Source organism: Elaeis guineensis, chromosome 4 (assembly GCF_000442705.2).
Source record: "Elaeis guineensis isolate ETL-2024a chromosome 4, EG11, whole genome shotgun sequence".
NCBI lineage: Eukaryota > Viridiplantae > Streptophyta > Magnoliopsida > Arecales > Arecaceae > Elaeis > Elaeis guineensis.
The window spans coordinates 14,014,687-14,142,459 of NC_025996.2; the positions used below are offsets into that span (position 1 = coordinate 14,014,687).

Here is a 127,773-nt window from a genome sequence, read left to right on the forward strand (position 1 = left end):
TAAAAAATCTTTGGTAAAGAAGAGGGCACTCAAAAGTCTTGCTTATCCAGCATTAGTTCTATAATGTTGTTCTCTTCAAAACCTTGATATTGGACTTCATGAATGGAACCCTTGCATAATCACAAACCAGAAGAAAATAAAGTTACCTGATGTCATGCCAAAAACCAACATCATGAAATTTTCTCAAGTATTTCCACTAACAATGACACAATGCCTCAAATTTAAGTTGTCTTCCATTTGCTCAATCCTCCATAGCAAAAAGGGTTTCTAATTTTGTCATCAAAAGCATTTGTTAAAATCACTATATAGCAATCTAAAAATGAACATACGAATACACAGATAAATTATATGGCATGTAACATTTTTACAGGCCAATTTTGGCTGATAAAAAGTCCATTCCATAAAGTCAATGGTACAACAAATCCAAGCCATAAGGTCCATCTTATATGTTTTCTAATTAATAGGGTGATGATCTTGGATGAAAACACTCCATTACCAGGATTCACATCCTTTTTATTGTATCGCAAAAAGGTAAACACGTCCCACAGTCCACAATCAATTCTATGCTAAATATCGACGCTACTTGACCTATACTCGATATTGCAACATCACTTGACATCCACTTGATAAAGGGCGCCACACAAGGTGGCCAACACATTGTGTATTGTATTTAAATTACGCAAACAATCACTGGACAATCCAAGGCAGCCCTTGGCATTTGATTCTGCCAAGGCCTTCATTGACCACCCCATGTTATATTATTAATGTCTGCTATATATACACAAACATGTGCAAGGAAGCATGCATGCAAGGAGATACATATCAATCCATGTATATATACGCACATAGGGTAATGAATGCACACATTGCTCCAATTCCCCCCACCCCAACCAAAAAGAAAGAAAGAAAAAATATTCCCAACCCAACCCCATCCACACTCATGTGCTTGATGAACATAGTTTGATATATAGCATCATTATCATGCATGCTATCTTGTTCATGAAGAGAAATTTCCAAGATTATGCTAATCGTCAAGCACATTAAAGGAAAACTCCACGATCAAAAAATCTAGAGAAATTGATTAGGTCATCATGTTCATTAAGAGGAAAATTCTGGTATCAGTTCAGGTCTGGAGATTCTCCTCCTAAACCTTAACATACCTTCCGAAGTAAAGAAGGAAAATAAGAAAACATATGAATTTTGTATCATGTTTGCTTGATAATAAGCCTATTGGTGAGATCTTAACTTCTTTATAGTTTGTCGATTGTAAAAAAAAAAATCTCATTAAACACCCCAACTAATTTGAAAAATTGGATGTATAAGGTTCTTATTTGCTTATGCGAAACTTAGTTCTTCATTAGTTCTATTTTTAAAGTATGAAAAACTTAAGCAAAAGAGAGATGGGGCAAGACCTAGATCTTCACATTTCATTACAATATTATCTCGTAATTCTTGTTGTGCTTGGATCATCCAGGAATCCAATAGAAAAGTTAGTATAATAACTGAGTATCTTCAAGCTAAACTAGTAAAAAATATCTCTTCGCCCCACCAATCATCCACTCTCAAACAGGTTATGCAACAGGCCCGGTTGCTCCTCATTTGGGCCCAATCGGGACAAATTTTTCGGTAAACAAAAGCCCTTTCTCAAAACACTGGTGAATTAGTAATTTGGTTTTCATAGATCCAACCAACCATAAGCAGTATCTTTTCCTGCTCTCTCTCACCAAAGCTACTAGAAAAACTGCCAGACGACACTCCATTTAGCTCACTACTCAAATCAAATATCCTCTCCGGCAAACTTAATGCTTTTTGATGCATTCTCACCTTGACATGGTGTGACAAGTGAAGAGTGATTTGATCGTCAGGATTTAACTTCTGAGATCAGCACACAAATTGAAGGCAAACTAAATTGAAGAACCCTTTGTTCAATGAAGGAAGTTCTCTCTGAGAATTTTTATTAATATATCTAAAAGCCAAACCCTTTATACAATGTATTAGAAGCATACAAAGGACATGACCCCTAATTCAGGCATTAAACCTGACACAAAATCATACTAGAAAGAAGACCCAAAAATAAAGAAACATGTTACAATTTTTCGACTACAAATATAAAAACCTGACTAAAATTCGATACTTTCTACAAACACTTAATTCCTACACAAATCCCTTAGCAACCAAGTACTACTTTACCTCGTTTTTCAAAAAATGGCTGCACCTGTTCTTGTTCTTCTCCTAATCCTTCTACTTCTTCTCCTCTGCTTCTCCTCCTCCTTCTTCTTCTTCTCCTTCTCCTCCTCCTTTCTTCTTCTTCTTCGCCCCTTGTCCTAATCACATGGAAAAGTACCTCGACCTGTCATGTTTATAATGAATACCTGAGAGTCACATGTGTGGCCCTAACATTTAGGTGCCTCTTCCACTCCACACATTGCATGACACACAACTATATAATATTTTCTCATGATCTAGTCATAGATTTAGCAAAATCCAGCAAATAATCCACAAAATCCATCCATTAACCTAAGTCATCTCTCACTAAATCTAGACCCCAAAAAGTCTTAACTAACTCTTGGCTAGTATGTTTTCACAACATATAAGATTTCCCCATTGTAAGCTCTCCAAAACATCCCTCTTCTTCTTAAAAACCTAATTAACTTCTCCTTTATTCTTTGCATTTCTCTTGAAATCTTAGTGTAATGAGTTGCATTACAAGAGAAATATAGTTTGGACACCAAGAAACATTTTCAAAATGAGGAGGGTGAGCCTTGTCACAACAATAAGGTGACTCAGTTATGAATTGGAGCACCCAAGTTTGGAGCACAGAAAAAGTCTCTCTACACACAGGTAAGGCTGCATATCTCTGACCTTTCCTAGACCCCGCAACAGTAAGAGCCTCATGCACTAGACCATCTTTTTTTAAACATTTCAATATGAACCCTTTTAAAAGGGATGCAACAAAGCAAACATTCTCCCAAACCTAACCCGCCTACCACTCCTATCATTTTTATTTCAACATTTAGGAATTTTAGTAAGAATCCTTTTAGCAGGATTCTTGCTAAAGAAAAATGAATCAAAACCAAAAACTTTCTGCTCGATTCTACTCTAATCTAGGTACCCACCAAATGAAAGCAATGTAAATCAAGTCAATCAACAAAGCCAAGGTCCATGGAGTTCCTATCTGACCCTAATTTTAGACTCTATATGTATAAGTAATTTAAAATTTAGTTAGTAAAGAAGCCTTATTAGTACCACCCATCTATTGTATAAGATATAAGCTTTACTACAAGAATTTGAAAATCATTTGTAGATTCGAGTGAAAGAACATTAAACATAAACTAAGTACTAATCATAACTGATAATGTTTGTGTTTTCAAAACAAAACCAGAGCCTCTTGTGCATTTTGTTCTAGACTAGCTAATTCATTTAAATTAAAACAAAACATCAAAAACAAAAGGGAAAAAAAAAAAAAGCTAAGACTTAAGTTGCATCAATATGCTGATGAGGAGGAGCCTGTGAATGTGCTTTCGAAACTTTGATCATCTAACATCTCAAGCAGCATCGGCTGCAAATTGGAACTCTAATGCACAGCCGATCAAAAACTAAACATGTACCGTGCATCCCCAAAGCATGATGAATGACTAACACTGTATTATACCATTGAAGAATCCACTCAAATTGAACTTGTGCAAATGCCTTAGGATGGAGAAAAATGGCCAAAAAATTCCGATTTCAACTTTAAAATTCAAGCCATATTTGAAATAATATGGCATAGTTTATTTTCCTTTGTTAACCAGAATTATACTGAAGAAGTAATGCTTTGTTCACATAATGAATCAGACTTTGAACAAAAGTCGGACATGAAAATATATGTAAAAAGGAGAACATGGCAAGACTCTAATGAAATAGTTGAGAATCCAAGAGGCCATTATATTGCATCATCCTCTTTTTTTTTTTCTTTTTTTCTTTTTTTTTTTTTTACAGCATCAAACGCAAGAATAACAATTTGTCAACCTCATTAAGTTCCATTAATAAAAGAAATTCATTTTTTCTGATATCACTATTGATCATAACATGATGCTAAATAAGCAAGCACAATATCATGAAAATGGGATTCTTGATCCATGTAGAAAAAAAAATTGGAACCATGAAAAAAAAAAAAAAAAAAATTTCCTCTGCACTTTAAATGATTGAAATATTTCACAACATGAAAATGCTGACAGTGTAATATGAGGAAAGCCATGAAAATGCTTCATGCAATCAAAGGTTAAGGGATGCAGTTGAAGATTAAGATAACTAGTGAAAAAGTTTAAGACATTTCAGAAAAAGCACATAATAAAGCAATGTTCCAAGGAGAAGATGATTTGATGGTTCTTTAACATGAATGTAACAGTTACTCTCTCGCATGCATAAAAAGAAATTTTAGTAGGATCAGTTAGCACTATCTGGTGTCGAAGCTCAAGTAAAGCAGAGATTGAATAGCTCAACTCAGCTTATACAACGTCATGAGATTAAGAAGCAGATAAATCACTGAAAGAAGGACGAATAACACAGTGTTCCCTTCAGAATCAATCTGATGGTTGGAACTTGGAAAGGGAATGGGATGGTGAATTTGCTCCCAATACTTCACTTTTTTTATAATTGGTACAAACATAAACAAGGTAAACTGTCCTGTCGTAATTACAGCTTTCACTAATAAGAAAAACATCTGCTAAAATAAAAGAAAATAAAAATTAATAAGGCACTTATTTCATTTACAAAAAAAACGTAGAAAACAGCAATAAGAAATGGAAGGTCAACAAAACCTGCATGGCAAAAGTTCAAGGAATTCCAATTTCTGCCAGTCAGACTGGAGGTGATTCCTCTCGACCCATCAAGAACATTAAAACCATGCAACAAGAAAAACCTTTTTTACTGCCCTGATACAATACCCATCAAATAGTAGTATCAGCAGTTGACAGTCAAAATTACAAGAAAAAGTTTCATTTTGTCCGTAACCATACAGTAATCACAGAGCAAAACATAAAAAGCCTTGTCAGGGAAGTTTCCAATAAAAAAGGAGCAAAGCAACTCCACCACGAATGCCCTCAAAGCAAAAGAAACTCGCACATAATTTACCTTTATTAGCTCTGCATAGAAGGAAACAAAAGGAAGTGGAAATAATTCAAGCCAGCGCTTCATATATGATTCCATTAGAAACAAGAAACAAAAACAAAGTACCCCGTCCCCGTGATACCATCCATCCATTTTCCACACTGAGAATTCTATATCTACGTTCATACATAGCCATAACGTTAACAAAAAGAGAAGAAAAGAAATCGAAAACAAAAGAAAGATAACACCTTTTCAAGCTTCGGGAGAGACCTTGGCCCTCTTCTTTCCCCCGAAGAAACCCTTAACGAAGGCGTCGACGATCCGGCGCTGGGAATCGAGGATCATCTCGGTGCGCTTCAACTCCATCTCCCTCCTCACCTTGTCCATCTCCCTCGCCATCTCCATCTTCATCTGCTCCATCCTCATGAACCCATCCCCCAGCGTCCTCAGCGCCGAGACCATCTCCCCAACCGCATCCGACGAGTCTCTCTCCCTTCTCCTCCTGCTCTTCTCCAGCCGCCGCCTCATCTCCTCCATAGCCGGCCTTGCCCCGCCGGAGCCCTTAAAGAACCGGGTGGTCGGGCTAGGGTTCATGACGCCGCCAACGCTCGGGGCGGGGGCCCTCTCCTCGACCCTAGATCCGGTGGTGATCTTAGACCGCACCGCCTTTGGGATGATGAACCTGAGCCCCCCGCCGATCCCGCCGCCGTTGGCCATAAGGCGGTGGAGGCTGCGGGTGTTGCCGCCGCCACCGGCGCTGCCGTGGCCATCGTCCGCCTCCTCCTCCTCCTCCTCGCCATCCTCGTCGGAGCGGGAGCGCGGCGTGGCGGGGGAGGAGGAGGGGCGGAACGCGGCAGCGACGGCGGCGGAGGGGGCACTGCCGTGCTCCATGGCGTCCATCTTGCGGAAGTAGACCCAGGAGGAGGAGGGAGGGGCGGAGGGGTCGTGGGCGACGGAGCGCTGTCGCTCGGCGCGGTAGCGCTTGCGGAGTTTCTCGACCTTGTGGCGGCACTGGACGGAGGTCTTAGGGGAGGCCTGTGGGAGGCGGGAACAGCGCCGGGCGACGGCGTCGGCGACCTCCTGCCAGTGAGAGGCGCGGAGGTTGCCGCGGCGGAGGGCGTACCACTTGTCGCGGTAGGAGTCGATGAGGGCTAGGGTTTCCTCATGGGTCCAGCAGGGGGGAGGGAGGCGGCGGGACGAGGCGGAGGAGGGGGGAGCCGGGCGAGGGAGGTGGGACGGGGATCGGGCCGGGGATGGGGAAGGGGAGGGTGAGGCGGCGGAGAGGACGGGGGCGGAGGGGGGAGTGGGGGCGGAGGGGGAGGGGGGAGGAGAGGGAGAGGAGGGCGGGTCTTTGGAGGCGTCGGCGTCGGCGTCGGCGGCGGAGGAGGAAGCCATGAGGAAGGAGGGTTTGGAGGAGGAGGTGGTGGTGGTTGGGGTGAGGAGGAGGTGGGGGAAAGGAGGCATATTTTTGTTGGATAGTGGGGACGTGGATCGGGGCACCGCCTAGGGGTAGGCGGCTTACGCTGCGGCGCGCGCTAGCGGGGGTGAGTGGTGGCCGCCCCCACCGCGGCGCGGGCGGTGTCTTGACCGGCTGAGTGGGCAGCCTTGGTGGCGGTGTTGGGCTTTCGGAGAGGTTGGAAATTTTTTTTTTGAATTATGCAGTTAACCCCCTGGAAGATAATTGATTGCTATTGTATCTAAAACTTCTAAAATTAAAGTTTTACCGGGTGTTGAAAGCATAATGTCATCTTTTATGCCTAGTTTACATATTTTATGTTCCATGTGGTGTTAAAAACATGGAATTCAGTTCAGAATTCAGGGTAGAAACATTTAATTTTATGGTCTATGTGGTGTTGAAACATGAAATTTTATTCAGAATTTGGGGTAGAAACATTTTAATTCTATGTTTTAATATTTTTAAAAAAGAATTAATTGCATAACAAACTAAATATATGGATTATAGAATCACAACTTGTAATTCAAAAATACATGTGATATAATTAAAATAAATTATTTTTAATCATACCTAAGTACTTTTTTTATCATGCATAACACCAAGCTAATGGTATATATAAGCATAGATATAGATTTTTGTTTAGATATATTGGTGATATGGATGCAGCATGTAATTGTCAGAATGTCCCTAAATTTTTATCTAAACTATACCTTGAAGGAAAGATTTACAATCTATCTTGTATTTATACACAAAAAGATGGCACTCCTATCTATTCGGTAAATAAGCAATAATCTAAGATATCTTCATTAGCATATCTGCTCTCCTTATATGAGAAGCAATATATGCTGACTTTATTTAAAATAAAAACATATGAAGAATAATTATAATATTGGTCTATGGTTATCGTGTAGTGATTTATCATTTTAAATCAATATAACATTTTTGTTATTGTATTACAAAAAAATCACATAAATCATACTGGACATTAATATTATATTAAAATACTTTTTAATAGTATACCCTGTCAAAGATGTATTTTGAGGTAATTACTGAAGCATTCAAAAAAAAAAATCATTATTTCTTTTGGCTCTTTATAAATTCTCATTTTGATATGGGCAAAATAATAGGTTTCAATTGGATTTTTTGCAACCACTAAAAAATTTTATTAATTAGTTATGATATCAAGACGTACAATTTTAATATTATATTAAAGTACTTTTTAATAGTATACCCTGTCAAGGATGTATTTTGAGGTAATTGCTTAAGCATTCAAAAAAATATATTTTTTCCTTTGGCTCTTTATAAATTCCCATTTTGATATGGGCAAAATAATTGGTTTCGATTGGATTTTTTGAAACCATTAAAAATATTTTATTAAATAGTTATGATATCAAGATGTACAAGTTAAAATTATGATCATTTTTATATATAGCCGCATGCTTAAGTATTTTCGATTTAACAACAAATTATTTTACATGTATATGCAAGGAAACAATAAAAAGTGCCTTTTGAACTTTTATTTATCATTAAAGAAATCTAAGAATAAATATATTAATTCCATTACTAATGGCTCTTTGATGTCTTAAGTATCCTTGATGATGATATCCTTCATGATTTAATATTGATTGTGATTTAGAGATGTTTAGAAAATGTTATAAAATAACCAATAAAACTTAGATCCTGTTTTGGATTATTGTTGATGGTAAAGTTTTCAACCTTTTAGAAATAGAGTTTTGTAAAAATAGATTTTTTATAATAAATTATTCTGTTTGATTACTATATTCCTAAAGTATTATGGAACTTTAACACATACTCGATAATCAAAGCAAGAAAATATTTTTATTATTATAAACTAATAATAAGATATTGTTTGGTGGAGCATAATATAATGTAATAGTATGGATATTATATATTAAAATATATTATATTATATATATTATTTAATATAATGTTACACGATATCATAATAATGTAACATGATAGGATATGATATAACATCATTTAACTTTTTAAAAAAATCAAAATATCTTTCTAATTTTTTATCAAATACCATTATACCAACTAAAAATATTTTCCGACCTTTCAAAAGCTCTGTCACATGGCATCCAGTGTAGTTGCTCAACATTTATTTTTACATATTATAAATTTTAATTCAAATAATGGCATCTCCATTATATTTTATAAAAAAAATTTTAAAACAATGATATTTGAAATGGTATGTTTTGCTTGATATAATTTTTCAGATAATTAACAATAACTAGTAGCTCATTTAGTTAGCATCCATCCTCTCCAAGTGAGGACCTCAAATTCAAACATGATTAGTAGAGATTAACAACTATATTTGAAAAAAATTTAACAATTTTATTTATTATTTTTAAAGAAATTAATTTTTTTTATCATTTTTTTGACAATGCAATAGAAAAAATAACACCTTTCAGGAGGGGGAAAAAAAAAAAAAACAGAACTCATGCCATGTCTAGAAGAATGTGGTTGAGAAAGTCATTACTCCCCGAAAAAGCTTTTTATAATTAGGCATAACATGTTCAATAATAAATATAAGGCTTCCATAGCATCGGTCCCAACTATCCTACCACGCAACCCCTAATGAAGACTATGATAGGCCACCAGGCAATGGAGGTAAACGGCCGTCGAGCAAGCGACGGCCATCAAGAAGGCTATTCTCACAAAGAGTTAAAAGCACCGTGTAGGGATCTTGATGCGATTATTTATACGGCAATGAAAAAAAGACCGGTTTTACAAATTCAAAATCGTCGAAGGGGTCGAATGCAAAACCTACAAAGCCGTTGCCTGGGAGAGCGCACGGCGTACGTCACGAGGACTGGTTGTGCTATACCTCTAAATACTTTGAACTAAACGAAAGTCGCCGATCCTGGCCGTAAGCTGCATCCCGATCTCTTCGTCCAATGGCTCAGATCCACCATCAGGATGACCAGGCCCCGCTCGTTGTATAGCTGGCTGCGAAGCAGCAGAACCGGGTCGGATGGGACCAAACCGATGAAAGCGATGATTTTGGCGCGTCATAGTCTACTGCGGTGGGCCGCGGCTCAAATAAATGATTAAGTGATGGAATCGTGACGATGCGGACGAGGGGCGCTTCTCCCACGTGCGAACTGCTGCATATATTTGGCTCCTATTATAAAAGAGTTGGAACATTATTGGTGCATTTTTTACAAGCTGCTTTTCGAACCATATAAATAACTAGAAAAAGTTTCTTAAGGTCAAGATTTGGATCATATTTTAGGCACATACATAATTAATATACAGGCTCACCCAATAGTCCAAATAAAATTGATCCTAACCTGATGATCTGAATTGTTGAATATAAATTATTTTCTATAAAACTAAAAAAATATTATCTACAAATTCTAACCTATAGGTTGGGTATACATTCAATGATAAAAAATAAGTAATTAAATCATACAAATGATGCTTTTTTTTTTCATTGCATGTATAGATCAGAAATTTAAAATCAAATAATTTTTTAATATTTATAATTTAGAGATATTCGTTTCTAATGATCCGAATCATTGATGTCAAAATCTTGATTATTCGATCAAGATTAATTTTATATAAGTTATTGCATCATTTTGATATATTAACTCTACTTCAAATCATATTTAAAATAATATTTATTTATTTAACAATTCAATATTATCTGAATTTATTAATATTATTTAAATTAAAATTTATATGTTAATTAGAAAGAATAATTCATTGTATGGTAAGCAACGGTGCCAGCAGATAATACTACTGCTCGTTTTGTTGTTATCCCTTTAGCCCTTTTAATGGCGTCACCTTTTTGACTTGGAGATTCCTGATAAAGAAATTGAAATAATGAATAAAATTTTTGGCTGAAGTCTGTCATAGGTATCATTTTTTTGAGACCTTGATGATGTTATTTATTATTTTTTTCCTTTCAAATGTCATTCAACTTATAGATTTAAATTGAAGCACTCATCGTAGCACAATACCACTAAAAGGTGATGGCTAAAATAGATGAAAATGATTGCTCATGACTTCATGCATTGAAATTACGAAGAATGTAAACTTATCATCTTTCCTTTTTGTTTTGCGTTTTAAGTTTGATCAGAGAATTTAGTAGTTTATTTCCTCTCAGATATTTGAAAGTTTGACTTAGTCACCACTATCGTTCATTCATTAATTAATGATGTGTGAAATGATTGAATAAGACACGTATAGATGATAAGCTCCACAGGCACAGTCACAGCTTGGATTTTGGTCATATCCTGTCGAATGATACACGAAAGATGGCTAAGGGTGTGTTTGATTAGTTATTAAAAATATATATTTTTATTTTTTAATTTAAAAAAAATAAAAATCAAAAATAATATTTGATAACATCATAAAAATTAAAATTAAAAAAAATTATTTTATATGTATAGTAAAAAATTTTTGCTTCTCAAAATTTTTTTTTCTTTTTTTATTTCCCCACGTCTAAAACACCAAACTAAAAAAGTAAAAAATCCGAATCTTTCTCCCTCATCTAACTCTTCACCTCCCCACCTTCTTCTCTTTTCCTTTCTAAATCCTTCTCTCTCATCGAGCTCTTCACCTGCCATTCCCAAACGTTGCTTTTTACTTTATAGCAACGTAGTTACTAAACATATTTTTTATTTTTTTATTTTTACTCAATAATAAAAATAAAAAAAATATTTTTTTTAAATTAAAAATCAAAAAATGTAACCAAATGCATCCTAAATAATTCGAAAGGAATAAGATGTGAATTCTAGCAGCATTATTCTTTCATGACCATCTTATATCTTGCAATCAGGACTTAATAGACTAAATCATTTGTCATTTATTATAATGATTTACAAACTTCATTAAACTTCACATTTTGAGACAATAGCTTTCTTACCTTTATCGGCCTTGCTAAAAGATCTAGAGGACATGATTCTAGATTTGACTAATTTTAACTGGATATGAATATAACTAATATAAGTTCAAAGTTTTCTCAAGAAAGAATATAGACATGCTGAATTGGTAAGGTCCTATACAACTTCATCAATCGCTTGTACTACAAGATCTCCCTTGATTTTGATGCAAAGTAAGGACAACAAAATGCGAAGGTGGTAGCTGATCATGTATAAATTGAGAGATGATACCGGAATTTCCTAGTTTTGAGGTTTTTAATATTTACAAGTATTCAAAGAATTTCTTTATATATATATATATATATATATATATATATATTTATATATTTATATATATTCAAATGACCTCTTGAAGGGTTTATATTGGTGTAACATTATATCCCTATATTTTCAGGGTATGAGACTGGCAGCCGTTGTAAGTTTTAATTATCTTAAAAGTATCAACCACTTAACGATAAATATTTATAATTCAGGGTGAGCTTTTCTTCATGCAATTAGCGAGCTTGATTTCTTAACATGCTTACCAATCACTAATCTTGATTCAAAAGGAACCACGCATTTCTAGCTAGTGCAGGTGGAGCAAATATAGTCATATAAATGCAAGGAAAATGAGTTTTCATGTATTAAATGATTTTGGCCCATGCTTAAAGTGTTGTATCATATCATTCATCCAAGTGGGCTATCAGATCCTGCACTACATGGTCCACTAAATTAAAGTCCATGGTCCAAGCATGGCTTAACATAATAAATCTGTGAGTTTTGATGCGAAGACTAAAAAGCATGTCCACCAAATCATAGTCCATGCCCCAAACATGGTCTAACGTAACAAATCTGCCGGGTTTGATAGGAGGATGAATAGGAGAAAACTAATTTAAGAAGTATTAAATGTAATTAAATTATCTCACAAATGAGTATACTTTGTTGATTATTATCTTAAAATTACATGTTGTACGAACATATATACAAGGAAATGGAAGTAGCATAGCTAAGTACACAATGGTTTTCTTTAAATTCTGAGTCCAACTAATATATCAATTCATCCACCTCCCACTAATTATTCAAAGCAGAACTAAACAAAATTAAATTATTTTCTAGATGATTATCTTAAAATTATATATTATGAATGAGTACATATATGAAGAAACGAAAGCAACATAGTCAAGCTTACCATGAAGATAGGCACAATCTTCAATTTTAAAAAGTGAAGTCTTATTAATTATCGGCGATCTTATTCAATATAAAAGCTCAAACTATTAGGTTTTCTTAAGCTTTGACCCTCACTAGCATATCAATTCATCTATCTTCTATTATTATTTTATGTGAGACTAAACCTCATACATGATCCTTCTAAAACTTATATATGATCCTCAACATTCTCCCCATTTTATGTTTAAGCCCATTTTAACCCCCCCCCCCCCCCCCCCCCCCCCCCTACTAAATACTCTTCTTGAGTGCACCATCTGTCCATCTACCTCCCACTAATTATTCTATATGAGATTATACCATCATATAAGCCGATTTTAACCTTTTGCCCGGTCACTCTTCTTGAATGCACCATTCATCTATCTTTCACTAATTATTCCATAGCAGTGCACCATCCATCAACCTTTCCACTTATTATTCCATGAGAATGCATCATTCATTTAAGTTTCCATTAATTATTCTAGATGGGACTAAATCTTATATGTGATTCTCAATATTCCACAAATTATTCCATGAGAATGCATGATCCATATGCCTTTTCATTAATTATTTCATGTGGACTAAACTTCACACATGATTCTCAACATTGTTCCCTTATCCATTTATCTCCCACTAATTATTATGTGGACTAACCTCCAATTCATTCCATATTCTCCCTGTCACATATGATCATTTTCCTCCAATATTCTCCCTGTTCACATATGATTCATTTTTTCCTGCCCAATTATTTTTCGATGATCATCCATCCATCTTCACTAATATCATTTAGGATTGAACCCCAATTTTATCCTCAATTCCAATTACTTTTTTGAGTCATCATCCATCTCTCACTAGTATCATTAGATGAACCCAATTTTATCCTCAACATTCTCTCTCTTCACGTATAAACTGGTGTTCACATCGGTGCTTGGTAAGTCTTCTTGTGTGCGCCATCTTCCTTCCAAACCTCACACGTGATCCTCAACATTCTTCCATTTTTACTGTCGATTTTTACTGGCATGGGCAAGATCGGCAGTTATCAATTTGATCACTTGTTGAGAAAAAAAGAGACTTTTAGGCCCACGAGGAGAAGGCCTTAATACAAAATTCGAAGTCCAATTCAACATGTTAGCCCGTTTATCTGCCAGTAATCATTTCATAGGAGATTAAACACCGCATCCACAACAAAAAAATCCCGACAAAATCAAGCATGTTGTACCAAGTATCTTCGCAATCCCCAGCGTAACCCCTTGCATTTGATTTCTTATAGTAAATCTAATTGCGCACATGGTTCAAAGCAAGTAAAATAGAAGACATGCAAAATAGAACATCTCTGGAGCTTGGTGTGCCGTTTGCTTAGCAGCATCAAATTGTCCTAACCCTCCATCGAGCTATCAATCGAGTAGATCTTCTCCCAATAGCACAGCCAAGGAGCAAATTCTCTCTCCAAATCTACTAAAAGACATCACTAGACTCCAAAACAAATACCAAAATGGCTCCATATTTACCAGATAGGCTCGAAAGGATTTAATAAAAGTCCGAGAACCAACTCATCCAACAATACAATGCACCCCTTTTCATAACTTCATATTTTGAGTTCAAAATACCGTCTTTAATATGACTATTATCTATTGAATCAGCATTTAATACAATAACGCTCTCACCCTTGGACATCGGCAGTTCCTGGATTATTGTATCACATACCTACATCAACAGAGATATGAATCCCGTATTATATGGAGCATCTGCATTAGATTACAAAGGATTCCTGTTGACATCCTTGTACAGCAAGTATCTTGAGCGGGTTTTTCCAAGTGCTGCATACCTGTGTATCAAAGTAGGAATATGAGGTTTTAAGCCAACCTGCGATGGAAGAATTGAAGAGACATGTTACCAATCATTAAAGGAAAATCATACCATTGAGGTACAAATGGTGCCATCCAAATGGCATCACCAGCTTGAATTGGGTACCTGTTTTCAAGAGAGTAAAAAGATGATGTGACTATAAAAGTATCCAAAGCGGTGTGGAACTAGGAAAGTCATTATGAAGATGCTGAAGGTAGCAGCAAGAGATTTAGAATATAGGGTTTTTGGTGGTAGGAAAATAAAGCTCTTTGACTTTCATGTTGACAGTTCTATCGACACCACATCTTCCCTTAATTTTTCTCAGTTAAGTGCTTCTTATGTTGGAAAATGCTAACTCTAACAAATAAGAGAAATATATCCAAACAAAAACATAGCAAAAATGCAGATATCCTTATAAGTGCATTTCAAGATAGTCTTTAGAAAAATTGTAGGAAGAAATTTCTACTTATGTTTGACTTTTAACGTCTTCAATTATCCATGCAGGGTCAAAAACATAAAAAGAAGAAAATGTATGAAAGATTGCAATTTATTCCAGTGCATCTGCTTCACAAGAAAAACATTGGATTAATTTTCTTTTTTTTTTTTTGTAAACTTAATTTAATTTTCTTTAATGTATAAGAGCAACAGAAGCTTTTGCAAAGTAGTGCAGACAGCAAAAGGACAACGGAAGACAAAAATTTCACTAGCATCTAGACATGGAGTTGCCTTGTTATACCAGGTCCTGCCTTTATTAGCAGCAAATTCACAGTGATATGTCAACAAAGCAACTCAGGAATAAATATAATAGCTATTTCAAATCGCAAGCTTACCAGCTATCACCCAAGCGATAGATACCTTGACCCTCTAATAGCAGCAAGCCATGCTGATTGTAATGAACCTCCTGCTCCAACAAGGAACACAACAAAAATCTACATTATCCTTAAAATAGGGCCAGAACAGCTACTAGAATCATTCTCAATCACTTCAGAAAGCAAACAGGATTTCATCATTTTTAGTTGCCTCTCAGTCATAGCAGAACTTATAGCCAGACAAAATAATTGCTGACAAACCTTCACATTAAGATATTCTCCAGGTTGGAAGTCCATTATCTGCATGGAGGAAACATGAAAGTCTTAGGCTTTCAGCATATTGAGAACAGAATTCTTGTGGCTCCTAGGACTTCCAGCCACATTTCCATAATAGTATAAGTGCTTCTCGGTAGGATTATGCTAAAAGCTGTCAACAAAAATGGCTGATGAACACTGTGAAGCAGAAATTATTGCAGAGATCCAATAAATACTAGCAAAAACATCTTAAAATAAATTTAAAATATTTACTGATTTTTTTAAAAAAAAGTCCTTTACTTGTTTATATATTTCTAGCTTTTTTGGCATCTAAATGACATCCAATGAAAGTGGTGCTTACATGTTGCGCCCAAACAAGCATGGACACAGGCACCATAAGGGCAATAAACTTAACACAATGACAGAACATCATTATGCCTTGGTGCAGTGATACCTAAACACACTTGGCATTGGTGTCAAGTGTAGAGGTGCCCCACATTGTCCAACACCTAACCACCAAAATTCTCAAGATGAGGATGGTTTTGCATGATATAGGCAAATAAATCGAGGATTTAAGCACCAGTTCGTAGTGGTCCATATAGTCACACCATACCTTATCAATAAGGTAACAATACATGTGCTGTATTGTATCATAACACAGTAATCCATGTCCTATCGGTAAGGCACTAGCATAGACACCGATATTAGTACTTCAATCCTTGATGTATATATATCTAAATGATAGGTATAATTTGAATGATAATGTATATGATAAGAAGTCACAATTTAATAGCACTTTATATTTAAAAAAGAAAGAAAGAAAGAAAAAAACCTTTTCTCATGCACTAAAATTTGCTGCACTTAAAAAGGAATGTTTATAGGCACTTTAAATAAGTTATATCGGCACGTAAGGGTTGCGACTTGACAGGTTTTCTTTACTCTTTTTTATTTAACTATGATATGTTTCTTAATTTAGTATTATGATTTTGGTTCAAGTTAGGAGTTTAATTTAAGAGTTTTGAGTCCATTAGAGATTGGCTGCCTCATATTTCTTATTTTGCTTTTCCTTATTCTTGTAGGATAAGTGGTCAGGAGTGTATAAATATTGTATTCCCTAGGGGCTATCTAGACATGCAATCAATTTAACAGAAACAATCTAAATGCTTTTGCAGGTCCCTATCCACTCAAGGTGATTGAATATCCCTTCTTCTACCTACCTTTTCTATTTTCTATTTAATTTTCTTGAAATAACACAGGAATTGAATTCCTATCAGCTTGGCATCAGAGCATCTTTCCAATAAATGACTCTCAAATGAAATCAGAAGAAAAAGCATGGTATCACATATCTCGAGTCCTACAGCATAGCTATAGGAAGTTTTTCCACACAAGCAAATGACCGAACAAGTGACTCGCAATGGGACTGAATCTGCAGCATGATTGGCGGCCAAGTTTGATCAAAAGCTCAATCAATTTAAGGAATTCCTGCTAGCCACAATCACTCAAGCCTTTGAACAATTTTGCAAGGATCAGCACGATTTGACTTCAGCATCCACTGTCATTGCCAAAGAGCTTGCTGAACAAAAAATGGAGGATATGCAAGACCGGCACCTCTACACAAAGGATACCAGAAATGCTAAAGATAAAGGTATACATCACCATAAAAATCTTAGTTTCCCTTGCATGGAAGTCGAGTTTCCTCCATGACAAGATGGTGATCTGCCAGGTTGGATATCAAGAGCAGAAAATTACTTCTGTTTTCATAGTATTACAAGTAATTCAAAAGTTGAGATTGTTCTATCAATCTCACTGGTGAGCAATCTAGTGACATGATTGTTTGAGTCATACCATAGGATTTCTACATGGGGAAGAATTTGTTGAACTCATAGTTTGTTTGGGTCCTTTTGAATATGAGAATGTCGATGGCAAGCTTGCAAAAAATTGTCAGACAACAACTGTTTTGAAATATCAAAGTCATTTTGAGCGGCTCATGAATAAACCTTGCGATTGGTCAGAACAACAACTTGGTGGAACTTTTATTGAAGGGCTTGCTTAGATACTAGTTTTGAGATCCATATGTATAGGCCCCATAATATGCCAGCAGCTACCTCTTTTGCCCAATTACAAGAGGCAAAGACTTGATGAAAATAGCCAGAACTTGGGTAAAAGAGCAAATAGCAAGCAATTTGCAGTGTTTCAGAAAGAGGCACTCAACAACAAACATGTTAGGCAGCTTACACAAGAGGAGATCATGGAACGAACAAACAACGGCTTAAGTTGACACTGTGATGAAAAGCAGGAACAAGGGCACTGTTGCAAAATGAAAATTTTCCCTTATTGAATGCACTCATTGACACCTCACAAGATAACAAAGATGAAGATGATTGCCATGCACCGCCTAGAAGAATTTGACCTTGAGGACAAGATCATTTTGAAAGAGGAGGAAACGATAGGTTTCATAATTTAATACCCTAATTTTGATTTAGGATAGGAGTTTAGTTTAAGAGTAGCTCCAGTCTTTTAGAGATTGGCTACCTCATATTTCCTATTTTGCTTTTCCTTATTCTTGTAGGATAAGTAGTCATGAATCTGTAAATATGTATTGCCCAAGGGGCCATATTGACATGTGATCAATTTAATAAAATCAGCCTAAAGGCTATTGGAGGTCCCAATCCCCTCGAAGTGATTGAATTTTCCTTCTTCTACCTATTTTCCCTATTTTTCTACTTTATTTTGCTTGAAATTCCATAGATAGAAATTGGATTCCTATCAAACTACTATGGGAACTTCTAAATCTTGATCAGGAGAAGAGGAAATCCAAGCTATAGAAAACTATCGATGTTTTTGAACAATTGATGATAAGGTTAAAAACCAGCTAAAATACTTAAGTATTATCTTTTAGGTATTAAGGATGGTGTAGATTATCTATTATGATGATTTAATTAGGAATATTGCAACATAAGGCATAGTCAGTTAGACATACCAATGGAGTACTAAAGTTGTTGCCAAGGTAGACAAACATGGGGCAGATAGAAAATTTACTGCTCATTTATCAAGGCACTGCCTTTCTGTGCCATCCAACTCCAACCAGAACTGATGCTTACATTTTACATTTCTTGGATAATAATGATGTTAAATTCCATTGTACTCCATCATTCTTGCAGGTGAATTTGATTGAAAAATGAAAATACTTGATCTCCCACGGGATATCAGAATTCCCGAACATAGACTTAGAATGCCACATGAACAGTCAAAGGCTTCAAGAGAGGTCCATGTTCCAATATGTCCCACTTCACCCTTCTAATTTTGTTCAGTTAATGCATTTCAACACCAATTGATGTTATTTCATGATTTCCATTTTTTTTAATTGGATTACCAAGAAATGTACAATTGATGACCTGTAAACATTGAAAACCTAGCATTCAATCACCAATCTTTTCTGGATATCAGTCTTCAACTACAATCATCTGCCAATAACTGGTAGCAAACTCCATTTGAGTAATTATTGAAGTACCACCTGCCTCACAACTTACAAGTGACCTTGCAGCTGCTTTGTGATGGTGCAAATATTGCATAATCATGTCATCTGTCCAATAGCTCTTCTACCCATCCCACAAGATTAGGAAAACACCACTTAAAAGATCCTCATAAAATTCCATACTTCTACAGACACCTAATGGTCATTTGCATAGATTTTTGGAGATTGTGGTGTCTGACCCTTGGCAAACGCGACAAGCATCCAGAAGACAATGTTCATCTCAAGTATTGCATAGTCCATCAAAGTCATCATACTAATAAACCAGAGATTCAAAATCTCTAACACTATATTTAAAGTAAGCAGCAAGAAGAATAAGCAAGAGAACCTCACATTAGTTCAAAATTGGCTTACATGGATATTAAAATCATATGGAGCTGAAGTAGGCAGCAGTTTCCTCAGTTCAAATACCTAAATAAACAGATAAAAGACAAAAGATAAAATCAAAGATGCAGAATTGATTCCGCATACGAATAGTGGAAAAAGGACTAGTGATGAGGCAAGAAGACTAATAGCAAACAAAAAAAGGAGACACAAAAGGACATTCTGAATAATCAAATCTCAAAACATTCCATCTACTATTGAAGACAGAATATAACATAAGTGGATGAACGGACAAAAATATCTACCTCCCCTGGAGTTTCAAGAAGTGGCTGCTTGTCTGTTGAACCTATAATTTGTTCAGGATAGTGATCTTCCAGGATGACATACCTAAATCAAAGAAGTTTGCATGGCTGTTAAATGTTTGTTGAAAAGGTTTTCTTTTTTTTTTTGGGTGGGGGGTGGTTAACAAATAGCTACTTCACAAGTGGCTTAGCGATCAATAAGTGAAAAAGACATAAGCTTACAGATCCAGTCTGTTCAACATTTTATGAACAATTGCAGGAGTTTGATGACCGAGTGAAATTTCAAAGATTGTAATACGTGTGAAGACATGATTAAATAAGATGAACAGAAAACTTCTCAAACACAATGCACATTTCTGGAATTCAGGAGAAAAGCAACCTCCGCTCAAAGATGATGAGGGTAGCTGTTTTGTCACACTTCAATGTATGCTCCACATTAGCGGGCAAATATGCATATGAGTCCACCTACATTCAAGATAAGGATGCTAAATTCCCTCATTTTTGGGTTCTCAATGAAACGGCAAAAAAAAAAAAAGAAAAAGGAAATGCTCATGAAGTTTGTGCCTGAATTCAAAGAGCAACACAAGTTCGGCAATATACAAAAATAAGCAATAATTTTCAAAAATAAATTAAAAGAGGCAATGAGAATAACATAAAGACATGCCTGCAATAAAGATGAATCCAAAAGATTTATCTTATAAACCGATGCAAGTAGTTTCTTGATTATAATAGTTTTTAGGTGCCCCTCAATATTCTGTCACTAACTACAAGTATGCTACTCAAGGTTTTAAATCCCGTGGGACAGGGGTGTCCCGATTTTCGCCCGAAACGGGACACCCCACTCCCGCCCCATCTCGATGGCCGTCCTGATCGGGCATCCCGGTACATACTTGGGATGCCCTTTTATATATATAAATATCTTTTTTTTTTTTAATTTATCTTAAAATTTTACTGATCTATTTGTAGATGTGATTTTTTTTAAAATTTATCCTAGAGTGCGACAGACGTGAAGACCAAATTTACGGAGTCTGGATTCAATTTTTGTTGCATGCACTTGGTGCAATTGGACCACATCAAATACTATGGTCCATAACACGCCACGCTAGCCCTTCTATCTCGCCTATTCCCGATTGCGTGCTATCCATTGTAGCCCTCCTATCGCGCCAATTCCCAATTGCACGCTATCCACCGTGCATCCGCTAGCCCTTCTGGCTCGCAGATTCCCAATCGCGTGCTATCCACCATGCATATGCTTCAGGATTTGCCCTGGTTCATGTGGCCTGGGTTTGACGCTACCTCAATCGGGGAGACCCTTCTGTATCAGAGCCTGAAGACCCCGAGGCTCGAGCTCCTTTTCCTCCCCGTTCAGTGCTTTCTCCTCCCTCCTCCCTCTCCGTCTGTTGGCTTGGTTACTCGTCGGAAATCCCATGGCCTCCTTCTCTCCTCTCTTCTCCCTTAGTCGTCCTTCCTCCCGACGTACCCAACTCTCGAAAAATGAAAATTGAAAGGAGAAGACCGTGCTCCCTCCGACGATGATGCCGACACCGATGCCAATGCACCATTGAAAAAAGAGGTCAGTATTCTTTTTCCTTCATTCTTCTCCCCTCCCAACAGCCCATTCGCAATCGACAATGAGAAAACAACTAGGACACAACCGGGCTGGTTGTACCGGTGCCTGATCTGGTCGGGATGATGATGGGATGACCGGGACGAAGGCCGAAAATTTGTTTCGAGGTCCTGCATCCGTCCCTGGTGCCGAAATCCTAAAGGAATGGGACAGGACGGCCCCCATCCCGGGGGACTTAAAACCTTGATGCTACTCCATAACCTCCATGTATGAGCCTGCAGCAATACTGAGATGTCAAACTCATAATTGTTGCAATCGAAAATGACATGAATGTTGAACATTCTAAGCCCATCACTGAGATTGATTGGTATTATCAAACAGATTGAATACAATGTACGTCATAATCTTGACTAAATTGAACTTTTATAAAAAGTGGGAACGGTTCCTAGTCAGGTTGATTTGGTTTGGTGCCTCCTGATTAGTATAAAATAAATAGAAATTATTAATATGGTCAACAAATGATTAATAAAATCCAGAAATCAAGAATGCCCATGAATAGGATTTGTTGGTTCTTTATATACTAGTAAGATAAATTAAGAGTGTTTCTAGCAAAGTTTTGAATACCATGGAACGAGACTATCCTAGTTTTTATATGGAATGGGACACCCTGCATACTAACACTTGAGACAGTAGATGTCTCGTCCCATCTCACTCTATGTCCAGATTTGTCCAATCCAAACACTCGTGATGGTTCCTTGTCTCAACTCTCAACATTTGGGATGGTGGGGTGCCCCACCATCACACCAGTATTTAAAACCTTGGTGTCCAGTGAAAATTGGAATTTGGAAGTGTAGTTCGATTGGTTATGATTAACTCAACAAGAATCGAAGGCTGTGATTACTCCTGAACAAAAGTTTACCTATGCTTTTTATATAAATATATGGATGCATTATGTGCATGTACATCTATTTATGTATATCACTATGCCCATGACATAGATTCAAGATGTCAAATATACAATCATTGGTTAATGGTTAGCATACTATAAGAAAATTCTTCCACCTACCACCTTCAAACCTCACAACTTCTAGGGGAAAGTCAACATATTACATGCTTATGCATGTGTCATCCTACCACATTTACCTAGTGCTTTTACAAACATACTCCCTAATGAAATAATGCAACTACAGTGATCACTTATTCAGAAAACTCTCATTCTTGTTGCATCCAATTGCCACCATCTGCTGATAATACAGCTAAATGCTCTTAAGATTTTTACACCAAACCATCCAATATCATGAAGACACTCCCACTTAACCTAAAACACTTATTCCCGCCTTTAAGTCTGATAATTCCTACTATCCTTTTTCAAGAAATCTTTCCCAATATTCCCAAACGGATCCATTGCTGAAACCAGTTTTGGCAATCTAGCACCAATTTTTCCCTGCAAATGAAGAAATTTCTGCAACCAAAATCTTGCATAAAATCTTTGGATCATAGACCTTGTGCCGGCTATGGAAACAGCAATTAAGTCGGAAGCATAACATGTCAGAATATGCTACCCAATATGCAGTTAAAGAATCTAAGTGAATTGCATATCATCCACAAATCAGAACCATTAGGTCAGTGGATATGCAGGTCTCCTCACACCATGCACATAACAATACTAACCAAGACAAATACAATATTCTAAAACTTTGCAGCAGAAACATCTACATCACTGCTGACCAAATGAGAAAATGGACTTTCAAATATTGAGCTGAAAGACAAGCAGTAACTAAGAACATGAAAATAATATGAAAAATCACTCAAAAACAGATAAGATCTTACAGGTAGTTTATGGCTAATTCCAGAATTATTTGACAAAACAGCACTGCCTTGAATGACAAACACAAACCTGGATGGATTATTATAAAATAACAAATACAAAAGTTATGAAAAGCTAGTAGCTGATGATAAATTGCAGAATGAAATAGATGAAGATCAACCCTGAGTTCTTTCAGAATGCAGATGAGGCAAAATAGGTGAATATGTATCACATATGTGGTAAAACAGGAAATTTGAATCTCCAAAACATTGGCTGGAGGAAAGAAAGGAGGACAAAGAGCAATAACAGTTACCCTCTTGGGTTATTGGCGAGCTTCAGGCAAAACAAAAGTCCTAAAAGAATCCCATTGATACTTAATACAAAGGTGGTTTAGGCTAAAGTCTGTCAGAGATCATCATCTCAGTTTCTATAAAGTCCTATTTTGACAGAGAACAATTCAAAGAAATTTTAGCGCAGGGTGGCAAGGCAGTATTCAGTTTTGTGATTTTTAATCAATTATGTTGCCTTTAGTGCATCTGAAGGTTCATATATGCACACATAATGAACAAGACAAAGTTTTGATAATTTCATATATTTAGTAAAGGTTTCTTGGTATCTCCACTTTACTTTTCCTGGTATGTGACTAAGCAGTGAAAATGATATCTTAGTGCTAGGTCACGGCACCTAGGTCCTTTTGGAGAGAAGAATTCTTCAATGATTACTCTTTCCCAGTCACCAGTTGGTAATTCAGTTACCGAAATCTCCTTACCTTTGCCGTCTAAACCCCAAAATTCATCATTTTACTTACATTACCAGTTTCACTGATTCATCTTAATGGTAACCCTGCACTCCTGATCATCGCTCTAGTTCCATACTTAAGACCATTAGCTTTTTATATCCAGAAACCAGAGATACTCTACTTTTGACTTTAAATAAGTGGAAGCAACAACCCTTCTGACAAGCTAGCAGGATTTAGCAAAAAAAATTCTAAAACATATGAAGGAGCTGCACAAAAAGTTCTAAAACATATGAAGAAGCTGCAATTAGATTCCCTAAATATGTAGACTAGATAAGATAAAGAAAATATTATCCTGAGAATGTAAAGGCAACATATTTGATTGGCTGTTCTTGTTTATGGATGGCAAAATGGTAAAGATCCTTAAAAGCCCTTCTATACTCCATTTTGGTGTTCCTCAGTTTCAGATTTTCTTTTCCTCTCTCATCCATGTTTAGCATTTCCCTTTTCCCATTTATTACACTTACATATATGGTTCCAATATATTATTGGCTTTTACTGATTATCATTTTTTTCTCTCTCTTATCCATGTTTATCATTTCCCCTCTTCCATTTATTGCACTTCAATCTACGATTCTGATATATTATTGGCTTTTACTGATAAATACAGCATGATGAAGATATTTACAATTCTGTGTGTAGATATTGCACGAAGCAAGATGTTGGACACTAATATAGGTGGTGGAAATAACTATTCTGTAGAAGCAAAGAGATAAAAGAAAGTGCACCTTTCAACATCTTTTGGGGGTAATCCTGATTTTGAATTCTCTGCATTAAAAAATGGCACCAATTATAGATGTATTAATTATAAACTATGAACAACAATAAGCTTGAGTTGTTGAGTACAGAGAAATATCTAGCATCAAGAACGAATAAAGCTGCAAATACCATCAAACCTCAGATGAAAAGATATTTGAGTGCGTCACAGATATACGAACATGAGTGCCACAAAAATATTAATGGTTTATTCAGTCAACTATTTGCAAATTGTAACAGGATATTTGGTCACAAAGACTCTTGCAATTTGCTGTATGCTCCAATTGGAAGGTCACACTTAAAAAAAAAAAAAAAAGTTCTTCCTGATCTCGTAGAGAAGAGGCACTGCAAAATCAATTGAAGCATGGCATTCAGCCAGTTTCAATTGGTTGAATGTAGGTATAAATTTAAACTTCTTCCCAGACACTTTGGTAGTAATCATGTAGTGCTCATACTAACTTGTGACTTCACTCTTTATGAAATGCATCTTCTGTATTTCAAATTATGTGATGTAACAATTTCCTCGAAAGAAAAAAAAAGTTACTTGATGTAACAAACCTTGCATCTTTGCCAGATACATTGTAAAGTGTGCACCCATTGCTGGACTGATCAAATATGCTCCCAACGTATTAATCCTATAAAATGAATGAGAAAATTCGGGATGGTACTTAATGTCAGATTTGATTATCTGATAAAACTTTGTGAAGAAATAAAATGGAAATACCAATCGGGCAAAGGGCTGAACACATGGCTTTCTGGTGCTATAAGAGCATGATCTCTTTTATAGACACTTCGTGTAAATCCCGGTAAATCTGCCAAGTAATGAGTAAAGATGAAGATAATGAGATTTCCAACCACAACCTTGATGAAAGATGAGGAACTTTGTTTAAGGTGACTAACGTGTGCATAATATCAAAGCTTTAGTCACAGCCTGTTCTCTCGTAATAATGTATGTATAAAACAAATCATCATATATCCAATGAGAATCAAATCTTGTTTTAGAAATATCTTTTTTCCTCATAGAAACCTACCAATCAAGTAACTTCAATACAAATTATGAAGCAATACACTATCCCATATTTGATTAACCTGTCATGCTGAAATGTCAAGTCTAAAGTCAAACACTGACTCTACCATTCCTATCTTCAATAGAATTCACATGATTGGATCATTTATCTCGGACCACATTCTCTCCATTATCATGTTCCTTGCATAGCTGCATGTTAGATATCCTGCAAGTCCCTATAAACCATTGTCAACCATCATTAAGCTTCATTTCATGCCTTATGCCATCCATGGACGCCACCAAATTCATTAAAACCAGACCATCAACCAACATGCCTAGCATGAATTTTTCATGATAAAATCCATCAGGCCACAATTTTGAGTCTAATTCAAAAAATACAGTAGGCAGCACCTTGTGTTATCTAGATGAATAGTTTATATTCCATAGGTTCTATGATTCTATCCAGTCTAAGTAAGAATATGAACAAAAGGACATGACAAAAAGAAAACATGAGAGATTTAGAACAATCTTTTGCTTAAATAATGTACAGAGAATTGCATGTATTTCCAGGACCGAATTTGACAAATATAAGTCTAACGTTCATTATCATGAACAGAAGAAAATAGGTGAGATCGAAACAGCAATCATCGATATGCTTCTTGCCTCGCCAGATAGCATTGACTTTTCCCTTCAACATGTTGTGGACTTTGTCATCAGACGTGGTATCAGACTTCATAATTACCTCCACAGTACTCAGAGAAAGAAAATTTAGCGCCCATGAAATTACAAAGGCCTCGCTTCAAAGCAAACTGTACATCAAATTACCAACTTTTCTGATTTCCAAAATACAAAAACCACTCTAGACCATTAAAGAACACCAAAACCCAGCAAGCAGCCAGAATCAACGAGAATCGAATCAAAACCATGAGGACGTGAACTATAAAAAAAATGGAATTTCGATGGTTCTTCCAACAAAAACCACCTCTTTCCATTGACCTCGGGCATACCTTGGAGGTGGGTAGGGGAAAGGGTAGGATTTGTGACTTTCCAATAGAGAGGCTGTGAGTTCGAATCGGTGGTGAATAGAGAAGCGGAGCAGAACCCTTCCTCCCCGAATGCCAGTTCCACCGCAGCTGCGTAATAAACAACTGTTTAGTCCCTACAGATCGACAGAGCAGAAGGGGTGGAAGAGAGAGTTCTTACCCCATCGAAGAAGGAAAAGAAGAAGAGCGTGGAAAGGACGAGACGAGTCTGAGGCGGATCTCAGCATTCTTGGATTTCTAGGGTTTATTTTAAGGAGGGTTTTGCAGAGAGTAACAGCGTCTCCGGAGTGGGGATTTGGAAAAGCGAGGGAGAGAGTTCGGAGACTGGGAGGGGCACAGGCAACCACCCCGCCGGTCGTCTGTTCGGTAGTGCGAGCCACATCACCATTGCATTGATGCCGCATCACGATTTTGTTCTGCGTTTGTATTGACCGTGGTTGGTGCTTATCCAGCTGGCCATTTGATCCATTTTTATTTATTTAATTTGTATCTATCTATCTATTCCAAATTTTCGGTACATCTAATATAATACCAGATAATTAATTTTGAGTCTGCACATTGTTAACGAATTTTATATCATATCATTATTTATTTTTTAAAAATAATTATTTTTTAAATTAATAAATTAATATGATAAAATTATATCTATTTAAATTTTTGATATTAATCCATATTGATGGTTCCATTATTTAATTACAACAGTAATTTTTATCGTAAAAATAGATTTTAATTACATCATTTAATTTGTATATATGAGCTTCAATTCACTTCTCTAATATCATAATATTTTTTTATTTAATTAAATAATATTTTATAGATATTTTTTTATCCACAGTATTCAAAGGTGGTAAGTTCATGCTTATGTGGATAGCTTAAATTATTATCTTATTTTTTCTCAGTTTCTACTTTCTATATATATATATATATATATATTAGATTAGATTAGATTTGTTTACCTCTTGAAATAAGTCATGAATTTAAGTCTCACTTAGGTTGTTACGTGCATCAATTCTTCAATCTAACCTCAATAGCTAATCCAAGTGGCAATTTTGGCCACCACTTGGACATAAATTGGTCTTAAGGGGCAAACCAAGCTGCCAACCATGATTATCAATAAGATTATGGATTTTGATGTTTATTAAGATATCAATTTGAATCATCAAGCGAACAAACAAAATAGTTAGCTAGCAGCAAAAAATCATGTGCCTCCAATTCAAATGCATTTAAAATAACTGACTATCATGACTAACACGATCGTGATCCCATTGATTGAGAAATGGTTACAACTTGTTTCAAACAAATCAGCCATCACTGCACAATCAATATAATTAAGATTTCTTTGCATACGCGGTGTTGAGACCATTACCGAACAGTTAAGATTTATTTCTGTCTTACTCAGCAATAGATGTTGGCCTTTTTCTATATGATGGGTCACAGAGGGACCTTCAAGTATATCTTTTTTTAAGTTCTTACACTCTCCCACAGCAATTTTTGATAACCATCCATCTTTTGATGACGAACATTAAGTATTGCATTGATTTCTATAATGCAAATATTGCACCGTAGAAGATCTGTGCTCGATCAAATGACTTCATCATATAGTATTAGTATATGTTTGTATTTTTCTCGATCCATAGTTCTTAGATAAATCAAGCAAGATAGAGATGGATGCCGGTAATTTATTTGCCAATAAATATGTATCTTTGGCATAGAGTTTTTCAGGACACCATAATCAGTGAATGGCAAAAAAAATTGTTTGTGAGCGGCAGAGAGGATAACTATAATAGTTATCCAACTTGATATATAGCCTACTATAATATATATTAATTTCAAGCATTTCATAACAATGGTGGTACATTAAAATAATTCACAGAAATGCTGACAAGAATATATTTCATCATGAACAATTGCTAAGTGATAATGCATCCCTCTCTCTCTCTCTTTATATATATAATTTTATTTCTTCCTTTCTTTTCCTTTTGCATGGTTTGCTGCTATTTATAAATATCCTCAGGCCACTGTAGGCAAAAATCATCCAACACCAATTGCATTTCCATCTCATCCAACAGATCCCTCTGACAAAGTTGATCTTTAGTGGTGGCCAAGACATTTGTTAAAGATGGAAAAAGATGCTGGTAAAGTTCCAAAAGTAGACAAGCTTTTGTTGCAATAAATAACACAGCTAAGACTCTACTAAAGTCCCTTATCAAAAGAAGAAAAGCTCTACCAAAGTTCAATGAACACAAAGGTCCACTGCCAGACCAAAGCAAAATAGGTATAAGCATTTAAAAGCAACAGTAACTGTACAGGTTCAAAGGAAAAATAGGCATTCTGTCCTCAGACTGAGCACTATAATCTCCTTAAGATACAGTTTCAACCTAAACTGGTTTGTCAGCAGGACAGCAAGCCAACAATCAGATCGATGAATTCATGCCATGTGACCTGGCAAAGAAGGAAAAAGCAATAATGGCAACACACCTCACACAAGAGGGCAAATGTCAGCCTTGCATGTATGTTCTTCAGATATACAGATAATTTTAGTTTAAAAAAATACAAAAAAAATCATAATGCATTTGATTTTTCTCATTAACACCAACTACTTAAGCTGATCAATGAATTGTTCAAGATTCAAAATCCTAATTAAGCATGGAATTGATCACTATTCTTAGCAGCAAGAAGTTCTCATCAAGGGCGACAGACCTGCTTTCTGCTTCAGAATTTTTTTTTTATCTGCTTTTTATGTGCTTCCTATCCTAAATCTTTTTGAAATATTTGCTTCCCTGCACAGCACTCAAATCCACTCCTCCTTTAGGTAACTAAAGTCTTTAGAAGATCTAATATGTTGTTCTTTATCCCAAATTCTAATATTTATATGGGGAGAGGACATGATGAAGCACACTATTAGGCTAAAAATATTTTCGAGCTAAATATCTGGCTTGCAGTTAGAGACATTATGATGGATACAGTAAAATAGAGAAGAAAAGAAAAGAAATAACAAAGGAATACAAAGAACCATTAGATATTAAATCTCCATGCATAATACCACTACAAAGAAAAGAAATGGAAATTAATTTGGGGTTCCCTCTCTTTCTCCCGAAAAAGAGATTAAAATGTAGGCTATCTACCAAAATTCAACTAATTTAACCATCCAAGGGGTCTTAGCCAAACAATCTCTGACAAGCCTACTTCCTTTTCTGTCTTCCGATTGAACATGGAATATCATTAGAATTTCTCAAATAAAGCTCTTTAGCTCATCTTTGACCTCCCCGCTTCACCTTGTTCTCCATCCGACCTTAATAGTTCAACTTGAATTATGGCAACAATAAGTAATGGAATATATATTATACGATTGTTCCTCCTTAAATCAACAATATGCCAAGCATGATAACTGTAAATGTATAAAATTCTAACATTCATTTTGTACAAAGTGCCTTATGAAACAAAATCCTTTGCATATTTGTATGAGGTGCATTATAAAACAAAGTCCTCATGAAATATAATTTTTCTCGTTGAGGGGAAATCGTGACTATCTTATAATGGTTAATTATGTAGTCTCATACGAACATACCAGCTTGAGTATACTTTGCTATTGTAATACAAACAACGAGAGGTGTGGTGGCTCCACCAAAGCTTAATTTCACTCTTGTTCCCTTTTTGATTCTCCTTTATCTTTGGAGTAGGCAGTCCCATTCCTCTTTTTTTTTTAAAAAAAAAAGGAAAAAAAAAAATCTCCCAAGAAAACACTACACTTTGGTTTAGAAAAACATATCATGCATGCCATATCAAGGAAGGCCTTTCTTTTCTTCACTTGAGAGAGAAAATGACCATAGACCAATACGATAGCTTATAAAATATGTTACTCTCAAATCAAGAAAATCAAGCCGCTAATAAAAACATCATAGATCACTTATTATTATTATTTTTTTTTGGTAACATAGATCATTTATTGTTTTCTAGACCATACATCTGAATAAACTCTCTCTCAATAGATAAGTTAGGCAAGGCCTGGAAGAGTCCCCTATTTACTATCAACATTTTGCATATTTATTAGGTAGATTAACTTACAACCTTGGTTACTTCCACCTTTACATTTGCATTTTAATCATTTTGCAAATCATCCAGAACCTCATCTTATGTTGCTCATTCTTACTATATATATATAAAAAATCATACGATGGATTAGATTATGGACGTCAAGGTGCATGCAAGTAACGCCATATAAAAAAAAAAAAAAAAAGAGTATCCTACCGAGCTTTTTGATCAATATAACAACAAGCTTATCAATATTTCATAATCTCAAGCTAATTATGAATCACCAGCAATTTCATTATATCAAGCTAAATTTATGAAACTACAGACCATCATTTGTACTATACTCTACAGCCTTACCCACAATTAGCTCTGTTGAATGGCTTGACCAACTCAACTCAATCATCATTGCATGACCCGGAGTTAAATTTAGTAATCTACTTATTTATCAATCAAATTAGATATTTCTAAGATTTATTTCATGAAAATTTATAGCAAGATTCGGTTAAAGTAAAGTACAGTTACGACACCTAAGATCTCTCTTGTGTCTGAGGCGATAAATAAGCCCATCACTTCTATATTTTCACTAATCAGATCACTCCACTAATTTAATATGAAAAGTTCTATCTTGCCCACCGCCAAACCCAACTCCGTTTGAGCAACTTGAATGATATACATACACTACCAGAAGATAAAATAGCCCCACAATATAACAGACATATGCCTGATAATATACATCAATTCTCTTCAAGAATAATAATTAGAGCGGCATCAAGAGAAAAAAGAAAGAAGCGGGCTAAACTTTCGGAAAACTCGATGTTTCCGGCGCGCCCGATAACGCTCCCGTTGGCACAAACAGGTAAATATCTTTGGGTGCAGGATAAGCGGCAAGCGCTTCCCCGCGCTTCCGCGAACGCTTAAGCGAACCAACCCTGGTTCATTTAACGGGACCCAAGCCCGTGTTAAAGGAACCGCGCTCGGGAGTTATCTCTCCGGTCCGACTCCTGCCCCAGAGGGCGGCGAGAGCACCCCTTTTTTAAGCGACCACGGGGGAAGAGAACTTCCCGGGTTCCTTAATCCTTATTTACGAACACCTTATCGTTGCCTCCCTTCTCCTCGGGGGTTTAGGGTTCTCGCCGTTCTCTCTCGAGAAGAGAACGAGCGGAGAAGCGCAAGAATGGCGGAGAGCTCCTTGAGGGATCCCGACTCCCTCTGCCCCCACGTCGCCTTACTCACGAGTAGCTTCGCCGCCATTCCCCCCGCAGCCGTCCCGGCTATCATCGACTGCGTCTTGGCCTCCTCCGCTCTCTCCCCTCCTCAGCTCTTCTCCTCTCTCCTCCACGCCTTTCCCGATCTCTCCCAGGTAAGAGAAACACCAAGAAAACCTCTTCTTTTTCCTCAAAAGATGCCTGTTTTCTCTTTCTTATCTGGATTTCGTTGACTACAGGTTCTTGAATCGAACTACATCGTGTCTTATGCCGCCGCGCTTTGCCATCTGATCAAGAAAATTGGTAAGATCGAATCAGAGCTCTGAGTTCTATTGATATATGTATTTTTTTTTCTTTCAAGTTTCTTGGATCCTTGTATCATCGTAGGGACTCCGGCTCCGAATGATTCTTTGCGATTACTTATCTGGAGAATGTTTGTACCATTGCTCGAAGTAATCAATCCAAATGATTCTGAGTTGCTAAGCCAGGTAATGTGGCCTATGCCCGGACGTGGCGGCCCCCTTCTTGTGCATTTTTTCATGAACGTGAAATTTGCCCTTTTCTTGTCAGGTTTGTAGTTTGTTGTGCGATGTCATTTCCAAGATGCAATCTTGGGAGCTTGTGGGAGCGACCTTGGTTCCATTCTGTCTGCGATCAGTTGGCCTCAGCGTCGGTATGCTTTACTGTGAGGAGTTGACCACTCATCAATGGAACAGCAAGGGCATTATTGATCAAGAATTTGAGGGTATGTCCTCTGGAGTTTTGCTGCTGCCGATCGCATGCTGTATATTGAAATCACTTTTGGATGCGGCGTTGAGAAGATGGAGAGAATTTCGAAGCTTAGAACCTAAATCAGTAGATGCGTGTAACTCTTTGAACAATTTTGTCCATAGTGTGACATCGGACCTATCAAAGATGGCACTCGGGATGCTCATGCAGGGTGCGGAATATCGGTCTTGCTCTATTCGCCTACTCCTCCCACCCGTGTTCAGCTCGCTGAACGAGCGCCGTTCAGTTATGATTTCAGTACATGGTTCGCAATACACACTTTCTAGGTAGAGGCAAATCTTTTGTCCTTGCTACATTTCCTGTATAAATTCAACATTCTGGTTTCTTCCAATGAAAACATTTGTGTGTTTCATATTGGTCAATTCGATTTGTAGAGTTCTTCTCTCGAGGGAAATATGGAAATGCTGCATCTCACTTTTCTCTCTTGGACATCTAGAGAGACTTGATGCATACCATGTGCTCTCTTTATACTTCTCATTCTGTCGTATGGAGTGTGAAGATGTAACAGTAGGTAACACTGATGAAGAATTTGATATAAGAGCCACGGAGGAATTTTGGAAAGAAATACAGAAAGGATTGGTATACTTGTGCCCCCCTCTCTCCATTATGTTTGCTGCATGCAAGATTTCATTTCTTCTGCAAGGAAGTGTCATTTTTCATATTTTATTGAATCCGTTTGCTGCTCTTGTCGTCTCAGGTTGATAAGGAGGTTTCTGTGAGAAAGCAAGCTTTATATATTTTAAAGATATCTTTAAGCTACTATCCTTCTTCCCTTGAAAGTGAACATAGCCAGTGTTGCTCTGATGATTCAGGATGTAATAGTAAAGCTAAGAATGCATTAACAATTTCACATGCTGAAGCTCCATCTTGCATTGGTATGACAAAGAGAGGAAGGTGGGCTCACAAGGAAGCGAAGTCCTTAGGTGTTGGAGAAGTATGTCATTTGGAAAACCATTCTATGTGTAGTCATGAAAGATGGAAGGTCTTCCTGCTTCTCTATGAAATGCTTGAAGAGTATGGGACACATTTAGTCGAGGCAGCTTGGACTCACCAGGTGAGCTTGCATATCTTATACTGGTTCATTCGTGGAGAATATCTTTGCACCACTCTGTTGGAAACAAAATTCTAATCTACTATTTACAGTATGCTAGTAGAAAACTTTGTGTCTAATTATGTTATTTCCTGTCCAGATATTTTGAAGATGCAGTTAGGTATAAAATAGGTTACACTGTTACAGTAATTTCTCCAAGCATCTCTGGCAGTATACTAAAAATGCTGTCAAATTTGTTAGCTATGTTGTCTTTTTTGCAAACGTGTTTTCTTCTCATGCATGGATCTTCTCTAAATGCTGTCTTCGTTTAGGCCAGTAAATGATCCTTCTTCACTTCTCTCTCTCTCTCTCTCTTTTTCTAAAAAAAAAAAAAAAAGTTTATGAATTTTTCATCGACATTAATATTTATATTTTTAGCTGGAATAATTCTTTCTCGAGAGGGTTCATAGCCCCTGTTGTGTGTTATGTGCAAACATCACATTCTTACACTTTGTTATTTTTGTTTTTGGTGGGTTTGGCTACTAATTTACTCCATTGTTTCAGGTATCATTGTTGCTTTTGTCTAGGCCGCTAAGTAGTTATTTGAATCCCGTTGCTTGTGGAACTTATCAAGTTCAGATGGAAACTTTGGAAGGAATTTTCAGCTGGCTTGTAGTATTGTGGGAACGTGGCTTTTCTCATGAAAATCCTCAAGGCTAGTACTAGTTCTCCTGTAATTTTACGAGACTGAATGTTGAATTCATTGTTTTGGCAGCTTGTTTGTTACATAGATACCATTTCTATTCTGAAAGTCATGCTCCTGAATGTTGTTGTTGCAGTGCGGTGTTTAATTATGCAATCATTTTTGGATGTTGATTGGGACAAGTATGGAAACTCTGCACACATAGTTCCTAGAAGCTTTGTACTTGGCCCGCTTATACGTGGTTTGAATGATGTTGTGCACCACAAAGACTTTGGTTAGTATTGCCACCTACTTCCTGAAGTCATATACATTTATGCTATGCTCTCTCCTTTTCCATTCACCACCATATGCTTGATAGCTAGGTTTAAATTTATATACATATCGTGCTCTATATAATATATAGAGTATGTTTTTTTTTTGGCTTCATCTTGACTTACATTGGTACACTTGCCACATAATCCACTAGCATGTATTGGAGCAGAAAGAAACAGAAGGCAGAAGGCAAACAGAAAACAGAAAACAGAGGGAGATTAAAAAAAAGATTTTAGTGATGCAGAACTTATTGAGGGAACTGGAAGCAAAAAGAAACTGAAATTCTATGTAGCACTGAAGGATTTTTAAATTAAGAAGATATTGAAGAAACAATAGCAAAAAGAAACCAATTTAACGAAAGAAAAATACCATAAAGCCGATGCAACATTGGTATTGGAACACCAAGAGAAAGAAAATAGTGTTCACTAAGATTCACTAAGAAAACTAAGCAAAGTCCACTTTATCCTACCAGGATTAAGGGGGTAAAGCAGACAGTGCTTATCATGTTTCAAGTTGATCAATACATTTCATGCTTCTTCTTGACATTAGATCACTACTCCTCATGACAACTTCATTAGTTTTAGCTATCTCTAGTAATTGCTTCTGAATGCTGTGGTTTGCTAGTCGTATGAAGATTTGTTTATTTATTCTTGTAATATCATTATCCATAGTTATGTATATAATACCCAGCCAAAGCTTAATTTCATTCATATGAAATCAAAACACCTGTTTATATTGTTCTATTTTGTAATCCTTCTCATATAATATATTTTTCTTAAATTGAATTTTCAGTTTTTTTTGGTGCCACTTGTCTCATCTTGATTAATCAGCTTCTTTCATAGAACTGCTTAGCAATTTGTTATTTTGCACTTTTCAGATTTTGTATGTGTTATGAATATGCACATGTTTTTTAATTTAAGGATGTTTCTTGTTGCAGGTGTAAAAGGTGTTTATAATTCGAAAATAATACAGGGTGCGTCAAAGTTTTTTTGCAATTTTTCTCATCCATTGAAAGCGAGGTAAAATATCAGTGCTACTTTCCCTAGTGATGACATTTGGCTGGTTATACATAAAGAAAGCATACTATGCTTACCTAATGAGCGTGACACTAGAATAGTGTAGCATAATTTGGATTTGGCAGGTTATTATCATTTTTATATATTCTTTGCAGTTTGCACCATCTTATCATGTGTTAATCCTTTGTATCATATGGACAAGGGTTTAAATATTGAAGTATGGGGCATATTAATTGGCTGATAGCCACCTTGTGTGGTATGTGCTGTGCTGCCCATCATTTCAACAGAGAATATAGACCATTATGCTTTGGTACAGCTGATAAGCACTTCATATGGCTTATGTTGGCCGTCATACTGGTTTTTGCCTCTTTTCTTTCTTTGCTTTTTTTAATTTGATGCTTTGTTTTTTAGAGATATGTTAAGTTTATGAATTTTAAACGCCCTAGTCATCCATTTTGATGCACGCTGAAGTTTCTTTTTTGTTGCTAATTTATTATGTCACTTCACATAACTTGCAATTAAAATCATATTTTAAATCTATATATATGCATTAACTATGAGTGCAATTAGTTGTTGGATATCATTGAATTAATAAATGAGACCTAAGATCATCAAGATTCAAGATGAATTATTCTACTAATAGCATTGATTTGACAAGTGAACAAAGAAAGAATACATTCTCGAGGTTCTCCAAAATAAGTTTCAACACATGGATTACCTTTCAATCATATATTTACCAAGGCACATCCAAGATTTGACCATTATTACTTTTTCTATCATGAAATGGATCATGGCCATGCTATATTATTTTTTATTTTGCTCCTCCAAAAAATGCAAGTTCACAACTCTTATCTCTTTTTTCATATTTTGACTGACCAAAGGAAAATACTCTCTTTCTGAAAATCTCTAGAAATGCTGACATTTCCTTGGTCAATGTTGCAAGAAACTCACTGGCACTACAACAGGGAACAACCTCCTACAAATAACTGATATATGCATTGAATCAGATTATTGAATCCTAGATAATTAGACATTTTGGAATATCCGACAATCACATGGTGGTGATTACTATTTGCTCATTTTGACATGAGATGGTTTTTACCTTTATGAGTTTGACTTGTTATTGCAATGATTGGAGTGTGTTGATGGATCACAAGCAGCAGTGGTGGCTCTACAGCTCAGCTGATTACCTGGTGGCTGGTGTGGACCAACCATGTTTGATAGATATATTCACTTTTATGGAACACCCACGCCTACAGCCGAGTGCACATGTTCTCGACCATTCCTGATTTAACAATATGGTAATTTTATGCATGTAAGGAGGAAGTTGAATTTTTCCTGCACATGAATTGCATTTCTCGCATCATCTACTTGCTGTTTTAATCCTCTCACTAGTATTTAAGAAAAAAAAAAAACTGATTTTGTTGAAGTGTTTTTGAGGTTCTGCACTTTTCTGTGTATGCTATTTTGTAACATATGGATGCTTTTTTTTCTTATATTTATTTCATCTTGTTGCAGTGATCGTGCAACATTGGTTTGGAGCTTAGCTTCTGTTGCTAAACAAGAGTCTTTTGGTCGAGCTGGATTGATGGCTCTTGTCTCTTGTATTGCTTCTGCCGCTTGTTATTCTTATACAGATAATGAGAATGGAGTACGTCATAGTGTAGATGGTTCTCTGGAGGTAGATCAAATAGAATCTGCTCAAGGAAATGTTTTACCCTGCAGTCCTGCAGATATATTGGATGTTCTAGGAATTATTATCGAGAGAAGTAAACAACATTTTAATCCTAATTATCGCCTTAAAGGTCTCTGATATATCTAGTAAGATGTTGGTATTATTTATGTTTAAATAATCACTGTTGGCTCTAACATAGAGAAAACTGATTTCTAGTCTTTAATATGTGATCGTGTTCAGTTTGTGAGCAGGTTTTAAAAGCTTCATTGTCCCTGATAAGCATTACTGAGATCCCACTTGATCTGCTTTTGCACTTTCTTTCAACAGTTCCTCGAGAATTTACTGACCATTCTGGTATGCCTTTCGTGTAGAGCTGAAATAGTCAATATCTGCTTTTGAGATCTGGATCTTTTACTAATTCAATCTTTTATAATTTCTTCCTTCTGTTTTCTAGGATCAAGTATGTTGGTTTGTCTTTATGGTTTTTTTGATATTTGCGTCGTCTACAGTAAGCATTTGAAGATCTTGTGGTTTTTTTGATTTTACATTAACACAACTATGGAATTCACTGAGATTTTTCTTTTCTCGAATGTAAATTTCAACTGTGATATTAACTTTCTGCTATAAATGGTCATGCAAGACAAATTCAAGTCTAGGCCATCGTTGTAGCATCTCTATATATATCTATCCAAGATTTTCTTGGTAAACTTGCAGTGCTATGTGCTTCCATGTTTGCTTCTTCAACACATGTTTTTAGGTATGAAGCACAGACACATATATGGTGTATGGATTGCCATGATACAGATATATGCTGATACATCAAGTATTAGGAAAGGATACAATACAAATGGGATATGTCAAGAAATATGTGTGTATGTATTTATGTATGTATATATCTGTACATACAAAATATATAAATACATGCATACATACATATACACAAATGCATATGTATGTATATTAAAAAAAACATCCATAAAGCATGGTAGGCTATCAAAATAAAATAGTCCATACTTTATATGGTAGCATTAACTTTTACAAGCTCACCATTTAGTCATTATTTTATAGATCATAATCCATCCTTCATGTTATTAATGTCACAGACTACAAAATTGATCTTCTCTCTCATTGTTGGATCCTTGGAGGTATTGGAGAAGTATCAAAAGTGTATACAGGAAGTATCTAGACTATTCTTTTAGTTTTGAGAAACATAGTACTTAAAAAAGGGTATAGGACGCATATCCAAGAAGAATTCCACAAGTATCAATATGTGATATGGATAAGATACAGAAAGGCATGTGATTTGAAGTATCCATGCTTCCTCAATTTATAATGTTGGACATTTATAATTGTTTGTCATGTTCTTTTTTCATATTGGAAGTGGTATTTGGCGGATATTGTATGTGTGCAATTTGACGGTAGTGGCCCATAATTAATTTGTTTTGAGTCCAGCTTAAGTGGTGTAACAGTTTATAAATAATCAGTGAGTCTCATTGGCATTTTGGTTATTCTGCTCTTAGTGTGGCTGGTCCTCTTGTTAAGAAGGATCAGTAGGGATTTTTCTTTATGGTGGAATAGTTCATTTCTAGCATTCATTCTCATGATTTTTCCTACTTGTATCGGGCTTCTTTTAAGATATTTCAAGTCCGTAGCTGTGAGCTAATGTTTGCTTGATCTTTGAACCAGTGAGGCATTTAGAGTTGAGTCTGGTGACAAAATTTGAAAGCACGAATCATTAAATAGTAACAGAGTAACCCTAGGGACAGTAACACATTTTAGATGGGCCTTGATTCTTTCCATCACATAATTTTTAGTTTTTCCGATTCTGAAGACATTTCCAGCCTTTTCTTCCTTTGATGTTTGTAAATTGTAGTTATAGATCTCTGTGGGGGCACCTTCCATCTTTTGCTTCAGCCATGCAAATGCAGCCGTGAAGAGAAGACAGTGTTGGTGTGCTAGAAAGCTTGAAATTATCTTTGTAACCCTAAAAAGTTGAGCATTTGAGGGTTTGTGCCTTTCTTCAGCATTACTATGATATGTGGGCTAAAAACTATTTTGGTATACTGATTTATAGAAACTATGTTGGCTATTACAATTGTCAAGAGCTTGGAAATTTGAGCATTGTAGATACTGTGTTGGCTAGAAAGTAGAAACTATTGTAAGGAGCACTCCTGTAAAAGCATCGACCTCAATTGTGTCTGGATGATGTTGAAGTGGATTTGTTACCTTGTCTACCTCAAGATCTTGATGTCATAATCTATGTAGACTTCTTTGTTTGGATGAGTGCTATCTATATTTTCTATAAGTGATAGTTCTTGGGTTTTTGATGAGGTAAATTTTCCTTTTGCGCAAACTTGTAATTGGGATCCATTTATTCAAAGATCCATCTTTCACTAATTTCATAATCTATCTTATATACATGCACTTTTTGGGCTTCCAGGACCGTTAAGAGGAATGGTGCAACAATGGCTTACTCAAACTGATGATAAACATTCTGTTGACAGTGGAATACATGTTCTGAAGAATCTCATCAGTTTTCCTACAAGCTTTATAAAACACAAACAGCCACCTGGAACCTTGGTTTCTTTTGATGACGAGGATGTAAATGCATGGGGAGATGAAGCAAGGAGGTGGGCAAGGGTGCTTCTCCTTGTAGTCACAAAGGAGCAACAACTGGAACCAGTGCTGACGGTTGGTCTTCTTCTTGATATTTACATGATTATTGTGGTGCCTTTTATCTACTTCTCTGTTGCCATCTTATTTTGTTTATTGAATCTACTTTGTGCTTTTCATAAGTTGGTAAGATGAGCATCTTATTGCCTAGGTGCTAGAAATTTAAAAAGTTCTAGTCAAGCCTTTATTTATTTTTTTTTTAAACTTCTCTTTGATATTATGATAGCTTGAATGTTGTTTGATTGCCTAATGACTTATTTTTGGTTTTGTAACAGATTTTGTATTACTTTTGTAGTTTTATTCTTTTGTTTGGGAAAAGCTTAAATCTATATTTTTAGCTTTGTTCTTTAGAGGAATGGAGTAATTGATGACGTTCAGGATTGAATAATCAATGGCATTATGTTTGGCGGCATTTAGGCCTGAGTTGGTTGGTGTAGGCTAAGCTTTCTCGAAGCAGACCGGGCCATGGTGGAGCTCAAGATTTTTGAGGCTTGTCTCTGGCACATGTGACACCATAAGTTATAATTCAAATGCTTGCTTACTTTTATATAAGCTTTGAAGTGAAAGCATTGATGATTGAACACACCTTAATCCTTATACTCAGTCACTATTTTCACACAAATATATAGTTCTGTAGCAAAACTTTTGGATGCCAGTTCTTTATTTCTTCTGAACTAAAAGTCAAATTGTCACTTTCCTCTCCTTGTTTACCTTTCTTACATCTGAATTTCTTCAATGTCCTCCTATTAATGATCAGTCTCATGGCAGCATTTTATATTGCCCCAGGTGAACCAATATGTTCCATTGTGCACTTCATGAAACTTTCTAATAGTATCTATATGTTGCCTAGGTCCCCACATTTGAATATGTTTGAAATTTAACGAGTTATGAGTTGCTAAATATTATCTGATTTTTATGGGCCCCTGCATTTTTTTGTTTGTGCATGTAAGCCTTAGAATCATCATGTGAATTTTGTAAAAAGATGTTGGCCTTCAGGTTTTTCATTCTGTCATTTGGTTAACACCATTGAAGCATATGTGGAGATATTAATTTTTGTGTTTTTGTCTTTGTAGTTTCTCTATAGTTTTGGCAGCAGCCTTTGCAAACAAGATCCTAATATGGAACAAGTTCCCATTAAGCTTTTCATTCTTATTCTCAACCTGGTTGATGAGTTTCAAATTGTAAGGAAGAAATTGACCTGCTATACTGAAGCTAAGTCTGAAATGGAATCTGACATGAAAAATATATTGGATTATGAATCTCCCCTAGTAACTTTGTTTGGGGAAAAGTCTACCAAGTTATTTCTCCTTCTTTTGGTAAATGTCAATGCCTCTCTCTTTTTTTTTTCTCTTAATTTCTTTTGCATAATAATAATATAAAGTGATTAAAGGGTTTAGAAATGAGGTATTATTAAATAAATACATTTATATTGTTGTTACAGGAAGAACTGGTGTCCTTTGCCAAATTAGTGTCCCAAGTATTCTGGTCAATATCTGTGGTGAAAGATATACAGTTACCTTCTTCTGTCAAAGGAAAGCTTGGTGGTCCAAGTCAACGGCGGTTGGCTTCTCTTTCTACTACTGCTGTGTTGCAAGCGGTAAGAGTAGAAACATTGTAGCTGATTATTTACTCAGATGATTTAATAGCTTGATAGAATGATTATATCTATTTATTTTCCTAGTTAAGACCCTTATCTTGGAGTATTACAAATAAATAGTTTAGTTCCTTCTCCGGTGTTATGTTAGTTTTGGCATTCTAAAGATAGTACCATAGTAGGATATCAGGAAACACTAAATATGCTGATATTGTCATTTAGGCTTTAAGACCATGCAAATCATTTTTGAATGTATGTTTAAAGCCTGTTTTGGTATAGTTCTGATGCTTGTGTGAACCACAAAATTCTTTTTGTTTACTGTATTACATAAACATGCAATAAAGCAACGCAGCATGACACCATAGTTTTGTTGTTCATATACTTTGATATTAGTTTCTTGGAAATAATACTTCTGGTTCTTTTACGGTGATATGACTAATCATATTGCAGCATTTGAGTTTCATATCTACAGTGATGACTTTACATATTGTAGCATTTGAGTTTCTTATCTAGAACCTTATTAATTCTTGCATGTTTATTCAAGTGATTTTTGGTTTCATTGTAATCACCTTGAGTTGTTCTTAGATTATAAATAACATTTTTAGGAACAAGATTGTTTTTCCAATGATTGTCTACTCCATGGTTGCATTTGTACACCTAGCCACTAACCATTGTCATCTAGGATTGATGTGCTTAGGTTGAATCAAGGGCTTGTTGAGTCGGGTTTGAAGCCCTAAGTAGCACCCACACCCTCACATTTTTCCCCTTTCTCATCTATTCTTCTATCAACCACTCTTTACTATATGGGCTTTTCCATATGAGATTCAATCATCTATGCAAAATCCCTTCCCTATAATTGCATAGAAACTAAGAAAAGTAAAAACAATCAAGTTCTTTGTGGTTTGTGGTGGCTTTTTAGATACTTTTTTCCATTGGTCTAGCCAAGCTAGGTTTTCCAAAACACATTTTTAGTGTTTCCCTGCAAGTTAAACTGCATTGTTACCCTTGATCTTTTTAGGGTATGTTGCATGTCTATAGTCTAAACCGAAGATTCAGATCCCAGCGGGATATCCCACGGGACATTGGGATGGGATACCATTCAATATGTAGGGACAGGACGTCCCGCTAGCGTCCCAGTGTCCCGATTGGGATATTTTGGGACATTCTCTATCCCAAGTGTCAGGACAGGGAGGGACGGTGGCGCGTCCCATTTCATGAGAAAACCAGAACAGCCCCATCCCATAGGATTTAAAGCCTTAGTCTAAAGTCTAAACCATTGTTGGCCGTATTGCCCCCCACCATACCATCCATATTGAATTGGTGGGGAATTAGGATGGTTCGTGCTGTTGGCTCGGTAAATTAGATCGAACCCCCACCTTCAAGTATAAACCCTCCCTGCTGGTGATCATTCGAGAGAGCCCCTCTCGTGATTATTTGAGAGAATGGTAAGCATTCCCCCCTCTCCCTCACTATCTCTCTCTCCCCGCTAGAGTTAGGGTTTCCTTTGACCCTCCTCCCTCTTCCATCCCTCCCTCTTATTCTTTCTGTCCTCCTCCTCTCTCTCTCTCTCTCTCGCTCCACTAGGATTAGGGTTAGGGTTTAATCCTCGTCCCTCCCCCGCCCTCCTTATCTTTTTCTCTCCTTTTTTCCCTCTTCCCTCCCCCCTCTGTTGTTGGGACTCTGGTTTGGCACGGTATAGACCCGTACCGTACTAAACCGGTCTTATGCAGTATGACCTCCAGCACTGGTTTGGTGAACCTCTAAGCAGTCTTGAAATCTCCATGGCCGACTCTTACATTCGTCTCTGCACTCAATGTGATATTACTTGTAATGTAGCTACATTGCTCCAGACATGATTTCTTTTATGCAGGTTGTAAGGGCATTTCTTCTTTATGTAAGTGCTCAGCTTGATTTGTTGGTACTGAAGGTAACATATCTAATTAATGGTTAAGATCATAGTGGACAGCTTATCCTTTTCTCTTGTTGAAATTTTTGGTTTTAATCAACTTTATGGTGTAGTTGGTTATGGTGATATCCAAATGAACCTATGTAGCATTACTCCCAAATGATTGAGTGAACTCTTCTATTGATGGTTTGATTTTCCTGTCTTTACTTTGTACAGTCCAATGCTTTTTCATTGAGCCTCTTTCAATTGGTCATTTTAAGTGATCATTTTATTTTTTGATATGTAATCATGTATCTAGATGCTGTGTTAAGTTCTGTCTTCTTTGTTTCTGTGAACAGGTTTTGTCAATGAGGGCTGTTGCCTGTGTTTTATCATGGTGTAATCAGCTAATCATAGATCATTCCCTTGATTCTGCATTTACTTTCCTGTGGGATTTCTCTTGGGAAGTTATTAAGTCTCCTACTTATGATTCTGAGGCATGTTCAAGTGCATATGAAACATCTGTTCAACTGCAGTATATTAGTATCATTTTGATTTCTTCCCCTTCTCTTGGATAATTTTGGTATTAGTGATCTTTAATTTTTCCCATTTCTTACTTTGTCCCAGAGTGGAGCAGAAATTCGTTTAGCAGCGTATGAAGCATTAGCATGTGTCTTGAAAGCATTGTCTACCTATTTTAATCCTTCATGCTTAGATTTTGTAATGGCATATAATGAATCACATTTTTCAAATGACGAAGTCAAACCTTTGTTAGATCCTCTGGTTCTTTGCTTCTTGCACAATATCAATGATCTCCTTGCTAATGGAGTTTTGGCACGAAGTCGACGAGCGGTTCTAATGAACTGGAAGGTGAAAATGTTCTATAATAGTTTGTTCTGCTGATCTCCATTTAAAAGCTTGTTTTGCTTAGATCTTGCCCAATCATTTAGAAAAGCATGTGCCAGACGTTACATGGAAACTAACATGCTATTGATTTTGCTAGTGGCATTGTCTAGATTCCCTGCTGTCCGCTCCTTACATAGTCACTGAAAAAGGAGTTCATCTAAAGGATGCATATCACTTGTTTTCAGTTTCAACTCTCCGAAGTATTTTTTCTGATGTTGTTGAGAGGTAATGAATCCGCTGTGCTGTTTAAAATATTTCTGCAAATTGTTATTCTTATGCGTAAATTATCAGATTTAATTACCATCTAAGGTAGGAATATTTTCTTTTGTCTGATATCATATTACTCTGTTTCGCGCAAGATAAAATGTATTTAATCTTCTACGTGTGATGCAGTCACCCAAAATAACTTAATAATGCAAAATTCAATCAGAATTGATGCCTAACATAAGCTGGACAAACACCTAGACATCTCTAGAAGAGTCTGCAAGCAGAAAGTCCAATTGTCATGGATGAAAATATGAAGTAATAAATGGGGTAGGCAGCTAGAAGAAGGTCATGAACCTAAAGGGATCACAGGTGTTGTTATCAGCATTATACCAGTAATATATAGATATATATTTTTTCTGAGTTTCAGCACTGGTTTGAAAATGTATTTTGTGGCATCGTCCTAATTTCTAGATTATATTATAGTCAGTCAAACTTGAGAAGGAAGCCTAGGTAGTAATTTAGTTGAACAAGTAGAATCTTAATCTGTAGGATTTCTAAAATCATAAATGACTGGATTGGCTCATACAAGGTTTGCATGCTTTTGACAGTGTTCTAGACTTCTAGTTAGATCAAAAAGAAAAACCTTGATTCATATGTGATGCGTTTATATTTGGGTTGAAAAGAATATACATGTGCTTCAGTTAAACAGAATAAACTTGTGCTTCAATTGTTTTCTTATGGACCTGTAGCCAACCAGGCAATCCAATTAGTGCTTCACTTGTTAGTCATGCACCTTAAAATGTAAAAGTGAAATAGGACCACAAGGAGAGGATCTATTTGGTTGGGCATCTAAAGAAGGTGAGAAAGAAAGCAGAGAAAATTAAAGTGGAAGAAAATATGATAAATCCTGAAGATGCTGCCTGCTCCACTTACCTCTTTAACTTTTTTCTTTTTGTGCTCTCTCTTTACCATGAACTCCATGACCTTTCTACTCACTCTAACCAAGGCTTTGCTAGCCATGGCCCATTATACTACTACCCCATTGATGGGGCATAATACTGGATTTTATTGACTTTGGGAGCCAGACCTAGACCTGACCTTTTTATAATCGGGTTCATCTAATATAATGCAACATATTTGTTTCGAGTGATTTCGGATAGGTTGTTGGGTCTGGGTTAGAAATTGCCCAGCCTAGCTTGTAGTGACCCATTGTTTGGTGGATATTCTGTAAGCTTATCTTCTCCGAGTTTTGATTCTATGACGACAACTTCTTTGGTTGCATGATTTGCCTTGATAACAGCATATCCTGAACATCCCCATTTTTTCAAGTCCACAGTCATTGCTACACCAAAACATGATCAATACTTAGTTCATCAGTAGCTTCTTGAATAACATGAAGGAAGTTTAAGCACAAAGAGAGGGTTCCTGAGTATTTCTATAAGTAGCCATCCATGATTTTCACTATTAATATTTTGATAGCTATGATACTTGCGCACTCCTTTGAAGTTGTTTGGAAGTGTCAACACTTTTGGACACTTGGAAATGGCAGGAGATGGCATGACATGACATGGCTGGACAATTCCAATTTGAAGTTTCCTGCTTACATCAACAAGAAGTTCCAATGCTTGGCACCTTTTTTGGAGTGTAATGTAGGGGTACTCATTTTAAGTTCAGTAAATATGTATCCTTAAATTTTTTTAGACACTTTAACAAAGGCGTTGTTGAGTTTCTTCTAGACATTGCAAGTGAAGCATCCTAACATTTTAATTTAAACTTTTTAAGATTATATGGACACTTTAAGTGGAATATCATTATAGTTTAAATATAAATATATTGCAGTTGGCTATCAATTTAAGTATCTCAACACATCTTAAGTAAATGCAGCAAATAAATTAAATAACTTGCAAACTCATGGCTATTCCATTAATTTATTTGTTAAACAGCATCTCCTAATTCTAAGTTCCTTTTTTTCCTTTTTGAATAAGTATTAGAACACACCAACACACTACTAGATATGTACATATGTATGTACACAAGGACATATATGTGTATAGATATATGCCATGTCCCTATGCCTAGATCTTTGGAGGCTATTGTGTCCGACACTTGAGGACACTTAGACACATGGTGTCCAAGTGTCAGATAACATTGTTTGATAGACCTTCCTTAGGTGGCAAGTAATTAACTTGCTGGCATCATTTGTATCGTCATTACGTGAGGCACGTGAGTTGCATTATCCTAAGTTTTTATATTTGCATTCAGACTTCAACAGGCAAATTCAATTTACTTAATCATCAATTACATTGATATTGTGCTGCTTATCATAGATCCATCCGACCAGATCACCTGCTTACTTGTTAGCATTTATCCACCATCCAGTAGTTTTGTCTAATTCATGTTAGTTTACTATCAAATGAGAGAAGAAAAAGTTATCGTTCCAATACAATCCTCCTAACCTTAAAGGTGGAAAGTGTGGAAATGACATAGCTTTGTCTTCTAGGAATGGTTAGTCAGATGATGCATCCAAACTTTAACATGCTTGGTTCAAAAACATATCTGTGCTTGCAGAATATATGCTCCAAAGTGTACAGAATTAAAAAGCTGAGCAAGTACACGACCTTAGTGGTAGTGCTTCTAACCAACGAGGGAACAAGTTAATGTTGCTACTTCAATATAATGTTTAGCCTTTATTGTGGATGTTCTTATGTTGTTTTCCTTCATAATGGATTTAAATTTGCATGAAAAATTATGACCTTTTAGGTGGCAACTGAAGTTACAGTTTGATTGCATTTTCATGTTCCGTGATTAAATTAATGCTACCAGCAAAAAAAATTCTGCTGCTTTTTGGTTTTGCAATTCTTATATTCAGTGAACTACTAATTTGCTTCATCATTGTTATTTTATTTGCATTTTCAGCCTTGAGAATGCTGGTGAAAGTTCTGTATTGTCCATGTTGAGATCTGTAAGGTTGGTTTTGGGGCTTTTATGTTGCGGTAGAAGGTCTTCAGTGTTTTTGCCATGTTCTGGAGTTAATTGTCAGGTTTATTTCGTATCTATTCCTTCTAAATTATGCACCAGGTTGTTCACATATTTACTTCATGGGTTTTTGCAAGTTGTGTACTAGTGAATGCTATGAAGAAGATAATCATCTGAGTATAATATTTTGTTGCACACATTTAGAATAAACTACACTTCTTATATACATACATTCATTTATATATAAAAGTATGAGGTATATGCATGTATGCTCCACAACTATACACGAAATTACCCTTAGAACTTTTGATGGATTGTCACTTGAGTTTTGTCCCAACAAAACTATAATCTGAATGAAGTTATAGAGGGATGAGGGTAGAAAAAACATGATGTCTAAATGGAGTCTGTGTGTGTGAAACAATATCTTTATGTGCATTCATTTAGGAGCATGAATTTAAGGGCCAGTTGGCATGGCACAGCATGAAACAATACTTAATGCAGCATTGCCACACCAGCAAATGATATTGTCGCAGTACTGGCCACATGCAGTACTTGGCAATGTTGGCATGCTCCATGTTGACTGTTACAGTTCATGCCAAACATTGGCTTTGTTTGGCATGTGATGGTACTTTGTATTAGTGCTAGTGTAGCATGTCCCTGACATGCAATACAATTCTTGTAATTATGAGGTGTCTCCAAGGAAAATGCAGAAAGCACTTGTGGGAAATTGTTCTGTAGCTGTCTAATATAATGCCTTACTATTTAAGGCACATATGCCCAACTGGGAGGGGAGGCAACAAGAGAAGTGAATGAATTGTTGTGCCATATGCATGGGATGATGTGAACATCAGTTACACGATGTTTAGAGCAATGGTTTGAAAAATGTGAAGCAGAGTTGTCCAGCTAGAGGTGTGTTCATTGGCTAGCCTTAGGATGGTGCTAAGAGAAAAATGACATCAAGAATTACTTGTATATGTTGGAATAAGGATATGTAGAGCAGCCTTTAAAAAACAAACATATTAAACAAAAGAATCTTTTATAATTAGCAATTTAGCATCAAAATATTAAAACCTTAGTGGTTGTCGATCTTAGGATGCTGACACGGAGCACCTCTGTGGACCTACAAGAAAACAGGTTAGGGTCAGAGAGCTTGCTAGATTGGCTCCAGCCGGGCCCTTCAATGCCCAAGCCAAAGAAGGGGTTTTTTAGTGGGAAGCAAAATAAAAAAGAACAGTAATGCCGATACTAATGAGTAATGGAGTGTTCTCCTTAACTTTTTTCTCCCTCTCTTACCTTTGCAGAGGGCCTTTGAACCTCTGTTATTGTTGGGATCCCGCATCTTCAGTGAATCATATCCCAACAAATTTTAGGTGATGCTACAGCAACCTACTGACATGGCACAACAACCTAGGGATGTGCTGTAATCGCACGGCTTGTGGGAACCTGCTAACCAGTTGTTGGGTTGAGCTGGGGTACATCGGCGCTGCAATTTTTGGCTACTTTGGGTCTGCTTGTCCTAGCTTTTCTGCTCGGTTCGGGGATCCCAACCAGGATGCCTTGCAGAGTTTTTGAGCGTGCTCGGGCTGCCATGTAGATGATGAGCTGGACAAATCTTGTCGCACCACATCACCTCAATCATTTATTGCTATAACAGTTTTGTAGCTTTTTTTTTTGATTTTCTAAAGCTTGCAAGTTGAAACAATTGATGATTTAGTAGTTGTTGAACATAAATTGTAAAAAATAGCCCACTTTACTATTGCAGTTATAATGCTTAGAGCATGTTTGTTAATCCAGCTACCACTCATCAATATGTCTTCCATGCACTTTTATGTCTTTTCAACCTTTCCATCATCATCTCTGCACATTCTTTCATTTAGTTTTTAAATCAAGGGCTCACTAAATTGTATCGCGAAATCTGGGTCGTATTAGCATTCATTGTTGTACTAACACTTATAAAAATTATACTTAACATGATTTGCCGTATCGTCCAATATAGGGTGTACCATATCATAATAGTACCATATTGGTAATGCTGTCTCGTACGGTACCGACACTTGGTACAGACTCTTGTACCATATTGTATGGCATACCGACATTTAGAGCCGTCAAAACGGGCCTTGGCCCGCAGGCCGGCCCGTTTAGGCCCTTAAAATAGTAGGGCTGGGCCAGTGTTTTAGCAGCCCGTTTAACAAAAGGGCTTTTTAGCCCGACCCGTTTATGGCCCGGCTCGTGAAGGGCTGGCCCGTCTAGCCCGCGGACCAGCCCGTTTTTTAAAAAAAATTATTTTAAAATAACTTAATTACTTAAAGTAATCAGTAAATAACCAATTATTTTTAAAATATCCTTTTTCTCATTTCTATGCCTCATTAGTTATTACTTCCATCGTTAATGTCTCATAACTCAAATCACTTTTTCCAAGCCTTAGTCCCTGTTCATCTTTCCACTACCCATCTGATCATTATTACTCTCTCCTTTCTTCAAATGGCCTGTGATATACTAAGCATACCAATCACTACAGTGGCTAGCGAATCAACTTTTAGCATTGGTGCTCGTGTTTTAAATAAATATAGATGCTGCCTCCTTGGTGATCATGTGCAAGCTCTCATTTGCACCCGCAATTGGTTACATGGCTTTATTCATGATGGTAATATCTTTTTTTATAATTTAAGATAAGAATTTGAATTTAGTTGGATGCAAAATAGATTTTTTCTAACTATTTATTGATCTTTGTTATTTGTTACTTGTGGATTGCAGATGAAGATGATGATTCAACTACAAAAGTTGATGCAAATTTGCCAAAATAAGATTGTCAAGTTTCTAATGTTATAATTGACGAAGATGAGGATGATTATTGATTAATGAAATGTTGGCAAAAATCTTAAGAACCGGAACCGAATTTCAATAGTTGGACTCAATGTTATTTGAACAATATTTATTACTTCTTGGTTTGTTTGATTTTGTGGAGTTTAATTAGTCTGTGGTGTTTTTTCTTATGGAGAATGGAGATTATGATATTATTACAAAAATTTTGAAGTTTTTTCATGTTTACTTTTGGTGTTTTAAAATTTGATGTAGGGATTGATTTTATTTATTTATTTGATGAAGTATTATGTTTGAGAATTTTTTAATTTATTATAATTTTTTAATTTTTATAATTTTTATAATTATTTTAATTTTTTTGGTGAGCTATAAGGGCCGACCCGTTTAGGCCCTTCACTTATAAGGGCTAGGGCTGGGCCGCCTATTTGATGGCCCGTGTATCAAAAGGGCTTTTTTGGCCCGGCCCTAATGGGCTCGGTTTGTGAAGGGCCGGCCCTCCACGGGCCGGGCCGGCCCGTTTTGACGGCTTTACCGACATTGTAATATGATGATATTATTATGGGGTCCGATATTGAGATGGCGAACCTTGGTACTTAATATATGTCAAACTTGTGCTTCCAATAGGCAACATGGTGGCACACTCATCCATCCCCTTTTCTTTTCTGGAGTTGATCTGATGGTGGTTTCACTGGTTTGCTTCTTTTCTTTTGCTTTTATCAGCCACCATAAAATCTAGATAAACAAATGTCCGTTGGAACTTTGCATGAGACCTCAAGCCTTAATATTGCTAGTAATGAAGCGATGTGGTCTTAATAACTTGTGTATGTCAGGATATTCTTACACATAATCATATTGTCTAATAATCATTTCATTCACGGTTCGCCGAACCATTCGGAATCAGACGGTTCACGTTGTGCCGATCGGTACTGACGGGAAGCTGGTCTGGTTTTGATGTACAAAACGGTACGACGACCGTTTCCAAGAGAGGGAGAAGAAAGAGAGGAAGAGAGAGAAAAGGGGGGAAATAGAGGAAGAGGGAGAGAGGGCCTTTGGTGGCTGTCCAAGCCCGCATCGAGGGGCGTGAGGGCGATCGAGGCTGGAGGCGGGCCTCCTTCCTCTTATAGTGCGAAACAGGGGTTTGTCCCTGTTTTGCTTTTTTTTTTTTTTCATTTTATTACGCGAAGTCGGTAACTGGTTGCCGAGTTCTATCGAAATGAAAAAAAAAAAAAATACGGCGAAGTTGGCACGCGATAAAACAAAAAAAAAATAGGGGCAAACCCTCGTTTTGCACGAGAGGGGGGCGGAGGCCCTCCTCTGGCCTTGGCCGCCCAGATGCCCCTTGGCACGGCCTCTTCCTTTCCCTCTCTTTCTCTTCCCCTCTCTCTTTCTTCTCCCTCTCCCCTTCTCTGCCTTGTCGGTTCGGCCTGGCACGGAACGGTACGGGCCTGTGCTGAACCATACTACCGTGTTAGCCTGTTCCGATTTAGCGGTCCTTGATTTCATTAATTGTATAGTCTTATTAACTTGTCTAAATATAGGAGGAAGTTGGGGGGGGGGGGAGGGTGTATTTGTTGATAACTAATTTTGATGGTTGGCTATCAAGATGTGAGATGTTTTTTTTTTTTTTTTTTTAAATAGATAGGATAACAAAAACTAATAGATTGGAGGATAGGAGGTGCCTGGTCAAATTTGTGATGCAGGGACAAATTCCCAATATTCATAACATAGTCCACTAACATACATGGATATCCACCATTAAGAGAAATAAGAAGGTCTGTATCATTTATCACTATCTTCTCTCTTGGGTATGGCTTCCCTCCTGCAAATTTTGGCCATCATGTCTGTGAACCTTAGGAACTTCGCTTGTGCTAAGTGTTAATTTTTAATTTGTTTTGATCTTAGCTCTTGAACCATGTAGATAGAAGTGTCGTGAAGTGAATTATCCCTAATCTTGTCATAGTTAAATTATGATATTATATTTTGATTTATATGCCCCTTTGATGAAACATATGCATCCCGAGGTTGTATCTCACTGAGGCACATGGATTTATACATTTATTATAACCAAGATAGGGCTCCCATAGTCCCATATCTCAGTCATGGCAATTGAAATTTACGGGTTAATTAAATACAAAAATGGACAAACCTATTAATAATTAAATTCTAAATCTAAGAACTAAGTTCTGTTTAATCATGTCAAGAGGAGAAGGAAAAAAAGGCTTAGAAGAAGATGAAAAGTGGAAGAAGGGAAACAGTGGTAAAAGGAAATAGATCAAGCAAGCATAATGGTTTGAGTGTCCAAATCCTTAGCTGGTCTTCGGAGTTGGGACATTGCTTTAAGGAGGCTTGCATACCTTTTTATGCCATTACTGAAGTGGCCTCACAGTCTAAAGGCGTATGCTTTACTACCACCACATACGTCTCTCCTAACATTTGCTTTCTTTGTGCTTCACTTATATATTGTGTGTCTACTCAGCCTATAGTAGTCAATACTCCTTAAACTAAGTTTTTGATATTACTTGATATATATTTAACCGTTTAATCCTTTGGGTGCTCTATAAATCATGTATCTGTATTCTATCCATGTTATCACCTGCATTTTAACAGCTGCAAGTTGAAGGCATAGAATCATATTCTACTATAGGTAGGACATTAAACTGTGAATGAAGAACCCTTTTGCTGCAGTATTTTATACTTTCATTCCATGTTCTTTGTGCTTGTTGTTTTCATATATTAGTTAGCAATTTGCAACTCCTAAAACTTCACAACCTTCAAATTGTTCTTGTACTTTTTGGTGCAGATGCTGCTGCAATTGGTACAATCTTCTTGGGTATTACACCTCAGCTGCAATAAGCGCAGGGTTGCACCTATTGCTGCACTTTTATCTGCAGTCTTGCACCGGTCAGTGTTTGGTGACTTGAGCATGCATGAGACAAATGGCAGCAAACCAGGTCCCTTAAAGTGGGTCAGTATTTATTTGTTTTAAGATCTGTTTGACAAGTCCAAGGTAGACATAGCGCTTTCTATCTGTTTATATGTTCCGCCAGTCTTAGAAGGTAAGAGTTTAATGGTCTGGTTTTTTTCAAAAGCCACAGTGTTTTCAACCTGTTTTGAAAACCATTTATATATTTCATCAATCTCAGAAGGTAAGATTTCACTGAGCCCGTTTGTGTCAGAACCAGGACTTCTGCAGAAAGTATAGAATTGCTGGATTGGAATAGCTTCATGTACGTGTAATGATTTTAGGTTATTCTGTTAAGATGTGTCATGCAAGAAACTGTTGTTCTATATCTTTAAATTATGTCTGGTGTTTCACCATATCCATGGTGTTCAACAAATATTTGCACTTAGAAACAGTTGGTGTAGGTGCAGCTGCTGTTAAGTTAAACAGCGTTTTAAGACTTTGGCTATGAAGATGCAGCATCTGCAATTCAGTATGAGGTTTATCGAGTTGTAAGAAATGGTCCATGGAGCAAGTAATATACGCAAAGTGCAGAATAATTTGATGATGTGTGCACCTGTTGCTGCTTTTCCAACAAAGTTGTAATCATTTGGGAAAAACTTCCAGCACCATAAATAACAAGCTTTAGTCAGCTTCTATTGGCAAAGAAAACAGAGTTTCTGTTTTTTTTAAAACAACAATTTTTTTCTGAAAAAACCTTACACATGCTCTATAAATTTCAGAAACATAAGCGTAAGTCATGGGCTTTATTCTTGCACTATACTGTGAAGTGTAGTACCTATTCACAGAAATGTTTAACATAGGAAGCATGCTATGACAAGCCGGTTAGATGGAAAAAGAGATTCTTTAAGATGCTATGAAGTATGAACGTAAAGAGTAGAAATATTTATGAACAAAAATATATATTATAACAAAAGATAAGGCGAGAATCCTGATATAAGGCCAAGCAATTGTTGAATGATGACTCCTACATCCAGGGCCTGATGTTTTGCTCTCCCTCCTCTGTTCTACATCAAGTTGTACCCTTGTACCTTGAAGGCCATGCATGATTGAGTTTCATCCTTGTATTCAGGAAATTGACCTAGAACTAATTTAATTTGGCTTGCAGGTGTGGACTATTTCTTGATCACTTGAATCTATCCATTTGAGTTCATTGTTCAATGTTCTCTTAATTTTAAGTGCCTCAAGTATCCATTTCATATTATGGTAATATCTAATCCATATAATGGTCTGAACACTAATCCTCAGTTTTGCAATTACCTCTCCTCTTTCCATCCAAAAGTTAATTCTATCATCTCCATGGTTCTTAAAAATTTAATTTGGTGCTAATGCATTTTGTTTTATATCTATTATCATGGTGGGCAAACCTCAAAAGCTCCGAGGATGTTTAGTGTTGCTCATGAATGAACTGTCAGATCCTGTAGGTCTCCTATAATCGATTAATTCAGTATTTCATGCAATCATGCCTGTTGTCCCATGATCAGGCTCCTATGATTACACATGCATCCACCTCCCCCTCCTCCTTGCATATCCATTTTTCTCATGTTTGATATCCTATAAAATATTCTGTACTCGATATGGGTAATGATTATTTTGGTTGAAACCAACAGCCCTGAGCTTTGTTGTTTACTGTTCCTCTTGGTGGAGCAAGCCTCAAAAGTTAAGAGAAACTCATGATCTAGACTATGATGGCTGATGATGGGTCTTGATTCTTGATCACAGGTGAGATTCTGGAGTTGAAAGGAACCAGGAATGAGGAATACTGATTCTCAGCAACTTAGTATAACAGTATTCATTTAAGACTTTGATTGAAGTGTATTTATATCTTTCTTTTCCCCCTTAATCTGACATTTCGGGATTTCATTTTTGTCATATTTTTGGTTATTAGTTATTACCGACTTGAAAGTATTGTCTGATTTGTCCCTAAACTTAGAGCTATGATGTCCAGGAACAGATTTTAAGATGACACTCTTATTTTTTTAAGCAAAGGCAAGATTATTGCACCAGACATTTTAATGTTCAAGAGGAAATAAGTGCATGGATATGATTCAAATTCTAAGTCAAGAACCACCATCAACATAAAGAACATTTAAGACTCAAAAATAGTTAAGTTCACTGGTCAGATTTCTCAGATAAAAGGAGAAGTTCATGAGTTATATTGATTAGAATAAATTCTTATCGGCAATTTTCTGCTGTAAACTGTTTAGCAAGCATGACATGTGATCACCAAGCTTAGTTATTATTTTTTCTTCCTAAGAAATTGATAGGTGCATTCAGCATACAGAAAGTTTTTGTTGCACTTGATAATTTTTTCTATACTTTTGGACACCTGTATGTTTGTTTAGATGTCAGTATAATTTTTAAAGCGAAAGGCATCAGCAACCATCTATGATTATAACACTCAAATGAATTGGTTTTCTTGGCACAATTCTGAGTTGTAAAGCAAAAGGCTCTGGCAATGTACAGGTGCTTGCCTAGTTTTTTTTTTTTTTGTTCAGTTAGAATGTTGCAAGGAGCTTTGATTTCTTTTTTTTTTTTTAAAAACCTTTTATGCTGTCTTTCTTCACAAGTTGGTAAGTCTAAGCACTAAATTTTTCAAGTGGGTTGCCTTTAAAGGCTTAATCTTTGAGGAGGGAGAGAAGAATGCACCTAGCATCACTACTTTTTGGTGTGCCACGTTACCTGGATGCCCTTGCTTTCTGTCTCTCTTTACTGTTCTCTTAGAGCTCATGAGGTGAGAGAGAAAGGTAAGGTTAGTCTTCTGTTGCAACCTAAATCATGCCGTGATGCCTTAATTTGCTTTGACCCAATCCATGGTCACTGCCTAGCCATTTGTGTCATAGAAATTTGAGGTTTCATTTTTTTGGCAACAAGGTTCATGGACTTGGTATCAGAATCCGTGCCTGTTGTTGGTCGGTAGTGTACCATACCGTACTGATAATAAAAAAATAAAAAAAAAATCTCATCCAATGGCACAAAAAAAAAAAGAAAAGAAAATCGAACCAAACCAATACCGTACCGTACCATACCGAACCGGACCAAACCGTCCGGTATCAGGCGGTTTTGGTCGATATCGTACCGAACCAGCCAGTTCGATCTGGTTTAGGCCATTTTTTGAAATCTGGCTTGAACCGGATCGGTTCTCCACCGGTACGGTATGGTATGGAGTGTACCGACCAGTTCGGACTGGTACGGAATACCATGTTTGGCAAGCTACTTGGCCATCCACTGGTATGTAGGATACGTAACTAGAATATCCATACCTTGATTACCTTTGTCTTTTTTGGAATTTCTCCAAACTCTTGGTCCCATACTTGCTTTCTTAGGCACTTTTTAACCTTAAATTTTTCTTCAAGCTTCACTTTCCATTCCTACATTAAAATCTGCTTCCACATCTGTTCTTTTAAAAGTTTATAAGGGGAGGTTCTGCAAATTGTAGTTCAATCTATATTGTTGTTTTCATAAAGGAGAAAATCAGAAGAAAATAATATATATCCTCATGGCAATAAATATTAGATTATTGGAAGCAAATAAAAATAGTGATAGATCGCCATTTGATGAAACAGTTGGTGATATTAAGAACTGGAAAACTAACTTGGATTCTGGCTTGATGAATAACTGATTATTGTGAGTGCATCCTTCTAATCGAGGAAGATGCTCTTGTGAGAACCTGACCAATTCCATCAAAAAATCTATGTTTAAGCAGGTTTTTAAGGATTGGCACCAATACCTATATTGGCACATGGCCTGTATGTGCATACTCAGTGTCGGTATAATATGCTGGACTATTACCTAATGTATGGGGAGCATACTTAATTCCTATTGACTTTCCTATGGTATTTGCAGTACAGATGTCAGGTGTACTTAAAATCTCGATCAGTTTAAGTGTCTTGGATGAAGTTAGGATGCATTATGGTTCCTTGGAATCATCTGCTTGTTTTTCGAAGTGCAAATTTGTGTAGTGGAATTATTACACCAGCAAAGTTTTGAGATATTGGTTTTGTATATATTATAGTTGTTTCTTCATTCCTGGACCAAGTCTTATCTTACCTTTTTTCTGCTATCTATCTTAGCAAAGCCTTCTATTATTACAGAGAGATTTGAGGAAGTTTGTGATTTTTTTTCTTTCTTGCAGTTCACAGAAAAGCTTCTTGATGAAGGCACGAAAAGCCCTCGCACCATTCGACTTGCAGCTTTGCACTTGACTGGGTTATGGCTCTCGTATCCTAGGACAATCAAATATTACATAAAAGAGTTGAAGTTGCTAACCCTATATGGATCTGGTATATTCACCCTCTTCCATTACTTTGTTGTCTTTGTGAAACAATTTCATTGGATGTTATTACAACAATTGCTTTATTCCTTCGTTACTATTGTGGCTTTTTTTTCTTCTGGGGTTGGGTGGGGGACAGTGGCTTTCGATGAGGATTTTGAAGCTGAATTATTTGAAAATCATGAAGCAAGAATGGAAGTTTCATTGCTAGCTCAAAGCCCAGATCGTGAATTCACAGAGGTAATCCAAAATGCACCATCATTATTAACTGTGGTTGCCTTGTAGATATATTAATCAATTAAAAGTTGTATCTTCTTTTATCAATGGATTGCTAAGCTGAGTTCCTCCCACATATCTTTTAAATTAAATGTTTTTGTGTCCAGATGCCTATAATGTGCTCATGTACATATACATGTACACAAATGGTTGAAATTACCAATACCAATACATGTATTGGTGTGGTGCATTATCCAGGGTGGAAGTTGGCTACAGGTCTATCAGGTTGGGCCATTTTTGGGTTGGGCTTTGGGCTCAGCTTGTTATAGTTGGGGTTGGGCTCGGGCTTGAAATCCAAGGATAGAAAAATTTTGGGCCAAGTTTGGGTCTTGCGTTGGCCAGGCCTAAGTTCAAACTTAGGTTGATACCTGAGCCCAAGCCTCCCTGTTCCTTATCTTAACCCCATCCTACCCATTGCTGCCCACCTGCCCATTTCTCATCTCAATTACACACCCCCTTCCTTCCTTTTCTCGATTCCCACCCTCCCGCTTCCTACTACTCATCTTGATAGCCCCTCTCTCCTCGTCTAAATCCCTCCCTTCTTGTTCCACATCTTGATCCCTACTTCCCCCTTCATCTCGATCCGCTTCTCCCGCTTTCTGTCTACCTCACCCTCCCCTCACCTCCATTGTCAGCAGTACCTTTGCTGTGCCCAATCCTAGCTTCTTCACTATTGACTATTGTTCCTAAGCCCAACCTCCACGCTGCTCCTTCCTCTCCATCTTCCTCCAACCTTCTCTCGCCCCCTTTCTGTTCTTGCCTCTTTTCTTCCTCTCCAATCTTAGCATACATTAATAGGCCATTTGACTGAATATTAGACTGAAGCTGGAGGGGTGGAATGGGATTTATGGTGGTGGGGGGTTCGATCCCCTTTTTCTTACTTTTCTTTTAGGCCTAGCCAGATGGGGCTCCATTTGGGTCAGGCCGGCATGGGCTCCATTATAGTTGAGCTTGCTCTGGCTTCGTTCTGGTTGGGCATGCTCGAGCTTTGGGTAGGGCTTATGTTTGGGCTTTGGGTTGAGCAAGAGGATGGCCCAGCTTGGCTCAGCCAGTTTCCAGTCTTAATGGCATCACATTGACACATGGCAGGCCTGTTAGTGCTACCATCAACAAAGCAAATAAGAGATGATTTATCATTTGGTGGAAAGGGTTGGGACTAAGGGGCATATTTATATTTGGTAGTTGGTATGTTATTAGGTATGGTATGTCTAGTACAGAACCATATGCACCGGTATTTAGGTTTGTAGAAATGATAAGAATAATGGCTGTTAAACTTATTTTAGATAAGGACATTATTGATATAATTACTACTTTTGCACCTCAAAGTAGGGTTGGAGAGAACAAAGAGGTGATTTTGATAGGAGTTGGAAGGAACAATATAAGGAATTCCAAAGAGAGAAGATTTTACAGGTGGTGCTTTAGATGGTCATATTGGGTGTTTTGAATATGTAAGATGGTCAACAGTAGACATGAGCTTGGTGATAGGGATGCAGTGGTCATATAATATTTTGGTTTGCAATGGCCTCTATTGATCAAGCTTCTTTTTTTGTAGTATAACTCTCTAACATAGTACTATTTGTTCTATTGTTTTATTACCCTATAACATAACTATGCATTATGGCCATCAATTTTGTACCATGACATTTAGTGCAACTTTTCATTCATATGGCCTATGATTCCAAGCTTATTGAATAAGCTAGTTAAATATTTGGCTTGTTGCTAGTTATGATTTTCTAGTTGGAGGGTGTTGTGCTCTCTACCGACTTTAGAAGTGTTTCCTCTGATTTATTCTTGTAGCAATATGCTCGGTCAGATACTCTCGAAAATAAAATTTTCTTTTCCTGGTAGCATGTCTGAAGTTTCTCCGGTAATAAACATGAAATAGATGATTTGGTTTTGGCCAAAATCAATCCAAAAATTGGGCCAGTTATGGAGTTTTTACTAGAACTAAGTATATAGCCAAATTCAACATATTATGAGCTATCTATACCAATTTATTTGCCATTCCTTCATTTAGGAAGCATTTTGTCCAAATTAAATGGAATTTGCAAATTTTCAGAAGATTGAAGGCCATGCAACATGGAATTTGCAAGTTCTCAGAAGATCTGTAAGCCATGTAATGTTATGTTCCAGAGAAGACTTAAAAATGTAAATCCTTTTACATATGGCTCACTATCGCAGAATTCAAATGTCATAATGTTTTGTTTATCACATGTTAGGTTGCATCAAATAATCAAATGATTATACACTGAACATGATTTTTTAGTATTATTTTTTTATTTTAGAACTACTTTTGTTTGAGTCAATTTGAAACTATTGAAACCAAGCATTCATATGTTGCAATGAATATAATATACGTTAAAATGGTTGCTAATATATTTCCTTGTTATATTTTATTTTTCTTTGCTTTTATCATTGTTTCTATTTTTTTTTCTTGATTTTTATTGTTTTCAAGGGAAAAGTTGAAACCAAAGCTGAAATTATCAGCACCAAGCCTTTTGAACCTTCCTTGTTACCATCGTCTTTTGCTGTTGTTAAAATTGTTGCAAAAGGGTCGACATCTTATGAATACCAGTTAAAAAACTGTACTGGCTGATACATATCATACAGGTCATGAGCCTGTTCAATTAGGGACAAAACACATTGCTATTGGGTGACACAAGCAGGTGTTGCTTTATATTGAAGCATAACACCCTCATGTCATTGCATATCATCCCATACTGCTTGGGTTCCGTTTTTCCTTATTCATGCCAAGGTGTACCATCTCAGGTATTGTACCGTACAGGCCAATCATTAATATTGTATCAGTTCAGCCAACCTAGTTTTATGACTTCCTTGTATTTTTTGCATTTTTGATGTTTTTGTCTCACGTCATCAACGAAGTAGGACCTGCATGATTTTATAGGATACAATATTCCATGCTTTTGCTGCTTCATGCTGCTTCTCTTGCTATAGCATTTTATATTTTGACTTCCAAATTACACGTGCCACTGTTCTGTGAAATCTTTTGTATGCCTTTCTAATATGTTAAGCTATATTGGCTATTTATTGTCTCGTGTTGCACTCTTTCAGGTGTTTATCAACACAGAGATGTATGCTCGTGTATCTGTTGCTGTTTTGTTTTACAAATTAGCAAATGTAGCTAACAGGAGAAGTGAACTGGAAAATCAAGATACCTTGGCTTCATTTCAATGTGGAAAAGCATTTCTACTAGAGCTTCTTGATTCTGTGGTATGGGCTTATAATACTGAAGTATTGGGAACAGGGTTGTATTGTAGAAGCTTTTTTAAGTTAATAAGCTTTATGGTTCCTTGATATTTATGGACGTGGACTTAACATTTTATGATCTGTTTGCAATGCTGGGAAATAGAATTGCTTCATTGTTGGCAGGCTTGGTGATAAAAACTCTGTGCAGAATCATATTTTTAAAATTTTGCATTTTCTTTTTTTGTACACTTCATATGCAGAAAAAGGTACCTTTGCTCATCCATAGATTTCCAGGAATGGTCCTTTTTTATTTTTTTGATAAATTAGTATATGTATAGTGGATCATTTTAAAACACTGATATTTCTTTTGCTATGGATTGAAGTATCTATGCCACATTATTGTCTTGATCTAATTTTCATCTATGAAACTGAAAAAAAATAAAGTGATAATCGTGCACTGCATGTCCATCGGACTTACATCAGTTGCTCTTATAATGACTCAAGCAGCATCAAGTCTTCACTTGTCATCCCTGCTCTTTATGTGCAAATTCGTAAAAATTCTCTTGTTAGCCACAATGCAATATTAAACTTACGAATTTCTACAAGGATTAAAGAAATATACCAGTTTGCTGTATTCGAACTTGTATACATGTATGTATGGTCTACAATACATAGATTGACTAATGCATGGCCCTCCCTTTTGTGGTGATATCTTCACTAACATCAGTTATAAGGTTATGTAATCTTTCCTTGTGGGATAACACTAAAGCAACAAGTGTCCAAGCACCTTATTTATAGTGAATTCTGTCACTTTCAAGCTCCTACAGGTGGCTACTTTTTCCTTCACAAACTAGAGATTATATTTGAATCTAGTTCTTGGGGTGATATGCTTCTGTCTTTATCTCTCATATAACATAGTGAATTAGTCAAATAAAAAGTGAGAGCTTGGCATAATTTGTAACTGATGATATATGGAGAAAATAGCAGTAGTAGTTTATTTGCATCATAAAAGATGCATTGTTAACATTTAGGATACTTCTGTTTAGCATCGATAAAACTTGGTTAAATTCATACATATGTACATATCAATACATTCGCAAATGGAGAATCCATGCCAGCATGATCTACGTCATTAGAAGTACCTAAAAACCAACAATCATGTGTGATGGAGGCCTCCTGCCCATGGATAAAGTGGACAAAAAATAGATTATAACAAGTGTTATTGTGCTAAGCTATATGGTAAGGCATGTAAATCATGATCTAAACATCGTAAAACATAAATGAACCAAAATCCAATATATTTAGACTAAGGGCAGCAATTTTTGAGCTAGACCTATGAATTCACCTGGAACAACATGGTTGGGGTGAAGTACTTTTGTTATTGGTTTTGGTTTTGGTTACTAAAGACTGAACCCATTATACATTGGCAAGGTGCTGTGTGGGTAGAAACTCTATCCATTCATAATACGGTAGATAAACCCTTAAACTAAGTAACTAACCCCTATGCCTCTATGGTAGTGGATTAGTGATAAAAATGTGTGGTGGGTCATGGGTTAGTTTCTGTGATTTAGAAAGCCATGTACCTCATAGTTAAGAAAAAGAATAAAAAATATTGAAGGAAAAAGTGGAATGAGCAATGTGTTTAGGATTTATCATGTTCTTCTCCATTTGTATTTTCTCCTCCTCTCTTTCACTTTATCTGGATGTCGACCCTACTCCATTTTTATGACTGACAGGTGAGCCCTTGGGTTTTCAGATCCAGTATGGCTCCATACAAAAATAAATTGGCCAGTTATGAGTTTATTTATTTCAACTCAATTATAGATAGGGCAAGTAGTGGATGCTTTTTTTTTTAAAAAAAAAAAAGACTGGAATTTGCCCTGACTAAAACCTCGCTTGGCCTGACTTATCAGCATGCCTGATTTGGATTCCTCTGAAACGTAAATTGGGGGAACAAAAATCTGTGGATTAAGTGTTAACTGATATCTCTTATAAGTATCCTCTAACAATAAAATGTATCTTGTATTTGTCATGGATTCAAATGCCTGTAAGCATGGCACAGGTTGGCAAGACATATAGTGTGCCAATGCCAGGTCAGCGCACCATTACCCTGTGATATTTCAATCCTTGGTATTTTTTAAATCAATTATTTGTTACTGGTGCGTTTCTTCAGAAACCCTTTTTTTTTTTTGTGAAATCTAATTCATTGCTTATGCTGACTAGTTTAATCATGTTATGATAGACCTGGAATTCAATGTCTAACATCTGCCTTTCTATTTTTACAACAAGGTTAATGATAAAGATCTTGCAAAGGAACTTTACAAAAAATATAGTGGTGTGAGTATTCTTTCTTATCTGCTTTTGGGTTTTAAATAACCCTCACATTTAATCGGCATAGCATGAAGTATCACAATATGACATAGATCTCCATTTTTTGTCAGATCCATCGGCGCAAAGTTCGTGCTTGGCAAATGATATGCATACTATCACACTTTGTTGAGGAGGATATAGTAGAAGAAGTCACATCTAACTTACATATTTGCCTATGTGTATGTACATCTTCATTCTTTTTATGTAGCAGAAATCAAGTTAGTTATTTTTAATGGTCTATTGCACTGTCTTGGGGAATGATGTGTGATGTTTCACTTAGATTCTAAATGTTTATTGATGAATTATTAATGTGGTGGAAAGATTTCTTTCTAACTTGTATTGAAAAGTTGACTCCATTGCAAAGTATTAATGTTGGTATGGGAAAAATTAGTTTTCCTTGTTTTTGTTGTATCTGTGGATTTATTTTTAGGGTTAGTTTAGCGAATCCAAGAGTCTTAGAATTCATTGTTTATAGTCACAGTAAAAAGTCTGAAGTCATATGTATTCTGGGGAATGGCATGGTCTTCAATATTATGGTAATGAGAACCCATAAATAGATGACCCCAAATCGTTGTGTCAAGAATTGATAGTTATGGTTATGGTTATGGCTATGGTACACTCAGTATTGTGGAGGTTACCCTGATTTAGTTGTTCTATGTCAAGTCAAATTATGTTGAAAGGAACATAGGGTCATAATGGGCAAGATGAAACCTAAAGAACACGAACTAGGAAGTATTTATTTCATGTTGCTTTGGTGTCTCTGGAAATGAATCTGTGCGAACCATTGTATTATTTTGAAATATATGAATTATGTATAGTGAATTTATCTTTTAAGATTCTACATATATCTCTTCTATTCTTCTTCTTCCTCTTGCTTATCTTCTTATCTATGAACTTCTCATCAACCACCACACGTAAAACCACCAAATGGTTCACATAGGAGCTGGTATATACATTTCCCTAGCCCCTAAGTACACGTCTCAACTTCATGCAGAGACTGATCTAAATGAAAATGTGCAAGTCAGAAACAAGAATTGTGAAAGGGTATTTGTACAAAGCTCGAGCAATCTGTCTCAAGAAAATGATGATATACCAAATCTGAATGAATATTCAGAATACCATTTAGATTTAAATGCTTTTTATAGATGTACTTTCATGTGTAAGTTTGCAAGTGCATACATCATGCTTGATATATTATGCCACTGAAACATGATCTCCGACATGTTGGCTTGACAGAATCTCCCATAGATGGATGAATCTGTATAGTTCATCTAGAAACTTTATGTCATGGTTCCTGGATGTTGGCCTCCATCTCTGGAAGTTTTGAGCTGTTATGGAAATGAATGCAGCAATGAACTACTCTAGGTTACTCTAAAATGTATAAATATGTCAAGAACTCGTGCTCTATGAACAATGCATCATATATAGGGTTTTGTCTTTCAAGTAATTTTGTACTTTATATATACACACTCCATATACAGGGTCATATGAACAATCAAGCATGGTCAACAGCTCATCAAGGCTTTAAGAGAATGCCATAGAGACATTAGAACAACATGCTATTACACCCTTGCCCAGTGATGGGAGTAAGGAATCACATATGTACTACCAAAACATGTTCATCTTGTGCATGAAGTATGTAGAGGGAAAAATATGTCCAACTGCATGTGTTCATTTATATTTTTTCATGTAGGTATCTGTTATTTGTTGTTGATTTCATGAATGTGTAATTGTAGTTATAAACTGACAATAAAATTTTTCTTGCATTGCAGAGAAACAATTTACCAGCTGTCCGGCAATATCTGGAAACTTTTGCAATACAGATATACTTAAAATTTCCGCTGCTGGTAAGGAGCTTGATCATTCTCTGACTATTTTATTGCCTTTTGAGGAAATCCCATAACTTCTGGTTTTGATAAATCGTCTGTACTGATGGACCCTATGTACTATTTGTTCCTGTGATGTTTAAATATTTTCTGTTTAATGCATAATCTTGTTGTGGAAATTGTAATATGCTGTTTAATAATTGTTGTCATTTTGTGTGTTCTATGCATGGCAGAACACGTTGATACTTTTGTTGACCTGATTACTGTGTTCTTTTGGTTTGTAAAAATCATTTTGCCTCCACTATTTTCTTTTGCAAATTTTGTTCATTGATGTCCAAAAAGCTTGTCATGGCACACTTGATATTGTTCACATTCTTTCTACTTTTGATTAGGAGGCAAAGATTCTGCCAGAAAACACAATAAACATACTAGGAGGATGAATTCTTCTCACCTTCTAATTTTTCTGTGCTACTTGAATTGAAGATTAGTGTTATAATCATATTTCTATCAAAAACATTAGAAGGTAAACGGAGAGTAAGGAGAAACATATTGTAATTGTGTCAATATCACTACTAAGCTATTGGGTCAAGTATCTAATATTAACATCATATTATTTAACTATTTTTCACATTTACAATGCTTTACACTCAAATTATGACCTTCTTAAAACTAGGTGGAGTTGAAGTCAGACCCAATTTGAGATGGAACAAACCAAATGAAGATGAGTCGGGAGAAGATGAGGAAAATTTTGTGGAAGGTTTGATATCAAATTGCATCTTAATCGAACAGACAATAATAAGGCCATGATAAATTCATGAATTCATTGAGTTGGCTTTGTTTATGGTGTATGGAATAGGTCTGTTCACCCTAAAAAGGTTGAGCTCAAACTTAGCTTGAAGTATATTGATCCTAAAAACTTAGCCCAAACCTGTGGTCCATGTCTTGGAACTGTGATACCTAACCTTAATTTCATTTGTTGATGAAATCCAACTATGTCAAACTGGTCACTCAACAACCTAATCTTGTCAATTGTAGTTGAGCTAGTGAGCCGTCGCTTACCTAGATTATAAGATTGCAACTTAGGATATGCTTATCTCCTTGTAAGTTAAGTTGAAAGTCATGCAAGCCATGAAAGTTGGTAAATTTCCCAAATTTTGGTTAACCACTAATCATCTAACCTTTGTATCCCACTTGCATAGCTACTAATAACCGCCATGAATTTAACTACTAAGTACATTATAAGAAGTCACTTACTTTGGCATGGAAACCATTGCATTTACCCCACTGTCCAATCCGCTGTACCAAACTCTCAACTCCATTTAAAAGAAAATGTAAACCAGATGACTGAAATGTAATAGTGTAGCTGAAAATATGCATTGTTATTGGCGAAGAACTGCTGTGGTTCTTATAATATCTCAATGAAAATAAAGTTGATCTACAAACTACGAGAACCTTCTAGGACTTAATTTTTTGAGCCACACTTAAATTATGGGTAGTTGTGGTTGTGCAAAGACTAAGATCGGTAATGAAACATATTTAAGAGATTTAGGCCATGCAGGTTAACTACCCAAATGAGTTATTGGCTATAAAAATTAATGTAGATATTTAAGGGAGAGGGAAATTGTACATGGTTTATATCAAGCTAGAATAAATGAAAATTATCTACCATTTAGGATCATTTCACAGGCTTGGAAGAATATTGTACCAAGATACATAGATGCCACTGAAGAGGTGCATAAGAGTGCGCAATTATCTACCATTTAGGATCATTTCATAGTCTTGGAAGAATGTTGTACAGAGCTACATAGATGCCATTAAAGAGGTGCATAAGAGTGAACAAGCAAGTACGTGAATCAAGAATCGATATACCGCGGATCGAACCCATATAAGCCAAGGGTGGGTTTGATATTCATGGAACCAAGGATCATGCCGATAAAGGATATTAATAGGATTCTTATACATGCCTCAAACACCTCTGTTATGGCCTCTTTTGTCCTCCAAGCTCTAATTTTGTGTTTCTTATTACGTTTTCTTGTCTAGATGTTATATTTTTGTGTTAATTATTGGAAGTGGATTGGGTGTAGATATGGGAAGCAAGTCTCTCAAAATATTTAGTATGAAAAATATTAATGGGCAACGTTTGCCATACCGGTCAGTATCGTGTCATTTTGGGCATCCCGTATTGTACTGGTACCAAACTGGTTTGTGGTAACATACCATACCAACATTTGATATGTTGAACCTTATTGTACCATATTGCATACCGATATTGTAATAGGATGGTAATGGTACGGGGTCCAATATCGAGATAGCGAAGCTTGCTTAACAAGTTTATGAGTTATGGTAGCAGGTTCGACATCCTAAATGGAAGACTCCTGTTTGACATCCTAAATGGAAGACTCCTGCTACTATGATAATGTGACTATCAAGTTAAATAGCCTAGTTATGGTTTTCTGTACCTACTGAACTAAGGAACATCAAACATGCATATCTATTGCATAAATGATGTCTCATACACTATTTGAATTACATATATAACATATAGATTTATAGATAGCATTTGAAAGCAACTAGATTACTAGAAATTGTAATTTTATATAGAAGTGTACCGACACAGACGTCTTAGCTAGTGCAAACTGTGATTTGAAGAAACGAATCCGAAAGATTAAGAAATCGGATTGACTGCATCTAACCATATCGATTTTGACGCTGCGAAGCTAGAACGGTCATAACTTTTTTATCCGATGTCAGAATCGCTATTATGATCCCATTTTGGAAAGCTCTTTTTATGCTATATGAGGCTGGCTGTTTCGTCGTCACTCTGAATTTTGAAGCCTAATTCTGTTGTTTGATAGATCAATGGGAGTTCAGAAGAATCCTAATCGAATTGGGAGTTTTAATCCTCATGTTAATTATTTTTTTATTTTATTTCAGAGTCCTTTTGCTATTAGGTTAAGACTTTTATTTTATAAATAAAGCCCCTTTGGCCAATATTGTAATTTGTTTTAGTTTATTTCATAATTATTGAATTAAGACTTTAGAGAAGAGAGTTTCTTCTTCTTTTGCTGTTTTCTTGTTTCGTGCATCTTTTTCTCTTTCCATTGAAACGTGGCTTAAGCTGCGTCAGTTGGTATCAGAGCCCTATCGATCCTTGTGTGGAGCATCTTTTCTAAAGTCCAGATGGTAGGTGGTGGTCGCAAGAAGAACCAACCTACAAATCAGGTGATGGTAGCTCATAATGAAATCACGCAGCGGGAACAGGATCTGATGATTGAGTTTGAAGATTTGAGGAGACAGATGATCGAACTGAATGCATGCCTTATGTAGTTGGAAACTCGGGAGGTGAGATTTGAGGCGGATTCAAAAGATCGCAGATCTGATGAAGAAGCTTTAGATTTCAAGAATTTCTTCGATAGAGGTGGTCTCGTCTATCGATAAGAAGGTCGTGGCAGCTCATTCGAGCGATCAATCTGCTGGTATGATACCATCAGAGTAGATTTGTTTGAATATTCGGATAACCTACAAGTGGAGATATTTCTCGATTGGCTGGATTAGATCGAGCGCATCTTCGAGTACAAGAAAATTTCAGACGATAAGAAGGTGAAGCTTATCGCACTAAAATTGATAGATTGGGCTTCTGCGTGATGGCAATAATTGAAGAAAATTAGGGAGCGCAGAGGTAAATCAAAGATTTAGGACTGGGAGAAGATGAAGGTGTTGTGGGAGCAATTCCTGTCCTTCGACTACATGCAGATCATGTACCAGCGCTTGCAAAACCTCTGACAAGGGCCTAGATCCATAGATGATTATTCAGAGTTCTACTAGTTGGTCGTCAAAAATGATTTGGTGGAGAGTGAGGGGCAGAGGATGGCAAGATACCTTGGTGGCCTAAAGCAACAGATCCAAGATGTCTTGAGGCTCTACTCTCTATGGATGGTCAAGGAAGCGTACCACCGAGCCGTGGTTGCTGAGTAGCTGTGAAGAAGGCTCGTGCCTAGATCTGATCCTCTCCTGCAAAACAACCAAACGTCGGAGAATCAGGACATGCGGCGCAACCTAACTTCTACCCTTGTTTGTGCTGTTATTGAAGCAAGGTCATCGAAGCCAATTCCGACTGGATCGTCAACTCTGCAGTGCTACGATTGTGATGAGATTGGACACATGCAGAGCAAGTGCAAGAAGCCTGCCGGATGACCTAGAAAGCAGTTGCTGATAGAAGAAGACAAATCTTTCGACGAGGATCAAGAGCCTATCTATGATGGAGGTGACAAGGAGGATGATTTTCTGTTGTTTGGAGATAGAGGAGAGGCTCTAATTGTTCGAAAGAGTCTGCTTGCTCCAAAAAAAGAGAAAGAAGACGGGAGGTGGACCAACATCTTCCATACTTCCTACACTATTAAAGATGAGGTCTGCAAGGTCATTATCGATGGAGGTAGCTGCAAGAATATCTTTTAAAAAGCCATCTTTAAGCTGAACTTGATCACAGAAAAGCATCTTCAGCGGTACAAGCTATCATGATTTTGGAAAGGGAGAGTGGTGGTTGTCAATAGTCACTGTCGTCTCATTTTTTATCGGACAGAAGTACTTCGATGAAGTTTGGTGCGACATCGTTACTATGGATGCTTATCATTTGCTTTTAGGGAGGTCATGGCAATATGATCGTAGCGTCACCTATGATGGTCACCGGTATACCTACATGTTTTGGAAGGACTGTCAAAAGATTATTCTGGCGCTGATGAAGAAAGAAGATCTGCCTACACCAAAGTCAGAGACTAGCATCAACCTTTTGATGAATTACTCTTGCAGGAAGCATTGAAGTTTTTGAATTTGAGGGCAAGTTCTTTCCAGTCTGGGGAGTATTATGCAGACGTCTTAGCTAGTGCAAACTGTGATTTGAAGAAACGGACCTGAAAAATTAAAAAATCGGGTTAAGTGCACCTAACTCTATCGATTTTGACACTGCTGAGCTAGAACGATCATAACTTTCTTATCCGATGTCAGAATTACTATTATGATCTCATTTCGGAAAGCTTTTTCGTGCTCTACGAGGCTGGCCGCTTTGCCATCATTTCAAATTTCGGAGCCTAATTCTATTGTTTGACAAGTCAACGGGAGTCCAAAAGAATCCTAGTCGAATGGGGAGTTTCAATCCTTATGTTAATCTTTTTTCTATTTTGTTTCAGAATTCTTTTGCTATTAGATTAGGACTTTTACTCTATAAATAAGGTCCTTTTAGCCAACGTTGTAATTAGTTTTAGTTTATTTCGTGATTATTGAATCAAAACTTCAGAGAAAAGAGTTTCTTCTTCTTTTGTTTTCTTGTTTCGTGCATCTTCTTTCTCTTTCCATCGAAACATGGCTTAGGTTGCGTCATGTATTAGCAATTACAACTAATGGATGGATGTACACTAAAGAAGTCTAGGTTTTTTAGAGATTTTTTATAGATGAGTTAAAAAGTGGAAGTATAATTATCTAACACTTTCAAGTATAAAAAAAAAGGGCATCCTAGTTCATGTGGCTCTGGCCATTGTGTGGTCCAGGGATGGTCCAATGTACATAGTACCCTGGCATGTAGAGAGGAGGTTTCTATGTTTTGGATCCATGGCACCCAAGGTCACAATGGAGTAACCTCACTTTTGCACCAAGGCTTGCCTCTAACGTTTCATGTACATATTTTTCAAAATTATAGATTTGTAAAATTATTCAAGATCAATTTAAAAATAATAATGGCCAAAAAATAATTAATCCAATGGGGTTGCAAAATAATCCATTACCCACACTACATCAAAAAATCAGCTACACAAACATTGTTTGATCATATTAATTTTGAATTAAATAGAATTTTGTGTGTAGGTTTTGGGGTTAGCCCCAAATCCCCTTATTGGAGCTTAGATTCATGATCTGGGGCATGAATACAATAATTTCATTTTTATTGCATCATCTTTTGGCAAAATTTTGATTGTGTTCATAGAGTTTTTTAGAGATTTTGCCTTAGATTTTTCAAAACATTAGGAGGAGGAAAGAACCCACATACTTTGAGTCTTGTAATTTTTGAGCCCAAAATTCTTAGTTTTTAATGAGTAGCTAGATTGTAAACATCTCACCTTGCTCTCCTGTCCTTGCTCCTTTTTTGGCCCAAATAAAGGAGAAAAAAAAAGTCTCAGAGAGGTTTTTGAGCAGTACCGCTCCGTCCCACCCTTGAACTAGCTAGTCGGGGGTGAGGTGAAGCTGGTATGCTGAATTGCTTGGTACCGGAGTGGTTCAGTTGGTTCTATGTATGGGGTGGTTCGTTGTGTGGTTAGCCAAGCCTATGCAAACTGAGATGCCCTCGATTCATGCCAAACCTAGCGGTTCTAACCAAACTGAGCAGTTCTTGCATCCTAGATGTGAATAACATGGTAATGGGCTTTCGATAACAGGAAGGTTTCTATAATGGACAGCTTTTGGCCCTAGCTAAATTATACTTGTGACAATATCAATATAAGTCCTGTATCACCCTATTGTTCTTTCAATTGTTGATTGGAGGTTGATTTTATGTTATTCTTCTAGGATTTGTGGAAAACATTGTGATTTTTGAAAGATAGTTTGAATATCTATGGCATCATCACTTTAAATTATGCATCAGTCAATCCTGGAAAAAGCTATCAGCCCAACAACCTTTTTGCATATAAGTTACCTTGTAAATTAATCTGATTTAGTTTGGCATGTGGTATCATATGTTCTCTTAATTGTTGAATTAACTAGATGTTAGCTTTTATATGCCACATTCTCTGCATATGTGGTTGCCCCTTTTTTTTGGATTGCAAGCTAGAAGTTTACAATGGTATTATATTGCATTAGTTGGCATTTAGCTGCTTGAGTTGCAGTTGAACTCTGTTAATAACTTTGGTTTTTATATATTTTCAAGAATGGATGTTCGGAGCTAATCATGCTTTTTACTTTATCATCTGTCTCTTTTCCCTTATGGTTCATGACATGATATCAACATTGGATTTTCTTGACAAATAAAATCATTTTATATGACTAGTTTGTTTAGCAGAATCTGTGTTGTGTTCCTGAAGATTAACTTTGTTGATTTCTATCTTGTTATTAACTCTTACAGGCTGAAGAGCAGTTAATTCCTATTTTTTACAACTATAACATGCGGCCGCAGGTATAAGTGTTTACTTTCTGCTGTCGTTTTGTTTCAATAATTAATAAGAATGCATTTTCATGCAGGCTCTTGCTTCATATGTATTCATAACAGCCAATGTAATCCTTCATGCAAATGAGTTGTCTCTTCAGATAAATCATCTAAACAATTTACTTCCTCCAATAATTCCATTCTTGACCTCACATCATCACAGTTTGCGTGGTTTCACTCAGGTATAAGCACTATCTTCTTCTAGCGGTCTTCTTTCATCTGTTTTCGCAGAGGTTAACTTCTATTAGTTTCTGCAGGTGTGCTAATCAATGGAACTATCTTTTCTTACTGTTGCAGTTACTAGTTTATCATGTCCTCCATAAATTATGGCCTGTTTTGAAATCTAATAGTTCAGAAGTTGCATCTCTGGAGAAGAAGTGCTTTGAGGATTTAAAGTCATATTTGACAGAAAATACTGACTGTATTAGGTATGCTTTTTTTTACCATCTTCTTTTGTTCATAAGCTTGTCATATTGCAGCTTTTTGACAACATTGGTGACCTTGAGGTCTTAGGATGTTATTCTAACTGCCTTTATTAATTAGGCTAGGCAATGGTACTGTATGAATTGTTTCTTTTCTTTTTCTCTCTCTTTTTTTTTTATATATATAGTCATTTAGAGACCTAGTTCCTACATATACAAAATCTTGATGACTATAAACACCAATTTATAGGCTCCAGCACAATATATGATATGCAGTTAATTCACAAAGCAATGTATATGAATTTTTTTATCATTGAAGTGTCAAAAAGAATCATCAAGATTACCAGCCGTTTGTATTTTTTTAAAAAAACTTTGCAGTACAAGTTTGCATTTAATTTTCAGGGTTCTACATTTTGTATGTAATAATTTGTAAAACAAGGAATTTTCCCTTCCACGTTATCCTGCTGCAGAAGTTCTTAGGAGATTCTGAAGCAAGGCAATTTCGAATCCAGCAACTGTCAAATTTTAGGAAAAAAGGACATTAAACTGAGGCATTGGTGCAATTATTTTATCAACGAGAAGCAGCAATATGCAAATGCATTTACATCAATCTTGTGGTTGATGAGACCTATGGGGAGACTGGGATTCCAAGTGTGCCAATAAGCCAATAAGGTTACACTGGTGTCAGCTTAGAGGTCCGAAGCTTTATATGCTTGTTATGTATTTATTTTTTTCACTGTTAATGAGAATCAGGATTCAGGACCCTTGGGCTGTGTTTTATTTGGGGTGAAAGGAGGCTGAATGGAATAAGGCCACTTCGACCCGTTTACTCCAGTTGAACCCATGAAATGCTAGAAAAGTAATCAATTTATCTTGAGGGCACAATAGATATTTGAAGAAGTTGATTGAGCTGTTTCCTCCACCTAATTTGGAATAAACTATTTCACCCTATAGGGTGGTATAGTTCATTTCGGAGCCAAGTATGTGGAATAATTTCACCTATTTACTCTGGATTAACATGTTCTATGACCGGAGCAGACTTGGTGTTTACTTAAGCATGTAATAGTGTGTTCAATAACAAAGCCACAAAAAGGGGCTGTTCATCTTTTAGAAGGGAAAAGAATCTAGCATTTATGGTCTTGTGTATTGGTTATACCCAAAAAAAACTGTGGGGTTAGGATTGTGGAACGAGATTTACCCAGCAGACTCATTTTGCTAGCTTGGTTTTGTTATACTAGTTGATGTACTCTTGTGAAATAGGAAAAGATGTAGCTAAATGAAATGCAATATTACTTTTGTGGTGTTGTATGATTGTTTAAGTACCACTAACACATTGAATATCATTATGATTGTCATATGAGTAATCTTGATACTTGGCTCAAACTTTGGACCGTGAAATGGTCACAGTGGTATATGATGAATGCTTAAAAGTTGAAGTTGTTGAGGTGGACAGAAAGATGGTAGGTTAGAGCTGGACATGAATGCATAAGAGGATGCTTAGGAGTATCATTGAGGATTCATAAAGTATTGGGGGATAATATGAAATGGTTTGTTCCAGTTGCAGCCTAGACAGAAGACTATTGCAATGCAGAGACAGTCCTGAAAGCATCCCTAAGGGCCAGAAAGAGTGGGGGAGACTGAAGAAAGCATAGATGCAAGAAGTGAGACAATTGAAATTACATTTCATATCCAAGTATATGACCTGGAGAGTAACCCTATTAAATGGTATAGGCTTATTGTTTATGCTATGCTTGCTCTAGCAGCTTAATTTGGCATATTGCTTTTGCTACTCAAGGCTGTGTATAAATTTAAATATTTGCCTAAAATCAATCGAAAAGCATGAGGGGAAATAAGTATAAAATTTAGCAGTTAACAGGGGTTTATATTATTTGACATCACATAGCTCTGAGTGATTCCAATGTGCTGAGTAAGACCTTTGAGGATCATACTTAGGTTACCCGTGTAACAGAGTTTTCAATTACAAAACTCCTAACAATGGATGCCTTTTCTTTGCTTATGTCGAAGATAAGACTAGGTTGTTTCTTTTGTTATGATTTCTTCTCTTTTCTTTTGTTTTCAGGCTAAGGACATCAATGGAATGTTTTCTTGATGCTTATGATCCCAATACATCTACAACTCCTTTTGGGGTTTTTAATGCCCACAGTGAGGTTTAAGATATAAACTTCTCCAAAACTGCTTTTTTCAGTATACTTTTGCATTTGCTGCTAATGATTTCCATAATAAATTACATTTGCTGTATATATTGAACCTTTATTTTATGCTATTAATCTTTCTTGAAACTGATTGTGTCCTTGTAGGCATCTAATTTTTTATGTTATCATTGGTGTAGGGATCTGAATTTGAATGTGCTCCAACCTCTCTCATGGAACAAGTGATCGACTTTCTAAATGTAAGCACTACAAACGTATATCTCTTGTTATTGATATAGTTGAAATCTCATCCTCATGAATTTCAGGATGTGAGGGATGATTTAAGATATTCCATCGCAAAGGATGCTGCTATCATAAAAAATGAGAGCCTAGCTGTTGCAGATGCTTGCAAGGATGTCAAAGAATCGCCTGATCACAGCACAAAACAAGTATCTTCACAAATTTTCAGAGACATCTCTCTGGATTTCCAAAAGAAAATCACACTTCAAAAACTCGGGAGACAGCCCATGAAGACTGATACTGACTGTGTTATAGGTGATGATGAGTTTTTGAAACTGCTTTTAGGTATGTACATCCATGACAGATACTTCACTGACAATGAAGTGTTGAAGTAACTTCTCCGACTATCAAGAGTTCTGGAGAGATTGTTTCGTGAAATATCTCACACGAGACAGAAAATTTGCAAAAGCTACCACTTTTATTTATCTTTTATCTAAGTAACGATATTTTTTAAAAAAATTGTGAAAACATAAAAGAGTAGCTAAGATGGTAGCACATCAATCTCCCATCTTTGTTCTATTCTAATATGAAGCCTTAATATTTTTTATGAAGCTTGTTTTAGCAGAGGTGCAGCCATTTTACCAACTACTAGAGGAAGAAAGTACCTCAAATAGATGGGATTAGGCTTCTTGATCATAGTTGTAATTATGCAAATGTTCAGATAGAGGGCTGCGAGTATGTTGAAGCTTTAAGTGCCATAAATTTTCATTTGAAGAGAAATTTTTCTATCTCATAGAATTGGTTTAAGAACTTATGAATCTCATATTTTTGGGTTATTGCAAATCACCTTTTAATATGATTATCATACTCTGCTTTGGATGAGGTTGGAGAGTTCATCTTGAAGAATGTGACCGACTTGGCTCCCCATGCTCTCGAGTAATCTAAGATGAGATACTCTGGCAACCATATTATAGTAAAATTTATTGGGCAACCAAATGTTGCCTTTTTTTTTTGTGTGTGTGGTGGTGGGCGGGTGTACATAGCCAAATGTTGCCTTGATAGTTTTGATTTGATCGATTTTTTTCTTTTTTTTTCTTTTTAAATCCATGCATTATTGCATGGAATATGGGTATTTTCCAGTCAAATATACCAGTTCAGTTGAATATATCATTTTATATCAACTTTTGACTCCCGACCTTATGTGAATATCAGAAATGGAAAAGGAAGATCAGCTTCTCAGCTCAGTGCTGCAGTCAAGATATCAAGCTGCGGAGCAAATAAGGCAAAGTCAACAACAATTTATTCTTGTAGCATCATTGCTAGATCGTATACCTAATCTTGCTGGATTAGCGCGAACCTGTGAGGTCTGCTACAAAAACAAATATTCAGATTATATGGGGTTGGGAATTGTTTGTGTTAGAGTCTGACTTTCAACCCATCCTTAATGATTATGATACACTGTTCTTTGCCTGTAGGTTTTCAGAGCAGCAGGTCTGGCCATTGCTGATGCCAGTATTCTCCAGGACAAACAGTTCCAGCTCATTAGGTTAGTCATGTTTTTGTTGACACCCTTTTTCTCCTTTATATTTTTTTGTGCATCCACAAGTCCGTTATGTTGATGTTAGCTAGTTACACATCAACTGGTGCAAGATGAGTCATTGTCCACGTTTTTCCTTTCTGCACATTTGAAGAGATCTGTGCGAAAGTGAATTAAATACTCCAACATCTTAAGCAAACATTTTTAGGATGAAAGATCTCTTTGTGATGACATTTCACTCATAGGTTGGACAGAACCAAGAACAGAACTTGTCTGACATGGAGTCTTATCTACCTGTGAAAAGGGGAATATGGATATCTTGATGACGAGCTTCATCTGAAGCAGACATTTTAATCAGTCAGGAATGAGCATGGAACATCCCTGACAAGTCAATGTTGTTTTAATATTTTTCAAAAAAAAAAAAGAAGAATTTTTGCATGCATCAATTCTCTTTTTTCTAGGAGAAAATCACAATTAAAAAAAATTGTAAACAAAGATAAAACAATGTATGTGGCCCTGCAGCTTTTTATACTTCACAAAGTTCAGTGCAGTTCCATTTTTCAAACCTACCATATATCTTTATCTAGGCTATTTCGATGTCCAAATAAATTTCTAAGCATAAATAGTGGTCATCTTCGAAAGAAATGAGTAATTGTCACAGTGAGGAGAGTTGCATGGATAAAGTTGCAAAAACAAGTTAATTTGCATCGACTTGAGTTTTTTGAGAGGTGGTTGTACCTTATTAGCCTGGTTGATTGGCCAATTTGTCTTCGTGTTGTTGACTTTCCAAATATTTTTATTTTCAAGATCAACATAATGTGTGCATTGTGACTTGATTTTGAAAATCATCAAAAAGATTGATTTGACTTGGTGAACAACCAAGTCTTGTTCAAATCCTTTAAATGTGCATTGGAAACCTATCAACCGTATGTTTTTTGACATACTTTTCCATGGTATTGTATGATCGGCTTCTGAATTTCATAGTTATGAATCTTATGATACATCTGTACGTGCAGTTTACTGTGCTTATTATCCCTGGCTTACATAGAGTTTGGATTATCTACCGCTATATATAAATTTTGTTAATTCAGCTTGTAATAAGCCTCATACAACGCTTATCTTTCATAGCGTTACAGCTGAGAAGTGGGTCCCCATCATAGAGGTTCCAGTTTGTAGCATAAAGTCTTTCTTAGGGAAGAAAAGGCGGGAGGGTTACTCCATCTTAGGTCTCGAGCAAACTGCAAATAGCACTCCTCTTGACCGATACTCATTCCCAACTAAAACGGTTTGTAACTCACTTATTCATAACTGGTTTTGATTTTTCTGAAAGAAAGTAAATTCCAATGCCTCATTAATTTCAGGTACTGGTCCTGGGACGGGAGAAGGAAGGCATTCCTGTAGACATTATCCATGTTTTAGATGCTTGTGTTGAAATTCCTCAACTGGGGATTATCAGGTCACTCAATGTTCATGTCAGTGGTGCCATTGCTCTGTGGGAGTACACTCGGCAACAAAGATCCAGGCATTCATGATCTATTTATGTGATTCTGTTTCACATTGTATGACTTCTTTTCTCATATTTTGACCTTTATGGATATTATGTCTATTGTGTTCCTTTGCTCCCACTTAAAAAGGCAAATAGAAAATCTAGGGTGGGAAGTATGGCAGGGTATTATGGCATTGCTGAATTAGGAATAAGATTGAAAAATTAGATCTAGAATTACAATTGGTTCCTATGTTGAAATGATCATAATTTACTGCAGTGAGTGATGCTACATTAGGGTGGATGTGGAAAAGATTACCATCATGGTGAACAAAGGGGAGTGTTCACATAAGCGTGATTTTGTTTCTTGTTTGTTCGGAAGAAACATCTGAAGAAGATTGGGCTGGGGACAGATATGGTATTGCTGATACATTGGTGTCAAAGGATTAGTTTCCAGTAACTGAATCATCCCTAGTCTGGTAGACTGGATGGGGAGATTATTGGTTAGAACCGTTGTATTATGTATACCCAATAAAAGGACAATATATCATCCATTATTGGAAAAAAGGTTCAACGTTTTCAAAGGTTGTTTTGAAAATTTTGAATGGAAAAGGTTCAGCGTTAATCATGGTTAGCTAGCTGACATTTTTGAATGAAAAAAGTTTACTTATTTTGGATGAAATATTGAATTTTTATTGGTTGGTCCATGGTTGAATGGTTCTAACCAACAGTATCTCCTGGACAAGTGGTATGGTTGGACAGCAAAAACTACGTGCCCCACAAGGTACAGTGGGGATGAGATGCGCTAGAACTTAAAATGATTTCCTTGGTCTTGAACCGTAGTGCCTCATCAGGTACACTGGTGATGAACCGTATTAGAACATCAAGTATGCTATTTTACTGGTCTCGATTGTTTCCATGTCTTGATCTGACCCAAAAAAAAAAAAAAGAAAAGAGAGAGAAAAAGCTCTGTTACAGAAGCCATTTCTTGCTTTAGCTGCATGGTTGTTCAAGTGAAATTTGCTGGGACGCTTGACTAGCATTTATGTGGCTGGTAGGATTGAATCGTTGAAAGGCAAGATAACACATTCGTGTCCGTGTTCGTTAAGTTGATAAACTGCATATGAAAAAGGAGGAACGATTTTTGAAGAACCGATAATGTCTGGAGATCGAGTTAGGTTGGGTGAGGCCATGATCAGGCTCAGGCTAAAGCTGTTTAGAAATGAGCAAGGCGTGCATGGATCTGTGAGATGCATGAGTTGCCTCCCTTCCTACCAAAAGTTGATAGGGTACGAACTGCATGAACCTTTGGTTTCCCCTCTACTCCAAACCTACCAGTGTCATCCCAAATGGAGCACCCAACCTCTCTCGCATTACCAATTGGATGCAATTTAAGGACCTGCCCTTTCAGTATATGATTCGTGGAACCCCACAACTTCCAAAAATCCGCGGTTGCTTAGCTCTGTACGCCATGGCTCTTGTTTGGAAGCCTATCCTCCTCATTGCTATTATCAGTTTGTTGGATCCGTACGGAGGCCTGTCATTTGTTGGTGCCAAGGTTTATATGGTAGTGATGGAGGATGACCCCGTGATCTCATACAAAGAAAGTCAAAATAGCATGATGTATGTGATTATTTTGTCATATTCATTTTTGCTAGTCACAATCCTATTTCATGTGCCCTCTTTCTCTATCATATTGCAGGAGTGGTGACGAAGCTCAGAAGTATAAGGAGAAGGTGATCAGTAGGCATGACATATTCCTAGAGTCCCTCCTCCCAACAGGGTCCTATACAAAACTCTACAGCTACACCCACCTGCTCAATGGCTTTGCGCTCCATACAGCATCCGAACAGGTTTATCCTACTAAGTGAAATCTTCTTCCAACCATGCGTGCATTGAACAAATAAGGCATAATTTCATAAATCCTACAACTTTTAGGAAACATGATGGATTTAGTCGGATTTACAGAGAGGTCTTTAACAAAGCCTAGATATATTGGATGGTGGATAAAGAGTGAAGAGAAACATGTTCTTTGCAGTCATCGTACCTCTAGTCGGCAATGCAACTCAAAAAATTTATATTTATCCTTTGAGAAGCAGTTGCAGTGTGTTTGCAGCACTGCACCATAGCAAGACAAATGCAGATGCTTGATCTGCCAGAAAATTGCCCCTAGAACACATTTCTACCCGTCATATGTAGCATAAAATTTTCCATGCTCGCAACTGGAAGAGGGCTTTGTCTTTGTGCGATAGCTCTCCACTCCTTCATGGATAAAGCGTGGAGAATTATTCCTTTTGACCCTTCTGTAAATAAAAGCATGTTGACAATATTCCTCAAATTATTGAAAATTTCTCCAAATAATCAAGATATATTAATTAAGTATCCAAGACATACCTTTTGTTGGGGTAAGAATTCAAGAGATAACCATATAACTCTTACAGCATTTGTTAAGTGATTGGATGCTGAATTAATGTTTTTGTTATAAATTATTACCCCATCCTCTTGAAAAATCACAACAATTATTCCTATGCTTTTGAAAACTGCAGGCTGTTGAAATTCTTAGTAATGCTAGGGGAGTTCGACTCATGCACGAGGACATGAAGATGGTGAAGATGACCACCCATACTCCAGATTACATTGGGATCTCAGCAGGAGTTTGGCCGCATTTAGGTGGTGCTGAGAGGTCCGGTGATGGGATAGTGATCGGCATGATAGACACCGGAATCAATCCCGATCACCCCAGCTTTGCCAACCTTAGGCCTCAGCCAGCTTCCAACCTTACAAGGTTCAAAGGGAGATGTGAAGTAGGAGATGAATTTCCTCTGGCAGCCTGCAATGGGAAGATTGTTGGTGCACAACACTTCGCACGTGCGGCAATTGCAGCAGGTGATTTCAATGCTACGCGTGATTATGCTTCTCCATTTGATGCTGATGGCCATGGCAGGCAAGTCCAACTAAACGTGCAACGTCTCAGCTGTTATTTTCTGGATTGCGTCTATTATATACATCCATTTTGGTTTAAGTTGTATGCCAATCAAACCATATGTCAATTGAGTCGAGTTTACTGTTTTATTCTACCAATTTTTTGGTGTCAAGATCAGTAAATATTTATATAATGACTGAGGCTGAACAGTCATTAAAAGCTTGCTTCATCTGATCAGTTTTAACATAGTTTTTGCATTCATATCAAATGGAGTTTGTTGTTTATGCAGCCATACTTCCTCTATTGCTGCTGGAAACTACCGAATTGCGGTGCTCTCCAAAGGCTATAACTATGGATATGCAAGCGGCATGGCCCCTGGTGCTCGGTAAACAGATGAACTCCATTTTATCTTCAGAAACTCCAAATCATATAGTTCTCAAGTTCCAACACCTTTCATTCTCGGTTGAAACTTACATATTTTTTGTTGTCTCTTTTTTGGTTGTCCTTGGTAGGATTGCTGCATACAAAGCAGTCTATTCTTTTGGTGGCTATATGTCAGATGTGGTAGCTGCAGTTGACAAGGTCTTCAAAACAAACATTACTTAAAACATCAAGCTAATATATGGACCCATGATCTTCTCTTTCAATTTAACAAAATAGTTGCACGTTAATCACAGGCAGTGGAAGATGGCGTTGATATTCTGAGTCTTTCGATTGGACCATCAGCTGTTCCACCAGGGCCTGCTGCTTTCCTCAACATACTAGAGGTGGAGCTGCTGTTTGCCGCAAAAGCTGGGGTCTCGGTCATTCAGGCCGTAGGCAATGGGGGTCCTGCTTCGAGCTCGATCCTCTCCTTCAGCCCATGGGTCACCAGTGTCGCCGCCTCGACAACTGACCGCAAGTATAACAACTCAATCATACTCGGCACCGGCCAGTCCTTACCTGGCACCGGCCTTTCACGTAATCCATCCTCCAATCTTAATACATTCAGAATTCCAAGTTGCATGTTCTTTCATCCTGCTTCTTCTTTACTCTTTGTGTTAATCCAGCTGCAACAATGGAGAAAGAATTCTTCCCCATAGCAGCAGCAGAGGATGTGTGCAGCAGGAACACAAGCTTTCTAGTAGTCCAAAACTGCCAGCACCCAGATCCCTTCATTCCAGAATTGGTTCGGGGGAAGCTGATCGTTTGCACATACATAAGTGAATTCATTTATGCACCCACAAGTATTGAAGCCATTGCTAGCACCATCCAGGAGATAGGGGCCGTCGGATTCATAATCACGATGGACCGCAGCTATGATTCTGAGCCTCCAGTGGATAGCACATCGACCCTGTCAGTCCCTGGGATTGTGCTTAGCAGCAGAGAAGCATCGCAGGTACAACTAAGAATGCCTATGCTTGTAATAAGAGAATTTTCCTGACAGTCAACAGATATCACCACTAGCATGAATATTAAGCTCAACCTGCAAGTCTATTCTATCCATAAGAGAACTGCAGCTTTTTTTTTTTTTTTTTTCTTTGGTTGTTATGAAAGATAGGCAAGAATCTGTCACATTCCATTGAGAACATGAAGTACACAAGCAATATACAAAAATAGATACAAGCTAAGACTACAAGAACATGTTCATGTGACACCAGCTTTTCTAAAATTTTCGATGGTTGAGGAAGATTTGCAGGGAGGCACTGCTGCACATTGGATTCAAAATATCTTATACTTCATCTATGACGAGTGGAACCATTTTGCTTGAAATCTGACTATTCTAGCATTTCTTTCTTTCCACACTCTCCACCAAATGACTGCAACAAGCATGTTCCAATATGGTCTCCAGCTTTTCTCGATCAATCTCCAAACACTCGCAACAAGAAACAAGAGACCCTGGCCATCCTCTGAATTTAACCTTTTGGGCTCATGGCCAAGACAACTCCACCACTAGCTTAGATTATTAATTGACTGGAAGAAAAATATCACACTCAACCATTTGTTCAAAATCGCAAAATCAAGAAGCGTCAAGCAAGTCCAAAGTAGTGTGGTCGCTCTTTATCCTTTTTTTATTATTGCACGCAGGCTCTGTGGGAATACTATGACTCCAACACTGTTCGAGGAATCAACGGAGGTGTGGCTCATTTTGGAGCAACAGGCAGGATTTTAGACGGGCGGCGTGCCATCTATACCGGCCAGGGGCCTGCCATCGCGTCCTACTCATCCAGAGGACCTGATGTAAACAATGCCCTCATGGAAACAGCCGACGTCCTAAAACCCAACATCATGGCCCCAGGCTCTGCCATTTGGGCTGCTTGGAGTCCCAAGAGCGATAACAATCAAAATGCCATCGGTAAACTAAACTAACCGCTTCATTTGCTCTCATTCATCTACAAATATATAAATTCATCTGTGCACAGGAGATTGTTGGTTTGCGGTGTTCATGTTCAATTATTATTATTATTATTATTTTTTATAATTGAAATCATTAAAGTAATATTGAATAAATATAGAAATCAAAAAATAAAATATTTAAAAAATCAGGATGAACATCTGATAAAGCCGTCGTCCATAGAGTAGATCCAATTATAAAATATTATGGGACAATAAAACTTACAAAAAATGAAGCCATCAAAATGCTGTCTAGGATCTTTAGCAAACACCTACAACGACATGCAATCATAAGAGAACCAAGCTAGATGCGCTCCTCATTATTGAGCAGCATCTTGGTTTTTCCAATTCTAACTTCAAGAATTTTGATGAAGAGGACCTCACAAGTTTCGGATGAGTTGGACAAATTCAGGATGATTTTTATAACGTGCGTCATCCATCAAAATAATATCTGAATAGTCGCTAGAATTGAAAGATAGATTCTATCTATAATGATTATATAAAGATTAACTTTATCATAATAAAAATATATCCTTATGATTTTATTAAAAATTTATCTTTAATTCGAGTCCAGATCAATTAAACCAGTGCTATTTGCCTCTCCATAAACATATATGACTTTGAAAGATTATAGGGCTGCCTTTATATTTCAATAATATCTAATTACTTTTTCTTTTCAGGTCAAGAATTTGCACTCCAATCAGGCACAAGCATGGCTACTCCACATGTAGCTGGAGTCGCCGCCCTGATCAAGCAGAAGCACCCCAACTGGAGCCCTGCTGCCATCACATCCGCCATGATGACGACCGCCGACGTGACCGACCGCTCCGGCAGCCCCATGCGATCCCAAGGGAACGAGGTGGCGACCGCAACTCCATTTGATTATGGAGCCGGCGCCATCAACGCAGCTCGAGCCATCGATCCAGGCCTGATCTTGGATATCGCCTTCAAGAACTACATCCAGTTCTATGTGCAGTTCCTGGGGTTGACGATGAGTCCGTGAGGCGAGCGGTGGGCCTCGGATGCCCCGCAGCCAGAAGCGAGTGGTGCTCGGACCTGAACACACCGAGCGTGACGGTGGCCAACTTGGTTGGTTCGAGGACGGTGGTCCGCAGGGTGACGAGCGTGGCTGGTTTTGAGGAGACGTATCAGGTGGCTGTGAAGGATGAACCGGCCGGGGTGGAGGTGGCTGTCAGACCTCAGGAGTTTACCATCGGTCCGAACGAGTCCAGGAATATAAAGATCATGCTTAAGGCTAGGGAGGCCACAAATGCCTACGCTTTTGGGGAGTTGGTGTTGAATGGGGATAGGAAGCATGTTGTTAGGATTCCCCTGGCCATCTTTGTGAGCAGTACGTTGAGATCATGAACTACTACTACATTCAGTACTCCCCTGGTTATAATTGTTGACAGTACCTTGAAGTCATGAACTATAGTTTGTGTGGTGTACCAAGAATAATTAGATCTCATAATAATTCTTTCAGAGGCCATAAGTAGCTCCATTGATTTTTCCTTTTTTTTTTTTTTTCCTTTTTCTGCTTTGCTGGTCAGCGTTACTCCATCACTTTCGTACTTTAATTTGTGTACATGTTTATCTAAAAGGATTAGCATTGTGAAACAAATTAAAAGTATTTAGAAATCGTTATAAGAAAGCTTCATTATTGTTTGATTATGTTGCAAAAAGGCCTCGAGCACCCATTCCATGAGTCTCATCTAAGGGCGGTTTATCGAGCGGGGTTTGGGTCGAGTCCAAGCAACATATAAATCTGTGCAGGTTAGGGTTCTGGGCTTCCGTTTCGGATTTGGATTACGTTCAGATCCATAGTTTGGTGTTCATTGGCTCTATAATAAATTCATACAAGGTTTATCTAATATCAGTTCTTTTGAAATCAATACTTTTCCATATATAGCAACCTTATAATGGTGAACCAGTTGATTTGGTTGGTTCATAAAATCTGGATGAACTATCCTTTCTAAAAGACCTACTCTAAAATAGGTGAAACATCAGCTCATAATATCATGTCATGTTGCAATGAGGATAGATTAGTTGCAACTTTGATAAATGAATTAATCAAGAAATCATTTTCATTATTCACTGATTATTGTTATTAATTATAGAAACATACAATTCATGAACTAATGATGTTCTCCATTCTTGTTTTTGCTGCAATTGATTATTCTTGTTTTTTTTTTTTTGAATATATTTTCATGTGAATGCATTTGTATAATATTAGATTCTTTATTTTAGGTTTATTTTACATACTTCTCTTAGATTTTTTTTTTTCAATATTTCATATTTTTATTTAAAGCCTTTGTATTTTTTCAATTTTCTCCTCCAATTCTAAAGTTTTCATGTTAATGAATTGTTCTCAAACACCCCTGATTGTAACCATGCTTGTGTCTAGCGTCATAATAGCCATATGGTGAATTTTGCGCAATGTAGTCACATGTGCTATAGTTGCGATTGGGTTTGGCTCTACGCACAACCAAGTCCAATACATCTAAACCTAAATTAAAACCCTTTATATAACATAACCAATATATCTGTGGTATCTGTTATATCCAACATATTATCATATGAAGAAGGAAGTTTTTTTACATAACATTGAAGTTTGGAGTCCGCAGAGAAGAATTTGCTAATGATTTTACTTTTCAATTTTATTGTTCAAATAAGAGAAATTTAACGCACACATATATATAGGTAAATCTAATATAATATATGAATGGAAGGATCAAGTTGGTGATTTTTGACAAGTGGCATTCTGAGTATTTGACAAGTGACATTTTGAATGTTTAGTATGATTTATTATAATTTAATAAAAAGATCGGTTGTCCTTTCAATCTTTATACTCATTGAAAGATAATTTTCTACGTCAGACAACTAAAAAGAGTATTGATGAATTGAAAGAGACTAAGAAGGTCTAAAAAAAGACTATGCAAATTTATTTTGATATGATTTTAAGACATGGCGTAAGTTTTTTTTTTTTACTTTGAATTTAATAGATGCTAAATGTTTTCGTAGGTAGAAAAGTGTATTATTCTGGAAATCATAAAGAATTTGATAAAAACTTACATATAGTGGTACAATGGTTGTCCCAATGTAAAGTGCACAATATGTGTCATTTCAGAGTCTGATAAGTGATATTGTAGAAGTCATGTAAAGCATTGACTTTCAACTATACCAATGTATTGTTATTTTTAAACCTTAGCCATGTAATTTTTAATGTTTTATTATCTATACTTGAGTGGATAATTATCTTAATAATTTTTTTACTTTCTAAGTATAAATTGCAAATGATTGTATCATACAGGAATTGCTTCATTTCTTGCATTTTCTTAAGAAGCTGATAAACTTATGAGCTTTACTGCAGATGACTTGATTCGTCGTATTAAAAAAAAGATAAAACATAATCTGGTTATTTAGTTTTTTATTATATCAAATTTTTTATAATATATATATTTCTTTGTTGCTGTAGGGTGGCAATCTTCATGGCTATTCAAATGAACTGAATGAACTAATGGAGAAGACAGTTCTATTTAAGGTTCATATCAAGGACAATAATTTTTATAACTCTAATAAAACAACCTATTATGTGCAGAAAGTTTGCATAGATAATAAGATTATCGATTTTTTATTAAAATTTATAATTTGGATGAGATATATTTGTTGTCATTTAATTTATCAAAAAAATTTACATGTTAAAATGATTTTGATTGAACTTTAGTTGATAATTTTTGAATTATGTAGGAAGCAAATGATGAATCTCCTTATCTTAGCATGAATGATGAGACTGATATCGATGAAAGAGTCTTGAAGATTGTTTTGTTATCTAATTAATAAATACAGTCATATTTGTTCATATTTTATATTATTAATATTTTATTTTTATAAATTTTTCAAGATTCATTCTCTCAGAATAATGATTGTGATGTTTAGTATATATCATTGGGTAGTCATACTCCTACAAAAGGCATATGGAACTAAGCCAAGCTGAGCTAGAAGTAGATACTAATATCCGACATTCCTCAATGAAGGTATTGAAGACTATCAAGAAGGAGAAATAAGTCTAATAATGATGCTATTTTTTCAAGTCTTTAAAATATTTTCTATCCATATTTTGTTTTTGAAGATTAAGTAAACTCTGTTTAAGTATTCCATGTGGCACTTATAATATTTTGAAAAAATATAAATTGTTACTGCCATGTTTGCTATTGTTGTTTATGATTTTTTGATGTGTACCAGTATCTGGGGTCATTTAGGTTCTGCTATGTTATTGGGATTACTTTGGATGCAAATAGTCCTGATCATGACCTTGATCAATATCATATCCCAATGCTCCCTGTATTGTGTATTGTCAAGATCAAATTACTCTTGCAGAATATATATTTGTGAAGTTCAGTTAAGCATAAAAAAATATTGTCAATAATAAATATAAGAGCTAAGTCTTATGCATCTAGCTCCCATGTAAAATATATCATGAAACATAGTCTTGCTCAATCAGAATTATATTGGGCTATGAAGTGTCAATATTTCAAAATTCAGCCATATCAGTAAGTGCCATATAGTTAGTATCAACACTTCTTTAGTACTTTAGGACAGAATCAGAAATTTATATTTTTTTCTTAAAAATAGAAAAGTTTAATTTCGGTATATACTCATTTTCTTTTAGATGATTAGCTTGGGTGCAATAGAATGTATAACAGTAATTTTTATTTAAGAAACAAAAATAGACTTTTCTTATTGCTTAAAAAAGAGCCCTACAAACTAAGATAAACTGCATATCTTTTTTTGGTCAAGAAATAATATTTGAATCATATGCTTACTATATGATATATTATGCTCTTACAAAGTAAAGTCTGTAATTTAAAAAACTACTCAATCGGGGATATGCTGGAAATAAACTAGAATTGAAAAAGGAGATGTTGAATATCAAAACCATCAAAATTGATACAAAAATTAATACTTAAAATTATACATAATCAAAAATATTCTTCCAAGACCATAGTATGTAAAGCAATGTTCTTCAAAGAATTAAAGCATTCTGATCAAATTACAAAGAACTAAAGATAGGTCAGGCTTTATTTCATTCATTCTAATCTACTGTGCTTGCTCACCTATGAAACATAGGTCACAAGAACCTTATTAGAAATTTTTTTTGATATTCTTTTAGTTGTTATTTTCTATTTTTAGTTATAACTCATAAGTAAGTGATCTTTGTATATTATGGATTAACTTATTAGTATTTCATTATTATATAAAGAGGACAAATGTTAAAATAGATAAAATAGTCAGTAAACAAGCAATACTGAAAAAGTGTGCTATAATGAGTGAAAGACATGGGAGGGGGATATCATTGAGGCAAAATATGAATATGAATGAAACACTTTTTTCAAAAAATTCTGTTCTTACAGATATATCTAATGGTGAGTTCGTATAATTAACTTTCAATATTGAACATTAATTTTTGTTCGTTTCTATACATGAGAAAAAAATTTATTAATTATTTTTTTTTAATTTAGTATGTCATACTTCCGCTTCCAATGATCAAATTAACAGCTTTGCAAAAAAAGCTGCAAGAGAAAGAAAAAATATAATGTAGAGTAGAAGAATAATGTGCTTATAAATGATTGATGTATGAATGAGTAAACAATCAGCAAAAATAATACTTTTATCTTAATAAGCAAATAATCAGTAAAATCACTTCATGATATTTATCTTAATTTTTTTTATTCATATATTATTTACTTAATTTTGATCTTTATTTGATAATAGAAAGTAATATTGTTCAATCTATAAATGTGGATATGAGAATACCTAATAGAACTTCGTTGACTAATATTTCAAATCATCAAAGAACATCTTTGAGGAAGAGATAAATTGGTGTTCAATCTATAGATATAAATATAAGAACACCTAATAAAACTCCTATGACTTATATTTCAAATCATCAAAAAACATCTTTCAAGAAGAGATAAACTGGTACAGTGATTGATTATGAAGGTGATATTAGCATTATTATTTTTTTATATTTTTATATTAAATTAATAAAAATATAAAATAATATGTACTCGATTAATTAACAAATATTTCTTCAGTATTTGAACTTTTGGACAATGCACCTAATCAAAGTTTAAATATTGTATCAATATTAACTGTTACATCAGACATCAATTTGAATAAAAGATACATGCATAATACATGAATATAATAAAATTTATTATATTAATTAATTTATATTTATATTATTCATAGTCATAATCATAACTTTGTAATTATTGATAATTCTGTAAGAGCTAGAAAGCAAACCTCTAAAAGTAGGAGAATGATAGGATCTACTGCATGGAGCAGATCAAATATAGGAGCAGGAACAGATATCCTATCAATAAAAAATGATAATCCAATGAAAATAGAAGACATAATGGATACTGATTCACATACTCCAGGTAAAAATTTATTCAATCTTTATCTTTATCTTGTATGTTTCACATCATTCTTAATTAAAAATATTAAGTCTATATTCCTTTTTTATTTTCTCTTTAATCTACATATTTTGATTTTCTTAATAATGACGATATCAGTGATGATTTTGAAGATGATGATAGTAATAATTGCTCACTATAGTCTTAAAGTTATATTAAACATCATGTTGTTAAAATTATATATTAATATTATATTTTTATATTTTTTAAATTATTTTTTCTTCTATCATGTTTTTTTTAGAATACCATGATATTGAAGATTGCACATACATATATGAAAAATATGATGTAATAATATGGTGTGATAAAAGAATATGAAAAAATAGGAACACATTTATATCTGAATATTCAATATGCTGTCTAAATAGAAAGGTTCAGTTATCAAGTTTAAAAGAAGCTCCGAAATTACTTTTGAATCTCCTATTTGGGAATGATGAACGGAGTAAATACTTTCAACAGAATATTAGATCTTACAACATGATGTTTTTATTCACATCTCTTAGTAGAAAAATAGAGATTGGTATAAATAATAGTTTTGGTCCTTACATTTTTCTGTTGCATAGGCAAAATTATTATTTGATAGGAAGTTTATTGTCAGAGAAAGAAGCTAGTCTTAAATTTTCTCAATTGTATATCTTTGACACTAAAAATAAAATTTAAAACAGGATTAATTCTATTAGGTATGACTCTATAGTTGATAACTAAATTGATTTATTATTTTAAATAATATTTTTAATTATTTATTTATAATTATTTATCTTTCATATTTGTTGTTATTTCAGATCTCGAAATAATCTCAATGACTTAGATCCTGAGACTGTTGCTTTCTTAAAGGATATGATTGATGAATTCAATATCCTTGCTCAGTCTTATAGAGCTGCTAGGGATCGTATAAGTGAAGATGAATTAAGGACAGTCAGATTAAGATTGATTAAAAGTCAGAGCACTGATAGGAGAATATATAATCTTTCAAATGCCAGTGAAGTAGCAGCGCTCATTGTTGATAACTTTAACACTCAAGAAGATGTGAGGGATATTATAGTTGAGACTCCATCTAAACAATTGCAGCGTATAAGTGAGTTACATCCTCTTTATTTGCCTTTACAATATCCTTTGTTATTTTCATATGGTGAAGATGGGTTTAGGGATGATATTTTTTTAAGAGATTATCTTGGTGAAAAGTCAAGAAAAAGAATAAAATTATCCATGAAAGAGTTCTTTTCAGATAGGATACAGATGAGACTTAATGACTTAACAGTTCTTTTGAATTCAAAAAAGTTGCTTCAACAATTTTTGGTTGATGCATATTCAATGATTGAATCGTTGAGATTGAACTTCATTAGAAATAATCAAGACCAACTAAGAGTGGATATGTACAATGGCATTCATGAAGCCATTTTAAGAGGAGACAATGATACTTCATCTACTGGCATACATATTATTTTACTGACAAATTTTATAGAAAGGTCCAAGATATATGTTTAATAATTTTATTGATGCTTTGTAAATTTGTTATTGGACTGATTTTTTTCTTTGTTTATCACTATAACTTACAATCTCAAATGGTCTGAAATTCAAAGATTCTTGAAAGAAAGAAATTTAAAATCTGAAGATCGTCCAGATATCCTTTGTAGAGTATTCAAGATGAAACTTGATATGCTGATGAAAGATTTGAAGAAGGTTCATATTTTTGATAAACTTAAAGCATGTAAGAATTTACAGGTATAATGAATCTTTACTTAATTATTTTGTTCTTATGTTTGTTTTATCTAGGCTAAAAAAATTGAAATAACTTTGTATAAGTTTCTTATATGAGATATATGGTTCTTTATTTTTTATTTTTAGAAAGATTGCTATTTATTTTGTTTTATTCCTATTAATTCATAGTTTTATATTATAGCTTGACTTAAGTACAGTAAATTTCTCTAACTGCTATTATATTGTCATGAATTTCTTAACAAATATATGTACAATTGAGTTTCAGAAACGTGGGTTGCCTCACGCTCATATTGTGATATGGTTGCATGATGAGGATAAACCAGTGAATATAGAGAACATTGATAAGATTATCTCTGCTGAAATTCCTAGCAAAGCAATGGATAGAAAGTTATAAAAATTGGTGAAGAAATCTATAATTCATGGATTATGTGGTCAAACAAATATGAGTCGCCATGCATGAAAAATGAAAGTTGCTCCAAACACTCTCCAAAGAAGTTCATTGAAAAGACAACAACTGATGAAGAAGGCTATCTTTTATACAGAAGAAGGAATGATGAAAGGATTGTTGTAAAAAAGAAAGTTGCTTTGGACAATAGGTTTGTGGTTCCTTACAATCTTTCTCTACTACTCAAATATAAAGTTCATATAAATATTGAATTATATAATCATAATAGATCAACTAAGTATTTGTTCAAATATGTGAACAAAAATCATGACAGGATGACTGTAACATTCTTTCAATCTCAAAACAATGATGACTGTCAATAATCTTATGATGAGATAAAGATGTATTACGATTACAAATATCTTTTACCGTGTGAGGCTATTTGGAGGATTTTAGGTTTTGACATCCATTATAGAGATTTTTCTGTGATAAGATTGTCCTTTCATCTTCCAGATGAATAAATGATGATCTTCAAAGATAATGAGCCATTACAAAATATTTTGAACAAGCCTTTTGCCAGAAAATCAATATTTTTAGCTTGGTTTGAGACAAACAAGTAGTATTTTGAAGTCAAGAATCTAACATATACAAAGTTTTCTCAAAAATTCGTGTATAAAGAAAATCTATTCAAATAAAAATCGAGAAAGCAAGACTTTGCTATTGGTCGAATCATGCACGTGCCTCCAGAAAGGAAGAAAGATTATTAGTTATAGCTATTATTGAACATCTAAAGTGGTTGTACATGTTATGAAGATATTAGAACAATTGATTATATTGTTTACCTAACTTTCAAGAATGCACGCTATGCATTAGGATTTTATTGGATGATGATAAGGAATATATTGATGGCATCAAGGAAGCAAGTCGATGGGCAAGTGCAGCTTATCTTCAAAAGTTGTTTGCTATTTTATTAATATCAAATTATTTGAGTAGACTTGAGCATATTTGAAAAAATTACTGAACTGATTTAGTTGAGGATATTCTATGTAATCAAAGAAAATATCATAATAATCCAGGTATAAAATTTCTATCTAAAATTTACTTTTATATCTATTATTTTGATAAAAATATTATTTTATTTTATGTAGTAAAAAATATTTTATTTTTTATCTATACGTTGAGCCATTATATTGATTTATTTTTATTAAATTTTTTTTATTATCATTATAATTACTCTTTCAAAAATTAAGATTTTTACTACATCCTAAAGAAGGTAATTCGAGTTATTATGTAATTCATGCTTGTGATCTGTTAGCTTTTTTTTTACCAAGTGTAGTGAAAATTATTTTACATAAGATCTATTTATTATAACTTTACATTAATTTTTTATTTCTTTGATTGTTTTATATTTGATTTTATCTGATGATAGTTTAAAAAATCATGCTCTATTGAAAATTGAAGAAATCCTCCAAAGTAGTGGAAAAAGTCTCAAGAATTTTAGTTCAATACCAATTCCTATTGATATGAGCAACACTGATGAAAGAAACAGATTGATTTTTGATAAGCTTAATTATGACAAATTTCAAATGGTTGAAGAACTTAATCAGTATCTAGTATCTATTATCCTTGAACAAAAGAATGTTTATGATACTATCATGGACTCTGTGACAAATAATAAAGGTGGATTATTCTTTCTTTATGGTCATGGTGATACAGGAAAGATATTCATTTGGAAAACTTTATCTGCAACAATCCATTCAAGAGGAGAGATTGTAATCAATGTTACATCAAGTGAAATTGCCTCTTTATTACTTCTTTGAGGGAGAACTGTCCACTCAAGATTCTCAATTCCATTAGTCATCAAGAAAAATTCAACTTGCAATATAAAGCAAGAAAGTCTCCAAGCAGAATTGATCATTAAAGTAAAGCTAATAATTTGGGATGAGACTTCGATGGTGTATAGGCATTATTTTGGAGCTTTGGATAGAAGCCTAAGAGATATCCTTAAGTTAAACGAATCTTTTGGTGGTAAGATAATTATTCTTGAAGGAGATTTTAGATAAATCCTATCTGTTATTCCAAAAAGATCCAGGCAAGATATTATTCATGCAACCATTAATTTTTTTTTTTTGTGAAAGTTTTGTAAGCTTTTATATTTAACTAAGAACATGAGACTTCAATTAGGTTCATCTTCCTTTGATGTTAAAGAGATAAGAAAATTCTCAGAATGGATTCTAAGCATTGGAAATAGTGAGGCTGGAAAACCAAATAACGGTGAAGACTAAGTTGAAATTTCTGATGATATGCTCATTCATAATTTAGAAGATTCATTTGTAGAACTTGTGAAATTTGCTTATCCAGACATATTGATGAACATCTCAAAAAACGATTTCTTTCAAGAAAGAACAATACTTGCTCCAACTCTCCTAAGTGTTGAGTTTATGAATAATTATTTGATGTCATTAATTTCTGATGAAGAGTAGGAATATTTGAGTTCTGATAGTATATGCGAAAAATTCTCAAATTCAGACATGAATGCAGAAATTTATTCACTAGAATTCCTCAATACCATTACATGTTCAGGGCTTCCAAATCATAAGTTAAGATTCAAAGTTGGTATGCCAGTGATGCTCCTTAAAAATATTGATCAAACTAGAGGATTATGTAATGGGACAAGACTGCAGATAACTAGATTGGACAATCACATCATTGAAGCCAAGGTACTTTTTGATAAAAAAATTGAAGACATTATATTCATTCCTCGAATAACTTTAGTTCCATCCAATTCCAACCTGCCTATTAAGTTTCAGAGAAGATAACTTCCATTGGCCGTTTTTTTTGTGATGACCCTCAATAAAAGTCAAGATCAAACTTTTTCTCATATGGGATTATAGCTTACAAAGTTAGTACTTAGTCATTGTCAGCTATATATAGTGGTATCTAGGATCAAAAGCAAAAATGGTCTCAAGATTTTTATAAGTTCAAATGATGCTGAATCATCTAACACAACTCGCAATATTGTGTACAAGAAAGTTTTTCAAAAATTAAGATAGGTATGAGTGAATAATTCGTTGATTCATGAATTGCTTACATATTAATTCATAATATAATATCAATTATTTGATAATGTTTGTAGGACCTCATATTATTCTGTCTATCAGTATCTAACGAAGTAATTTTTGCATTGTACACTTTTACTGAAAAATTCAACGTATTAAATTTGATTTGATTCTTGATTAAACTATTAAACAGAGTACTATCTTAAATAGGTATTATTATATTTTTATTTATCTTGGTTGCAACTAATGCTATTTGAATTATTAGATGGATTAATCAAGTATAAGAATATCTCGACTATGTTAAATTATGTTTCATCAATAGAACTTTGAACTTGCAATTAAATGCTATACACAAGTATTTGCTGACAGAGTGTAAGAATATTTTATTCTCTTCATTCTGTATTAATCTTTATGTATTGATCATAGAAAATGTGATTTTCTATATATATTTTCTATAACCCTCTAATGAAATTCTTAATTTCTTCTTTTCTATATTTTAAACCCTAAACTTTGCTTTTAAGGAATACTCGAAGAAGCTTTTCAACCTTAAACCAACTACAAAGATGGCTATGGGAGTACTTTCCTAAAAATTTGGCATCATGTGAGGCTGTTGAAGATTCCTCTCTTCTATTAGTCTATTATTTGTATTTTATTTTTTATATTTATTTTAATTTCTATATATACTGATGTAACTATATATGCAAATAAGCTATCTTAAAATTTTATTATACTATAGTTTATTAATTTTCAATATTAGACCAGTTACTAATGAAATTCTTAATTTCTTCTTTTCTATATTTTAAACCCTAAACTTTGCTTTTAAGGAATACTCGAAGAAGCTTTTCAACCTTAAACCAACTACAAAGATGGCTATGGGAGTACTTTCCTGAAAATTTGGCATCATGTGAGGCTGTTGAAGATTCCTCTCTTCTATTAGTCTATTATTTATATTTTATTTTTTATATTTATTTTAATTTCTACATATACTGATGTAACTATATATGCAAATAAGCTATCTTAAAATTTTATTATACTATAGTTTATTAATTTTCAATATTAGACCAGTTAATTAATTATAATTATTATTCTGTTTAGTTTTAATAAAATATATAAATTTTTTTCATATACTCTCTTCTTTTTTCTGTTATTCCGTGCATTGCACGGGTGCTCTACGAGTATATAAATAAATCTAATATAATCTAATATAATATATAAAAGGAATGACCAAGTTGGTGATTTTTTGACAAGTGGTATTCTGAGTGTTTGACAAGTGATATTTGAGTGTTTAGCATGATTTATTATAATTTAATAGCAAAGATCAGATTGGTGATCTTTTGAAAAGCGGTATTGTAAATATTTAACAAGTAATATTTTGAGTATTTAACATTATTTATTATAATTTAATAAAAAATATATTAATCATTAAAAGAAAAGATTATTTATTAATTATTTTTTATATTAAATTAATTAATTAGTTTTAATGATTATTTTGTTTAATTTTAATAAATATATATATTTTTTATTTTTTTATTTTGATTACTACTTACATCGTATGAATTTTTAGTTTTTAGGATAATAAACCCAAACTGATCCAACAGAATATCCGGTCTTTTCCCTTAGGAGTCAATTCCGGGTTCGGATCGGGTTAGATTATCCAATATTTGGGTATGGACCGCATGACCCCCTGCCGCCCAAATTAGTGACCACTAATCTCAGTATCTCACCGACCCCGGCGCCCTGTTCGACTCCTGCAACGCATAGGAAGTCCGGGGATTTTGTTTCTTTGCCTCGCTCCCATTATTTTGCTGCTCGACTAGGGCTAGGGCTTCAATTTATGCCCAGAATCTCTAATCTGCGATGGCTTCGGGCAAAGACGACACCGATCGCTCGTCTAACTCCCCATCCGCGCGAGTCCCTCGTCCCACAAATTTTTTTCCTTTTATTTTCTTTAAATCTTTTCAGCTACTAGGTTTTGATTCCTTTATCTTCGAAATAATTCATACCAGAAGTCTTATTTTTATTTTTATTTTTTTAATGCAGACATAAAAACCCGTACAAAGATCCTGATGACGGCCGACAACGATTTCTACTCGAGTTGGAGTTCGTTCAGTGCCTGGCCAACCCTACCTACATCCACTGTGAGTTTTCCCGACAGAGGAAAAAAAAAAAAAGGAATCTTTTACATTATCGTGTTGTTCTTGGGGAGGATTTCTATTGGGGAAGAATGGTTGCGATGGATCAATTAGTGGGTTCTGTCCGTTTCTGAGAATTTAGAGAGAGAGAGATTGCTTTGGTGGAAATTTATAACTGGATTATGGAAAGTTGTAAATCTTTTCTGAGCATGCTTGAATCCTTGATCTTTCCCTATTGCTAAAGGTGGAAAGGTACATAGAAACACTTTCTAATCCTACTTCTCACTGATAAACCTGTGCATTAGGGTTCTTTCTCTTCACTGGCTCCTAATTGTCCCCGTGTTCTCTCCTTCTCTCCTTTACGACTTCTTAGTCTGATACCCTCTCTTCTCACCTCATTTTTCATTATCTTTGTTCGTTTTTCATCATATTTTCTTCCCTTTCCAGTAGCAGCCAATAAAGGAACGGAACTCAATCATTCATACAATTGAGTCTCCACTTTTGTATGTGTAGTACGTGTTTCTAATATGTTACATTTACTCTGTCCTTCCTAACCTTACCATGCTTCCACCATACCCTTCTTGAAAGTGTAATGTCTTATTTGTGCAACTACTTGACTCAGCATTGCGATAAGTATGAAATTTCAAAATCAATATACTTTTAGTTGTCTTTCAAGGATGCTTTATAACTACATTTAAAGTGTCTTCGCCTATCACTCCATAGGCCCATGAAGCAAGAAAAGAGATAAAAGGCCGGCAATCAGTGATGAGGTTGACTCAAAAATAAATATTTTCAGAAACATAAAAGCACATTGTATGCCCCCAAATGAAAGCAAAACATGCAGACAACAAAATGAACTTGGTCCACTTGTGTACCGTAGACCTATGAAAAGTTATTTGAATAACATTTTCCATTCATTAAAGGAAAAAAGGATTTATTTGGTTGCATGTAGTGTGTTAACTGCTAAAATTTCTTGAAGGTTAATTCTTGGAAATTCCACATTTAGATGTTTGGTAAAATGGGGGTGAAAATGTTAACTTTGATCAAACACAGTGAAACATGACCAATTACAGCTTTGGTTGAAAATATAGTCAATGGACTAACTCTCAATGTTTAAGTGGTGATTGGAACCTTTCTGGTTGTCATGTTACGTGACTTTAGATTATGATGTCATTGTTCTCTACTAGCATAACTTGTTAATTAATAAAGATGCCAACATGTGTTTTCTCTAGTTTATCTATCAATTTATGCATATAACTGAAGAATTTTTTTATTGTTCCTTCTCTACTACCTCTGATGTTATCATATTACGTGATTTGAGAGTATGTCATCATGGCATTGGTCCCTATTAAAAAAGGATATCGACATTTGTTATGCATAGGGTATCAACCAAGTTGTGCACATCACTAAACCATAATTTTATAATATAATGCTGGCTTTTGCATTCCTACCCAGACGTCCAAATAATATATAGTTAGAGACGATCTTTTAAGTTGACTGCCTTTATTGTATGGTGACTTGTACTTGCTTTTTGTGGGTTAACATGCAGTTATGCACACACACTTGCATACATAGAAGTTGCATCTGTAACAATGGTTTCCTGTAATTGGTTATCTGAGCAGCTCGATGAGTCTTATGCTGAGACACATTTGTTAATGAAGTAGAACCTAATTTGATATTTATGTGGTTCTACTTGGATATTTATTTACCTGATTGATATAATCCTTCTTGCTCTCTCTCTACCTCCTTCATCTTTTCCTTTTTTTCCAACTGGTAGCTTTTGCTTTCGTACTTTTCTTTCATTCTTGTCACCATTTTTCTATCATTCTTTATCAACATTCCTTATTTACTCTCTTCCTTTCCTTGACATCCAAATTTTTGCATTATGTAAAATAGAATTCTGCAAGAAAGACATATGTATAATGTTTTCTGTAAAATTAACATGATTACAAGTCTGATTTCTCTTTGCAGCTAATTCCAAGAATTCAGGTGAACCTCAGGCAGGGTCCATGTTGGTTATGAACCAATATTCTTATCCAACTTTTTGTTTTCATCAGAAGATTTATAGACTTCATAATGTCTCGGAGTCCAACATTTATTCTGTTATAGGAATTGTAGTTTCCTCGTTTGTTATTCAAGACTGTGATATATTGTAATTTTTTAGTTAATGAAAGGAAAATTGGTCTCATTGCAGTGCATACATCATGGATGACATCTTTCATAATGTCTTGTGAATGAGACCATCTCTCTCTCTCTCTCGCTCGCACGCGCGCATATGTGTGTGCGTGTTTTGTTCTTGATCCACCAACAGTTTTATAATGCACTTTACTATCTTCTTAATAGTTATTAGGTATTCCAGGATCTAATACGAAAATGATAACATATCAATTCTAAGATTGATTTTATTTTTCACTGTCATTGATCATGGAGAGATCCCTGACAGAATTTTGCTGAAGCATTTATACAGCTATTTACGGACAAATTGGGGTTTCTCTGTAAATCTCTATTAAGAATTTTTATAGGAGAATTCTTTTGTTTTATCTTGCTTGATATATGCATTGCCTCCCTTTTGATTCTCAGATCTTGCTCAAAATCGGTATTTTGAGGATGAGGCTTTTATTGGATACCTGAAATACCTTCAGTACTGGCAACGACCAGAGTACATAAAATTTATAATGTGAGTTAAATGTAAAGTGAGATGATTTTTCTTTTTTTACAAAATCTCCTTATAATTATGCTCATGATTTTTTTAATTATTATTTTTATCATAAGAAGAATTCCCCACTATGCATTTTATCAACTTAATTTGTATAGGTGTTTTTTTTGTTCCACAGGTACCCACACTGCCTTTTTTTCCTTGAGCTTCTCCAAAATGCAAACTTCCGCAATGCAATGGCACATCCTGGAAGCAAGGTGACATTCTTCGCACTCAATGACCTTTCCTATGTGAATCTTTTTTAACCTTTTCTGAATTTCTTTAATTTTATTATTTATCATCTGTATTCTACATGGATTTTTCATGAGTTGTTTGAAGGGTATAGACCAAAACATGGTTTATTTGTGGATTTCAAGTCTAATTCATAGTTACTAGGGCACTCCTTGGAGATGATGATACATGTTTGCTGGAATATTCAATAATCATTTTGTTGTTGTTATTAAATGCTAATTTATGAGCATAACCTTCAAATTTGTTGATATTAAAATGCCGATAGCTGTGCAAATGCCTTTTTCCAAAAGGGAAAAGTCATGTCAGGAAAACTAACTGAATGTGTAACAAGGACGGATGTTGTGAGAAAGGATTTGAATTTTGAACAAATAGAAGGGCATGTAGTTGTCACCAAAAATGAATGGCAAGGCTGGACGGCTAATGTTGAACCCACATGGTTGGATTGGGCTTCTTGGTTGTTTTGATCAGCTACTTTCTTGATTTACAAGGCACTCAAATCTATTAAAACCCTAATGAGCATCGCTATGATGTCAAGTTCTGCAAGTTACTGTCAATGGTTTGTTTGCTTTTTGACAGTTCATTCTGAAATCTGATTAATATAGTTTGATGTGCACATAGTGGTTACTCTGGATAATGCTACTCTTCCCTGTACATAGCTTGCTAGCTGATCTCTGTATTATATGGTCTGTTTTCCTCGAGATGTGAGGGATGTTATGTAGGATTCTTATATGTCCTACATACATAATCTTTATGAATGGTACTTTCATGGTTCTCATTTTTCTATATTGTTAAAAAAGTTAAAGTTTGTCATATCATTAACCATTTGTAATGTTTTTGCATAGGAATTGGCTCATAGACAGCAGTATTTCTTCTGGAAAAACTATAGGAACAACAGACTGAAGCACATTCTGCCACGCCCTCTTCCTGAGCCTGCTGCACCTCCCGCTCCAGCTCCTGCTCCAGCTCCATCACCTGCACCAGTGCCATCTATGACTACTGCTGCTGCACCAGCACTTTCACCCATGCAGTTTGTCGGAGCACCTGGGTCTGCTCTCCCAAAGACTGACATGAGAAATGCCATGGGAGATCGTAGGAAGAGAAAGTATATTCTTTATTTCCCTAGTTGCATGCACATTCACCATCTTATTGCTCAGTTATATATGAATGTGTGCCATCATCTCAGATTCTTTCATTGTGATCAATTATCATTCTTGTTATGTGTGACTTATTATACTATTTCATCTCCTTTTTTCATCATCATTCGCTTGCAGATAACTATCAACATGTGCTTTCAATCATCGTTGCAAGTCTTCATTGATGATACAACTCCAACATAATATAGACAAATGGTGTATGGACATACACCTAGACAAACAAACATAATAATCGTCCCTATGATGAATCATCCTCACATTTGTTTGTACAATTGTATGAAATAGTTTTGAATAGATTCAGATCCAAAGATAGTTTTAAGCACAATGTCAACTTTGAATTTAATGATGCCTTGATGTTGATGCTTTTAAGATCTTAGAAACTATAATTTTGTGTTAATTTAGTTCCTTTTTTTTTTTTTCTGGTTATGCTGGCTCAGTGATGTGATCTGACAAGATGAGCCAGTGAAGGAGTCTTAAATTCAGGAACGAAGGATTTTAAAAAGTTGTTAATGCCCTAAAAGGATTTGACTGTTATGGATACAAGTAAGATCACTAAAATGGAAATTGTATTTAAAAAACATAAATTACTGACAAAATCAATCCTTAGCAACATAGGAGGGATTGTTGGTCGTGATCAGAATCCTCATTGATTATACTGATACATGTATTTTTTTGTACGATGTTAGTTTGATGATATTTTGTAAAGGTGCCTTGTCTGAGTGAACACACAAAAAGGAAATACATATCCTGTCTAACTATGACATTTAATGCATTGCACGGATCTTAAATGAATGAATTATTGCAGGAAAGAAGGTTGAAGGGGCAGGTGTCATTTCCAGGAGAAGGAGATCCATTCTGGCGGCTTGCAGGTATTCTTCTTTTCTATTTTTTGGAACCATTGGGCCCATTTGGTTGCAATCAACTTTTACCATCTCAGTATCGGACCGCATTCTAGTATCATCCCAGTACAATGTGGGTTAGTATGGGGTCAGTTTGGTGTACTGACACTTATATGCGCCCCCCCCCCTCCTCTTAACAGATACCGACTCCGTATGGATGTATGATCAATACGCATGGGTACTGTCCTGTATGGCAATAGTTGAAGTAGTTGAATTTACCCTTGAACTACTAATGTTTTGGTTTTGCATGTTTCCAAATGAGAACAAGTGGAAATCTTGTTGGGCATATGCAAAACATACAATTTGGGTTACTACGATTCTATATATTTGACTTCTAGAAATGTTGCTAAGTGTTTTAAAAGAGTGTAGAGATTAAGACACCGATGTACATCCTTCTCTTTCTAATTTGAGAACTTTTTTGTCCATGATATTTTTCCCTCCTTCATATGAGCCTCTTTCTATGTCCTTTTGCTTGCTATAATGCTAGTAATTAAGTTGCTTCTTGTTTTCTTCTTCTTTAAAGGTGTTCAATATTTTATCATCAAGCTATTATTAAGCTTCAACTGTGATGCTGAATATTGATGTTGCTCTGTACCCTTTGCTACAAGCTTTTTGGGTTTTAACTTGTTAAAGTGTCTGCTTGTGGGCCTTAACTTCACCTGTTTTATACTTTTCTGGGACAACTATTTGTTACCCCTCTTTGGTTAGAGCTTTGCTGCTTCTTTGAGCACCTTGTTTCTTTCAAAACAGTGTGGGAGAAGGCTTTTTCCACCACTTGGCCTTATTCCGCTTCATGACTTATGGTGAAATTTTTTGAAGAATCTTCAATCAGGAAACATACTCGTTGAAGGTTTTCGATAAGGTGATTTTGATTTCCTCTGTGCTCCAGTTGGTCAAGCTCATCATACCCGACTGTTCTTTTCTTCTTAGCATGCCCACGCTTGGTGTTGTTCATGAAAGCTTCATCAGTTAGGAGTCTAGAATAGGTAAGGTTCTTGACATTTGACTGTGTTTAGTGCTTCGCATCTGCCATTGAGTGGTGCATGTCTGCTTCTGAAACAGGTGTGATTTGTTCTTCAACATTTGATGTTTCACCACCTGCTCTTTTTGCATTTAGGATGTCAGTGCATCTTGTCACATGTCATTTGATTTTGTGATATGTAAATTATGTTGTCATTCTGTTCCTTAAAACCTGATCTATGACCGTTTGCTATTTTTCGGTACCTGATATTATTTCATGTACTTCATCCATCACTCGAACCTTCTTTCTGTCTGTTAGATTACAAAGTAAAGATGTACCTTCTCCTTTGGCTGTTTTCTGTGGGATCAATACTGAAGTTGATTGGGAATTTGGATTGGGGCGTTACATGTTGGATCATTTGGGCGTTCCTTCTTTGCTTTACAGAATTCATTTCTTTCCATCATCCATGATTGATTTTTCATTAGTCCATAAGTTATTCCCTTTGGTGCTTCTTACCATCTTATGCCATTCAGTTTTGAAATGATATCCCTAATGTATTTGCACTTGACCAAAACCAAATTATGCTTGTGGAGCAATGGTTCAGCATTGCATCGACTGCTGATTGATTATTTACTTTTTTTTTTTCTCTTTTTTTTGGTGCCATGAGTCAGAAATGCGCTATGGTCAAAACTGATGTGCAAATGGATATATATTTCTCAATTTTTTTCATAGATTGGTATATCATTGTCCGCCGATTAGTTAGGTTAATGCAGCCAAATTCCATCTACCAAGTTCTTTTGCTTTGCTTTCTGCAGATAGAGTTTATGCGGGACAGTGCAGCATAATTTGTTAAGCAATGCTCATTCTTAAGAGCAACACAAGGGAAGTCAGTTTTTAACCATGCACCATCTTTTTGGAAATCTCACTATTTCTGCAATTCTTTTGTTTACTCTTTCCATTTCTTTGGCATGACATGTTATGATTATTTGTATTTCAAATAGAATATGCATTTCTAGGAGTACCTTATGTTTTCCTTTTGTTGGTAGTTAAATGTTGGTAAGAGCAGCAGCAGCTGTGCTTTTGCCATCAAAGGCCTTTAATTCAGGAAGTAAGCTGATTAGGCATGAAATTGATATGCAATAATAAATAAGAAGAAAAAGAATCTACCGTGTGCTATAACTAAAAAATCAAATCCATGTTGGATTTTTTCTGCCATCCACTTCCCAGATTCTTGCATGAACCTGTAATATTGGATGATTGGAAGGTGTTTGGTGAGCATCTCTTAACGAGGTAGTACGAGATTAGGTGGTTTTCACCTGTAATGAAGGGCGTGTGCGCTTTCTCTCTCCCAGTTTTTTTTTTTAATTACTGGGAAAAATTTCCTAGCCTGGCTGTGGTTTTAGCTGCAATCTTGCATTGCGCAGGGCTTGCTTAGGTGGTTGTGAACTTGTGCTTCCAAGTAGGTGATGGATTCCTGCATCCATACATATGCAAAACATAAATGTTGATAGAATAATTCAACATTTCAACTCTAAAAAAAAATAATCTTAGGCTGTCGCACGAGGTGGGTTGGCCCCATGAGCTTTGTTCTGGTGCAAAGGCAAGGAGTCATTGATTAGGTGATTCTATTAATCCTTGTTTGAATTTTAGACCTTTGATCGGGTGCAGATAATTCTCAATCTTTCTTTTCGGTTGACGGCGCTTATCCGAGTCGATCATTCGCGCTCTGATTTGAGATGGACCTCCCGCCGCGTCGGGAGGAACGAGGCAGAAGCCCACGCGGCGGAGTGCCAATGGCGTGGGGCCGCCCGCCGGCTCCAAACACGCGGCTGCTCGACGGCACCAGACGCGATTCCTCTATCCCGCTTCACTCGTTGGAGAAAAAAACAATTCCTCTATCCCGCTTCACTCGTTGGAGAAAAAAACAAAGGCAAGACACTTTCAGGCCAGCACTTTGGATTGTTGCGGGACCTATGGCTTGTGGGGACGAGAATGGCATTGATATCATTCGTGTCTAAATCAATTTAAATATAAATAAAAATTTAATAATTTAATTAATATTTATATTTATATCAATATTTATAAAAAAATAGATATAAATAGATAACTATTTAATTTATATCCAAATCTACATATAATTTTATATAATAATTATTATTTTTTTTAAAAATATATAATCATATGAACATATTATTAATTTGATTTATTAACTATCTAGTAATATTTTCGATTCTATAGTCATAAAGTTTAATTATTTAAATAATATTTGTACTTTCAATATTTGAATTGTATCCGTATTCGTTTAAAATAAATATAGATATAAATTTTTATATTCGAATAATATCTATATCTGTAATTATATTTGTCAGACAAAACAAATATGGATATGGATATTATGATCTCCTATTCGTATCGATTTGGTTTCAGCCCTAGTAACTTGCGTAAAATAGTAATGCCATGGGTGCCACTATAAACATGGAAACGATGTTCTAGTCTAGGCTATGGTTGCGTTTAAGGGTGCAAGTGATATGGATAATATCTATCCGGATGCATTTTTATATCCAAATCAATTCGGATATAGATAGAAATTTGAGGATCTAATTAATATCTATATTTATATATATATCTATAAAAAAAAAATGAATATGAATATAGATAGACAACTATCCGATTTATATTTGAATATTTGAATTTATATGTAATTTTATATAATTTTATATAGCATTTATTAATTTTTAAGAGAAATATACAATCTTAGCTGTGTTTTATATCTGAATCTATATTTGATCCGGTTTCAACCTTAGCTGGATTTGGTCTTGCTGTTTTTTTTTTTTTTTTAAATAAATAATAGAAATATATTTGGTACACTAATTTTTTGTTGCCACAAGTTTTCTGGCAAGGGTGAAAGGACTGTTTGGAAAAAACAAAAGTTAAAATTCAAAAGAAGCACCAAACATCTACCGATCTACGGTATCCATTCTCTCTGTTATAAGGCCGACAATGAGCGGTAGACATTATGCTTCATCAGTTCGAATTCAGAAGTCCATGACTAGTATTATTATTATTTTTTTAGAGCTTGAATACCTCTTTCATGAAATGCGACCGCCATCTTCTAACATCCTTGCTGTTAACTGAAATCAACATTTTCTCAAAAGAGATGAAAAAAATTTGAAAATGACTGAGTTTTGTGAAATCTCAGCTGATATTAGAACTTACATATCAGATTTTGAACGCAGAAATAACTTCTAAGCATTTATCTTTGAGATCCATTAATAAAAAAAATATTAGACGATATGTAGATATTATACCAATTAAATATTTCAAGATCAGATCATATCACTATGTCTTATATCAATTCAAAGTAAGATCTTAGCTGAAACGAAAATCATAGTTAGAATGCAAAAAGCCCATGCCATGTACCATCACTACATGTATCCAAGTGTTTGTGATGCAGGACAATCTATCAAGGAATCTAGATTTTTTTTTTTTTTTTTTGTGCAACTAACCTATATGCAAATGAAAAATTGAGTTTAAAAATAAAAATAATTAGGCAATTAAACTATAATCTAATCAAATGCCACATAAGATGAAAAGATCACAGAAAAGCATCAAGTAGAAGCACTTTAGATCATCAAGAAATCCACAATGCTATTTAAATTTAAAGCTTGTTAGTGTGCATGCCATCAAATTCTGAGATATCAATGTAATCAACGCTTAGATTAATTAGATTTGGTTAATATAGATGAAGGTGGGGTTTTTTTTTTTTTCAACAGCGGTATGCTTTGTCGAGCAAAGTAGATTGGGGTGATGATTTGGAGAAAATTTTTAAAACCACAAAATACATCAAAATTGAGAGAAGAGATAGAACAAGATAGATTATCGACGCCTCATGCGAAGGAAGATAAAAACTCAGTTTCTTCTCACAGTCAAAATAATTTATTCATTCATAATATATTGGTAATGTCTTATAAGTCCGCATTTATAGGCGTACAATCGCATAATTGAAAGTAGAAAATTAAGCAATGCATGTTAACAAAATAAGAAAATACATATAAAATGTTATTATTATAGAAAACTAAAGTAAATCAAATCTGTATTTTAAGAAAATCTTAATCAAATTAGGATTTTACATCAAATCAACAAAGAAATCAAAATCAAATTAAAATTTTATATCAAATCATTAATATAAGAAAATCCTAATTAAATTAAGCTCATAGCCTAAAAATAAAATATAATATAAAATAAAATTTTAGATCACAAAATAAGTCCCTACACCACGTAGTCATCGAACCAAATTGGCCTCCGAGTCTGCCGTCTAAGCTGCTGCTGTACGTCTATGTCATCCAGGTCTGCATCAGTTTGTCACACTTCCTGCTATCTTGCCTTAATCTTTTTGCAAGATTATACAAAATCAGGTGCAGGTACCAGTAAGATAGTATGCCAAGTGATCCCATGATTTAAAACGGGTTGTATTGACCTTTATTACCTTTATGTTTATAAATGGCATATATTGATAAAGCGGATTTATAACTTACATAAGATCCGCTTTTGACAACTGGAATAAAGTAATGTATAGTATTAAGCTCTTCTAAGTCGCTAACTCTCGGCCCTAAAATTAGATACTGTAATCAAGAATGGCAGTTGGACCGGATTGGACGATCGGGTCAAATAAATATTGGATCAAAAATCTATCAGAATATAATCTATTTATTAAACTGCTCAAAAATTCAGATTCAAATTTAATTATTTTATTAACTAGAAAATTGAATTTAATTTGTAATGGGTTGGAATAAATTAAACTGATTAAGTGGTAAAGCATTGCGAAGTCTTTCGCAATGGCCCACCCTCGATCCAGTTAAAATTCTAGTGTATGCCAGTGGAAACGGCCGACACGTACCCCGACCCAAAGGTTCAACAAGTGATTGCATCAGACAACATATCTTCTGATTGCAAAGCTCTACCATGCCAACCTTGACAATATATTAAGTCGGCCCAACCAGGAAAGTAAATTGCATTTTTGGCTTTGTGAACAACAACTATTTCAATTTTAGAGGTGATTAATAAAGAAATAAAATTAAGATGCTTTGAAATTAGAACAACAACAACAGCCGTGACATGCAATAGCTAACCCCAAATAGCTGGGAAAATGCAAGATGATTATGATTTTATATAACATGCAATGAATTCCTCCAAACTTATAATTTTAGCAATATGATAAAAAAAAATAAGGGTAGTTGCTAGTTACTATGAATTAGAGCAGTTTTATATGGATACCGAGCCTTGGTAACATTCATACTTGTTGTTACTCAGATACCCCACAGTTATGGTTTCTTGATGTGTTGGACGCTTGGACACTTGAAGCAACTTCATACTTCAAACTGATCAAGTCATGATGCTATTATCATTACATATCTATGTTTGATATCTTTAAAATGAAGATGTCAAGGCTAAGAGAGCATTTAAACTATTTGGTATTCTATGAGAATCCAACATCACTAATTATGTCAATTCTTTTATCAAAAAAAAAAAAATACTAATCATATATAATATATTATAAATAAAATATTACTATATTTATTAATATGTAAATAATTAGTAGATTCTATAAAAATATATTTATTAGTCCTATAAATTATTGGTCTTATAAAAATATATTGATTGTTGTTATAAAATTTATATTTTTATTTATATTTATAATATATTATATATTAATATGGATATTTATTTTGATTAAAAAATAAGGCACATTGAAGTAATATATTAAATATTTTATTATAAAATATAAAGTATAATAAGATATTTTTATTCTAATTTAAAATTATCGTTAAATCATAATATGACAATAATATGATTAATAATATATTATCATGTAATATATATCATAAATATAATATATAATATCAAATTTAATATAATATTATATATATAATATTGATATAATATATTAACCATATATTGATATATTAATTTTTTACTAGGCTGAGAGATATTTTTGTCCTTATATTTAAGTCTAAGATCACTACCTGAGGGTGATTTTAGATTTCCGATCTCAAGAATGGAATTCCATCACTGGGTTAGGGAGTGATTACTGTGATTTGAAAAGTGATGCTAATTTGAAATCACTACCACATGGGATCACTATGATGAAATCAAATACGGTGATCTCATTACCTCCACCTATATCACTTTTGATTTTAGATGGATTATCCATATATCATGTGCTCCCTAAAGTTTAGTTAGATTCTTCTTGACACATGCTCCTATCACATCTCCAAGTAACATTGTAACGCACTTTCTGTGTGGTTTTCAATTCTACAGTCTATTTGCAAGTGTCACTCTTGGGCTACCCTCATTATCTCTAATTCTCAAGAATGCTTGAGGCTATCATGACTGCACAAGGGAATGGATTAGTATTTTGGAGATATAATACGTTCTTGGTGGATCAAAGCAGAAAATATTTCAAACTTGATCGCCTTGTTTCGGCATTGGTGAAAGCATTTTTCTTTCTTTATTTTTTTTGGTGACATTAACAACCAGAACATGACCTTGTTCCACGGAATTTGCTAGGATGTGTTAATTGTAAATCCATTCGGATCCACACTTTTGGATTCCCCTTCATTTATATTACAGTTGAAATGCGCTAATTAGTTTATTTTTACCTGTGCTAACTTTAAATCATCATCTATGTATTTATGAAAAATTTTTTGTGCACTGCAAGAGGTGTAAAAGATCCGATAGAGAGCACACCGTCTTGTCCGATTGATCCACATAGTCATCGCTTTTCAATGTATATTTAATGCCTATAATTTTTTTTTCCTTTAAAATTTTGAATGACAAACATATTTCTGTTCTTTAAAAAATTATGACATCATATGTCATATTATGACATCTTGCATCCAGAAAGTCATAATTTTTATCAACAAGATGTCTAATATAACGCAAAATATCATAATAATTAATATGCACAGGATGCTATAATTTTTTTCAAAGAATAGAAATATTTTTATCATTCAAAATTTTTAAATAAAAAAATAAAACTGCAGACATTAAATGCACATTGAAAAGTGGTTGGATAAAAATATTCCTTTCATATTATGATATTCTATACCATATTATGATATCCTAAGTCATATTATGACATCTTGATATAGAAAGTGATAATTTGACGTAGAATATCATAAGATCCAGAGGATGTCATAATTTTCTGAGCTATATTATAACATCCTGCATATAGAAAATTATAATATGCCACAAGATATCATAATTTTTTTCAAAAGATAAGAATATTTTCATCATATAAAATTTTTAAACGAAAAAGTAGAACTGCAGATATTAAATGCACGTTGAAAAGTAATGATTATATGAATGAATCACATAAAATGATGCGCTCCATATCGAATTTTCTACGTTGCCCGCGGTGCACAAAAAAACTTTCTCATGTATTTACTTTTGAAAGGCTGACACTGATGAGGTGAATGCTCTGGCTCAATTGGTGACATGGAAAACAGCTGTGGCAGATATATCATATGATGGAGCAAAGGGAGGCATTGGGTGCTCTCCTAGCGAATTAAGTTACAGTGAGCTGGAATGCCTAACATGTTTCTTCACTCAGAAGATTCATGATCCCATTGGAACTCACACCGATGTTCCAGCCCTAGACATGCGAACCAATTCACACGTATTCCAGCTAGTCCCTAATTTGATCATAAAACTAAATAATAAGTTTTCCTGTACATCCATTACATCAGAATGTTTTTGACCGACCACCAGTTTGCAAACAGACTGGCATGGATTTTCAACCATCGCAATTACTCATGATCTTGTGTTATCTGAAAGACGTGTCAGGATACTTTATAACTACTGACTCCTTCATTAAATTTTCCAGGGTTTTGGAAATATGGGTTCTTGGGCTGCGCAAATTGTTCATGGAAAAGGTGGCCAGGTTGTTGCAATCGGAGAAACGTCTATCCTTTTCTGCTCGCGATCGATCTTCTTTAATGATAATCATGAATATAAGAAATCTATTTGAACAATTTTTTTTTTTTTTTGTAAACAATTTGAACGATTTGTTTGGTGCATATTGTTATAATAGTTTTTCATGCAAGTCTATTGAAGTTAATGCGGCAGAAACAAATGACTATTACTGTTGACTGTGCGAATAAGAAAGACCTTGTTGGAGCAAGTGCAAGTCATTGCGACGACCATGCACAATGAGATTTCATTATCTTAAAAAAAAAAAAAAAAAAAAAAATCAAATTGATGCCTAAGATTCCACATATCAAGGATTGAGGGTAACAATTCTATATCAGATTATATAGGCCGACTCAGCCGGCCAATTTAATGCCTCATCCAAATCATATGGTTTATCTAAACGTGAAATTTAAAGCATCTTATGGATAGCCTTAATTCCATCAATCTCGAATATTTGGAGTGAATTTGATAAATACGTTTCACGTTTTATCTTTATTCATCCCTTTCTCCGAGTGAATATGCGATTTTATATATGGAGGGTGTATTCACGGACAAGAATTTTATCAGAAGGGATCCGAAATGCCGAAGCCCGGTAGGGTTTCAAATATTGTGACTACGTAGCCGCGTACTCATCAAAATGAAGCATGAGGGATGCAAGGTGCTCTCCTATCTAATAAGGTGCCAAATAAAGCATGTAGAATTTTGGTTTCATGTTTCTCCAATCGCAAAATGCTTTCTCATAAATCATAGGTGTGTAGCAGCATAGTAGTATGCCATGTGGTGGGCATACCAAAAGATATGAATGATTGTGATTCTCCATCCAAGTAACTCAACAAATTAATTCACTCCTATTTTTGGGCAAAGCAATTTTCTTTGATTTTCTTTTAGAATAAAAAGCTAAATTAACTGAAATATATTTGTTAAACATGGGAACAAATAAAGAGGTGGGAGAGCAGCTGGAAGAAGCACTTTGATCTCTAGATTTATGCTTAAAACTGAAATGACAATGGACACCAGATAGAGCCAGACTCACTTTTGCATGTCAGAATATCGGTAGCCATTATCTCAATAGGATTTCAATATCTTCAATATTGATTAGATCTGTTAAATATAATAATTAATTGCAAAAAATTAAATATGGTATAAGTCCTCTAATAGATAGGTGCAAGGGAGAGTGGAAGGCTGTGAGCAAACTAGGATCCTCAACAATATGGCCAACACATCATAGAATGCTACGTATTTTTCGATGGTTATCATCAAAAGATAGACGGTTATTAAATAATGCATTCTATGTTGCATGCCCGTAGGCTATCTTATGCACTGACCATTTATCTTTTGACGGTAGACATCTAAGATTACACACTTCAAATAATTTGTATTTCTCGGTAAATATAGGGAAGTTTTATTAGAAATAAGATACAAATTTTTTAAAAAAATTTAAAAAAATCTCAAGTTTGATAAATTTTTACTTACCATATTTTCAGTTCGAAAATTTTCAATTATATTCCTTTGATACAAATGACAATCTGTCAGCATAGCTAGAATTTTATCCTCTCTTATATTGTTCCTCGTGAACTTTTAAGAAATATTCAAAAGAGGCTGTTATATGTGATGAAGCTAGCAAAGTTTAATTTATGTATTCTTTAACATTTCCACTTCTAACATTATATTGAAGTTTCTCCCAGCGCCCGGAGACATTCAAAATCTCCTAACAATGTATGATTGATTCAAAAACCAATTCTGATATTTCCATCACTTGCCCATAATTGTTATAAAGACCAATAGGTTTGTTTTCCTGCCCACCAAGATCCTCTCTGAAACATCCACTCATTTCCATTTATATCAATCTGGGAGAACCTATGGATTTGAGGATACTAGGCCGGATTGACAATTTTGATTTCCATACAACTAATAATTCAGATTTAATCTGGCAATAAAATCAAATCTCTTATTGATCATCGCTCAGATGCAACAAGAGAAAAAAATATTTTGATTAGAAAAAATTTGAAAAAAAAAATAGAGCTATATTAAGCATCGATCTTTTTATTAAGTGAGCTACGAGGTCTAATGAGATGAAGCGGCGCGGGTGGTGCACAAAGATTATGGCATAGCACGGAGGGGATAAATGGCAACACTGGAAGAAGGTTTTCAAAATATTATTCTTTATATCGGGTGGTGCAGATTGAGTGAGGAGTACAGGAGAAGCATGCAAAAGGCGAGGAAACGAGAGGACACACGTAAACGGCAGCTTCCCAACTAGCCGTTTGTTTTGTTACCAATAAAAAGTAGCCGTTTGTTTTCTGGAATTCGAGCAGTCTCCCAAGAGAGAGACCCAAAAAACCGAAGAATGATGGCACCATATAAAGTAGGGATACCAATGGGCTCCTGCACAGAGATTTACTTTGAATACCGATGTTCATTCTCCTGGTCTCCTCCTCCACACAACAATAGTTGGATTTAGAGATGGGCTCGTGCACAGAAATGCCTAAGGAGAGAGATTGCGGACTCCAAAAGCCTGCGTTCTTCAAAGTCTTGATGCCTGGTTTTGAGAAGAAGCTGGTGCGTGTCTCTCCTATCCTCAGCAAAAAGTTTCTCCCATATAATGGAAAACTCCATTAAGTAGGTCTGTTTCGGATTAGTTCATTGGTTTTATAGTTTTATTCCCATGCTTACATGGAAGTTTCCTGGATTAAGGTGGGGATCGGCCCATCATAATCTAGAAAAAGAAAAAGTATTTGGCTCGACGGTTTTTGGTTTACAATAAGTAATCTCTCTCTCTATTTTCCCCTTCCTCGATTAGTTCTTTTGTCTCGAGGCTGAAGACCAAAAGACATAACAGTGAAGATTATATTTATAGTTCGGAAGATAGGGCAGCTTTTTTATTTCGAGCAAAAGCACTGGTACCTTGCCGTTTGAGTTCAGAGGTTCTTCATCACAAGATAGAGTTGAAGACATCCAGCCAAAAATTCAATTATTTTCTGTTGGAATCTGTTCTAATTTTACATTCTAATCCATTTCATATATTTTGCAGTGCATTCCACCTGCATTTGTTAAGTATATCATCAATCTTAGAGGCAAAAGAGCTACGCTAGTTAGTCCCCTTCGCAATTCGTGGAGTGTGAACATTCATGGCTACAAGAAAAATATGTGGTTCCAAGAAGGATGGGCAGAAATTGCACAAGCCCATGATTTAAAGCTGGGGTACTTCATGGTGTTCAGATATGAAGATGATAGTACTTTCAGCTTCCAGGTTTTCGATACAAGTGCGTGCCGGAAAGATTATAGTCCTGTTGGCGTGCAGAGTGCGCATATGGACATTAGACAACATCTCAACTCCGAGAATGCTTCCAAAGGTAAGTTCTGATTCCTTTGAATCTTGTGCAAATGACCTGGTTAAATATTTCTACAAGTTTGATATTACAATGAAGGTGAAGCAGATACAAGTCACGGGCCAATGATGCAAGCTAATAGAAAACAGATCGGAATGATGGATGAAAGAAGATCATTACCAGAAAGAATATGCAGCTCTTGCAGTGGAAGAAAATTCTTTGTGGCCATCATAAATAATTGCAACCTTACCAGGAATTACATGGTGACTGTTTAATATGCCCTGCTCTTTCCATTCCAATGAATAGGTTGTGAATGGAGTCATTTTATTATTTGGTCTATTCTATCTGCTTTAACTTAGCCAAAACCTCCATACAGCAAGGGCGTTTCTTCTGAAATAACATCTGCTACGATTACGTTGTGGGTGCAGCGTATTCCAGCCTCATTCAAAGAATCCATTGACATGATGACAAAGGACAAAGTGATTCTGAAAGATGAGGAAGGGCGATCATGGCATGTAAGTGTTTGCGATAGAGGCAGAAAAGGTGCTTTCTTGGCTAAAGGATGGCATCACTTTTGTGTTGGCAATAGATTGGAAGAAGGTAACAAATGCATCTTTGAGCTTGCATCCAACAACAAGGACAACATAATGCTTGTTTGGATATTTAAAGAGTAAGGAAGATCTGAACGTGTCCCTTTTTTTTCTATTTTAGGTTTTTATTGGTTTTATGAGAGAGTTGGATGCTGTGCCTTTCTGAATTTATTATGCAGTTCTTGCAACAGGCTCAATAGGGAGAAATCTTTTGAGGTCATTGTAAAAGATTTTAACCTTACTAAGCCTTATATGGTGAGTGTTTTGTATGCCCCGTCCCTTCTTTCTAATGAATAGGTCTTGATTGGAGCTGTTTTATTATTTGGACTGCTCAATCCTCTTCAAGTTAAACCAAGATCCCTACATGAAAGTGTATTCCTTCTGTGATAACATTTTCCGGAAATATGTTATGATCGCAGGGTATTCCAGCCTCATTCAGAGCATCCAATGACATAGAAACAAGGCATCAAGTGCTTCTGAAGGATGTGGAAGGGCGGTCATGGCATGTAAGAATTTGCAACAAAGGCAAAAGGGGTGTTCACTTGGCGCAAGGATGGCAAGAATTTTGTGCTGATAATGGATTGGAGAAAGGCGATAAGTGCATCTTTGAGCTTGTGTCCATGGAGGACAGCACACTGCTTGTTCGGATATTCAAACAGTAAGAAAGAATTTTTGAAAAACAGCATCTTCATTCTTTTAAGTTTGATGCATCGGTTGTAGGAAAAGTTGAATGCTAATACTTCCTGAATATGTGATGCATGTATATCGTTAGCTTCTTTCTTTAGGATTATAATTTTAGCATTCTATAAAGGGAAGTACTACCAAATATTCAGTTTCTAACTGTCATGGTTTGATTGAATACCTAATCACCATTACTGTTGGTTGTAGCTAAAATTGGAATGAGTTGGCCTCATTGTTCCATGATGTGGATCAGATGCTCGGTCAAGTAGTATAACATCCAATATAACAGTCCCTATAAGTAGTAATAGTAATTCTTTATTATAATGGATATCCAAAGAACAGCCATTGTTTGTCCATTATTTGAATATCTTGGTGATTGCAAACCAAGAGAACTATCCCTAATGATATCAAATTTTTGAATGTTGACTAGGAGTTGACGTTGTATTCTGAAGATACTAGTTTATACTATATTCCTGCTTTACTTTTTGATTCAGATAACTTGTTTGTAGGTTCTGTAGCATGACACAGAGTTGCAGCCGCTGCATGAATCAGGAGGAACATTCTTATTCGGATCATCTTGATGCAACAAGGTTTCATTTTCTCAAGATTATGGATAGTGATTTCTCTCAACAGATGGTAGGAGAAAAATCTATCTCTTCATGCAGCATCTTTACTCTTTGGCTCTTTAAGAGGATACATGTCTTCCATTAACTGTAGACACATCATCCTCTTTTAAGCTTCCTAGAGCTTGTCTGAAACTTTAATAGCCCTTGGGCTGATTTTGTATAAATGAATCTGTGTACTGAGATAATCTTGAGACAAAGTTGAAGGACCTGTAAGATCTCAAACTTTATTTGACTAAAGTAAGTTATGTTCATGGTTCATTATCTCAAGGTGGGTCATGAACTTCTCAGTATATATTCTGCTTGACTCCTCTTTTTCTAAAGCTTAATACAAACACGAACATATGTATTGATTTACATCTAACAGTGACTTGAATTTAAGTGATTTTCATGATCATAGGACTTCCAAGTCTAAATTATATTCTAAAAGATGATTTCGCTCTCAAAAAAGAAATGTCATTCTTTGTTTTCCTGACCTTATGTGCAATGAAACATGGTGGTCAGGTGTCAGCCAACTTTTCCTCAAAAACAGAGAAAAATATTGTTTTCAACTTACTGGATCCATAATTCAATATAGCTTTATGCTATTGATTCATGATCCATGAAGCGGTAAAATAATGGGCTTTCTGTTGTTTTGTTCATGTTGTCAACTTATTTCAGTAGATCTAATTGCCTAAGAAAAGCAAATTTCCTTTTGTGGCTGTAACATTCAGAGGAATGGGACTGAATTACTGGTGCACTATTGTTCATTTGCATAGCATCAATTGCTTGGACAACCATGCAGAAACTAACTTCTTTTTTAGCATTCAAATTTGCCACTTTTTCATATGTATCTCCCTTTATATCAATATTTCTGTCTTAGTTCTTGATCTATATCACTGGAGGTAAATCTCCTCTTTCAAATTCTTGGAAATGATGTATATACACATAAATCTGCCAAAACTTTATTTTTTAACTTTTGATGTTACTTGTTCTGTAGATTATTCCAAAGAAATATGTCAAATCAAGTACTTTGAAGAGAAAAACCAGAGATGACAACCTCTCCAGTAATAAAATGAATGAAAATGGTGAAGTTTCCTGTCTTTTTCTTTGACAGAAAATTTTTGCATTGTCTTTGAGGAGTGGATGTCCCAACAAACTTCTAATACTTGGGTTTTATCTTTTCTTTTTACTTCTTTACTATTGTACTTATATGATTTTACTTATGCTTTACATCTGTTACCAAAGATTTTAATGCGATATTTTGCAAATTTTTCATATTATTATATGAGCAATGTTTTAGTATTGCAAGCTGTCTTAAAATATTGTAATAATTAGATCTAGTTATCCTGCATGAAACATTCTTCAGGTGTTGTGAGTTTTACTAATTCCATTTTCACCTTATTTTGAAATTCAGAACAAATTGTCAGGTCTGCAAAAGTTGCAAAGCATTCTGTTGAGCAGGAATTACCAGCAACTTCAAGAAGGAGACTAGTGACTGAGAAAGTAGTGTCTTATCTTGGGAGAGCAATTATGGAGGATTCCTTGAAAATTTTCCCTGAGACCTTCCCTTTTGAAGGGTGCGATTCTGGTTCTTCAAAAAGACTGCATGATGAGCAACTGGTGCCACATCTATTGGCAACTCACAAGTCCCTGCAAGTCAATGTGAAGATTGCTGACAACACTTTAAGCATCAAATCAGCTCATTCCAAGATAAGAAATAAAGGTGAAAAACTCACCTCCAATTCAGTTCGTGCAAAAGGGGAAGTTTCTTATTTTCTTCTGATACCAAACATTTTTTTCTCATAGTCTCATAATGGGTCTCCCAAAAAGTTTCTTATCACACTTGGAATTATTGTTATTATTGTTGCTGCTGTTGTCCTCCAGTCTTCTGCTTATTCAATTTTACCTTGTTACTTGAATTTCTGTTTTCAATAATTTTAATGCTACATTTTGCAAATTATCTATATGATTAGATATGAAATAGTTTTATTATCAGTCACATCTACCATACGTCTGGAATGCCGCAATAGGGAGTTCTAGTTATCCTGCCTAAAAGTTTTTCCCCTTTTGATTGCTTATATAACAATAAGTTGTACTAATCTTATTCTCATTCTAATTCAAAATTCAGAACAAACCATCAGGTGCAGAAAAGTCAGGAACCATTGTGCTAAGCAAGAATTACAACTCACTTCAGCAATGAGACTGGTGACTGAGGAAAAGAAAGCTCGAGCATGGCAGAAAGCTAATGCACTTCAACCAACTAACCCTTTCTTCAAAAAAGCTATGCGGCGTGATGCTGTTAGTGATAGGTTTCGCCTGGTAAGTTCAATAAATTATGTCCCTGAACTGGCCTTCCTCTATGTATGTTATATTTTTCCAGCTACAGATTTTTCCAAAAGCCACTTCTATAGATAGTTAATATAATGCATCCTTTATATCAGGAAGCCATTTTGGTGTACACTTTATAAATATGTATATTTAGTTCCTGTAATGAGACTGATTCACTCAGGTATTTTCATGTTAAGTTTTATAATGTCAGAGCCCCGGAACCTATATTCTGGCCCTCTGTGCTAAACTTAGAGACCTACTCTCAGAGAATTAAGAGCCCATTGGATACACTCCAGCCACCATGATCGGCATCGATGTGCCTTTGCTGCTGACAATTGCTTGCCTGGATCAGGAATTTGGTACCTATTTACCTAACATTTCCAGAAAAATTTCTGAAATAATAAGGGACTTGAGTTTTGCTCAGTTTTTTACAAAGGCAGTTGAATTTGTTGTCATATCATTGACCTCATTCAACATAATGGAACATTAAGCAACTGCATCCTAGTCAGAGAGAAAAAATTCTAGTAAAAAAAAATCAATATCCCCACATACGAGCAATTTTCCCTTCCTCCAATAACTTTCCTCTAGACCTGCTGCATGTTCCTTCAGTGGTCCTGAAGGCATTTGAAGTCTCCACAACTTGCTCGTATTCTTGATGATTCAGAGTTTCATGAAGTTCCCTCAAATGGAGAGACATAAACTTCGTCAGGACTTTCTATAGGCTGTTGAAGGACAACAGTAGTGTTACATGTGCCGCATTGCTTGCCAATGAATTTCGAGCACCAGTGCTTTTGGGCACTTGACACTTCAACTTTCAATTGGTTTTCAGAAGTACTTCTGTGTCAGCAGCTTGATGATGGAAAGTTGTGTGTTGATCTGCTGCATATTTGAAAGACAAAACACCAAGTTCTGTTAATCTTTTTATACAACTTAAATTAGTCTTGACATTTTTCACCTTCGTATGTATTCAAATAAGATACTTCACATGCTAATTGTGGTGAAAACTACACTAATTCTAATATGAAGAGTCCGTCCTACAAATATTCACCAAATCAATTACATATTCTTGTTTTTGGATTTGCTCTAGCTGGAGCCTTATTATAGTCCTTATCTTCTTTGATTAATTTTTATATATTCATGACGAAATAAGCTAATGGATCTCTCATATTGGAAAGGCGAAATTATAAAACCCTATAGATAGGTAGCTGTAGGTTGACATGTCAGATTTATGATACACTCAGAAATCTTAAGCAATCATATCAGGTCCAATTGTCTGTGATGAAAAAATCTGACACAAACTTGATGTCCTAGTTAGTATCACTGCTTCAGCCTTTTCATATCCTACATATTGCATTACAAAGTTATGTTTTAGTAAAATCAGCAAGTTCTCCTTCAGAGGCAAGTTGGCTTCTGAAAAAATAACAGAAAGAAATTGGTGTCATCTTGTATGAAGTTATCAAATAATAGATTAGATGTTGAAAATTAAACAGGGCGTTTTTAGGCCTCTGTTGTGTTACATTTTCAGATAGCTTGCTTTCCAAGACTGATCATGACAAGCATTAGTGGCACCAAACATACACTCGTTGTACCTCTCCAACCATATCAGCATTCCTGCAAATATAGATTTTTGATCTATATTGTCTTTGGTTACATTTTGCAGTATATTCCAAAGGACTTTGCAGCTAAATATCTTGGCCATGAACAACAAACCATTGTTTTTAGCCTTCCAAATGGAAACGGAACATGGGACGTGCATTATTTAGTTTATGGCCAATGCTCACAATTTTGCGGACAATGGCAAAAGTTTGTTCAAGACAATAACTTGGAAGAAGGAGATGTCTGCATCTTTGAGCTCACTAGAGCCCACAAAGATCTAGCCATGGATGTGCACGTCTTCCGAGTTCTGGATAAAAAAACTCCACTCCTCACGGGGCACATCCCTATCAAAAAGGAAGGAAGCTTTTTCTAGATGGATGGATAAAAAACATGTATTTGAATCTATTTCATTGGATCATTGGTGATATGGGCAATGTAATCATATCTATAGTTAACCATGTGTTTTATTTATTTTTTGTTTTTGAGACCTAGAACTTATTTTTGCACTGCAGCCTCTTGGTGTGTGAAACTCCATGTCAACCATCAATTACACCTTCTCTCATTAGGTGTGTATGCATTACATCAGATGACAGAATTTTACATAATTCAGGAGAGTTTGAACTCCAGCTCATGATCTTGTGTCGATAATGCTACCAACGTTTGCCAACCAGTCTGCAGGTGTGCTCGGCTTCCCTGTATGCATATTGTACCCTGTACCAACAAAAGAATTAGCCCTTGTATCCAAGGGACAGCCTTCCCTCACAGACTAGGTATATCCTCTAGTATTTCACACCGCAATGACAGCCGGAGTCCGGGATATCCTCTCCTCAAGCCCCTGCAATAAGAATACCCATTAGCATTCATAGAGTACAAAACCAAAATGTAGTAATAGATGCAAGAAAGGGCTCACCGTCACTATTAGCGAAGTCATTAAACAATGCGTTTTGGTGGGAAAGCATGCCGTCCTTCCCACATTCCATTCATTCCTGCCATGCACAAAGAATGCCAGCATTCAAGATACAAATGCTGTAGCAATTCAGACTGTAAATGGCAAAGAGAGCATTGTTCCACCATGCCTCACCAGCAGGTGCCACAGATATCGATGAGTTGGGGAGTCTTCCCCATGGCATTTTCCAAATGAAAGGGTACATCCGAAGTGCAATGTTGATCTTTCAGAGAGTACTCCAACTGGCGATTTAACATTGCAGAGTTTGGTCCAGCTTGCTTAGATTGATTCTGATTTCAAGCTTGAACTCCAAGATCGAGCTTGATTTGTTTACATTATTTTAAGCTCAACCTATGGACCCGTGGAAGTTCAAGTCTAAATCTCAACCTGTGTGTTTATTGGTTTGTAGGACGAAAAAAAGATCTATGTCCCACAGAATTTGTGCTAGGAGGGTGTTTTGTTGATATGGGTCATGAATTGTTCGATTTAGAGATCCAGCAGGAAATTCAATTCAATCTTACTTGATTATCCAAACAAATCTTTATTTTATAGAATTCTCAAGATTAAATTTATGGCTTACATGAGATTGTGTAAAATATTTGGTCGTTTTTGGTCTTTTCACCATTAGTTTTTCTTTTTTTAACTTACTGATTTATCTACAGGTAATCGATTTTAATTGATGGTGTGCGTGGTTGGTACAGTAAATAATTTGAAATGTATTGATGATTTCGTGTGGAAATAGATGGCAAGTTAAAAGGATTATTGGAAATCCAGAATTTTTACAACCCTTTCCCGTTCTTCTCCCATTAAACTCTCATCTCTCTCTTATCGCCAAGGCCTCGCTACTCCTTCCCCGCCCCAACCCCAGCCACGAGGACCCCGCCCCTGATGCTGCCGCCAGATTCTCACTGCCATCATCCCGGCCCTCGATTCCGTCGCCGGATCCTCCACGACCATCGTTCCCGCCACCGATACCGCCGACGAATCCTACATGGCCACCGTCCCCACCGAGGCCGACCTCCTTTACCGGGCCGAGGAGCGGACAGAGACCGCCCTGTAGCGGCCGGTGCCGCCGTTGGAGCGGCGAGCCTGAGCCGACCTCATGGCCGCGGGCGCCTCTTGGATGATCTTCGCCGCCATCACCGGTGCAGTCATCGCCATCGTCTTCTAGATCCGGCCCCCCAGGGCTCCCCCACACCGACAGCTCCCGCCCCATTACTCCCACCCCCAACTCGCCGCCCCCCCGCCTCCAAGCCCTTCGGTTCCCCCAACGGCGGTGGCGGCTTGGCCTCCGTCTTCTAGATAGGATCTCTCACCACCGTTGATTCTTGATCGAATGATCATCGGACGGTTGAGAAAAACAATAAAAATAATACCTCAATACCCTTATTTGTTGATTTAAATACTTTTTTTGAAAAATCTTAAATATCCTTTTTTTTTTTAATAAAATATTATTAAAAAATACTGTAGCAAAACTCCAAAATATATTAATTTTATGATCTCGCATTTTTTTTTTTTTTTTTGCCGGTATAGCTGTAGACCTTTTTTTTTTTTCCTTTTAGTAAAAAGAGACTGATGGATATTTAGTCTCATTAGCCACCAAGATTTTTCAAATAAAGAAAGGCAAAACACCGCAGACTAAATATAAAAGAGGATTAAAAAGACGGCTGACGCTGAAAAGCATGAAAGCAGTAGATATCGGAGAAAGTTCTTTGTCCATAGTAATTGAAGCTTCCGAGGAGTATCCTAAGAGAGTAGGACTAACAAGTTATGCTTTGATTCATCAATTTGATTCATATTTAATTTATTATAAATAAATTTAAATAAATTTAAATTATAAAAAATTAATTTATTTAATTTATTTAATTATTTAAATTAAATTTAAATTTATTTATTTATTTATTTATTTATTTTATTAAATAAATTAAATTAAAATTTTATTGAATATTTATTTAAAATTAGGAATGGCAATCGGATCGGATCATAAACAGATCGGATCAGAAAATCATCAATACAAATTCGATCTGTTTATTAAATGGGTTAAAAATTTAAATTTGAATCCGATCTGTTTATTAAATAGATAATTCGATCTAATCTGTTTAATCTATTTATTAAATAGATCAAATTAGATTAAATAGATTAAATATGGTAAAAGATTGAATTAAATAGATCATAAATTAAATAGATTTTAAATAAATTAAATAAATCTTAAATGAATTAAACAGGTTAAACAGATCGGATTAAATGGATCAGAAATAGGTTAAACAAGTTAAATAGCTTAAATAATTATCTGTTCCATCTGATCTGAATATTAAATGAGTTAAATAAGTTAAACGGATCAGATATCTAAAATTTAAATTCAATTAGTTATTAAATAAATTAAATAGATCGATTTATTTATAATTTAAATTTATTTAATTTAAATTTAATTTTTTTATAATAAAATAAATATAAATTAGATTAATAAATCAAACATATTTTATCAATCTTATTTGAAATCCATCTAAATCACCTCCCATCCTTAAAATGGAATGTGTTTAAAATTTAAATTTTTGGACGTATCACTGGTCACTGATTGACCACTAAGCATTGTCCATTGAAATCCAGCGCATGACTTTTTTTCTTTTTTTTTCCCTGTTGGGGTTCGGTGCTCTCTCTCTCATTCCCCACTTCCCCCACTTCTGTCCGTTCTCTCTCTCTCTCCTCTTTATTCTGTCGCGCATAGCTGCTTCTTTTTCTTCTTGTTTTTTTTCTTTTTTTTTTTGTGTGTGGGAGGGGGTGTTCTCTCTCTCATTCCCCCTTCTCCCCACTTCCGTCTCTCTCTCCCTCCCTCCTCTCTTCCGTCTCCGGTGACGTCGTAGCCCTTCTTGGCGAGCATCTCTGGCGCGACGTATGCCGGAGGTCATTGCCGCGAATCTGGTCGGGGAATGCCGGGAGGTCAAAGTTGGAGACTTTGAGGTTGCCGGCGTCGTCGAGGATGAGGTTCTCCGGCTTGACGTCTCGGTGATAGATGCTGCAAGAGTGGCAATATCTTATGGCGGAGATCAATTGCTGAAAGTAACGATGGGAGAGGTCCTCGGGGAGGCAGCCGCAGGCAACGCGCGCGTAGAGCTCGCCGCCGCGGGCGAGCTCGAGGATGAAGTAGATCTTGGAGCGGGAGGTGAGGACCTCGAGGAGGCGGAGGATGTGGGGGTGGCGGAGGTGGCGCATGATGGCGACCTCATGGACGACATTGTAGATGCGGCCACCCTTGGCGACACAGCTCTTGGGAATGGCCTTGAGGGCCATGCTTTGATCGGAGGAGCTGAAGTCCAGAAGGCAGATCAGCTCGTACCCTCCGAAGAGGCCGCGCGGCAACCCACCAGTGGAGTCCTGCATCGACGCTCTGGTGTTTGTGAGCGGGATCGAGGCTGTCGGAGAGGCTCGGCGACGGTGTGGGTCACCGGAGTGGAGCAGAAGATCCCTTTTCAGGCTTTTTTTTTTTGGTTTAACCAGGCAGACTCGGTTAACTCAAATAAATAGATTAAACAAATCGGATCGAATAATCTATTTAATAAATAAGTATTATTGTGGTGTAGAGAGAGCTTCTTTGATCCCATATCGGTTATGAATCAAGAAAAAATATTACTTATATGGATTGAAATCTTTTTTTCCAATGTGAGTACTTTTTAAATGACAAAATCGTGAGTCTCTAAATGATGAAGATCCATTAAAATCTAAAGGCCCACTAAAATCTAAAAATAATTATGAGTTAAAGTGGATAATATCTCATATATGCGGAAATAGAGGCATAAGCCAACTATCTGAGCCATTCGACCCCTTGACCCATGATCACAACATTGGCGCCCATTGAAGCCTAAAGGCCGGTGGAGATCCTACTCTCTTTTTATAGATAATTTTGATGTAACCGTCGAGCATGTAGTTCCGCTTTTTATGGCGTTAAATTATCAGGCCATAAATGTGGAGTTAGTGGATCATTAATTCTCCTTAATAGTCATGACACGTAGTTGATGACGGTTAGAATATGTTGAGCAGATCAACCAACCATATGTCGGTAAAATTTATGAGTGACCATCAGTTAATTCTATTATATCGATAGTTCAAATTGTCTGTTGTTGATCAGTAGTAATCGAACATTAATTGGTCATCGATCATAAATTGGTACGATTTACTCAATCGATCGATGGAGAGTCAAAACCGCATATTCGATCGATATAGAGTCGGAGTTGTAGGTTCGATCGGTCGATCGTTGTTGAGTCAAATTGAAAGTCGGTTGATCTGAGTCGGAGGTCGATTGACCTACTTCAACAGATATGTTTGAATTTTAAAATCTAATCTGCTTAACAAATAGATGTTTGAATTTTTTCGATACAACCTATAATGATCCAATCCATTTATATCCGGTCCAATCTGACTATCATCTTTAGATTGGAGCAGTATCCAAACTAATTCAAGGGATGGTCCATAAGAGGGCTTAATCAAACCTAACCAGCTGAGGCAACTTGTTATAGCAACCATCAATTGAGTTAAAAAATAAAAGAGTATCTTTAACTTACCCCATAATTTATAGAATCACGGTAAATCCTTTTGACCATAGAGGATGGACTAGTCATCGGGTAGGTAGATAATTTTGCAAATCATTGGTTGTAGCTAAGTGTTTTTAAAGCATTTTTTTTCTTACCAACATTTCCGAACAAAGATAATTTTTTGATTTTTTTTTTTTGATTTTATTATATCAAGACTATATCATTTTTGAAAAAAAAAAAAAGCTTTCCAAAACGGTTCCCCAAAAGATAGAATTCACGCAGGAAATCCAGCTGTAATTATGGTATCCAATTGCACAAAAAGTAGGCTCTCAGGTATTTTCATAATTATTAGCTCCCATTAAGCTGTAATTATGGTATCCAACCGCACAAAATGTAGGTTCTCCATATTTGCAATATTATATCTAGCATTAATAATAATAATGGCATCCACTTCAAGTTATTCTACAAATGATATTCACTTACCCTTAAATTACTGTAAGTTTAAATTGTTATCCAGCGTCCTTTGTGAACGTGTCACTTACCTACTACACTTTACTTTTTAGGACTCGTTTGAAAGAGTAATTCTTGACAAGTGGAGAGGAACCGACTTATTTGATTAAAATTTAAAAAAAAAAAAAAAAATTTCTATCAAAGATACTTTAAAAAAATTTCTTCCTATCGAAGATACTTCCATATTTTAAAAATAAAAGTCATGAGGGAGATGGGTTTTGGAATCTCCTTTGAGGTAAAAATTGAAAATTTTTTTCTTTCCAAAAATATCAGATTAGAACTAAGATTTTATAAAATATCAATAAATAAAGATAAAATATTGAATAGTTAAATATTAATATTATTATATTTTAATATTTGTATCAATATAATATTTTTATTAATATCAATATAGTATTTATATTAATATTTTAATATTAATATTAATATTATATTATATTTTTATCTATATTAATAAATTTATTATATTAAAATATTGATATAATATTAATATAATATTAATATATATTAGGATTATAATATAATAAATTATATATTATGATCTACTATTATATTATAATAATGATAATATTATACTTATTTTAAAATAAATATAATATTATTATTTATATAAAATTTAGGAGTAAAAAGATATGATTTTATATCTATTAAAAATATAATAGATATTATATATAATTTTTTTTAAAAAAATAAATACACAATCAAACATGTCAAAATTTTATCCCTAAAAAATAATTTTCTGAAAAACCAAACGAGATTTAATTATTACTTGAACAAGCGATTTGCTCTTGTCCGCTTGGACCTGGTCAATGCAATAACTTCTCTTGGAGAGGGTGTAGGGAGCATATATTTTAAATTTAGTATTGCAGTCTCCTGCTTATCTATCTATATTGAGTGAAATTTAATGAGTTGTGAATTAGAAATATTATTCAACTTTCTTCCATTAAAAGAAATAAAAAATTTATTACTCAAAAGATTTAATTACTGCTACCGATCCTTCAATGACAGGCATCGACAGATGGAGCAAATACAATAATTTTAACCAAAAACAAAAGGAAAAGAAATTAAAAAAAAAAAAATTAACATGGGAACGGCTCATGCTACCGCACTTCCTACCAAACCTAACTGTGGCCTTCCAATAGTGGGCTCGAACCGCGGTCCGCCTATCGACCGTTCCACTTCCGCTTGGGAGGTCTTCCCCTTCCTCGGCGCTTTGGCGCTGAA

The 127,773-nt window shown here is 35.5% G+C and overlaps 7 protein-coding genes across 22 annotated transcripts; 4 read left to right on the forward strand and 3 right to left on the reverse strand.

The window, feature by feature from the left end:
• Positions 1 to 5,148: 5,148 nt before the first annotated feature.
• Positions 5,149 to 6,701, reverse strand: LOC105043787 (uncharacterized). The gene has a single exon (XM_010921486.3). It carries the CDS (start codon positions 6,550 to 6,552, stop codon positions 5,341 to 5,343), a length of 1,212 nt encoding a protein of 403 aa, XP_010919788.4. The 5' UTR covers positions 6,553 to 6,701; the 3' UTR covers positions 5,149 to 5,340.
• A 7,494-nt stretch (positions 6,702 to 14,195) lies between these two features.
• Positions 14,196 to 27,115, reverse strand: LOC105043786 ((S)-ureidoglycine aminohydrolase). 3 transcript variants are annotated; one of them, XM_010921482.3, is made up of 13 exons: positions 26,845 to 27,115; positions 26,649 to 26,774; positions 25,360 to 25,447; positions 25,194 to 25,270; positions 24,608 to 24,647; positions 23,107 to 23,173; positions 20,089 to 20,174; positions 19,713 to 19,794; positions 19,438 to 19,494; positions 15,558 to 15,596; positions 15,318 to 15,388; positions 14,560 to 14,613; positions 14,196 to 14,467 (listed from the first exon to the last, which is right to left on the reverse strand). In XM_010921482.3, exons 1-13 carry the CDS (start codon positions 27,086 to 27,088, stop codon positions 14,398 to 14,400), a joined length of 1,101 nt encoding a protein of 366 aa, XP_010919784.1. In that variant the 5' UTR covers positions 27,089 to 27,115; the 3' UTR covers positions 14,196 to 14,397. The 3 variants fall into 3 exon arrangements, with proteins under 3 accessions (XP_010919784.1, XP_029120004.1, XP_010919786.1); XM_029264171.2 differs by lacking the exons at positions 25,194 to 25,270; positions 25,360 to 25,447; XM_010921484.3 differs by lacking the exons at positions 20,089 to 20,174; positions 23,107 to 23,173.
• A 4,519-nt stretch (positions 27,116 to 31,634) lies between these two features.
• LOC105043884 (uncharacterized) lies at positions 31,635 to 78,679 on the forward strand. Of its 9 annotated transcripts, none has more exons than XM_019850135.3 (35): positions 31,635 to 32,076; positions 32,161 to 32,224; positions 32,309 to 32,409; positions 32,492 to 32,976; positions 33,085 to 33,289; positions 33,408 to 33,764; positions 34,305 to 34,455; positions 34,580 to 34,717; positions 35,693 to 35,774; positions 37,290 to 37,576; positions 37,687 to 37,800; positions 39,887 to 40,137; positions 41,193 to 41,435; positions 41,561 to 41,716; positions 43,958 to 44,095; positions 44,226 to 44,468; positions 44,602 to 44,729; positions 47,628 to 47,751; positions 53,308 to 53,472; positions 57,605 to 57,752; positions 57,882 to 57,982; positions 61,091 to 61,249; positions 63,515 to 63,562; positions 63,667 to 63,774; positions 65,368 to 65,442; positions 72,524 to 72,574; positions 72,640 to 72,786; positions 72,902 to 73,032; positions 75,107 to 75,194; positions 75,377 to 75,436; positions 75,503 to 75,731; positions 76,629 to 76,780; positions 76,892 to 76,962; positions 78,082 to 78,238; positions 78,315 to 78,679. In XM_019850135.3, exons 1-35 carry the CDS (start codon positions 31,891 to 31,893, stop codon positions 78,483 to 78,485), a joined length of 5,514 nt encoding a protein of 1,837 aa, XP_019705694.1. In that variant the 5' UTR covers positions 31,635 to 31,890; the 3' UTR covers positions 78,486 to 78,679. The 9 variants fall into 9 exon arrangements, 6 of the variants coding, with proteins under 6 accessions (XP_019705694.1, XP_029120003.1, XP_019705697.1 ...); XM_019850134.3 differs by having other exon boundaries at positions 31,695 to 32,076; positions 75,503 to 75,761; XM_029264170.2 differs by lacking the exon at positions 43,958 to 44,095 and having other exon boundaries at positions 75,503 to 75,761.
• Positions 78,680 to 79,736: 1,057 nt separating this feature from the next.
• On the forward strand, positions 79,737 to 85,238 carry LOC109505754 (subtilisin-like protease SBT2.5). The gene is given in 10 exon segments (XM_019849906.3): positions 79,737 to 80,059; positions 80,139 to 80,289; positions 80,983 to 81,380; positions 81,649 to 81,744; positions 81,872 to 81,941; positions 82,037 to 82,319; positions 82,409 to 82,737; positions 83,427 to 83,694; positions 84,413 to 84,697; positions 84,700 to 85,238. Coding segments are annotated over 10 exon segments (2,604 nt in total). The 3' UTR covers positions 85,101 to 85,238.
• Positions 85,239 to 97,060: 11,822 nt separating this feature from the next.
• On the forward strand, positions 97,061 to 104,500 carry LOC105043784 (mediator of RNA polymerase II transcription subunit 31). 3 transcript variants are annotated; one of them, XM_073255608.1, is made up of 7 exons: positions 97,061 to 97,281; positions 97,415 to 97,512; positions 100,087 to 100,183; positions 100,341 to 100,419; positions 101,296 to 101,555; positions 102,413 to 102,476; positions 104,283 to 104,500. In XM_073255608.1, exons 1-6 carry the CDS (start codon positions 97,232 to 97,234, stop codon positions 102,423 to 102,425), a joined length of 597 nt encoding a protein of 198 aa, XP_073111709.1. In that variant the 5' UTR covers positions 97,061 to 97,231; the 3' UTR covers positions 102,426 to 102,476; positions 104,283 to 104,500. The 3 variants fall into 3 exon arrangements, with proteins under 3 accessions (XP_073111709.1, XP_029120002.2, XP_029120001.2); XM_029264169.2 differs by lacking the exon at positions 104,283 to 104,500 and adding an exon at positions 103,257 to 104,267 and having other exon boundaries at positions 97,080 to 97,279; XM_029264168.2 differs by lacking the exon at positions 104,283 to 104,500 and adding an exon at positions 102,647 to 102,951 and having other exon boundaries at positions 97,080 to 97,279.
• A 9,254-nt stretch (positions 104,501 to 113,754) lies between these two features.
• On the forward strand, positions 113,755 to 121,160 carry LOC105043782 (putative B3 domain-containing protein Os03g0621600). Of its 4 annotated transcripts, none has more exons than XM_029264165.2 (11): positions 113,755 to 113,997; positions 114,470 to 114,791; positions 114,876 to 115,030; positions 115,196 to 115,437; positions 115,537 to 115,612; positions 115,777 to 116,015; positions 116,548 to 116,674; positions 117,641 to 117,728; positions 118,058 to 118,366; positions 118,772 to 118,962; positions 120,632 to 121,160. In XM_029264165.2, the coding sequence occupies exons 1-11, from the start codon at positions 113,902 to 113,904 to the stop codon at positions 120,938 to 120,940; spliced, it is 2,154 nt and encodes a 717-aa protein (XP_029119998.2). In that variant the 5' UTR covers positions 113,755 to 113,901; the 3' UTR covers positions 120,941 to 121,160. The 4 variants fall into 4 exon arrangements, with proteins under 4 accessions (XP_029119998.2, XP_029119999.2, XP_029120000.2 ...); XM_029264166.2 differs by having other exon boundaries at positions 114,867 to 115,030; positions 115,196 to 115,367; positions 115,479 to 115,612; positions 120,632 to 121,159; XM_029264167.2 differs by having other exon boundaries at positions 113,758 to 113,997; positions 114,867 to 115,030; positions 115,549 to 115,612; positions 120,632 to 121,155.
• A 3,143-nt stretch (positions 121,161 to 124,303) lies between these two features.
• Positions 124,304 to 124,891, reverse strand: LOC105043882 (CBL-interacting serine/threonine-protein kinase 14). Its single transcript, XM_010921608.3, has one exon. It carries the CDS (start codon positions 124,889 to 124,891, stop codon positions 124,304 to 124,306), a length of 588 nt encoding a protein of 195 aa, XP_010919910.3.
• Positions 124,892 to 127,773: the final 2,882 nt, after the last annotated feature.

Coding starts and splice junctions, on each gene's coding strand:
- LOC105043787 (XM_010921486.3), bottom strand. CDS start 6,552: ATGCCTCCTTTCCCCCACCTCCTCCTCACCCCAACCACCACCACCTCC.
- LOC105043786 (XM_010921482.3), bottom strand. CDS start 27,088: ATGCGGCATCAATGCAATGGTGATGTGGCTCGCACTACCGAACAGACG. Junction 25,271..25,359: donor TTCAGCCCTTTGCCCGATTG/GTATTTCCATTT, acceptor TTCATTTTATAG/GATTAATACGTTGGGAGCAT. Junction 14,468..14,559: donor GCACCATTTGTACCTCAATG/GTATGATTTTCC, acceptor TTTGATACACAG/GTATGCAGCACTTGGAAAAA.
- LOC105043884 (XM_019850134.3), top strand. CDS start 31,891: ATGGCGGAGAGCTCCTTGAGGGATCCCGACTCCCTCTGCCCCCACGTC. Junction 34,718..35,692: donor TGTGCACCACAAAGACTTTG/GTTAGTATTGCC, acceptor TTCTTGTTGCAG/GTGTAAAAGGTGTTTATAAT. Junction 53,473..57,604: donor AACCAGGTCCCTTAAAGTGG/GTCAGTATTTAT, acceptor TCTTTCTTGCAG/TTCACAGAAAAGCTTCTTGA.
- LOC105043784 (XM_029264169.2), top strand. CDS start 97,209: ATGCCCAGAATCTCTAATCTGCGATGGCTTCGGGCAAAGACGACACCG. Junction 97,280..97,414: donor GCTCGTCTAACTCCCCATCC/GCGCGAGTCCCT, acceptor TTTTTAATGCAG/ACATAAAAACCCGTACAAAG. Junction 100,184..100,340: donor GAGTACATAAAATTTATAAT/GTGAGTTAAATG, acceptor TTTGTTCCACAG/GTACCCACACTGCCTTTTTT.
- LOC105043782 (XM_029264164.2), top strand. CDS start 113,902: ATGGGCTCGTGCACAGAAATGCCTAAGGAGAGAGATTGCGGACTCCAA. Junction 116,675..117,640: donor GTGATTTCTCTCAACAGATG/GTAGGAGAAAAA, acceptor CTTGTTCTGTAG/ATTATTCCAAAGAAATATGT. Junction 118,367..118,771: donor TTCCAAGATAAGAAATAAAG/GTGAAAAACTCA, acceptor TTCAAAATTCAG/AACAAACCATCAGGTGCAGA.
- LOC105043882 (XM_010921608.3), bottom strand. CDS start 124,891: ATGCAGGACTCCACTGGTGGGTTGCCGCGCGGCCTCTTCGGAGGGTAC.